We start from the raw sequence: 144,179 nt of genomic DNA on the forward strand, positions 1-144,179 counted from the left end.
GGGCAGGTATGGGTTTGTTGGAGGGTTACATGTTTGAGGCGGCATTTAACTGGAGGGAGGAAGATGGATAAAATCAAAATCTGTGACCAAGTTCCTGGTGCAGACAGGGAACCTTGGAGGGGCTGTTAAACCAATCTTTGTACGAGGAAGAAGGGAGGCAGCCCTGTGCCCCCAACATGGCTGACATAGAGGGGATCAGAATATATGCAGAAAAGACAGAAGTCAAAGGCCAAGGAGAAAGTAGATGAACCGAGTAGACTGCATCAGATCTTTATAGGGGGTGCTCAGCACAAGCTACTGCACCTGTTCAAGTGAACCCAATCATATTAACTGCAAAAAAGGATTTGAATAAAAGAGAGAAGCATCTTTATGTTGTCTGCCTCCAGAAGCAACAAAAGAAAATATTAGAGTGTGATAGGAGAGGGTATTTTCATTTGAGTGCAATGCTTAATAAAACTTAGACGACCATTTTTTTCCTGAAATGCAATAAAGAGAAGCATTAAAACTTACTACACTGGAATTTGGCACAAGAGACGAATAAGCTCGAACAGGATAATAGGATAGTGATTAAAACACAGTTAACAGACTTATAAACATTTATCAAATACCATCACACAATTGGCATGGTTAATATCAGCAAAAGGCACGGCTATTAGTGCAGCAACGATGAAGCATTTGGCACACGAAGAATACAGCAATGCAGCAGCTAGATATAGTATTTGAAAATGAAAAATAGAAGATACTAGAATGCCATAGTTGACATTGTAACATAGTGCTTGGCACAGTTAAGAAAGAAAATAAACATAGTTAGAAAAGGCTACTGATTGCAGCAAAGTAGGCACTTAGACATAGCGAATTCAGATGTCCCATTTGTGGTTTGATATTCCTTTTTTTGCTCTGCATAATGAATTTCCGGGAGGAAACCCACTGGGTACTTCCCCTCTAAATGCAAATGCAAATCAAACCAATCAAACAGTCTAAATGCAAATGCACATGCATGTATTTGTTTTCGGCTTTCTTAGTATGTGAATGATAAAAAGAAAGCTAATGCGCAAATCTGAATTACTTTTCAAGCGACAGTTACTAACAAGTTTCTTTTCAAAATAAAAAATGAAGACAATCACAACACTTTACGATTCGGAAATGAATACTTGCTTTCGACACTAGAAAAACTACAAATTCATACCAAATACAATAGTAACAGGGTAATTGACTATCAAGAGCAACCAAACTCTCTCCTATGACTGAAAACGACACTTGCGACACTTTCAAATCAAGAAACGACAATACAATTACGTTACTTTTTGCAAAGGAGAACTGAAAATGACTCAACAAATACACAAAAACATTTACAGTTCTTTTGCACAATGGAGGCGGAATATCAGCAAGGAAAGGGGTTTCAAACAGAGATATACTGATTACAAACAACAAAACTCATGAATAGAACTGAAAAGAATGAACACAGAAACCAAAACTGAGGAACAATGCCTAGTCTGATCAGCGCACCTGTAACACAGTGAACTTGAAATGCAGCGCACCTACTACACTCGGGAAGTGCGCTGAATTTCAGATTCACAGAACAGAGCCTGCGCTGGGCCAGAGACGAGACTTTGCTTGGGTTCCGGGTCACAGTTTGCAGTTCAGTTCAGGGGTTTTGGCCGAGCAAATGGTAATCAGTAAACCAACAATCAGGGGTAGATCTAAGGAGGTTATTGGAGCTACCACAGGGGCAATTAGAGAGTTTGTAAATCAGTTGTTTAATTCATAAACAAATCCCAGAGATTGACTGAAGCGGCATTTATCTACTTTGCATTTGCATAGCAAATGCAGTTCGAAAGCTACCTGGCTCGACTTCAGGCTCCGTCTGTAAGTTTATAAAATAAACAACAAGGAAGATAAACAAACAACCTAGTCGCTCCCCAGCGGAGTCGCCATTTTGTTACAGGGAAAAGTGTCTACACAGAACTTCTTATCCCACTAAGGTGTGGTAGCTACCTTAGAAACAAACAAAGTAAAGCTACTTTCGTTTTTCCTTTATGAAATATAGATGAGAGAAGAACAAAGGAGACCAACCTCTGTCTTGCGCTTATCTCCTAATTCGATTCCTCTCTCTCCTGATAGTCCTTCGCTACTTGCTTCCTAGAGAAGGATACTAAGAGCAAGGCTTAATGTGCAAAGGTGGTGGTACGCAAAACAAAGAAAGGAAAAATAAGATCGAGGGGATAAACAGAAATGTCTCCTCTCGTTTATATATTTTGTTGATTTGAAAAAAAGCTTACTCATTTTCATTCTTCTTCCTCGTTTGTTTGTTGTCCCATTTTCGTTGTTGTTGACTTCTTTCTCTTTGAAACCAGCCCATTTCTTTAGCTCTTTATGTCCTCATCCATTCTCTTTCAAAATGTTTCGATTAAAGGTTTGCTCCATGAATTTCACATAAACTCGTCATCGATATCTATTGATCTTCACCATTTGAGTCTCAGCAGGACCATTTTTGTCTCTGATACCTATTGCCATGGTTCTTTCATACCTTCAAAGGAGAAGCAGCTTCAACATGCACAACCATGAGAAAAGCACTGGGAAAAGATGAAGAAGACAATGGAGATGTAGGACAGCAAAAATATCTCTATTTCTAATTGATTAATTGCAAATAAATGATAGTCTCAAAGTGTGGTAATTGAGAGGACAACTGCCTCCAGAGTAAGTTCATTTTTTCCCTTTTTGAATGTAACATGGCATATTAAGGTTTAGGAATCCCCTGATAGGAAAGTGTCTTTGAATTTAACACAACATATTAAGGTTTATGCAGCATGGATGGACTATTAAATTTGAAGACAGAGTATAGTAAGAAACATGAAATCTCATTATGCACTAGCTTAAATCAATGTTCACTGCAAATGAGATAAGGTGTCCTTCAAATCACATTATACACTTGTCTGAATCATCACTACATTGACCCATTGCTAACAGACAGTTTGATAACAGAGACAGTTTGCTAACAGGGACAGTTTGATCATATGTTCCAAGTACAAACTCAAAATACTAATGGAAGACAGGTGATCCTCATGCATTGGAGACATAACATATACGTTTTCATAGACGTTATCTGTTCACAACTAAAAATTCATTCCCTATGGGCCTTTCCACTATACGTGATTAATTAGCTTTACAAAAAACCCCTTTTCCAATCTATCTACTACCTGAGGTTATATAACCTTATCTTCTTCAAAAAAATCCTTACTTTATAACATAAGGGACATGATAGGAAGACTTCAAAAAGAAGTCTGTAGAATCTTTCATCACACCGTCAAGAACTTGTAAATATTTATGGCAACAGGGGACAAAGTCAAAGTCCCCTTTGATAACTCATTCGCTGAAGTATTGAGTTCATGAAGAATGTCCCTGAAAGAATATTTGTCAAAGTCTGTTGAAGTGTTGAGTTCGTGAAGAATGTTCATGAAAGAATTTCATTTAAAAGATATAATTGAGTTATAAAAGTCCACCAACAAATGACATAGATTTATATTTATTAATTGATGCTTTCCTATTGGCCTAATCAATACAAGGTTGGAATCACTCATGATCTGCAACTTCTTAACACCTCTAAGCATAACAACCTCAATAAGTTTTCTTAGGGAAGTAAACTATGCTTGGTTAGTTGATCCTCTATCGAGAGAATATTGAATATGGAAATAGTGATCAGGAATGAGAAAAAGAACAACACATACCCCACAAATGCAGGGATGGTCTTAACTAACACCATAAATAAATAAACTCAAAATCCAAAGCTATCATTACTGATAGCTTAGGCTTCCTTGTGGGTATATCCTCCAACCTTTAATGCGCTAGATATAATAGAGCCAACAGTAATAGAAAGAAGAATGTCCTTGTCTTGAAAAATGCTATAGTTCTTTGTTTACCAAATACCATATATGAATAACACTACAAGAGCTTCAAAGCATTTAAGAAACTTATTAAAGAACCAAACTTATGCACATTCCATCAAAATAACATAGGACCAAGGAACCTTTGGCTTGAGCTCAATGAAAAATTTAAATAGGATTTGAACAATATAACGACAAGAGATAAACAAATGATGAACATTTTCCTCATTGTTTTTGCACAACAGACATTGATGAGGCCCAACCTAACCTATTTTAATTCCACTTGCCCAAGTGAGAAGTTAATTTGATAAAGCTAACTACAATGTAATTATAATTTCCAAAGGAAAATGCAGTTATCATAATAAATCCCACCACCACTCACTTCTCTTGAAAATTGAGATTCCATAATTACCTTATACCTTGTTTAATAGTGAAATCACTTCTACTAACTTTTTGACACCAAATTGGAACATCTTTTATATCATCTTTAAGATTTCCTTGATCTTAGGCTTGACATTCTGGGTTATGATCTTCCAGTGATTTTTTTTTTTAATTATTTGTGTTTATTATTATTATCTTCTCACTGAAAGTCTTGGTAGGCTAAAATTTCACCTCTTCCCACTTTGAAGTAAAATGAATGATAGTCTCAAAGTGTGGTAATTGAAAGGACAACTGCCTTCAGAGTAAGTTCATTTTTTCCCTTTTTGAATGTAACATGGCATATTAAGGTTTAGGAATCCCCTGATTTGAAAGTATCTTTGAATTTAACACAACATATTAAGGTTTAGGAATTCCCTGATTGGAAAGTACTACTAACGAACACTTAAAAATGGAATTACCATAAGCTGCAATATCCATGATGGTTGGATCACCAAGAACTAGTACTGTTATGCAGCATGGATGGACTGTTAAATTTGAAGACAGAGTATGGTTGGATCACCAAGAAACTGGTACTGTTATGCAGCATGGATGGACTGTTAATTTGAAGACAGAGTATAGTAAGAAACATGAAATCTCATTACGCACTAGTTTAAATCAATGTTCACTGCAAATGAGATAAGGTGTCCTTCAAATCACATTATACACTTGTCTGAATCATCACTGCATTGAGCCACGGTATACGAATTGTAGGGATACCCAAAGAGCAGGCAGTAGCTAAAATTATTTATGCCAACACTATGGAACTAGAGGGAATGGATTCAATGGAGATCAAGACCTTACGTTGTGTTTTTCTAAGTGGAAGAGGTCCATAGAAATTAAAATTTTCCTGCAGATAGGGACAAGCAACTAATAACAAGCGGAAGCACTAACAAATGCATCAAGGAGTCAGGTTTCTGAAGGACACCTCGAACTGATGATCTATATCAGTGTATGTCAAACAAAAAATAAATTCAGACCACTTATAAAATTCACATCTTATGATAAATAAATGTCTTATCAACCAAAACAGAGCTTATAAATGCAGAGCTTATAAAACAGAGCTTATAAAACAGAGCATTTATCAACCAAAATTAAGACATCACGTCTGTAAAATGCCAGTCATTGTACAATTGTTCTCTGCTTAAAAAAGTACCATACGAGTATTCCAAACAAAAACTGTGGGGATTTTTGTTCTATATCAATAACATCGTCTAGTCCAATTGGCGAAAATGCTAGTTGGTTTTGTCCTAAGCTATGTGGCCTCAACTAAACAGGTTATCAAGAGCAAAATGTTGGACTTATGGTTGAATCAACCTTCACAACAAAGACACAGTGAATTATTTCATTCGACTTATGTCTCGATTTGTAGATGGAAATGCAGTTTGTGTGGAGAACTAGTGTAGTAAGGGTATCTCAGATGCTAGGGATAGGTCACTAAAAGAACCACCAATTTGTATCTTTTCTGGACGTAATCTGGGTATCTCTCATCTCAAGCGTTCTTGTGGTAATATGCTATTGAAAATAAGAAGACTTGTGGTAATATGCCATTGAAAATACACCAATTTGTATCTGTTCTGGACGTAATCTGGGTATCCCTCATCTCAAGCGTTCTTGTGGTAATATGCCATTGAAAATAATAAGACGTCCTAACATTTCTACCCAGAAAGTGCATGGTGAAGATGTTTCGGAAGCGATAAAGGTTTTTCTGCTTATCAATGTACTTCAAAGAACTTCAAGGCAAGACAAAATGATGTCAAGTAGCTGGAACAATCTTAAAGAGGACGAGGATATGGAAACAACAAAATGTAAATTTATTTTATTCCTATCAGAATGATATGTCAAGTAGCTTGTATTTTTCAATCTTGTAGAGGACAACTGCCTCCAGAGTAAGTTCATTTTTTCCCTTTTTGAACGTAACATGGCATATTAAGGTTTAGGAATCCCCTGATAGGAAAGTATCTTTGAATTTAACACAACATATTAAGGTTTAGGAATTCCCTGATTGGAAAGTACTACTAACGAACACTTAAAAATAGAATTACCATACGCTGCGATATCCATGATGGTTGGATCACCAAGAAACTAGTACTGTTATGCAGCATGGATGGACTGTTAAATTTGAAGACAGAGTATGGTTGGATCACCAAGAAACTAGTACTGTTATGCAGCATGGATGGACTGTTAAATTTAAATGGATGGACGTGATTAATTAGCTTTACAAAAAACCCCTTTTCCAATCTATCTACTACCTGAGGTTATATAAGATCTACATCAAGATCTTGGAAATAAGATGGCCTAATTCATAGGTTGATGTAGATCATTGAAGTGACTGTCCTAAGCAAAGAACATGTTAATCAAAATTTAACATGGTATCAAAGCTCAGGTGAGGACAAGCCCAAGTAAGAGAAAATGATCACCTTCTTCTGGAAATCTGAAGGTGGAAGTTGCAGTTCTCTGAAGAAAGAACCCTTACTCAATACTTTGAACAATTCGAGATCCTTCAACTCTGCTGTCTTCAAATCCTGAACTTACTATTTGTATCATCGAGTCTAAAGCAGAATCCTAAGTAAATTGAAGGGCATTCATTAGCTATTGTCATACTGGATTATTTCAAGGACCAAGGGATATATTTTCAGCCTTAGTTATGAACCTAATTTCAAGCATGGATCCATTTCAGATCTCTGAATCATCCTTGGACCAGGACAAAGCCATTACAGCTGTGAGCAAATTCTGAAGCAAGTCATGAAAATCAATATTAGAGTTATTCACTTGGCTTGATATTATTCTGGAAATTTGCCTCAATAGAAAACTTTAGATTTCTTAATAGCTTACATTTATATGCCTGCGGTCCTATTGATGTCACTTAGGTGAGACAATGGCTGAAACATTGAGGCTCAGAATTATGGTATCGATTAGCCCTTAATTACGACAGACTTCCGAAGCAGTCCTTATTGTAAATGAGTCAGAAACATGATCACCTTCTTCTGGAAATCTGAAGGTGGAAGTTGCAGTTCTCTGAAGCAAGAACCCTTACTCAATACTTTGAACAATTCGAGATCCTTCAACTCTGCTGTCTTCAAATCCTGAACTTACTATTTGTATCATCAAGTCTAAAGCAGAATCCTAAGTAAATTGAAGGGCATTCATTAGCTATTGTCATACTGGATTATTTCAAGGACCAAGGGATATATTTTCAGCCTTAGTTATGAACCTAATTTCAAGCATGGATCCATTTCAGATCTCTGAATCATCCTTGGACCAGGACAAAGCCATTACAGCTGTGAGAAAATTCTGAAGCAAGTCATGAAAATCAATATTAGAGTTATTCACTTGGCTTGATATTATTCTGGAAATTTGCCTCAATAGAAAACTTTAGATTTCTTAATAGCTTACATTTATATGCCTGCGGTCCTATTGATGTCACTTAGGTGAGACAATGGTTGAAACATTGAGGCTCAGAATTATGGTATCGATTAGCCCTTAATTACGACAGACTTTCGAAGCAGTCCTTATTGTAAATGAGTCAGAAACGTGATCACCTTCTTCTGGAAATCTGAAGGTGGAAGTTGCAGTTCTCTGAAGCAAGAACCCTTACTCAATACTTTGAACAATTCGAGATCCTTCAACTCTACTGTCTTCAAATCCTGAACTTACTATTTGTATCATCAAGTCTAAAGCAGAATCCTAAGTAAATTGAAGGGCATTCATTAGCTATTGTCATACTGGATTATTTCAAGGACCAAGGGATATATTTTCAGCCTTAGTTATGAACCTAATTTCAAGCATGGATCCATTTCAGATCTCTGAATCATCCTTGGACCAGGACAAAGCCATTACAGCTGTGAGCAAATTCTGAAGCAAGTCATGAAAATCAATATTAGAGTTATTCACTTGGCTTGATATTATTCTGGAAATTTGCCTCAATAGAAAACTTTAGATTTCTTAATAGCTTACATTTATATGCCTGCGGTCCTATTGATGTCACTTAGGTGAGACAATGGCTGAAACATTGAGGCTCAGAATTATGGTATTGATTAGCCCTTAATTACGACAGACTTCCAAAGTAGTCCTTATTGTAAATGAGTCAGAAACATGATCACCTTCTTCTGGAAATCTGAAGGTGGAATTTGCAGTTCTCTGAAGCAAGAACCCTTACTCAATAACTGGATCTACACCCAATTGACCTATGGTTTCATAATTGGCTAAATTTGATATACTTTTGTAAGACAGTTCTCTCATGGGGAGTGGGTACAGCAGATGGAGAATTACGTTAGATCAAGTCAGAAATGTGAGAGTAAATAGCCATGAGAGAAAAATCTATGGGAGACAACTTTTTCGTGTATGTAGAGAAGGATACTAAGAGCAAAGCTTAATGTGTAAAGGTGGTGGTACGCAAAACACTGCAAATGGACGTCATTTGTCAAAATTGATTCTAAATGTGAATATGTTTTCTACTATGCCTGCGATTGTCAACTCTTTTTGTGCCTTTGTGTAAGAAAGGTTGAATTTTTATTTTGTATGAGCACAATGATGACTCGGAACTCTGTCTTGTGTGTCAGTGTCTGATCTATGGAAAAAGATAAATATAGATTTTAATCACTCTTGAATAGACTGTAATTTTTTTTTAGCATTGCATGATGTTGAAAATAGTTAGGTGGACAGATCCTAGCTGGTGTAGAGTCCCCCTGAGGGTCCACTCAAGCTCACTACTATGTTATTGCTAATTCACTAATTTTTTTTGAAGCAGCACTAGCAGTTCTAGTTCCAGTAGTATATCTAGTAGTATACCTAAGAGCATATATATGCATACGTAGCAGCAGAACAAACAGAGTAAGTATATGAACCTTGAACCAAGCTAGCATCATGATCAGCCTCTGTTAAGGAAATATCTCCACGTGTTGTGGGGGTCTCACCACACCAAACGCATCTTAGAGACCCTTGTCATGACCAGGTTAGCCCTGTAACTTCACTGCCTTCTAACGTGTTTGGAGGTTGTTGTTACCACTAGATATTGGTTTCATTCATTGTTCACAGGTAGCAAAATTTCACTGCCATATTTTGTTGAGAAATATCAGGAGCCCTGAAGGAGGAGGGTAGGGTCAAGCCTTGCCTCCATGTACTCGATCATCCTTTTCATATGGTTGATCTTTTGGGGTAGAAACATGGTTTCTACCTGCCTAGAACTGCATATGGGTTGTATCAATGGTGGAAATATTCAAAAAAAATTCATTTCCTCTATTTATCACTTTGTCATGTAGGAAAACAGAGTACAGGAATATGGGTTAGTCTGACTCGTAACTGTAAAGTTGCTGAGTCTCGTAACTCCTAAACACCAACCCTTTTATAGGGTAATATTTCCTAGAGAAGATAAATCATCCTTTTCATTAAGAAAGAGGAGTACATTTACATATATATGACCCAAAAAACCTCAAAGGTATGGACATCACCAATGCCAACAACAACATCCATCACAAAATTAACTAACAGGGACCAAAAATGGACATGAAAAGAACATCTATAAACTTTGTAGAACATGGATAAAATTACTAAAAAAGATAAAAACCCGGATAGTATGGAACATTAAAATCCTAGTTACAAACAAGAATAACCAGTTCAAACAAAAATATTTTATTCATAAGATGACAAAAAGGATAGAATTTCTTGACATATCAAAAGAAGTGAGCCAACTGAAGATCACTGGGGATATGAACATATCCCCTTCTCAATAATTGTAAGCCTCCTGGTTCTTCAAATAAAAAGTGGCCTTCCTCCACCCGTAGATATTTTTTGGACATATAGTCCGCATGTTGGTTACATTCCCTCAAAATATGCTAGAATAATAGATTATGAAAGAGACCCTTAAGAATTTAAATATGTTACATCTAGTGCTTGAGGGAAAGAACCTTAAAATTCCCCTTCTCCATTATCCAGTCCATCACACACTTGGAATCTCCATAAATCTGACAGGAGATAATGTTCAATGATGTTTCAATATATAAAAGGGCCCAAACTACAGAAACCTCTGCCTTGGTATTAGACTCTGAACCAATATTCAACCAAATATGATAAGACCCATTTCTAGGGAGGAAACTGATGGCACCCCCTCCACATACACCTAAATGATATGCATCATCAAAGAAACCTACATTTATAGATAGAGGACTATGAGGGAAGCATAAGGAGTGACTACGAGGAGGATTCAAAGGCTTGACATACAGAGAAGAAACCCATAATATGAGGCAGGATGTCAGAGATCTCTGCTTTCAAAGATATGTTTATTCTGAACCTTCTAGACACCCCAAGCGATGAAGATAGGAAAGGATTTATAATTACCCATGTTTTTCTCACATAAGAAAAGGAAATGGTCAATATGATACATTGGAACAAGGTCCAAAATATTAAATAACGTGATGGTTGCAGTCCAAAGTTCCATGGAAAAATCACACAGAAAAAATAAGTGATTGACATATTCAAAGTCCTTTGAATAGAGGATACATATATTTGGCCTAGATAATCCTTTGCACAATAGAGGGTCCCATGTTTATATCTAATTCTCTAAATCCAACCATATGAATAATTTCATTTTTGGAGCAATAAGCCAGTCCCGGAACTTATTATACCACCAATTTACCATGGGAAGGGAAGAACATGCTGATATAGAATTATAGGCATGGCAAGAAGTTATTTTCCCAAATGAGGTGTTCCAAGCACAAGCAATTGAACCATCCTCCTATGATAAGATTAGACCATTGAGAATAAGATTCTTAATAAAATTGTCCCATTCATATGCTAGAAGACCATGTAGACCCAATTCAGAAGCACATTTCCACCTGATAATAAAAGACTGCAATGAGGAAGACAAGAAAGGATGACACAATATATAAACAACCCAGAATTTGAGATGAAATATGAGCTTTGGAAATAATTAGTAGAAGGGATATCCCCTAATAGAAGGAGCTCCAGATGTTATTAACAAACGGGGTTTATGTTTTGCAGGTCAGGCATTGTGCTATTGAACAAAATCTATGGCCATTTTGACGACTTATGATGGGACTTACAGTTCAGTCTTTCCACTACTTGTAAGCATGGATAATTTTCCCTAGTAGTATACCTAAGAGCATATATATGCATACGTAGCAGCAGAACAAACAGAGTAAGTATATGAACCTTGAACCAAGCTAGCATCATGATCAGCCTCTGTTAAGGAAATATCTCCACGTGTTGTGGGGGTCTCACCACACCAAACGCATCTTAGAGACCCTTGTCATGACCAGGTTAGCCCTGTAACTTCACTGCCTTCTAACGTGTTTGGAGGTTGTTGTTACCACTAGATATTGGTTTCATTCATTGTTCACAGGTAGCAAACTTTCACTGCCATATTTTGTTGAGAAATATCAGGAGCCCTGAAGGAGGAGGGTAGGGTCAAGCCTTGCCTCCATGTACTCGATCATCCTTTTCATATGGTTGATCTTTTGGGGTAGAAACATGGTTTCTACCTGCCTAGAACTGCATATGGGTTGTATCAATGGTGGAAATATTCAAAAAATCTTCATTTCCTTTGTTTATCACTTTGTCATGTAGGAAAACAGAGTACAGGAATATGGGTTAGTCTGACTCGTAACTGTAAAGTTGCTGAGTCTCAATTGTGATTATGTGATCTTGGAAGGTTTTGAGAGTATATAAACTCTTCTCAATGTATGTCCTTTCCTTGCAAGACTTGGAGAGGGGGATATAGAGTCTTCTTATTGGAATGCAGAGGTTGTTTGACTTTGTATAGTTGCTTATTATCTAATCATATGAAGAAAAAATAGAGTTACAAGAATACAAGTTTAAATGCCAGGCCTTCTTCTACTTATGTTTTGGAGAACACATATCACCTGATCGTTCTAAACAACAAAACACAATAGCCAAACTCATTCCTATACCTCTTTAATTTTTCTCCTTTCCAAATAGGCTGAATGATCCTAAATTCAGTGGCAAAGTACCAGCCTTCTCTTCATGCAATCTCAAAACAACTCTGAGGGCCAACCTACCTTCATTGGATGAACAGAAAGGTATTAGCACATCTATTTAGGGTGCATCTTTATGTGCATTTGTGGCTTCTTCAGCACAAGCGTACACCATAGAGATGATTCGGTTTTGTGCTTGTGTTGAGGTGAGAAATGGCATTTTATGAACAATGCTGCTCAGTGTTCCTTGAACAAAGTTTATATTGTTATAATCCTTGTGCAATTCAGTACTAGTTTGGAGAATTGATGGCTATTTAATATTTGTACAGGTCATGCTCGGAGGCTATTTTGCTTTGAAAAGAGTTGAATATCCATCTACAGATTTATTGTATCCATTTCCATTTGGAATCAATAAACCATTAAAAAGTTTTTTCACCGCCTTTGGAAGTAATAAATACCCTATTGATATTCATTTTTGTCTCTAGTATATCAGCATTATTTATGGAGGAACAGAAAAAGGGACTGATGTAGTATGGTCGGATGTGTGCCAGCATTTGCTTAATTATAATTTATCATTTATATTCCCAAAATGACAGTCTGCAACTTGGTAAAACCCTGAAGTTGGACCAATGAACTAATTAGGCTGGTGAATTGGGGTCTCTGAATTATTTTTGTTGTCTTCGGAAGCAATTAGCAATCTATTTATTTCGATATTTATCTCTATTATATGAACATCGTATATAGAAAGACCCGTCTAATTAGTTCATATTATTGGACCCGTCTAATATGTTTGTGGCAGTTTTCAGTTATAATTTAGTTTTCAGCATGGCACTACTGTTGTGTGCAATTCAGTACTAGTTTGGAGAATTGATGGCTTGGACTTTCCTTGATTGGATATGCTATGCCAATAGCAATTTGGCATGTTCTGTGATGATTAAGGCTAGATGTAAGAATTATTAATTAACATTATTTCATGCAAAAGCAAATCTTCCCACAATCGTATTTAGGGAGGGCTAACCAAATTCAATTGAGTAGTGAATTTCCTTTAAAGCAGTCAAGGTAGTGATTGTACCGTGATTCAAATAGTTGAAAGACATTTATTTATCATAAGATGTGAATGGAAATGCCTCAGAAATCACTGAAATAATACTAGTATTCATGCTATCATAAAGGTGAATCCAATTTACCTCATTGGCCGAGAAAATAATTGTTCTTCTGACAACTAAGTTGAGCCATCTTCACCCAAGCTTGTAAGGGCACAGTCTATGGATTCCTATCATAGCTAATTCTAGGTGCCCATGCAGTAGTTGCATGAATAGTTAAAGAATTCCTCTTCCTCTTTGATCTGCTCCCTATTGACAGTCCATGAAACAACGATGCTGATCATTTAATTTCTGCAAGGTGGAAGAAACAAAATACCAAACCCAGGTAGTGGAATTACTTCCTTGCCATTCTCATTTTTTTCTTGGAGGCCTTTGAAAGATGACATGGTTCCTTTATTGAGACTACCGAATGCAGAAGAGGTAGACTCTTCTTGACATCATTAACAACATGTGCTATCTATTTTCTAGACTGTAAGTTATCATAGACATTCTCCTGTCTCCCCTCTACCTCCTGGCCAAAAGGTTTTCTTGCTTCTCATAAAGACAAACACATATAACTAGATAGACAGATAGTTCGAACAGAAATTGCCTTAATGTATTTTGTAAAGTTTAAAGCGAGTTTTCCCATATCTATCTTCTCCATGAACATGTGGACAATCATTCATGCACTAGATTTTTAAAAGGAAATGTAGACAACAAACCTCTAACAAATCCACATGAAGTCAATGCTGAGGGACAATTTTGGGGCATGGAAAAGGTGCACTCACAGGGATTAAATCACAGTGAAGAGAGGCTCCTTCGCTGTCCCAAAAGAAGGTTCTTCATCACAGCAAGGAGGCTTCCATACGCTGTCAAAGGAAGCTCCAAAAGAGCCCTAGTTGCAGTTTTCTATTCACAGCTAAGACATAATCAAAGGGAGCCTAAATGAACCCCTAATCCACAATAAGAAAGAGAATCAATACACAGTCCTAAAGGATGTGTTTTAGGTGTTGTTCAAGTAAAGAGACCTAGCACGTCTTAGTATTTCAGTGGCAACATGATGATGACAACATTGTGATTGAAACTATTCCTGAGGACTGTTTATAAGGTTGGTAACCTACAGTCATATTATATTAATGAAATCTGTCCTAGACCAAAGTTCAAATCAGTACACTCAGATTGAGTCAAGTCCTTGTACGAATTATACTACTGCATTGACAGTATTTGTTGACTGAAGATCAGAGGCCAGACTTGCTGCTAGGCTAGACCACAGGACATAGCTAGCAGCAAAGGTATTGACTTGAAAGCGTGACAATGGTGGAGCTGCACCTCTAGGTCATGGATTGGTAACTGACAAAAAAAAAAATTCAGACCACTTCAGTCCAATCCTAAAAAAAACTTATTGTAGGCAAACAAATTTGCAACTAACCAACCAATGTGAAATGAATTTTCAATGAAATTATCAAATGTACTACACAAATTGATGATATATATATACGAAAAACAGAGCATTTATCAACCAAATTAAGACATCACGTCTGTAAAATGCCAGTCATTGCACAATTGTTCTCTGTTTAAAAAAGTGAGTACAATGAGGAGTACCTGTATTTTTCATGAACTCTAGCTTCCAAAAGAGGATATTCTGAACTGCACTTGTAAATTTCAACAGTTGTTCTTCTGAAAATCAGACAAAATCGTGCATGGAAGTAAGTTTAACAGTTTAGTTGTGGCAGGATCAATCCTGAGATCAGAACTGCTCTATTTATACTGAGTGATGATCTAATCAGATCAGATGATGGGGAGGGGTCAACGGTTAGTTTATTATGAGAAACTTTATTCTTACTAACATTTACTCACAAAATCGTGCATGTATTTGCTGACAAAATAGTGCAGTAGATGCAGGTTGGTATTTGGAATGGAATTGTAAGTAAAATTTCCATTTTTTATTTTTTATTTTTTAATATCAAATAAGGAATTTAGAAATTACTAAAAGAAAAAAATTAGAGATTTTTCCTTATTTCAAATAAGGAACTAGTTCAAATAAAGAATTTAGTGGTTATTAAAAAAGCTAAAAGTAGAGTTTTTTCTTTATTTCAAATAAGGAATTTAAGAATTTATTAATTACTCCCTATCTCTATTTTTATAGCAATATATACTTGTCTTATATAAAACCTCAAGTAATAGGCTTGGTAACACCCCTGAAATAATATTTTCTCTCATTTATTAAATATTTTGTATTTCCACTTTTTAACTTGAGTCACAAAGAAATAATAAATCTAGTTAATATGCTAATATTGAGGACAAGTTTGACATGGCATATAGGTTAGTTGGGGCTTTTTGCACATTTAGGTGATGGGGAGCACTATTTCCATCATTATAAACCAAAGTAATATAGATGTTGTATGGGTGTTAATGTGAGGATAACTTTTCCCCTAGACAAGGATGGGTATGTTTGGGGCCTTGGGCATCATCTAAGGAGAAACACCATTATTATCCCAGGGCATACGAGTGGTTTTGGTTGGTTAAGTAATAGTACAGACTGTGCACATGGTACAAAACCACCTCCCAGTGCCCCTACGGTGAACGATTGGCCTAGTGGTGCTCATCGCCAACATCAAGGTTTCTTTTTGGTGGCTAGTGTCCTACTTACTAATGTCTACTACCCAATATTGTGACATTTTGATAGATCGATGTACCAACAACTAATACATTGCATTAGTGTTGGTTGACCTTGAGGTGTCCTTGATACAGTTAGCCCGAAATTTGACCTAGACTTGATGGACTATAGTCCCCAACCATGGAGTGAGAGTCCTTGAACCCCCTATCTAGATGAGCTAATGGATAATGTAGGATGATATGGTAATATCGAGGACATTGAGCTTGACATGGCATGTAGGTTAGTTGGGGCTTTTTGCACATTTAGGTGATGGGGAGCACTATTTGCCATCATTATAAACCAAAGGAATATAGATGTTGTATGGGTATTAATGTGAGGATAATTTTTCCCCTGGACAAGGATGGCTTTGTTTGGGGCCTTGGACATCATCTAAGGAGAAACACCATTATCATCCCAGGGCATACGAGTGGTTTTGGTTGGTTTAGTAATAATACAGACTGTGCACATGGTACAAAAACACCTCCCAGTGCCTCTAAGGTGAACGGTTGGCCTAGTGGTGCTCATCGCCAACATCAAGGTTTCTTGTTGGTGGCTAGTGTCCTACTTACTAATGTCTACTACCCAATATTGTGACATTTTGATAGGTCGATGTACCAACAACTAATACATTGCATTAGTGTAGGTTGACCTTGTTAAGGTGTCCTTCATACAGTTAGCCTGAAATTTGACCTCTCGATGGACTATAGTCCCCAACCATGGAGTGAGAGTCCTTGAACCCTCTATCTCCATGAGCTAAATTATGGATAATGTAGGATGATATGATAATATCGAGGACATGTTTGACATTTTGATAGGTCGATGTACCAACAACTAATACATTGCATTAGTGTTGGTTGACCTTGAGGTGTCCTTGATACAGTTAGCTCAAACTTTGACCTAGACTTGATGGACTATAGTCCCCAACCATGGAGTGAGAGTCCTTGAACCCCCTATCTAGATGAGCTAATGGATAATGTAGGACGATATGCTAATATCGAGGACAAGCTTGACATGGCATGTAATAATATCTGATTATCATCCTAGGGCCTACGACTGGTTTTGGTTGGTTTAGTAATAATATAGACTATGCACATGGTACAAAACCACCTTCGAGTGCCTCTAAGGTGAATGGTTGGCCTAGTGGTGCTCATCGCCAACATCAAGTTTTCTTGTTGGTGGCTAGTGTCCTACTTACTAATGTCTACTACCAAATATTGTGACATTTTGATAGGTCGATGTACCAACAACTAATACATTGCATTAGTGTAGGTTGACCTTGTTAAGGTGTCCTTCATATAGTTAGCCTGAAATTTGACCTCTCGATGGACTATAGTCCCCAACCATGGAGTGAGAGTCCTTGAACCCACTATCTTCATGAGCTAAATTATGGATAATGTAGGATGATATGCTAATATCAAGGACATGTTTGACATTTTGATAGGTCGATGTACCAACAACTAATACATTGCATTAGTGTTGGTTGACCTTGAGGTGTCCTTGATATAGTTAGCTCGAACTTCGACCTAGACTTGATGGACTATAGTCCCCAACCATGGAGTGAGAGTCCTTGAACCCCCTATCTAGATGAGCTAATGGATAATGTAGGATGATATGCTAATATCAAGGACAAGCCTGACATGGCATGTAGGTTAGTTGGGGCTTTTTGCACATTTCAGTGATGGGGAGCACTATTTGCCATCATTATAAACCAAAGTAATATAGATGTTGTATGGGTGTTAATGTGAGAATAATTTTGCCCCTAGACAAGGATGGCTTTGTTTGGGGCCTTGGAGATCATCTAAGCAGAAACACCATTATCATTCCAGGGCATACGAGTGGTTTTGGTTGGTTAAGTAATAGTATAGACTGTGCACATGGTACAAAACCACCTCCCAGTGCCCCTAAGGTGAACGGTTGGCCTAGTGGTGCTCATCACCAACATCAAGGTTTCTTGTTGGTGGCTAGTGTCCTACTTACTAATGTCTACTACCAAATATTGTGACATTTTGATAGGTCGATGTGCCAACAACTAATACATTGCATTAGTGTTGGTTGACCTTGACATGTCCATGATACAATTAGCCCGAAATTTGACCTAGACTTGATGGACTATAGTCCCCAACCATGGAGTGAGAGTCCTTGAACCCCCTATCTAGATGAGCTAATGGATAATGTAGGATGATAATGTGAGGATAATTTTTCCCCTGGACAAGGATGGGTATGTTTGGGGCCTTGGACATCATCTAAGGAACACCATTATCATCCCAGGGCGTACGAGTGGTTTTGGTTGGTTTACTAATAATACAGACTATGTGTATGGTACAAAAACACCTCCCAGTGCCTCTAAGGTGAACGGTTGGCCTAGTGGTGCTCATCGACAACATCAAGGTTTCTTGTTGGTGGCTAGTGTCCTACTTACTAATGTCTACTACCCAATATTGTGACATTTTGATAGGTCGATGTACCAACAAATAATACATTGCATTAGTGTAGGTTGACCTTGTTAAGGTGTCCTTCATACAGTTAGCCTGAAATTTGACCTCTCGATGGACTATAGTACCAACTATGGAGTGAGAGTCCTTGAACCCTCTATCTCCATGAGCTAAATTATGGAGAATGTAGGATGATATGCTAATATCGAGGACATGTTTGACATTTTGATAAATCGATGTACCAACAACTAATACATTGCATTAGTGTTGGTTGACCTTGACGTGTCCTTAATATAGTTAGCTCGAACTTTGACCTAGACTTGATGGACTATAGTCCCCAACCATGGAGTGAGAGTACTTGAACACCCTATCTATATGAGCTAATGGATAATGTAGGACGATATGCTAATATCAAGGACAAGCTTGACATGGCATGTAATAATATCTGATTATCATCCTAGGGCCTACGACTGGTTTTGGTTGGTTTCGTAATAATATAGACTATGCACATGGTACAAAACCACCTCCAAGTGCCTCTAAGGTGAATGGTTGGCCTAGTGGTGCTCATCGCCAACATCAAGTTTTCTTGTTGCTGGCTAGTGTCCTACTTACTAATGTCTACTACCCAATATTGTGACATTTTGATAGGCCAATGTACCAACAACTAATACATTGCATTAGTGTAGGTTGACCTTGTTAAGGTGTCCTTCATACAGTTAGCGTGAAATTTGACCTCTCGATGGACTATAGTCCCCAACCATGGAGTGAGAGTCCTTGAACCCTCTATCTTCATGAGCTAAATTATGGATAATGTAGGATGATATGCTAATATCGAGGACATGTTTGACATTTTGATATGTCGATGTACCAACAACTAATACATTGCATTAGTGTTGGTTGACCTTGAGGTGTCCTTGATACAGTTAGCTCGAACTTTGACCTAGACTTGATGGACTATAGTCCCCAACCATGGAGAGAGAGTCCTTGAACCCCCTATCTAGATGAGCTAATGGATAATGTAGGATGATATGCTAATATCGAGGACAAGCTTGACATGGCATGTAGGTTAGTTGGGGCTTTTTACACATTTAGGTGATGGGAGCACTATTTTCCATCATTATAAACCAAAGGAATATAGATGTTGTATGGGTGTTAATGTGAGGATAATTTTGCCCCTAGACAAGGATGGCTTTGTTTGGGGCCTTGGACATCATCTAAAGAGAAACACCATTATCATCCCAGGGCATACGAGTGGTTTTGGTTGGTTAAGTAATAATAAAGACTGTGCACATGGTACAAAACCACCTCCCAGTGCCCCTAAGGTGAACGGTTGGCCTAGTGGTGCTCATCGCCAACATCAAGGTTTCTTGTTGGTGGCTAGTGTCCTACTTACTAATGTCTACTACCCAATATTGTGACATTTTGATAGGTCGATGTGCCAAAAACTAATACATTGCATTAGTGTTGGTTGACCTTGACATGTCCATGATACAATTAGCTCGAAATTTGACCTAGACTTGATGGACTATAGTCCCCAACCATGGAGTGAGAGTCCTTGAACCCCCTTTCTAGATGAGGTAATGGATAATGTAGGATGATTTGCTAATATCGAGGACATTGAGCTTGACATGGCATGTAGGTTAGTTGGGGCTTTTTGCACATTTAGGTGATGGGGAGCACTATTTTCCATCATTATAAACCAAAGGAATATAGATGTTGTATGGGTATTAATGTGAGGATAATTTTTCCCCTAGACAAGGATGGCTTTGTTTGGAGCCTTGGACATCATCTAAGGAGAAACACCATTATCATCCCAGGGCATACGAGTGGTTTTTGTTGGTTTAGTAATAATACGGACTGTGCACATGGTACAAAACCACCTCCCAGTGCCTCTAAGATGAATGGTTGGCCTAATGGTGCTCATCGGCAAAATCAAGGTTTCTTGTTGGTGGCTAGTGTCCTACTTACTATTGTCTACTACCCAATATTGCGACATTTTGATAGGTCGATGTACCAACAACTAATACATTGCATTAGTGTTGGTTGACCTTGACATGTCCATGATACAATTAGCCCGAAATTTTACCTAGACTTGATGGACTATAGTCCCCAACCATGGAGTGAGAGTCCTTGATCCCTCTATGTTGATGAGCTAATGGATAATGTAGGATGATATGCTAATATCGAGGACAAGTTTGACATGCCATGTAGGTTAGTTGGGTCTTTTTGCACAATTAGGTGATGGGGAGCACTATTTGCCATCATTATAAACCATAGGTATATAGATGTTGTATGGGTGTTAATGTGAGGATAATTTTGCCCCACAAGGATGGCTTTGTTTGGGGCCTTGGACATCATCTAAGGAGAAACACCATTATCATCCCAGGGCATATGAGTGGTTTTGGTTGGTTAAGTAATAGTACAGACTGTGCACATGGTACAAAACCACCTCCCAGTGCCCCTAAGGTGAACGGTTGGCCTAGTTGTGCTCATTGCCAACATCAAGGTTTCTTGTTGGTGGCTAGTGTCCTACTTACTAATGTCTACTACCCAATATTATGACATTTTGATAGGTTGATGTACCAACAACTAATACATTGCATTGGTGTTGGTTGACCTTGAGGTGTCCTTGATACAATTAGCCCGAAATTTGACCTAGACTTGATGAACTATAGTCCCCAACTATGGAGTGAGAGTCCTTGATCGCTCTATCTCGATGAGCTAAAGAATAATGTAGGATGATATGCTAATATCGAGGACAAGTTTGACATGGGAGGTAGGTTAGTTGAGGCTTTTTGCACAATTAGGTGATGGGGAGCACTATTTGCGATCATTATAAACCATAGGTATATAGATGTTGTATGGGTGTTAATATGAGGATAATTTTGCCCCACAAGGATGCCTTTGTTTGGGGCCTTGGACATCATCTAAGGAGAAACACCATTATCATCACAAGGCGTACGAGTGGTTTTGGTTGGTTTAGTAACCCAACACGACTTCCTCAGAATAGTAAATCCTCCTTACTACTGTAGCGTGGTGATCCAGGAAACAAGATCTGGGTTTTTATTGCTTATCGGAGGGAAAGCATTCCTCCTCTCAATGATTTTTCCTCCTATCCAGTTGTACAAACAATAGGCTTGAGTAAGATAATAGGATTAGAAGAAAATCATAGGAAAACATGTGAATAATACGAGAGGTTCAGATTCCAAGATTTTTTTGTAACTTTGTCATCTTCAAAGTTACAAACACCATGGTTGTTAATTGAAGTGAAATTTGATTTTAGCGCTTAGTTTAGCTTTCTTCTAAGGTTTTTAAGTTTCCTTGTGTTAACTTGTCCCATTGACCTAGGTGGTCAATAACGCTCTTGTATCATTTATGTTCACATATTTGTTTATGAGCAATCTTTTCTTACAACTTATCTTAACATTTGTTGATGATAGTTGTAGCACTCTTACATTAGTTAGATAGAATTTTTACTTTGAATTTAGTTCATTTCCATTACTATTTTTAATTTTTTTGGTTCATTATGTGTTATTCATTAACCCTACCACAAATTGGTTTAATGCATTGGATATGTTCACTTTCCAATTTTCCAACATCCCATTAGCATCATTGCCATCCAATACCACATTTAGCATACCCACCTTCACATTAGACTGTTTCTTGTAGAAAAATAAGGACACCTGTAGCAGTTTGCAACCCGACTTCCAAGCTTGCCCAAATTCACACGAAACATAAGATAATCCGTGATTCAATGATTTGGGAAACTTTTGAACAGACAGATATTCAGTGATCCATGTGCTTTGATAATCCATGATCTGTGTGCTTTGAGAAGCAGATGCACACATTATATCCAATATGGTCGGGGGCATCCTGTAGCATTAACATGTGAGGTGCATCTATCAACAAGCCTTTCGGACGGCCAAGACAGTTTTATAAGCTCTGCATTTAATTCCATTTTTTTCTGTGAGGTCGATCTTCCATATTTTTTGCCTAAAACAGGTATGTGTTTAGGCTTTCTGTTTGTTTTATTAAAAAATATCTCTTTGAATAAATTATTATCATATCCTGTTGCCTGTTTAGATTGTTGGGGCTACCTTTAGATTATATCTTTTTGATTTTGCAGACTTTAAACACATATCTACTAAGCATAGGATGATAAAACGTTGCATTTTCTTGGATCGGATTCTAGCTTAGTTATTTCCTCTGCTTTTGGGCATATGTAACATTAAGTGCATGTTAATGGAATTTGATTACTTGTTTCTTTGTGTTAAGTACATTGATAAGCAGAAAAGCCTTTATCGCTTCCAAAACATCTTCACCATGCACTTTCTGGGTAGAAATGTTAGGACGTCTTATTATTTTGAATGGAATATTACCACAAGAACGCATGAGATGAGGGATACCCAGATTACATCCAGAACATATACAAATTGGTGTATTTTCAATGGCATATTACCACAAGTCTTCTTATTTTCAATAGAATATTACCACAAGAACGCTTGAGATGAGAGATACCCAGATTACGGCCAGAAAAGATACAAATTGGTGGTTCTTTCAGTGACCTATCCCTAGCCAGTTTCTCAATAGTAACTTTCACCTTTTTCTCAGGAAGACTAATTTGAGAGGCTTCCATCTTTATATGAAACCACCCTCTTTCTTTTTCATGAATAGAAGATTTTGATATCATTGGGCATGGACTATCTGTTGTAACAAGTCCCAACATAAGTCGTCAAAATGGTCATATATTTTGTTCAATAGCACAATGAATGACCTGCAAAACATAAACCCCATTTGTTAATAACATCTGGAGCATTAAAAAACACATTTTCCTTCACAATGAAGCAACATAGAAACCCTCAGAATTGAAAATATCCATTCTTACAAGTAGTGGAAAGACTGAACTGTAAGTCCCATCATAATTCGTCAAAATGGGCATAGATTCTATTCAATAGGACAATGCATGACCTGCAAAACATAAACCTCGTTTGTTAATAACATCTGGAGCATTAAAAAACACATTTTCCTTCACAATGAAACAACATATAAACCCTCAAAATTGAAAATATCCATGCTTACAAGTAGTGTAAAGACTGAACTGTAAGTCCCATCATAAGTCGTCAAAATGGCCATAGATTTTATTCAATAGCACAATGCCTGACCTGCAAAACATAAACCCCATTTGTTAATAACATCTGGAGCTCCTTCTATTAGGGGATCTCCCTTCTACTAATTATTTCCAAAGCTCATATTTCATCTCAAATTCTGGGCTGTTTATATATTGTGTCATCCTTTCTTATCTTCCTCATTGCAATCTTTTATTATCAGGTGGAAATGTGCTTCTGAATTGGGTCTACATGGTCTTCTAGCATATGAATGGGACAATTTTATTAAGAATCTTATTCTTAATGGTCTAATCTTTTTTTTCCAAGGAAAAAAATCGGTAACTTTTTATTAAAAAGATAACGAAAAGTTACACTAGCAGATGCATTGAAGCATTCTGTATGCTGCCGCGAGGGCCCAAGTGCTTTCGAACCCCATGCAATGTTAGATAACTAATGTGTACAAAGAATAAGAATAGAGAAGAGAGGAGAGAGAAAAGAGGCAAAAACTAAAATCCGGCAGTGAGTAAAACTCATGCATCAAGTTTTTCGCCCCTTTTTCTTTTCGACCTTTCGCCACTCTCCTTGAGATGGCTCGATCGAAGCAATGACTAATTGTGTCTCTGTATTCTGTGGGCTAGGTTCTTTGTCTGAATCTGACGTATCTGAGTGGTGGTGCCGTTTTATGCCGCCCGTACTCGGTTGCATACTTGTCTCCACTGCCTTGTTGTCTGATGAGGGTTCTTTCTGATTCTCCATTTCTTGAGCTACCTTGGTTTTCTCTGCTGCGATTTCTTCCTCTGCTGCTTCTGATTCTTTGTCATCTGAATCTGGAGGAGGAAAGTGCCATCCTTTCCTTTGCTTCCCTTGCTGCTTCTTCTTATTCTTGGCTTCTGGGCATGAGCTTTGTAACTGTCCTGTCTACCTACAGATCCTGCATCTGAACGCCGTGTTTTCATAATCTAGTACCTGCAACTATTCTGTTGTTTGTATATCAACCTTAATACTTTCCGGTCAGCCCTTTACTTAAATCTACTTCCACACAGATTCGTGCGAAGGTGTAGATCCTTTCATCGATCCTTTCCAGGTCTGTTTTGAAGTATTTCCCTATGCTGTTCCCAATACCTTCCAGCACTCGTTCATCCCAAAATGCAAAGGAGATTGTGTAGTCTAACCCAAACTGCATTTTGGTTACAGTCATTTTATTTGGGTCGAAATCTGGGAACCATGGGGTCACAAACACCCCGATGTTCCCCAAACCATGGTCCGTTACTGATGATTGTATCTCTGACCTCCTGATGTAAATCTTACTATGAAGAAACCCTTTGCACATAAATGAATGTCACATTCCATGGTCCAGTTTTTGAAGATCCAATGGAACAAATCCATAGGTTTAGGCCAAAAACTGTTGAAACGGCAAATTAGGGCTTCCGTTTCATAGGACTTGACAAAGTCATCAAGCCTTGAAGAGTCTAGGTTTAATGCTGGGGTTTGTTCTGACTGATCTACTATGTATGGCATGGGCATGTGTCCACCTTGATCTGGAGAGAAACCTGCATTCCTACTGCCCTGTAAGATGTTTTTGTATGATCCCTTTGGTTGATGCTGGGCTACAGCTTTTTTCCCCTTATCTCCCCCTAAGGAACTTGTCTGTCCCTGAGGCAGAGCCCCTCCTCTTAGTCTGAGATTTAAGTTAATGATCGATCCTGGTCTGATCTCGTAGCTTCTCATCGATCTGCGATCCTGGAGAGACCGCCTACCACTGACCAGATGCTGGATCTGAACAGGGTATCCCATTTCTGCCCATATTTGATATTTCAGCTGCATGGAGGTAATTCCTGCATGAACCCACACTAGACGAGATTTCCCCTGAGGGGGTTTTATCAGAATCTGAAAACAATTTGTTTTTACCTGCTCTGGTTGCGAGCTATACTCCAGATCTGGCCAAGTTTTTGTTTGTTCCTCCTTGTGCATGCCCGGATCTGCAGAAACTCTACTTGATCTGTGATTTTTTCCCTCGATCTGTGGCCTGGGGATAAACTGTACTCGGGTAAGGGCTTGATCGAGTAGATCGAAGTCAGTACTGCAGTATCTGGGTCCATGCGGTGAAAGAAAGAGCGGATCTGCTTCGAGCAGTCCCCCCCTGCCGTTTCTCTGAGCATTCTTGATTTGACAGGGCCTTTCCTCTAAACCCCATACGCCGCAAGATCTTCTTTGTTCGTATGCACAGTTCAGGGTCTCGTTCTTTCGCAGAAGAAAGCCCTCCTTATATATCCACGCAGAGGAAAGGGCTTCCGATGTTACCCTCGTCTCACAGTCTCGCTGAAATCTTTTATCGCGTACCCGATCCGGAATCACTTGATTCCTTTTGACTGCAGCCCCCACAGATACGTAGCCGTGCAGATCTGGATAGATTTGAGGCGGTTGACTGCGCAAGACAGACCATTTCACTGTAGGCGATCGCGATAGAGGCAGTCTTCCAACAGCGTTCTCTGTTATCCCAGTCCCTGAATCGCCTTCGGCTCCTGCGGCTGGCTTTTGGACCGAAACAACAGCTACCATAACTCTGCAGACGCAAACCCTATTCGTTTCCATCGCTCCGTCCTTTTTTCTCGAAATCCAATTAAAAGAAAATTCTATGATCAATGTGTTTTAAAACACCTTAATATGATTATTTAATGGTCTAATCTTATCATAGGAGGATGGTTCAATTGCTTGTGCATGGAACACCCCATTTGGGAAAACAACTTCTTGCCATGCCTATAATTCTATATCAGCATGTTGTTCCCTTCCCATGGTAAATTGGTGGTATAATAAGTTCCGGGACTGGCTTATTTCTCCAAAAATGAAATTATTCATATGGTTGGATTTAGAGAATTAGATATAAACATGGGACCCTCTATTGTCCAAAGGATTATCTAGGCCAAATATATGTATCCTCTATTCAAAGGACTTTGAATATGTCAATCACTTATTTTTTCTGTGTGAATTTTCCATGGAACTTTGGACTGCAACTGTCATGTTATTTAATATTTTGGACCTTGTTCCAATGTATCATATTGACCATTTCCTTTTCTTATGTGAGAAAAACATGGGTAATTATAAATCCTTTCCTATCTTCATCTCTTGGGGTGTCTAGAAGGTTCAGAATAAACATATCTTTGAAAGTAGAGATCTCTGACATCCTGCCTCATATTATAGGTTTCTTCTCTGTATGTCAAGCCTTTGAATCCTCCTCGTAGTCACTCCTTATGCTTCCCTCGTATTCCTCTATCTATAAATGTAGGTTTCTTTGATGATGCATATCATTTAGGTGTATGTGGAGGGGGTGCCATTAGTTTCCTCCCTAGAAATGGGTCTTATCATATTTGGTTGAATATTGGTTCAGAGTCTAATACGAAGGCAGAGGTTTCTCTAGTTTGGGCCCTTTTATATATTGAAACATCATTGAACATTATCTCCTATCAGATTTATGGAGATTCCAAGTGTGTGATGGACTGGATAATGGAGAAGGGGAATTTTAAGGTTCTTTCCCTCAAGCACTAGATGTAACATATTTAAATTTTTAAGGGTCTCTTTCATAATCTATTATTCTAGCATATTTTGAGGGAATGTAACCAACATGCGGACTATATGTCCAAAAAATATCTACGGGTGGAGGAAGGCCACTTTTTATTTGAAGAACCAGGAGGCTTACAATTATTGAGAAGCAGATATGCTCATATCCGCAGGGATCTTCAGTTGGCTCACTTCTTTTCATATGTCAATAAATTATATCCTTTTTGTCATCTTATGAATAAAATATTTTTGTTTGAACTGGTTATTATTGTTTGTAACTAGGATTTTAATGTTCCATACTATCCGGGTTTTTATTTTTTTTAGTAATTTTATCCATGTTCTAGAAAGTTTATAGATGTTCTTTTCATGTCCATATTTGGTCCCTGTTAGTTAATTTTGTGATGGATGTTGTTGTTGGCATTGGTGATGTCCATACCCTTGAGGTCTTTGGGTCATATATATGTAAATGTACTCCTCTTTCTTAATGAAAAGGATGATTTATCTTCTCTAGAAAATATTACCCTATAAAAGGGTTGGTGTTTAGGAGTTACGAGACTCAGCAACTCTACAGTTACGAGTCAGACTAACCCATATTCCTGTACTCTATTTTCCTACATGACAAAGTGATAAACAAAGGAAATGAAGATTTTTTGAATATTTCCACCATTGTTACAACCTATATGCAGTTCTAGGCAGGTAGAAACCATGTTTCTACCCCAAAATATCAACCATATGAAAAGGATGATAGAGTACATGGAGGCAAGGCTTGACCCTACCCTCCTCCTTCAGGGCTCCTAATATTTTTCAACAAAATATGGCAGTGAAAGTTTGCTACCTGTGAACAATGAATGAAACCAATATCTAGTGGTAACAACAACCTCCAAACACGTTAGAAGGCAGTGAAGTTACAGGGCTAACCTGGTCATGACAAGGGTCTCTAAGATGCGTTTGGTGTGGTGAGACCCCCACAACACGTGGAGATATTTCCTTAACAGAGGCTGATCATGATGCTAGCTTTGTTCAAGGTTCATATACTTACTCTATTTTTTCTGCTGCTACCTATGCATATATATGCTCTTAGGTATACTACTAGGGAAAATTATCCATGATTACAAGTAGTGGAAAGACTAAACTGTAAGTCCCATCATAAGTAGTCAAAATGGCCATAGATTTTGTTCAATAACACAATGCCTGAGCTGCAAAATATAAACCCCGTTTGTTAATAACATCTGGAGCTCCTTCTATTAGCGGATCTCCCTTCTGCTAATTATTTCCAAAGCTCATATTTCATCTCAAATTATGAGCTGTTTATATATTGTGTCATCCTTTCTTGTCTTCCTCATTGCATTCTTTTATTATCAGGTGGAAATGTGCTTCTGAATTGGGTCTACATGGTCTTCTAGCATATGAATGGGACAATTTTGTTAAGAATCTTATTCTCAATGGTCTAATCTTATCATAGGAGCATGGTTCAATTGTTTGTGCTTGGAACACCTCATTTGGGAAAATAACTTCTTGCCATGCCTATAATTCTATATCAGCATGTTCTTCCCTTCCCATGGTAAATTGGTGGTATAATAAGTTCCGAGACTGGCTTATTGCTCCAAAAATGAAATTATTCATATGGTTGGATTTAGAGAATTGGATATAAACATGGGCCCCTCTATTGTGCAAAGGATTATCTAGGCCAAATATATGTATCCTCTATTCAAAGGACATTGAATATGTCAATCACTTATTTTTTCTGTGTGATTTTTCCATGGAACTTTGGACTACAACCCTCAATATTTTGGACCTTGTTCCAATGTATCATAGTGACCATTTCCTTTTCTTATGTGACAAAAACATGGGTAATTATAAATCCTTTCCTATCTTCATTGCTTGGGGTGTCTAGAAGGTTCAGAATAAACATATCTTTGAAAGTAGAGTTCTCTGACATCCTGCCTCATATTATGGGTTTCTTCTCTGTATGTCAAGCCTTTGAATCCTCCTCATAGTCACTCCTTATGATTCCCTCATAGTCCTCTATCTATAAATGTAGGTTTCTTCGATGATGCATATCATTTAGGTGTATGTGGAGGGGGTGCCATCAGTTTCCTCCCTAGAAATGGGTCTTATCATATTTGGTTGAATTTTGGTTCATAGTCTAATACCAAGGCAGAGGTTTCTCTAGTTTGGGCCCTTTTATATATTGAAACATCATTGAACATTATCTCCTGTCAGATTTATGGAGATTCCAAGTGTGTGATGGACTGGATAATGGAGAAGGGGAATTTTAAGGTTCTTTCCCTCAAGCACTAGATGTAACATATTTAAATTCTTAAGGGTCTCTTTCATAATCTATTATTATAGCATATATTGAGGGAATGTAACCAACATGCGAACTATATGTCCAAAAAATATCTACGGGTGGAGGAAGGCCACTTGTTATTTGAAGAACCAGGAGGCTTACAATTATTGAGAAGGGGATATGTTCATATCCCCAGTGATCTTCAGTTGGCTCACTTCTTTTGATATGTCAAGAAATTCTATCCTTTTTTTCATCTTATGAATAAAATATTTTTGTTTGAACTGGTTATTCTTGTTTGTAACTACGATTTTAATGTTCCATACTATCCGGGTTTTTATTTTTTTTGGTAATTTTATCCATGTTCTACAAAGTTTATAGATGTTCTTTTCATGTCCATTTTTGGTCCCTGTTAGTTAATTTTGTGATGGATGTTGTTGTTGGCATTGGTGATGTGGATACCTTTGAGGTTCTTTCGGTCATATATATGTAAATGTACTCCTCTTTATCAATGAAAAGGATGATTTATCTTCTCTAGAAAATATTACCCTATAAAAGGGTTGGTGTTTAGGTGTTACGAGACTCAACAATTTTTCAATTACAAGTCAGACTAGCCCATATTCCTATACTCTCTTTTCCTACATGACAAAGTGATAAACAGAGGAAATGAAGATTTTTTGAATATTTCCACCATTGATACAACCCATATGCAGTTCTAGGCAGGTAGAAACCATGATTCTACCCCAAAAGATCAACCATATGAAAAGGATGATCGAGTACATGGAGGCAAGGCTTGACCCTACCCTCCTCCTTCAGGGCTCCTGATATTTCTCAACAAAATATGGCAGTGAAAGTTTTCTACCTGTGAACAATGAATGAAACCAATATCTAGTGGTAACAACAACCTCCAAACACATTAGAAGGCAGTGAAGTTACAGGGCTAACCTGGTCATGACAAGGGTCTCTAAGATGTGTTTGGTGTGGTGAGACCCCCACAACACGTGGAGATATTTCCTTAACAGAGGCTGATCATGATGCTATCTTGGTTCAAGGTTCATATACTTACTCTGTTTGTTCTGCTGCTACGTATGCATATATATGCTCTTAGGTATACTACTAGATATACTACTGGAACTAGAACTGCTAGTGTTGCTTCAAAAAAAATTAGTGAATTAGCAATAACATAGTAGTGAGCTTGAGTGGACCCTCACGGGGACTCTACACTAGCTAGGATCTGTCCAAGTTAGATGTCAAGCATACTTTCACAACCCAACACTGGATACTCTACACCATCTAGGATCCGTCCAAGTTAGATATCAAGCACACTTTCACAGCCCAACACTGGATATTCACTGAGTTTGGAAGGCAATAAACTTTAAAAAGATTGCAGATCTATTTGATTGAGAAATCTTTGGAACAACATGCAGATTTAATTACACTACAACACATTCCTTGCTGAAAAATGATCCTTTAAATAGAATGCAGATCTATCTTATTCCCAACTATTTTCAGCATCTTCCCATACACTATCAATAACTCGCAAAACAACAAGGAGATCAATACTTTTCATTTCCAGAGAAATACCACCTACCACAATATCAATAGTTTCAAAAGGGAATCAGTTTCTTTATACCACAGATGGAAAAGTTCCTTTAAGGGGTACTCCTTTGGGGATCCTATTATTAGACTTTGTGGGTGGTCCATTTATTGGAAACGCCAAATGAACTCTATCAAACTTGCGATCTGTGCCTCCTCCTTGTAGAGTTATATAATGTGTTGTAGAACCTTTCTCATAATTCAACCTAGCTAGTTGTCTGCCACTGCATTTTTACCTCAAGATATCACTTCTTTGGAAATGGCTCTAAGGTTTTCATAAAATTATGAACCCATAGTTAAATAGGAACCTCCTATATCTCCTAATGACTTCGCAATAATACATGTAACCCATTGGATTGGAAGTACCACCGAATTGTAGGGGCTGGTTGGCAGAACTGGATTCCAAAATGTCATTACCTAGTGGAGCCCCAATTTCTGGTAGGCCTTTATCATTAAGTACCTCTATCATATCATGCCATGAGTGAAATTTGATTTGATGTGCTTACCCACCAATACATGGGGGTCTTTTACAAATTCATATACATTGTTGCAACCCTTTGATTAGGCACAATCTACTCCACCACTTGTTCCAAAGATTCTTTCATGGTGTCAGTTGTGCCATTAAACTCAATATCTTCTTAAGCTCTGCACTAATCCACCTAACTATTTTCAACATCATGCAATGACAAAAAAAAATTACAGTCTATTCAAGAGTGATTAAAATCTATATTTATCTTTTTCCATAGATCAGACAATGACACACAAGACAGAGTTCTGAGTCATCATTGTGCTCATACAAAATAAAAATTCAACCTTTCTTACACAAAGGCACAAAAATAGTTAAAAATCGCAGGCATAGTAGAAAACATATTCACATTTAGGATCAATTTTGACAAATGACGTCCATTTGCAGAGTTTTGCGTACCACCACCTTTACACATTAAGCTTTGCTCTTAGTATCCTTCTCTACATACACGAAAAAGTTGTCTCCAATAGATTTTTCTCTCATGGTTATTTACTCTCACATTTCTGACTTGATCTAACGTTATTCTCGATCTGCCCTACCCACTCCCCATGAGAGAACTGTCTTACAAAAATATTTCAAATTTAGCCAATTATCAAACCATAGGTCAATTGGGTGTAGCTCCAGTTGTTGAGAGGAAAGTAGTTATCCTCCTACATCTGGGTTCATATTCCACTTTGTGACATGCTTGCTCTCTTCATGAGCTAATTGCTGACAGTTGAGCTGGCCTTGAGCCCTGAAGAATCTAGTTTATCCTAGCTACCATTCTCAGAATGAGGGAAAGTACCGAGTGGGTTTCCTCCAGAAATTCATTATGCAGAGAAAAAAAGGAATATCAAACCACAAGTGGGACATCTGAATTCGCTATGTCCAAGTGCTTACTTTGTTGTAATGAATAGCCTTTTCTAACTATGTTTATTTTCTTTCCTAACTGTGCAGAGCACTATGTTACAATTTTAACTATGGCATTCTAGTATCTCCTATTTTTCATTTTCAAATACTATATCTAGCTGCTGCATTGCTGTATTCTTCGTATGCCAAATGCTTCATCGTTGCTTCAAAAATTCAGATGGCAGTTATGGATCAAGATTTGTAGATAAAATAGTGTGTATTCCTTAATCAAGGATTCAAGCCCTGCTATGACAAGGAGTCCACAGATTCTGACTCATTTACAATAAGGACTGCTTCGGAAGTCTGTCGTAATTAAGGGCTAATCCATACCATAATTCTGAGCCTCAATGTTTCAGCCATTGTCTCACCTAAGTGACATCAATAGGACCGCAGGCATATAAATGTAAGCTATTAAGAAATCTAAAGTTTTCTATTGAGGAAAATTTCCAGAATAATATCAAGCCAAGTGAATAACTCTAATATTTATTTTCATGACTGGCTTCAGAATTTGCTCACAACTGTAATGGCTTTGTCCTGGTCACTGAGACAATCTTCTATTACAAGTGAAAAGAGTGCTGAAATATGGGCATTTGTTTGGAATTCACTCTATGTGCCACTGTACCCAGTTAGTTTTATTGTTCTGTTTATCTGGTTTTACTTATAACACTTAAAGAGAGGATGAGAATGGAAACAGTAAAGGAGTAGAGAAACATCTTCCTCTGCGATAACAATAGCTATGGTGGAATGGTAAACGCTCCTCGCATATTCACACCTTGGAAACCTTATCTCGAAATGAAGCTAGTCCTCACTTGCATTAGAGCAAATCCATTTGAACCTTGTTGGGCTTTGAAGAGAGATCAAATTTCTCCAAACACCTCGTAAACAAATATTCTTGTAAATTTTTTATATTTTTTAATACAAAACAGCTGAAAGGTAAGATAGGCCCCATATAGTTGACTCAGTAATAAAATTTAATTATTTTTAAATTAGATTTTTCTCATACAAAACATGTCTACTTGAACAAAACATACTGAAAAGGAAGATAACCCGATAACCCCATATAGTTGACTTATTAATTAAAATTTCAAGTTTATATGGTATCAAATTCCTCATCAAATTTCTTTCCACATCATCCAGTGGTGAAAAATATATCGAAGAATTCAATATATTTTAATGCACAATATATATTTTTTAATTTTTTTACATAGAATTTTATGTTTATCATATCAAATATTTTATATTTATAAGAAAGATTAAGTTTCTAAGAGTTTAACATATTTTAATATGTAGCATATATTTTTAATAGACAATATATTAAAGGGAAAAATAATAAGATAACTTTTTTGTAAGTTAGTAAAGTTTCAATATATTACTAAATAAACATACAATACAAAAATAGTAGTTGGTTTACCAAACCAGTTGTAGAAGAAGATTCTCTTTGTCACACATTTAACCAGACATGCCATTAGATTTTTCTGTCTTTACTTTCCCTTATATAGTTCAAAAAAGTTCCCCTTCCCACTACTACTATATGTAGGTCTGCCTATCTGAATAGCTATATAGCTCTGATCTTTAGAACTAAACTTGACAAAATAACTACAATACTACCTATATAAACATAACACAAAACTAAACAAAAGATTGGTCGATGCCATGATCAACTAACACAATATTATTTGCTTGGAGTTGTTATCGTCGTTGGCCCCATTGTTGGTTCCTCCACAAGGGTTGTCGCTGGAGCCTCTAGGGTTTCCAGTGGACAGCCGCCTGCAGCGCAAGCCTCTCGAACTCGATACTTCCTCAAGAAGGCCAAATCTCCTATCTCTACACCCATCGATATATCCACATTATCAAATAATTTAGATAGATTGAGAACATTTTGTTAAGATCCCCAATTATGCCAACATGCAATTTCTCTATGTTAATCAAACCCTTGAGAGCCTCTTCAATTCCTTTTAGGTGTTGGTCTATAGATTTTAACTCGATTTCTGTCTCGAGCTGCCTGTTTTTCCTCTACTCTGCTGCCTCTTCTTGCAGCTTTTCCACTAGAGTATTGACATGCCAAGCGGTCTCCAAGGTATTTTGGTACACAGTCATCTATGTTTTGGATTTCCCTGTGTTGATGATCCAATCTCCTTCCTCCTCTATTCTACCATCAAAGATAGCCCTACAATGTCTTCGAACCTCACTCTCCCAGGTTTCCACTATATCCTTCCCTTTTGTGCGGCCGTTTAGCAACAAGCTCCGTTGCTTCCTCCATGCATGTCTGTTTGCAAAACTCAAAGCCCTGAGCATCCGTGGGAACTACCTCTTGGCCTACTAGCATCACTTTAGCTCTTACTCATTCCACTCCCTGATAACTAAATTTCCCTCATAGAAATTACTATCACCAACTCAAAATTACACCACCTTTCAGTGTTTTTCCTTATGTCGATGAAGCTTGCTCCCTAGCTATGATTTAAATATGACACCCCCGATGAGACTTGCCTCGCTGATATTTGAGTTCTTTTCCTATCAATTTTTAGTAACTCTAACCTGCTAGTGATGTTGTTGTTCATTCGTGTGTACTTGTGGATGTCCTTGCTCTCATTTTCCCTTGCGAGCGGTTTGTTCAAAATCATAATCACCCTAACCTTGCTCTTGTATGTTTCCCCTCTTGATTTCGTACCTTCCCACTCCTCTTGCCATGTCTTCTATTAATGAGACGATCACACTAACAATCTATTATGGGGGAAATCCTCTCCTTCCCATGATTAACCATCACTCTATCCTTGTATTGCAGACACATACCCCTTCTCGTTTCCTAAGTATGTCCATAATGAAGGATTATTTGTCCATATGAATTGGTAGATCACTGTCCTAATTTGGGCCCACCCCTTCTCTATGAACCTACCTTAATGGCGTGGAGTGATCTCTCTCTGCAAACCTTTGGCTTTCCTCCTTTAGCTAGCCCTCTGAAAACTTGCACATCACGTCGGTGAGCAAATGGACATTATCTACCCCTTTATTTTCCACCCTATCCACCAACACATTCGAAAACCACTGAACTAAGGTGAATTCCATGGTTTTCAACACCTCCATATGTTTTTGAATGCGTTGGATTAATGGGGGCAAGTGCCAGTTCCATGTTACTTTACTTATTTGTGTGCCACATTGTAACTTACGTGTCACTTGAATGATAAGAGGTGCGATTCCTACTAGGTCTCGTTCCATGGGAGTTTGCATGGGCTTACAACCATTCATATGCGATTTCTCAATAAGTGTCTTGGCATATTTTCTTTTATATACAAATATCTGGTGATGTGTCTATCACACCTCCAAACCAAGACACTAATGCAATAGACCAAGATCGGTCATGTCAAAGGACCTTTTCAAATCTTGCCAAAATTCTCTTCTCATAACTGCCTGTGATTACTAAGTCATCGACATACACAATGATGATCACAATATCCCCCCTTGATCTTTGCAGTAGAGGTTAGGATCATAAGGGATTCTCTTTCAGCCGTGTTGTGCAAAATGCTCATCAATTTGTATAGAAAGTTCCCACAATATATTCTGTTTAAGAAAAATATAATGCTTAATATTTTGCAAAATAGATACAAATGGATTACTGCGATGTAGTAATATCTTCGAAAGAGTATCAAAAAGCATATTTTCAAGATATTTACACCATGCAGAGGTAAAAAACCAGGGCATACATGTTTAAATCCCTCCCATCAAAGTACCTTGAGGTCCCTCTAATGGTGGAAGCCTAGAAGAACTCCAATTAGGAAAAAATTGTATCAAACCTTGAGGATAGGGTGAAACAATGGAATGTCAAAGCCCTAAACCTGGGTGGTCATCTGATTCTAACAAACAAAGTGCTACAAGCTATTCCAAGGTATATTTTATCTATCCTCCCTTCTCCCAAAAGGTCTGGGACATCAAAAGGAACTTCTCGTGGCGAGGGGTAGAGGTGAAATGAAAATGGTTGCTAGTGGCCTTAAATAGAGTGCAAACCAAAAGATGCAGGTGGGCTAGGTCTTCAAGATCCAGAGGTAACCAACAAAGAAAATGGAGCAAAATTATGGTGGAGATGGTTAAAAAGGGGGTCATCACCTTGGGAAAGGCTTTGGAAATCAAAATATGCACCTAATTTCCATACAAAAAAGTTAGTTTGGTTATCAAGTTCCACTCAGGGGTTGGAAATTTGGAATTTGGCATGGAATAAAAGAGGTATAATGCAAAAACACTATTCTGGAAAATCAGAAATGGAAAGGAGGCCCTATTTTGGGATGATGCGTGGTAGAAGCAAGCTAAGTTATGTAGGGAAGAATGAAATTCCTTCAAACTAAGCACAGAAATATAAGAGTATAGAGAACTCCACCAATTCTAGGATCAAGGACTAGAAAATAACAAATGGAGGCGATGGAATTTTAATATCTTTCGACGGCCAACCCAGAATGACTTAGCTATTCAGTATCTAACAGAGGAACTAAGAAAATTAAGAATTATGTTCAATAATGACCAAGACCAACTCAAATGGGGGAAAAAAGAAGATGTGGAGTTCAATCTCAAGGAAGTCAAAGCTTATCTTAGTGAGGGATATACTGGTACAAATGATCCATCGTGGAGAAAACTAGATGGTGCCACATTGGCCATACATTTAAATTTTCATGTCATTCATTTTACACCGGAAGGTCCTAACTCAGGACAAACTTATAAAGAGAGGATTTATAGGTTCCTCTTCGTGTTTCCTCTCCGAAAACACAAAAGAGAGGATTAATCATTTACTAAACACCTGTAACTATATGGAGGTACTATGGGACTAATTAGCCTCAATATTTAGATAAAGAAACCAAAGTCGAGAGAGCATACAAGAAACAATAAAGAAATGGTGGGTGCATTATACAAAAAACGAGGTGGTGAACCTTACCTGAAATTTCATTCGAGGTTTCATCCTTTGGGAAATTTGGAAGGAGCACAATAGATGAATATTCTCTTATAATAAGCTTCGTGTTGACAACCTAGTGGAAGGAAAAATGTGTCAGCTAAAGGAAACATTAATTAGTACGGGAAATCAACCATTAGAGGAACAACCACCCCCCCAGGAAACACAAATTTTTAAGTGATGAGGCTTCATGTTTTTCACCCTGTTTTCCCCAAATAAATATATTCTAGCAGGAAGAATTATTCATTAATTTCCCCTCTTACAAGCAAACAATCAACAAAAAAAGGATTTCACACCTCGGATTTTTTTTGTAGGATAAAGGGAAAGGTGAGTGGGTATCCTGCAGTAGCTGCATTGGTCTTATTAGCATTACGCCACTTTTCATATGGGTCTTCACAACAAATAATCACCATTACACTTTGTTGATTTGTTTTAAAAATAAACATAACACGCAATAGATTTCTTTTGGGATGTAATGTTTTTGTTGGTAGTATGATTGTATTTGTGCCACATGTAAAGCTAATATGCGTTAAATTTCTTTCACCTTGCACTATTTTTATTGGAAATGTATTTGTGTTTGGGCTAGAAACTATGCTAGATTTCTTTTGCTTTGCAATAGTGTTGTTGTCAATTTGGTTGTTTATGATAAAAGGAAATCTAACAAGTGTTAGATTTCCATCACTTTGGCAATGCTATTGGAAATGTTGTGCTTGTGTTTGGGCTAGAAGTCGTGTTAGATTTCTTTTGCTATGCAATGTTGTTGTTTTCAATTTGGTTGTTTATTATAGAAGGAAATATAACACGTGTTAGATCTCTTTCACCTTAGTAATGTGCTTTTGTTTGTGTTAGAAGGAAATATAGCATGCACTAGATTTCTTCTGACATAAAATGTTGTCATTGGTAGTATGCTTGTATTTATGCTACATGTAAAGCTAGCATGCGTTAAATTTATTTTACCTTGCGACATTGTTGTTGGAAATGTGATTGTGTTTGTGATAGAAATTGTTGGATTTTGTTGGCTTTTGTTTGCCCTACAATGTTATTATTGCCAATGTGCTTTTGTTTGTGCTAGAAGTAAATCAATCGTATGCTAGATATCTTCTACACTGCAATGTTATTTTTGGCAATGTGATTGTGTTTGTGCTACAATAAACTCTAGAGTGTGTAATATTTCTTTTACTTTGAAATGTTTTTGTGATTAATATGCTTCTATTTACGTTAGAAGAAAATTTAGCATGTGGTGGATTTCCTTCGCCTTAGAATATTGTTATTGGCAATGTGTTTGTGTTTGTGCTAGAAGGAAATCTAGCATGTGCTAGATTTATTTGACCATGTAATGTTTCTTCTAGCAATATGCTTATGTTTGTAGTAGAAGGAATGATATTGATTGTTAGCTTTCATTTGAGGAAACAATGTTTCATTACATACAACATGACAACCATAATATTTTTATTTTTGCATTTATATTACTTTTTCGGAAGTTGTGTGTTTTTGGGGAAATATAAAGTCACACTTTACACGGTTCATTCTTTTAATTACAAGTTACGATGTAATTTTTGTTACAGAATTGATGCAAGCTACAATGGAAAATATAATTTTGGCAAAAGGGGACTATGTTGATCTCCTTATTAATGATCAAGTCATTGGGCTAGCAAGGGTTGAATCTGCAGAGTCTGGAACTTATTATGTTGGAAAAAAGGTTAATGTTGGTTATGTTGCAATTTTGATAATTGATCTCATTCAACCACATTTGATTGATGATGATGTTAATGAAGGGGACATACATCCATGGAAGATTGTGGATTTGAGACACCACATAGGTAAATCAAAATATTGAAGCATGTGTTATATATTTTTGATACTATAATAAATGTTCTTTTTTTGAGTAAATAGTAACATTATTTACATTTGTTTATAGGTACAAATGTTTCTTCTACATTTTCTATTGGAGACAAGGTAAATCTTCTACAACATGGAGTGAAGGTGGGCGAGGGCTCCATATTCAATACAGAGCTTGGGCATAAAGTGCATGGAAAGATGGTAAAGAAAGGATGCATAGTGGTTAAAATTGAAAAGGTGTTAAAACATAATGTTCCTCTACCACATCCAACAGGGTTTGAGCATACACTTGGGGGTGAATTAGCATCTTATGAAATTTGGCCAGAATCAGATTTGGAGCCTCACTGTCATGATCACGCCATAAATATTCCCCAAGATAGGGTTAAATTCATATGTGCAAAGGTTTCTCTTACACATGAATGCATGGGAACAAGCATGTGCATTGCCAAAGGAATGCTAGTTCATGTCCGCGAGGATGACATTGTTGAGGGTGAAACACTAGGTGAAATGGATTTTGGTGTTTTTCTAGAAGAGATAGATGGAAATTGTGAGATATGCAAAATTGGAGATAAGTCTATACATTGTTTGGTTAGATGGCCAATAAATAAGTTGGTGGACAACGAAGGTGTGATATTAAGGGTCAAGGAAAAGTTCAAGGAACCAACCAAAGAAATGGTGATATGGGATGTTATAGAGGACGCAAATCCCTTAAACAAATGGGATGGGTACCTTTGTAATGAAAAAGATAGAAACTCAATTGATATGAATGTAGCAAGGCCATATAAAAGGATTAAACGAGTTATGGCTACAAAACAAATTGCAAAATGTCAAACAAAAATAGATGAAGAGAAAGAAATTCGACTTTTGGCAGCAGATGTATGTTGTAGAAAAGATTGTCTTCAACATGTTGATAGGAAGGCCGTTGCAGGTGCTAGAAGGGGTATGAGACAAATAAATACAAATGCTATTAGAGAATTTGTCTTCAATTCACTCATTTCAAACACATTGATGTCAAGCGGCCATGGCCTACCACCTATTGCTAGAAATGTAAACGACATGAGATTTAATGGGAATATTATTTGTAAGAAAGCATGGTATAAGATACATAAAATTCCTCAAAGCACATTATATAACTACCAACATTATTTCCAACATGGACAGATCAAAGCTATTCATGGTAACACCAACACATGCAAAGCACGAGCTCACATAGTGGCAGCTATAGAAATATTGCACAAAATTGTAATGGATAATTCAGATTTTTCACCAAATCAAACATGTCAAGTTGAAGAAGATGGAACATCTGCTCCTTTAAGACTGCTTCCTTCGACTTACAAATAAAATTCTTTGTTAAAAGAGATCAATGAGGCTCTTCAAAAGCTCAATTACCCATCAATATCACAACCAACAATGAGCAAGATCTGGAATACTAAGTTTCGAGATGTGGCATTTTCAAAGAACACAAACTTCAGTAAATGCAGTGAATGTATTGTGTTGAAAGCACAAATGAAGTCAACAACTACAAAAGAGTTGGAAGAAAAGGCACGACGTAGGTTGACGAAACATAACAAGATTGTTATGTGTGGAAGATATTGCTACTATGCCCATAGAATTATGTCAGAGCGGTTTCCAAAGGAGTATTTGAGCATTATCCATGATAAAATGGACAAAACAAAGACATCAATCCCAAGGCTACGTGCCAAATCAAAATCTGTTGTAGGAAAAAATTTGGGTTTGTCATTGACAGGTATGCTTACACATGGGCATAAGGCGGGAGTTTTTGGTCATTTCTCCTTACCATTTGTCCATATGGGATCACAATTTACTATTACATCCCTTGCAAAGTGCTTAAGGGACCTTGAAGACCCACAAATGGGTATGTATGGTGATCTACATTATGAAAGTGGCATTTCAAGAAACCCACTTACAAATGCATTACTTGACACCTCTATTTACCCAAAATGTCAAGGGTACAAGGATGATTTTATATCTCATGGAAGTTTAAAAATTCAAAATGTTGATTTTAAACCTCTTCCTCCACATTTGTTGTTACAATTGGACAATGCAGCAAGTGATAATAAGAATCGCTATCTTTTCATGTTTCTATCACTTTTAACTGCACTTGGTGTCTTCATCACTATTGACGTTGGGTTCTTGCCTGTGGGGCACACCCATGAAGGCATAGATGGAACCTATGGAAGAATGTCTTCTAACCTAAAAAGTAAAGATATTTATTCTTTACCTCAAATGATGGATACATATCGCATAATTGAAGTAAATACAGTGTTTCCACCTACACTTATTGACAAGGTCTATGACTTCAAAAGTTTCCTTAGTGGATACATTAAGGAGGGAAAAAATGCACTAGTTGGACATCTTAATGTTCAATACTTCCAAGTTCTTATACTCAATGATGTTCCAGTACTAACGTATAAAGAATCAATTAGAGTCTCTGAGTGGTCAGAACAAGTTGAGTTATGGAATATAGATGATGAAGGTCGACCTATAATTCCCATAGGGAAGCCATCTTTCTTAGCTTCCAAACAGAATGATGTCTATTTAAAAGAACTAAAGGAAGGGATAACATCATACATAAAAATGTGGAAAGGTACTATTGGGAATGAGGATTCACCAATTGTTACAGAGGAATGGAAAAATAAAGTGGTGTATTCGGAAAAAGTTCTTGATACATTAGATGGAATCTATAATGATCATAGAATAATAGATGGAAATGATTCATCTTCTGAGGATTTCTGGCCCAAGACAAGGCACATTGTTGATGTTGATCGTAATGCACTCCAAGTAATCTCAAGAATTATGGATGGAGATTTTGATAATGCGATAGATGAACCGATATATGTTGGACCCAAATGCAACAAGCCAAATCCAACATTCAATCCGATGATTGATGTTGAGAAAGGAAAGATGTTGCTAGTTATATCAGGAAATGAGGATGCAGGTGAGATGATTTGGATGGAAAAATCCATCTCAAATATCTTTAGGGATAATGAAAGTGAGAATCTTCATGTAAAGGTTGACTGGTGGAAGCCTATGTCAGGGAAATACAATGGAAAATTTTTAGAGCAATATTAGGTACCAAATCCTGATGACAAAGAACTTGGCTCTATTCCAATTAATACCATAGTGTGGGCATGGATGCCAACGAAAGAACATTGCAAGAAGACCAAGATAAATAAATATGGTGTAGAAGCCATTCTTGATCTACTTGAGCGAATATCTTAAGAGTAGGTTTATATGATACATAAATGTAATTTTTTTTGGAGGATCTATTAATAAACATTCAGACACATTTTCCCATATTTTTTGTATAAATATTCTCTTCATATTTTTTTTGAAGGATTTTTATATTATTTAATATTTCAATGTAATCATGTGTTATACAAATTACATGACAATGCCATAAAATATATAAGTTTTCAAAGCTTTATTTGACCAACATGACTTCTCACCATATCAAATATGCATAATAAAATTCAATAATGCACCTAAAAACATCTTCTAAACTTGTTATATTAAAACAACATTGGGGTACCTAATTAGTATTATATTTAATATAGACCATTTAAACACTTAATGAATAAATGCTAGAAGCTTGATATAATGTTTGAGGTGATTTTTTCTTAATTTTCCTTATTATAATTGATATAATCAAATTCCCTATTTTGTTGCATGTTAATTTATAAAAAAAATATTTTGATCATTGAACAACACAACTAGAATTATAAAATATTTCTACTTATAGATTTTGAAGTGGTGCCAACATTATACTAGTATAATTAATTTGTACTCAACTTAGGAAAAGTAGTTAGTGTCAATTTAAAATGGTCAATAATAGTAAGAAAAACAATATTAATATATTGTTAAATAAATTTATAGGTAAGATTTTTTTTACACAATCTAGTATTCATGGTCATATTTAATACATAAATATAAATGTTAATGGTAATAGAAATAATGTAAGGAATTTAAGTTTTAGATGAATGTTAATATGTTCTTTTCAATATAGTATCCTTAAACATTACAGGGATAAAAAATAAACATGTGTAATAAATATCTTAATCATTTTTCTCTCTTTCTTGTTGTATTTGAAAATAATCAAATTGTACTACTTTGTTACTATTCTAATTCATGATTGATTTTGATCATTAAAATGATTAGTAATTGAGACGAGAGGCTCATTTTACAACCCAATATGGGGGGATGTGTAAGTTTGTCTATCTGTCTGTGCCCGTTTAAAATAAAAATTATGTTCTAAATAGAAAAATATAAAAAAAAAGAATATTTTGTAAAGTAATTAGAAGTAAAAAAAAAGTGTGAATCAGATGTTTAAATCTTATAATTTTCAAAAGTAACTATTGAAGACTTATGTTAACTAATTTATGTCAATATCAACTTCATATATATCTATATATATAAAAAAAAGTTTCTTATGGTTAAAATTATTGTTTGTTCATATATATACTCTATTTAGCATTCAAAAATATAGTTTCAACAATTAAAAATAACACATTGTATCTTTCACTCTAAATGTGTTTGCACTTGAAATTTGATCCCTACATCTGCACTTAAAATGGATCTATGATGGTATATATTGGACACATTACTATAATCATTTGTCATTGAATAACTTTATACTTAATATATAGCTTGCATATTAATATATTATTCATTAAGTAAGCCTCAACCAACTTCGTTTCTTACATAAAAGTACAAATAATAAATAAAAATAAATTATATTCAACATTTAATTTGATCCTAAAAAAATATTTTCTCCTTAACTCTAAAATGGTGCAAACTTCTTACAATAGTATGTAATGATGATGGTGATAATAATGATTATCATCCACTAAGACCAAATATGGTATATAAGAAGGTAAAAAGATATTACTAAAAGTTATTTTGAATTTTAAATTGTGCCAACATTGTTTTAGTAATAATCGTAAATCAACATATACATGATATTTACTATATCGGATTATCGGTTAATAATAGTTACACACACATCATTATTTTCATAAAATAACCTTAACAAAATTATCTTTTTAATATAAACCATAAAAATATTAAAATAGATAATGTAAGGAATCCAAGATTAATATGTGAAATATTTTCTTTTTCAAGTTTATATAAATTTGTTTTATAAAGTTTATCATGATAATTTTTACACAAAAAATAGTGAATATCTACATAAAAATTAGTGAACTAAGTGACTTTCTAATTCCTCATTTCGAAAAAATATAATCTAGTTAAAGTTCTAAATAATTGTATATATTGGACACATTACCAAAAATTTCATTTGTCATTAAATAACTTTATATTTAATATATATCTTGCATATTAATCTATTACTCATAAAGCGAGCCTCAATCAACTTCTTTATTAACATAAGCGTACAACTAATGAATAAAAATAAATTATGCTACTACTCACATTCAACATTTAATTTGATCATAAATTTATTTTTCTCCTCAACTCTAAAATGGTGCAAACTTTCTACAATAGTATGTAATTATGATGGTGATAATGATGATTATCATCCACTAAGACCAACTATGGTAAATAAGGAGATAAAAAGATATTATTAAAAGTTATTTCGAATTTTATTGTTATGCTGAAAAAGCATTAAAATAAGTGTTTCAATATCATCATAATTTTGTTTAGTTAAACAATCAAAAAGGTTGGTACCGTCACAAATATATTGAAATTTAATTCTAATACGAGTATAAACTCGATGCTTTGAGGGATTTTTAATCTTCAACCATAATATAACTAGTGTTGCAAAGGTGATAGACTTTTAAATTGTGCCAACACTGCCTTAGTAATAATCATGACTTAACACATACATGATATTTACTATATCAGATTATAATTAAATGGACTAATAATAGTAACATATGCATCATTATTTTCATAAAATAACCTTAACAAACTTATTTTTTACTATAAACACTAAAAAATATTAAAATAGATAATGTAAGGAATCCAAGATTAAAATGTGAAATATTTTTTTTAGCAAGTTTATATAAATTTGTTTTATAAAGTTTATCATGATAATTTTTACACAAAAATGGTGAACATCTACATTAAAATTAGTGGATTAAGTGACTTTCTAATTCCTCATTTTGAAAAAACTTAATTTAGTTAAAGTTCTAAATTCTAGATCCACTGAATACCTCCATATTTAATGAAATATGTGTTTTATGTCAAAATCTAGACAACAGCACTGGGAACCATCAAAGAGGGTTTTTCGATATTCGTGTGGGACTAGTGATTATGGTTTGTACTGCCATGAAAGAATAGGATTAGACAGAGTGTTTGACATACATGGATTTTTTGATGTATATTTGTCTAGCGATCTGGATCATATGATATCTACAAATGGGTATGTGTTTAACCTATTTGGAGGAGCAATTAGCTGGATAAGCAAGAGACATTTTGTAGTGGCACTTTCATGTTATAACACTAAATACATGGTAGCTACTCATGCACGGAAGGAAGCAATTTGGTTATAAAGATTATGTTTAGGTATGGGGTTTGTAAAACAAGCTATAAGGACATATTCTCATAGCCAAAGTGAAATTTTTAGAGTTAAAAGCCCTTCTTATCATTATAAGACAAATCATATTCATGTATAATATCACTTTTTGAGGGATATGGTTGAAACAAAAAGGTGTTTCTAGTAAAGGTGGACACCTTGAATAATGTTGAAGATGCATTGACAAGGTTAGTGAGAACTGAGTTGTCGTAGTGTAAAGAAAAAAATATGCATTATTGTCTTCGATTGGTGCTTATGTTCTCCTACAACCTCCTATGTGGAAATAAAATAACAAGTTGGTGAATGTTAAGTAAGTGCTATATTCAATGCATACATGTCATTGGCACGGAAGGGATCATAGGGGGTCATAAGTGGGGTGAAAACCCTTGCTACTGGGTGGTGGTATGCCCCCTCCTACCCCCACGGTTAGCGGAAATGCCTTGAATTTATTATAGGTGCATAGTTGTTTTGCACATGTTTTTGTAGATCCAATCAAAGGAATATGGTCATAGTTTAATGTAGGGGTAATGGATTTGGGTCTTTGCATCGAGAGGTGCTCTAGAGCCCAGTATGGGGGTAGATCTCATGTAAAAATGTAAAAGTAAATGTAAATTTAAACATGAACCTCAAAATGTAATGTTTAACATTTAACATTTAAGATATTTAATCCTATCAATTTATCAATTTGATTATTATTATGTATAAAGACAATATAAATTTAAAATATAAAGAGGTTTATGAACACTCAAAAAATAGGTATGGTAAATAAATAAATAAGAAATAAACCATAGGTATGGTAAATAAATAAAACCTCTTTTTATATTTACTCCATAAACCTCTTTATATTTATGAAAACTCAAAAGAGAGGTTTTATTTAGGTGAAGCCTATGAACCAAATACCATGAGAAAAATAATTATTAATACCACAGGAAATTACCATAAATCAAGTACCATATTTATAAAATATATTGTTGGAATTATGATACAGGTGTTGTCCTTAATGGCAACTCACATAGATGATAGTTCACAGTGAAATAGGTTAACAACAATGGATTACAGATCAGACTCCATAGATTGAATAAAGATAATGGTTTAAGAAGTATACATTGGTTCACCTTGTCAAAGAAGCGTATACATGCAGGTTCACAAAACATAACGAGCATATACGTATGCACACACTTTCACAAGAGGAAAAACGTGTATGTGTTGGAAAATTAAGAAAATTCAAGAGTAAAGAATACCAAGGGTCAATACCATGGTATTAGCCCATAATATTGAGCAGAGTATCAATTATTTGTTCCCATCCAAGAATACCATAGGTTCTAAGTGTTTTTTTGGTCTGAGGTATTGAAAAATGCTAAAACTATATAAGGAGGAGAAGATCAAAGGGCCAAGTGTTCAAGTAAAATTGTTTTTCATGAACATTTCTATCTGAAGTATATTTTATGTAGTAAGGGCTATGGTAATGATATGATCTTAAATATCACATGCGCCTTTGGATACAATGTTGGATCAGGATCACGATACCTGAAATGACTTATCATTGTATGATCTGATAGCAGATGGGCTAGATTTGAATGCTAACGCATGTTTTAATTCTTTAAATGTTATGATATGGGATGAATGAAGTCTAGAATAGCTGTGAAGTTTTAAATTGGTATTTGCATATCTATACGCTGGTTCGCCTTGGTGAAGGTGTGTATGCACACTGGTTCGGTACTTCAAAGTAGCGTAAACATTATGAGATATGATGTTTTAAGTTGTTGTTGGTTTTAGTTGTTGATCCAGAGTTCTGAGTTCTCATCTGTGTTCTGGTGACTGTGTTTAGGTGATAGTGTTCTGGATGTTCAAATTGATTGATTATTATTTGCTTTAGTGTTGATGGGTTTTTATTGATTGGTTGTATTGCAATGGTGATTGGTTTTGAGCTTGAATGTTGTTGATGGGTCCAACATGAAAATTTGATGAAGAATGACCTTGATATTGTGTTGTTGTGTACCAGGAGTATCTAGTATGAAAATTTATGAAATGTGGTCCCTGGAGGAAGAGAGAAGGTCATAGCCTTCTCTAGGCCAACGCCTACATACTAGTAAACATATCAGCCAGTAGAAGAGCGATGGGGCTTACAGCTGCCTTCAAGTAGCAGCTGGAGAATGAGTGAAGGTTGGAGCCTTCTACAGGTCAGCACCTACGTACTAGTAAACATATTGGTTAGTACAAGAGCTAGCGGGTTGTAGCTCCCTTCTAGTAGAAGCTGGAGAACGAGAGAAGGTTTTAGCCTTCTATAGGTGGGCTCCTACATATTGGTATGAGTCTGCATCATACAAAGATTGCAAACAGGTTTTTCTTATATAAAAAGAATAGAGAGATGAAAAAAACAGGTGGTTTTTCTCCCACATTGGGTTTCCACCTTAAATATTGGTGTTCATGTGTGCTGCTTATAATATGTGATTTCTTATTCTATTATTACTGTACATGGTTACTGTTTAAATGGTTAATTAAGTATTGATGCACTTATTAAAGATCAACATATTATGAATTAACTGAAACATAAGTTCACTCGATATACATTGGTTGCCTTAAGAACAATTGCATGCAAATGTGAGTTTCCTTCATTGAAGTACGTATATAAATCTGATTATAAAAAGAAAAACATAGTGAGTTGATAATATTGATTCACCCCCCCCCCCCCCTTTTAGCATTATTTCCAACAATTGGTATTAGAGCAGGTCCTTCAGAAGAATCTTGATCGCTTGAAGAAAGATCTCTCAAGATGAGCACTCACGAAGGAATGGGATCTATCAGACCACCAATATTCAATAGCGATAACTTAGTATATTGGAATACAAGCACTAGATCGTATCTTCAGTCACTTGGAGCTGATGTTTGGAAAATTGTGGAAAGGGTATACCAATATCTAGTAGTAGTCCCCACGGATCCAGCAGAAAAGAAATCATATGAAATCAATGCCAAAGTCGTCAATGCTTTATTGGGAAGTCTATCAGAACCAGAATTCATCAAAGCTATGCAGTTCAACACAGGCAAAGAAATATGGGACAAAATCATTCAGAGCTATGAAGGAGACTCCCAGGTAAAACATGCTAAACTCCAAACTTTCAAGATTCAGTATGAAACTCTCAGTGTGCATAGTGATGAAAGTATTTCTAGTTATTTCTTACAAGTAGATGGGATTGTAAATCATATGAGAAATCTGGGTGAAGAAATAAAGGAGGCTACTATAGTTCAGAAAATTTTGAGATCTTTGTCTTTTAAATTTGAGTCAAAAGTAGTTGCCATTGAAGAAAAGCAAGATCTATAATCTGTTACTATTTTTCAACTTCACGAAATTTTAACTACCTTTGAAATGAGGAAAGCTGGTCCATCAGAAATTAGAGAAGCTACTTTCAAAGCTTCTACAAAAGGAAAAGAAAGGGAGATATTAAAGAATCAGGATATATATGACAATTAGAAGAGGTAAACTTTGTGAAGAAACTTCAGCAGGGTTTTGGAAGATTCAGAGGTAAGGTTCCCTTCAAATGTTTTTCTTGTAGAAGAGTTGGTCATTACGCTGCTAAATGCCCTCGTGACAGAGGAAAGATTTCTAAAATAGGTAATAAAATTTGTTATACTCATGAAGATAGTGATGGCATGTCTAATAGTGATGATTATGATCAAGATATTAAACTACTCTTGGCATATGAAAATGATACCTTAGAAAAGGAGGATTTCCTTAAAGAAATCACTCAACTCAAAATCTGTTTAGCAAAAAAGGATACAGTCGTAGACAAAGTGACACATCAACTCACTGAAAAGGATAAGCACAATGAAGTATTAGAATGTGAAGTAGTAAGTCTAAGAAAACAACTTGAGAAGACAAAAACTCTGAATCTTAGATTTGCTAAAGGATCAAAAATGTTAGATGAAATCATCAAATTTCAAGGTTCTCCTCTTATAAATACTAGTGTTGGTTTTCATGAAAGTGTTGAAGGTGAATCTAGCTCACAAGATGAGGTAAGGAACTTTAATGGAAAATTTGAAATGCTCAATAAGGAGTTAAGAGGTCAATCCCATCAACAACCATGGAAAGAAAGACTTGAAAGAAAATCATTTACTCCTAACTATGGTTCAAGACCGTCACACAGAAACATCATTGGTTTCTCGGTACTTTAAGGGATATTGTTTTTCTTGCAATATGTTTGGTCACAAAGCTATTGATTGTGATAGAAGGAATAAGAAACATGTAATATGTTATGTGTGTAACAAGTTTGGACATATAGTAAAGGAATGCAGGAGCAAATTTCAACCACCATACCAAAAGCAGTAAACATCATCACAATCCAAGGTATTGAAGAAGAAGGAATTGTTGTTAGAAAGGTGTGGCATAGCTCAGTATACAGACATAACAGGCCCAGGGGGAGCTGAAAGTGTAAAATTTTAGTATTCCAATTCTCATAAGAAGTTATTATGAAGACAAGTCACGTATATATGTGATTTAAAAGTTGCATGTTGGGTCCCTATAATACTAGTGATTACCCCATTACTATTATAGTTATACCCTTATTTATATTGTTGTGCCCCTATTAACCCCATATTGTTATTTCTGTGCCCCATAGAATCCCTCTATTGTTATTTTTGTGGCTTTATATTATTATTGTTAGGTTGGCCGGATTATATTGTGACTCCTTAGACTCCTATATATAGGAAGGAGGTTTTGTCATTTGAATCATCAAAGAATTGTTCATTTATGTAATGTAAAGGAGGTTTCCCCCTCGAAGAGGCTGAATTTTAAGGCGTTGATCTATCTTTTCTATCTTTTCTTGAGCTGGTTTCATAACATTTGGTATGAGAGCTTTGGATTCTAGGGTTTCGCTGCTCCAAACAGGTCATCATGGCATTTTCGCTATAACCTTTTTTCTGTGACGTTTCAGAAGTCACAAAAAAAACCCATTTGAGAAGACATCGTGCTGAACCTTGGGTCCAAATTTCAGAGCTTTTCGCATGATATTTTCGGAGATATGATCTAAGGAAGTTGGTCTTTTTGCAGACTCCTGAATTACATTCAAAATAGGTGACCTGGCGAAAAAAGTGATAACTTTCTCTCTGGGAATTAGATTGAAATTTCGTAAAAAGGCATAGAAAGAGGATGGACTGTAGCTTCTTGTATATCTTTTTCAGAACCAAATATCTAAAATTGTGTTAGGATATTCCGAAACATAGGATATAGTTAAGTTCAACTTGGTCTAGTGTAGAGTTAGGTAAAGTGTGTTTCTTTATTGTTGTACATTTTGTAACTTACAATCCGACGGTCATGATATGTAGTGATCCGACGGGTTATTCTCTCCTCGGTATTACTGACACTTGATCCGTGGCTTGACACCCGATTGGTCCATGAGTTCTATTTAAAGTGCATGGAGGGTCATTGTTCGGGTAATCCGTGCATGAGAGAAGCTTATGTAAATTTTCATTCTTTGATTAATAAATTGCCTGTAGTACCCACGTTGGGACAGGCCGTGGACTGTTTCCCTCTTTGAGGGTTTTAACCACGTCAAAAATACTGGTGTATTGATCTGTGATCTGGTTGTGTGCGGTGTCCTTTTGGTATTCTTTCTGAGGAACTTACCCTGTAAATTCCTACATGGTATCAGAGCTATTTGAGGGCCGCGTCCGTTGGTGATCCAAATCTGAAGCCGGTAGAACTGCATGCGGCTATCGTTTCCTAGATCTACTGTTTCTGACTGCTTTCGGGCCGAGAGGACTGCTCTGTTGCATTCGGAGCATCTGTTCCAGTGAGGAACCCCTTTCGTTTCACGCAAAAAGGTTTCCGGTAGCCCTAGCTGCGTCATTTTTCAGATCGGGAGGTATACAGTGTTTTTTGCAGTTTACTGTTATTTTCTCTCTGCTTATTTCGGTTTCGGTTTATTTAGCCTTTTTTTTTAACCGGATCTATACCTTTCATTTCTGCGTATGCTCTTTTCCCTGCATCTTAGTGTGATCTCGGAAAATCAGAAACATTGAGAAAAATATTTAGTTTTTCGGCTAAAGCTCACTTTGAGATTTTTTTTAAAAATTTCTAGTTTTTTGGCTAAAGCTAACTTCGAGCCGCAAGGTTCGTTTTTCTTTGCATATTCGTGTTGGGTTTTGTGTTTTGTAGGGAAAAAAAGCTTTCTCAAGGCAAGCACGCAAACCAAGCCCCCCCCCTCGCCCCTCTCTCTCTCTCTCTCTCTCAAATTTTTTGTATAGATCAATTGGTTCAAAGCTATTTTAAGAGAGTAGAGGTCTTGGGTTCAAGTCTCCATTTTGTGGGGGCGGATTTTTTCATTCCCGCACATTCGCGCACTTTGCCGGCAACGTCAACAATTTTTTTTCAAAAAGCCATAACTTCTTCATCCGGAAGCCTTTTTTAGAGCCGTTTTTTTTAAAACCGCCTATTTTTTTGAGATCTATCCATTGGAACACTTACTTTCAACATCTTCAGCTTCAGTTTTTTTTTTTTTAAATGGAAAGTCCATGCCAAGTCATTCTTGACAGCACTAACTACTTCCAATGGGTAGCCTACATGGAAGATTTACTTAGAAGTAAAGGTCTCTTCAGAATAGCCACAGACCAAGAGAAGAAACCAAAAGATGAAGACAAGGCTGCAAAATGGGAAAATAAACAAGATCAAGCACGTGGTTTGATAGGGATGTCTATTTCTCCTGATCTTAGATTCCACATTGCAGAACTTGAAACTCCTCATGAAGCATTAGAAAAACTCGCTAAAGTTTTTGGGATTAAAAATGAAATTAGAGCCCATCAACTTGAAAATGAGTTGCTTACTTTGGATCCTAATAATTTTTCTTGCATTGAAGATTTCTTGTCCAAATTCAAGACCCTTAGATATCTCTTGGAAGGTGTTAAAGTTAAGAAAGAAGATGGTAACCTTATTTATTCCATCCTTACTAAGTTGGGACCAGCCTACTCTGTATTTGTTTCCACTTTCCATTCTACAAGGGAAGCTTTCATTTGTCAAGGAAAAGACTACAAGGCCCCTTCCTTTGACTCCTTTTGTGATTCCTTAATAAGAGAACAAGAAAAACTCTTACACCTTGGTCTTCTCAATCTTGGAAACTCTTCCACGAAAGCGTTAGCCGCCCAGCAGCAACAAAATTCAAAGAATCCTAAGAAGTCATATCCTCAAAAGAATGGTCCTAAACCAACTCAGCCTCAAAATGAAAGATCATTTCAGCAAAATGATAAGACCAATAAAAACAAATGGAAGAAGACTGATAGACATTGTAACTTTTGTAATCGAGATGGCCACTTAGAATCTAAATGCTTTAAGAAGATGGAAGCCTTGGAAGCCACAATGAAGAAACATAACATCCATGTGGAGCCTACTTCAACTTCAACTTCTGGAATGGCACTTTCTGCATGTCGTTGTCAATCATCTCAGTCTGGTTATGCATTAAATGTATCTTCTTCTTCTTCTCATTCTCATGAGTGGCTCATTGATTTTGGAGCCTCTTATCACATGGCCAAAAACCAAGCCATGTTTTCTTCTTTAAATGATTGTAACACCAAAAATATATATGTTGGTGATGATAGATCTCTTAATGTTGTAGGGACTGGAACTGTTCATCTAGACAATGGTCAGTTTAATGATGTATTATGTGTTCCAACCTTATCCTGCAACCTTCTATCTGTCTATCAGATAACTCATTCAGGTGAAGGTAAAATTGTTGAATTTTCACCTCATGATGTTGTAATCAAGGATCTAAAAGATCCTAAACAGATTCTAGCTACTGGTCTTGCTGATGATTCCACAAGGTTGTATAAGTTTCACAACTTTGGGTCATCAAATCTTCCCTCAGTATTTGTTGCTCATAATGATGAAGTGAGCAAACTTTGGCATGAGCGATTTGGTCACTTAAACTATCGCTCCCTTCAGCATCTATGTAAAGAAAATATGGTGACAGGTCTTCCTATGGTATCTTGCAGAGATGGTGTTTGTTCCGGATGTGTACTCGGAAAACATCATCGGGACAATTTTGACAAACGTGCCTCTTGGCACGCCTCAGCCCCTTTACAGCTTGTGCACAGTGATTTATGTGGTCCTCTTCCTGTTGCTTCATTCTCTGGCTGCAAGTACTTCTTAACTTTCATTGATGATTTCTCCAGACGCACTTGGGTATACTTCTTAAAACTCAAGAGCGAAGTATTTAACACATTTTTGGCCTTCAAAGCCTTTGTTGAAAAACAATCTGGACATCAAATTCTTAAGCTAAGAACTGATAATGGTGGAGAATATGTTAAAAACACATTCATCAACTTTTGCACCGAAAATGGAATTCAAATGCAACATACTGTTCCATACACTCCACAACAAAATGGTGTAGCTGAAAGGAAAAATCGCACCTTAAAGGAAATGGCTAATTGTATGCTGCAATCTAAAGGACTCAGTCTTAGTTTTTGGGCCGAAGCAATTAATTGTGCAAATTATATAATCAATCGCACTCCTACTAAGGTTCTAGAGAATATCACTCCAGAAGAAGCTTGGAGTTCCATTAAACCAGATGTAAGTCACTTTCGTGTGTTTGGAAGTGAAGCATGGGCCCATATTCCAGATGAAAAGCATAAAGCTTTAGAACCTAAGAGTGAGAAATGTACTTTTGTTGGATATTCTGAAGATGTAAAAGGTTATAGACTTATTCCATTTAAGTCCAAAAATTTTATCATTAGAAGAGATGTAAAATTTGATGAAAATAAATCGGCCTGCGAGCCTAGTCCGGCGGATGTGCCACCTCTTCCTATCTCTTCTACTTTTGAAAACATTTCTTCTTCAGATGATGAAAGCGAGGATGATAATCCTCCCCCACCTTCTCAGGATCCTCAACTTCCAAGATGGGTCCGTGCTACTCGGGATGCAGCAGGTGATCTTGCCGGTGATCCTACAGATCAGCGACGTACACATTCTCAGTTTGAAAGAGCCTCTTCTTTACTGGCTCAAGCTCCAGTAAATCATGATCCTGACACTTTTGCAGAAGCTTCAGGCCATCCACATTGGGAAGCAACTATGAATGAAGAATATCATTCATTGATGACAAATGATACATGGGATCTTGTTCCTCTACCAAAGGGACGCAAACTTGTTAGATGTAAATGGGTTTACAGAACCAAGTATGGACCAGATGGGAAAGTTGATAAACATAAAGCTCGTCTCATTGCTAAGGGCTTTTCACAGGTTGAAGGCATTGACTACACTAAAACCTTCTCCCCTATTGCCAAAATGAACTCTATCCGCCTTGTTCTTTCCCTTGCTGCCTCTTTAAAATGGGAAGTCCATCAGATGGATGTTAAATCTGCCTTCTTGCATGGGGACTTGCAGGAAAAAATCTATATGGAACAACCCATTGGCTTCATACAAACAGACTCCAGCCTTGTTTGTCGACTTAAGAAATCCCTTTATGGCCTCAAGCAAGCTCCTCAAGCTTGGTATGCCAAAATGGATAGCTTTCTTTTAGAATCTGGCTTTTCTAGGTGTCATTCTGACAATACTGTCTACACCAAGAAAGTGGGCAACTCTCTTATCATCCTTGTTCTTTATGTTGATGATCTTATTCTTACTGGTAGTGATCCCAACCTTATAAACCATGTGAAGTCCAGCCTTAAAAAGAAATTTGAAATGACAGACTTAGGACACTTACACTATTTTCTCGGTCTTCAAGTCTTGCAATCCAAGGAGGGTATTTTCCTTTCCCAGTCCAAGTATGCTTGTGATATTCTTCGTCATTTTCACATGGAAGACTGTAAGCCAGCCCCTTCTCCCTTTCAGTCTGGAGTCAAACTTTCAGTCTCTTGTACTTCTCCTGAAGTTGATGCTACCTTATACCGTCAACTTGTAAGAAAACTCTTGTATTTAACCCATACTCGTCCTGATCTTTCCTTTGTTGTTGGCCTTGTTGCTCGTTTTATGCAAAACCCCCGTGAAAGTCATTGGAAAGCAGCTAAAAGAATACTTCGTTATGTTTGAGGTACAATACAGTTTGGGATTCATTACAGTGCCAAAGCAGCTCCTCTGTTAGTTGGTTTCACTGATTCTGATTGGGCTGGTGACCCTGATGATCGGAAGTCTACTGCCGGTTATGTCTTCACTCTTGGTTCAGGACCTATTACATGGGCTTGTAAGAAACAGGTTGCCATTTCTCTTTCGTCAGCAGAAGCAGAGTATCGTGGTGTCGTGGAAGCTAGTAAGGAAGCCTTGTGGCTTCGTCAGATCCTATCAGAGTTTGGCTTTGAGCAGCACCATCCAACCACACTTTGGTGTGATAATCAAAGTGCCATTCAGCTATGCAAAGATCCAGTCCAGCATCAGCGCAGAAAACACATTGAACTACACATGCACTTCATCAGAAAGCTCATTCATGACCATGTTCTTGAAGTGCAATATTGTTGAACAGATGATCAGGTTGCAGACATCTTCAGAAAGGCTCTCACAGAGGCGAAGTTCACTAAACTTCGATATATGCTTGGAGTTCAGGAAGTTGTCACTAAGGGGGGATAGGCTCTAGTGCCTCCTTCCTTCTCCTATTGTGTCATATTTGTAAATCCTTCAATCCTATCCCAAGTTGTTCTTAAGGGGGGATGTTAGGATATTCCGACACATAGGATATAGTTAAGTTCAACTTGGTCTAGTGTAGAGTTAGGTATAGAGTTAGGTAAAGTGTGTTTCTTTACCGTTGTACATTTTGTAACTTACAATCCGACGGTCACGATATGTAGTGATCCGACGGTTCATTCTCTCCTCGGTATTACCGACACTTGATCCGTGGCTTGACAGCCGATTGGTCCATGAGTTCTATTTAAAGCGCATGGAGGGTCGTTGTTCGGGTAATCCGTGCATGAGAGAAGCTTATGTAAATTTTCATTCTTTGATTAATAAATTGCCTGTAGTACCCACGTTGGGACAGGCCGTGGACTGTTTCCCTCTTTGAGGGTTTTAACCACGTCAAAAATACTGGTGTATTGATCTGTGATCTGGTTGTGAGCGATGTCCTTTTGGTATTCTTTCTGAGGAACTTACCCTGTAAATTCCTACAAATTTTACACGTGGCACTTCATACAACTTCGCTCTTCTAGAAAGGTCTATAATCAGGTCATATTGGGAGATTGTGCATAACTCTTTCTTGGAGAATCCAATTTGGATTAGACTGGTGGCATTGGAAAGAGGACATAGAGAGCTACTACAGGTCAAAAATTCAGAACTATATGATTGGAAAGTACAGAGATACATCAGAGGCAATATCGAGCTCCTACAAAGTGAAAAAAGGTGTGTAGATTTTTTTAAAATTTTTGCTTAAGCTTGGTTTGAAAATTTATTTTGAAGGAATTCAAAGGGCATAGTAGAGCATTATTATTGGTAACTGATTCCCCGAGAAAAGAAAATGCAAACACCTAGTAAGGAACCTGAAAGCTCTAGCATGACTCATGAAGAAGAGGAAGAAATGCTACATGATATATCAAAATTACAAGAACAAGTGAAACAAATGTCACGCTCACAAAAGTTAACAGATGCTAAGATAAATGGCGTGGAAGCTAAGATGAATGGCATGGAAGCTAAGATGGACAATTTGAATATAGATTTGAACACAAATTTGAAGACAGGCATGGCATATTTGAAGACAGATTTGACAAATTTTCTACAAGAAATACTTACTAATGGTGAAAAGGTAGTAAAGGAAACTCATGATGAGAACAAAAGAAATGTTAATCATGATTCCATAGACATTAATGTTGGATCGAAGAATCACCATATTCCAAAAATCGATATGAGGAAGTTTGATGGCAAGGATCCCGCCACATGGATATTACAGATGGAGCAATTCTTCGATCTCAATAATGTGCAAAACGCACAAAAGGTACGTATGGAAACTATATATTTGGAACCAAATCAGTTTGTATGGTATCAATGGCTTTGTTCTCGTAAACAATTTATCACTTGGGAAATTTTTACGGAAGAATTGATAGCACATTATGAGGATACAAAAAGCAACACTTTTTTTAGCCAATTGATAAGTCTCAAACAAAAGGGTTCAATAATGGAGCACATTGAGGAGTTCCAAAAATTGAACATAAGGGTAAAAGATATTCCAGAGGAGCATAGGATTGATGTGTTCATAGGGTCTTTAAAGGATAATATCCAACATGATGTTCGCCTTTGGGAACCTGATTCATTAGAGAAGGCATTCAGGTTAGCAAGAAAAATGGAAAGCAAAATTATGGCAACTAGGAAGCATACCACTCACAACTATAAAGACGGAAGTGTTGTTGCCCCTAGTCTTCCACAACCTACAAGGTTGACACCACAACAATTGGAAGAAAAAAGAGCAAAAGGGCTTTGTTACAATTGTGATAGCAAATACACAAAAGGTCATAAGTGTGCTGAGAAGAAATTATTCTACATAGATTGTGAAGAGGAAGAAGAAAAGGAGCAAGAAAGGTCAAAAGAAGAGGATATATTCCAGGAACAAAGCCTAGATGAAGAACAAATAAATCCGACCATATCTTGTAATGCATTGGCGGGAATTACCACTCCTCAAACCATCAAGATAGAAGGACAAATCAAGAAAAAAAGGTAATAGTGTTGATTGATTCAGGAAGCACCCACAATTTTATTCATTGTAGGGTAGCAAAAGAATTGAATTGCTTCCTATATCCAGCACCAGAGTGTCAAGTGATGATTGCAAATGGAGGAACAATAAATTGCTCTGGAAAGTGCCATAATATCAAGCTATCCATGGGAGAATATGTATTGACTAGCCCAATGCTTTCCATTCCAATGGGAGGTGCTGATGTTGTACTAGGAGTCCAATGGCTACAATCCTTGGGTACAATAGCTTTTAATTTTCAAGAACTTTTCATCAAATTTTCTATGGAAGGAAAGGAAGTTGAATTAAGGGGTATTGCAGGGAAACCAGGAAAGATAATCAGCTCTAATGGCATGACAAAGCTTCTAAAAAAGGAGCAAAGAGGTGTAATTGCACAATTATGTTCGCTAGATGTTTCCACATTGGAATCATCTATTTCTCCAGATCTCCAAAAAGTCCTGGACAATCATTCCAAGGTATTTGAGACTCCCAAAGGTCTCCCACCTATGCGTGATCATGATCATGCTATTCATCTGATTCCAGGAAGTGTTCCTCCAAACATCAGGCCGTACAGATATCCCTATGTCCAAAAAAGTGAAATTGAACGTATGGTTGCAGAAATGCTAGAGGCTGGTATAATTCAACCGAGTCAAAGTTCTTTCTCAGCTCCAGTAGTATTGGTGCACAAGAAGGATGGATCATGGCGCATGTGTCCAGATTATAGGGAGCTCAACAAGCTCACTATTAAAGATAAGTTCCCCATTCCTGTCATTGATGAATTACTGGATGAATTGCATGGATCAATTTACTTCACCAAGTTGGATCTTCGTTCGGGATATCATCAAATCAGAATGAAGATTGAAGACATTTCGAAAACAGCATTTAGAACTCATGAGGGTCATTATGAATTTTTTGTCATGCCTTTTGGCCTTACCAATGCACCTTCAACATTTCAAGGTTTGATGAATTCAATTTTCAAACCATTCCTTAGAAAATTTGTGTTAGTATTTTTTGATGATATACTAATCTACAGCAAGTCTTGGAAGGATCATGTTGAACATGTTGACAGGGTGCTACAACTATTGGAGGAGAAACAATTATATGCAAAAAGATCCAAATGTTTCTTTGGAGTCCAGGAGGTGGAATATTTGGGTCATATTGTATCTCATGAAGGAGTTAAGGTAGACCCTAGCAAAATTAAAGCCATTAAGGAATGGAAAATCCCCACATCCATAAAGCATCTGCGAGGATTTCTTGGGTTGACAGGGTATTATCGCAAGTTTGTTAAGAATTATGGGAGAATAGCAGCACCTCTAACAACATTATTGAAGAAAGATTCATTTTCATGGACTCCGGAAGCAACAAAGGCCTTTGAACATCTTAAAGAGGCAATGTGCCAAGCACCGGTCTTAGCTACACCGGACTTCACAAAAACCTTTATTGTGGAATGTGATGCTTCAGGAAATGGAATTGGTGTTGTTCTAATGCAAGATGAAAGACCCATTGCTTTTGAAAGTCGTCCAATCAAGGGAAAGTTTTTAAGCAAAGCTATTTATGAGAAGGAAATGTTGGCAATACTCCATGCACTTAAGAAATGGCGACCCTACCTAATGGGAAGACACTTCAAGGTAAAAACGGATCATGATAGCCTTAAATACTTTTTAGAACAAAGATTATCCTCTGAAGAGCAACAAAAGTGGGTCACAAAGATGTTGGGTTATGACTTTGAAATCATCTACAAAAAAGGGAAGCAAAATGTGGTGGCAGATGCACTCTCAAGAAAGGATGAGGATGAGGATGTGGAAGCATTGTTGTGTGCCATTTCTATTATCCAACCAGATTGGATAAACGAAGCAAGGGAGGAATGGAAGAATGACGAAGAAGTGTGGGCACTTATTCGAAAGCTACAACAAGATTCCAGTACTTCTGATACATTTAGCTGGCAAAATGATTCGTTATGGTACAAAGATCGCTTATACCTCTGTAAGAATTCCCAGCTAAAACAAAAGATTCTTATGGAATTGCACACTTCTCCCTTAGGAGGGCACTCAGGATTTTTAAAAACTTACCACAGGGTTAAGAAGGAATTTTTTTGGGATGGCCTTAAATCAGATATTCAAAAGTTTGTGGCAGAATGTTTGGTTTGCCAACAAAATAAAGTTGAAACAATTAAGACACCGGGTCTATTACAACCTTTATCCATTCCAAGCCAACGTTGGGAGGAGGTTTCAATGGATTTTATCACAGGTTTACCCAAGTCTGAGGGAAAGAGTGTCATCATGGTGGTAGTTGACAGACTTACCAAGTATGCACACTTTTGTGCATTATCACATCCATTTAAAGCCAGTACAGTTTCTACTGCATTTATGGAAACAGTTCAAAAGCTACATGGAAACCCAAAGATTATTGTAAGTGACAGAGATCCCATTTTCACTGGAAATTTTTGGACAGAATTATTTTCTTGTCTTGGTACTCAGTTAGCTCATAGCTCATCTTATCATCCTCAATCTGATGGGCAAACTGAGATAGTAAACAAATGTTTGGAAGGATATCTTCGTTGCTTTGTATCTGATAAATAGACACAATGGGTCAAATGGTTGCCTCTGGCTGAATGGTGGTATAACACTTCCTTCCATACAGCAACAAAAATGACCCCATTTATGGCACTTTATGGGTATCAACCACCATCCATCACATCATATTTAAGAGAAAATTCTAAGGTTCAGGCAGTGGAACATCACATCGAACATCAACAACAAGTCCTCCAACTCTTAAAGGATAACCTCGTGTTGGCACAAAATAGAATGAAACAACAGGCAGATCAACATCGCAGTGAAAGAAGTTTTGATGTAGGTGATTGGGTATTCCTACGGCTACAACCATATAAGAAAATGTCCCTAAAGCAAGCTAAGAAGGATAATAAATTATCACCAAAGTATTATGGTCCGTACAAGGTGTTGCAAAAGATTGGTACTATGGCATACAAATTGGAGCTTCCTGCAGCTTCTCGATTGCACCCAGTTTTCCATGTTTCATGTTTAAAGAAGGTTATAGGTGACAAGCTCCCAATTCAAACAATATTGCCAGAACTTGACGAGGAAGGAAAAATTATATTGGAACCGGAAGCAGTCACAGAAACAAGAACTCAACAGCTAAGAAATCGATAAATTTCAGAGTATCTTATCAAGTGGAAGAACTTACCCGCTGCAGATTCCACATGGGAGGATGAGAATATTATGCAGAAGTATCTAGAATTACTCAAGCGTTGAGGACAATACTTTTTTGAAGGAGAGGGGCATGTTGGGTCCCTATAATACTAGTGATTTCCCCATTACTATTAATATACCCCTTATTTATATTGTTCTGCCCCTATTACCCCCACATTGTTATTTCTCTGCCCCATAGAATCCCTCTATTGTTATTTTTGTGGCTTTATATTATTATTGTTAGGTCGGCTGGATTATATTGTGACTCCTTAGACTCCTATATATAGAAAGGAGGTTTTTTCATTTGAATCATCAAAGATTTGTTCATTTATGTAATGTAAAGGAGGTTGCCCCCTCGAAGAGGCTGAATTCTAAGGCGTTGATCTATCTTTTATATCTTTTCTTGAGTTGGTTTCATAACACTGCACAATCGCTTATATGGTTTTTTGAGAAAAAACCAGTGGGACAGACTCAAGAAAATGGGTCTGATATGGTTCAGTCAATTATCAATTATCTGTTCTCTTATTGATGATGATTACAATCTGTTGATGATATGTGGAAGTGTTTTTTTGCCCTCATAAGCTATTAATAATTTGATGAATAATTGGTTGATGATGATCCCTTGATGATTCTTACTAACAAATCCAATGATCGACACTAATAGTGAATGACTCGCACAGGTTCATGGGGAGGATATGCTTCTAATAATTCATTGTTGGAATTATATTAGAATACCTTGGTACATGATGATACTTATATTACTTGATCCACATAGTTGTTTTGATTTAGATGACTCTTTTGATGATGGACATATACAGGCTATTGATATTGATGTTGTTGAAAGATTCTTATGGTACAGAACATATATGGTAGTTGTTGATGACTATCATTGTCTTGTTTAGATCGTTATTCCTTGTTATAAATGTCATATATATCATTTGATGTAAAGGTCATGAAAACTCACAGAGATGACAGTTCACAGTGCAACATATTAACAACAAAGGATTACCGATCAGACTCCAGAGATTGAACAAGGATAATGTTTAAGAAGTATACACTGATTCACCTTTTCAAAGCAGCGTATACGTATGCACGCACTTTGACAAGAGGAAAAGTATGTATGGGTTGGAAAACTAAGAAAATTAAAGAGTAAAGAATACGAAGGGTCAATACCATGGTATTTGCCCACAATATTAAGTGTAGTAATGATTATTTGATCCCATCCAAGAATACCGCAGGTTCTAACTGTTTTTTTGGTCTGAGGTATTGAGAAAGGCTAAAATTATATACGGAGGAGAAGATCAAAGGGCCACGTGTGCAAGTAAAAGGGTTTTTCATGAATACTTCTATCTGAAGTATATTTTATGTAGTAAGGGCTATGGTAATGCTATGATCAGAAATATAATGTGCACTTTTGGATGTAATGTTGGATTAGGATCATGAGACCTGAAATGAATTATCATTGTATGATCTGATAGTGGATGGGCTAGATCTGAATGCTAACTCATGCTTTAATTCTGTAAATGTTATGATTTAGGTATGATTGAAGTCTGGAATAAATGTGAAGCTTTAAGTTAGTATTTGAAAATTTGTACGCTGGTTCGCGTTGTTGAAGGCATGTATACATGTTGGTTTGGTACTTCATAGTGTATACATTATGAGATATGATGTTTGAAGTTGCAGTTGGTTTTGGTTGTTGATGCAGAGTTCTGGGTTTTGCGTTGTGTTCTGGTGACTATGTTCTAGTGATAGTTTTCTGAATGTTCAGATTGATTAATTGTGATTTGCTTCAATGTTGATGGGTTTTCAGTGATTATTTGTATTGCAGTGGTGATTGATTTTTAGCCTCAATGTTGATGATGGGTCTAGTATGAAAATTGGATGAAATGTGACCTTCATATTGTGTTGTTGTGTACGAGGAGTATCCAATATTTAAATTTATGAAACATGGTCCCTGGAGGAAGATAGAAGGTTGTAGCCTTCTGTAGGAGGGTGCCTACGTACTGCTAGACATATCGGCCAATACAAGAGCCAGGGGGGTTGGAGCTCCCTTCAAGTAGTAGCTGGAGAACGAGTGAAGGTTTGAGCCTTCTATAGGCCGATGCATATGTAATAGTAAACATGTCAGCTAGTACTAGGGCTAGGCGGTTGTAACTCCCTTCCAGTAGAAGCTTGATAACGAGAGAAGGTTGTATCTTTCTGTAGGTGGGTGCCTGTGTACTGGTATGAGTCTACGCTAGGTCAAGATTGTAAACAATTTTTTCTTATATTAAAAGAAGACAGAGACGGCAACAATGAGTGGTTTTTCTCCTGCATTCAGTTTCCCATTTAAATATTGGTGTTCATGTGTGTTTCTTATGTGTGATTTCTTATTTGGTTATTACTGTTGGTTACTGTTTAAATGGTTAATTAAGTATTGATGCACTCATTAAATATCAACATATGATGAATTAACAGAATCACAGGTTCACTGGATATACGTTGGTTTCCTTAAGAAAAGTTGCATGCACACGTGAGTTCCCTTCATTGAAGTAGCATATATAAATCTGATTATGGAAAGAAAAACATAGTGAGTTGATAATAACGATTCAACCCCTCCCCTCCTCTGAGTATTATTTCCAACATATATATGGTAAATAAATAAATATAAAAGAGGTATAGAGAGGTATGGTAAATAAATAAAAATATATCAAACAGGATTACAAATCAAAATATAATTATATACCAAGCCTATCGACCGAATACCATGGTAAATAAAATATATATGATAAATAAATAAAAATATAAATAAACCAGCTGTATGGAAAATAAATATAACCTCTTTTTATATTTACTCCATAAACCTCTTTATTCTTACTAACACTCAAAAAAGAGGTTTTATTTAGGTGAAGCCTACGGGAAAAATACCATGGGCCAAATTATTATTAATACCATGTAAAAAACGAGTATTAACCCTAATATTAATATTAAAAGATTATTATTATATTTAAATCTAATATTCATATTAATATATTTTTATATTAATATTATTGAATTTATTAATTTTGGACTAATACAATACTAAATTTGTTATATTATAATATATATTAATATATCATGATATATATTAACTCTAAATATATATGGGAGGGAAGAATAAAGGCATAGAGTGATAGAGGTGGAGAGATAGGGGCAATGACAAGGGAGAGATGGATATAAACTGAAGGAGAGGTGAGAGGAGGAGTGAAGAGAGAAAGAGGGAGAGGAGTGGGAGAGGGAGACAGAAAGATCAAGGGGGGAGAGGGAGACAAAATGATGGAGGGGAGAGAGAGAGAGAGAGGGAAGGGGGTAGAGAGAGGGAGGTAGGAGAGAAAGGGAAACAAGGGAAGGATGAGAGACAATATTTGGGAGAGAGGAGGATAGGGAGAGGGATAGAGATATGGAGTTGAATAGGGAGAGAGGGAGGGAAGCATAAAGACATAGAGAGTGAGAAGTACATAGATATAGGGAGTAACAAGCGAGATATGGATAAAGAGAGAGTGTAGGTTTCGAGGTTAGATAAAGAGATAAAGTAGGAAATATAGAGGTAATTGGGGAGATAAGGAGAGAGAAGGAGAGATCGAGGGATATAGTATCATACTTGGAGAGAGAGAGAGAGAGAGAGAGATGGGGGAAGAGGGAGGGAGGTAGGAGAGAAAGGGAGAGAGAAGAAGATCAAGAGACAAGACTTGTGAGAGGAGGGGAAGAGTGATGGGGGAAGAGAGAGGATTGGAGGGAAAAGAGAGAGTGAGAGAGAGAGTGTGTGATGGGGGAAGAGAGAGGGCGACAAGAGAGAAAGGGAGATAAAGGAAGTGCGAGAGAGAACGCTTGAGAGAGAGGAGGAGAGAGGGAGGGAGAGAGGAGGAAAGAGGAAGGGATAGGAGATGGAGTTAGAGGGGGAGATCTAGAGGGAAGAAGAAATACATAAAGATTGAGATGTAGAGAGAGAGAGAGGGAGTGACAATGGAGAGAGATTGTGTATGTTTGGGGGTGAGATAAAGAGACAAAGAAGGAGAGATAGAGAGAATGTGGAAGAGAAGGAGAGAGGAGAGAGGGAGGTATATAGTAACAAAGTTGGAGAGAGAGAGAGAGAGAGAGATGGGAGAGAAAGGGAGAGAGAGGAAGGAGGAGAGACATGATGTGAGAAAGGGAGGGAAAGAGAGATGGATTTGGAGGGGGAGAGAGAGGGAGGTAAGAAGAAATAAATAGAGAGGGAAAGATGGAGAGGCATAGATGGATTCATAAGTAAGGTGGATAGGTAGAGAGGGAGGACACTAGGAGGGAATAGATATAGAAGCAGAGGAGTAGGAGAGAAGGGGAAGAGAGAGAGAGAAAGAGTGGAGGAGGGACAGATAGATAGATACATTGGATGAAGAGAGTGGATGTTGTTGGGGTGATATAGAGAGACAAAAGGATATAGAGATATAGATTGAAAGTGAAGAGAGGGAAGGAGAGAGATATAGAGAGAGGGAGGGAGGGACAAAGAGATTGATAGATATGGAATGAGAGAGTGTGTGTGTTTTGTGTGGTGAGATAGACAAACAAATAAGGATATACGAGGGGAAATATAGATATAGATGGAGGGGGGAGAGAGGGAAGAATATTTGTTGTGGTAGATGCATTGATTTTAGTGTAGATGGTGATTACTAATCCTATTTGATTGCTTGTGCTACATGCATTGATTTTAGTGTAGATGTTGATTTATAATGATATTTTATTGCTTGCACTATATGCATTGATTTCAGTGTAGATGATTTCCAATCCTATTTGATTGCTTCCAATATATGCATTGAATTTAGTGTAGATGGTGATTTCTAATCCTATTTGATTTCATTCACTAGATGCATTGATTTCAGTGTAGATGTTGGCTTATAATCCTATTTTCTTACTTGCACTATATGCATTGATTTAAGTGTAAACGTTGATTTCTAATCCCTTATTATTTCTTGCATTAGATGCATTGATTTGAGTCTAATTTTTTTTCTAATATTATTTGATTTCTTTCATTAGATGCATTGATTTCAGTGTAGATGTTGATTTCTGATTTGATGTAATTGGATGTATGATGGTTCATTAATTTTAAAGTTATTGGATTAACATTGTGCATTGATTTCAGTGTAAGAGCGCATAACTATTGATTATGTACATTGACTTTGTCTTATAGTAATTCAACCTATTAATATTAGAGAGAAAGAGAGACAAGGTATGATGTTTATTACAATAACTCAAGCTAAATATTTAAATGGTTTATGATTTAACCTTTCCTTTTCGTATAATCGATATGGAAATATGAAAAAAGTAACAAGGGAGACAATAAGAATAACAGAAGAAAATAGTTTGAGATTAATCACAATGAGGACTATTTGTAATTGAGTATATTCTTATTATTCACATTTTCTATCATTAACACTATTACATGCCACTTTACATTCAAAAATTTTATTTGATCATTTTTCATCATTAAAGTTATTAACAATATTTATCATCTCAACAAATGGGGTAACTAAGAAAATTTAAAATTAAAATGACTAGATTAATATCACACATATTTAGCATATTTAAAATTATTATATTAATATTATACGAATTTACATATTATTGATAAAATTAATCATATGTTCGTTGGATTTTCTTTGGCCACACATGACTGAAACTAGCCTAGGTCCATTGTAGCTCTGGATCTATCAAGTGCTAAGAGGGATCAAATATCTTGAGGTGCAAACCATTCCTCAAGTTTTTCACTCAAAAAATTAGGGAAGTATTGATAAATTTTATATCAAAATCATGGAAGGAGCATTAGGGAACATCAAAGAGGTTTTTTTGATATCTGCGTGGCACTAGTGATTATTGTTTATACTACCAAGAAAAACCAGGATTAGACAGAGTGTTGGACATACATGGCTTTGTTGATGTAGATTGGGATAGAGATTTGGATCATAGAATATCTACATATGGGTATGTGTTTAACCTATTTGGAGGACAAATTAGTTGGGTAAGAAAGAGAAAGTTTGTAGTGGAACTTACCAATACAAAAGCTAAATAGATGGTGGCTACTTATGCTAGCAAGGAAGAAGTTTGGTTATAGAGATTATGTTCAGGTATGGGGTTTGTAAAAAAATCTATACATATATATTGTGATAGCCAAAGTGCACATTTTTAGCTAAAAACCATGCTTATCATTCAAATACAAAGCATATTCATGTATAGTATCACTTTGTGAGGGATATGGTTGAGAAAAAATGTATTTTCTAGTAAAAGTGGACACTTTGAATAATCTTTCAGATGCATTGAAAAAGTGAGTGAAAACTCACTTCTCTTGCTTTAAAGAAACACTCGACATTATTATGTTTGATCGATGATTTTGTGCTCCTACAACCCCCTGTGTGCAAAGAAAAAAACAAGTGGGAGAATGTTCAGTAACTGTTATATTCTATGCACAGATGCGATTGGCATAGAGGGGATCATAGGGAGTCACAACTGGGGTGACGGTCCCTACTTCTAGGGGCTGGTAGCTCCCCCCCTCCTATGGTGTTGGGGACAATGCCTTAAATTTATTTTAGGTGCATGGTGGTTTTTCACATGGTTTTGTAGATCCGATCAAAGGAACTATGATTACATTTTAATCTAGGCTTAATGGATTTGGGTTTTATAAATGCTATGACATGTGCATAATGTATTGTAACATTGTGAAGGAGCATAATGAAAAAACCATCTAGTTTTCCTTGTTTTGGATTCTGGGAGAAAAATATCTATGTATATTTTTTGTGATTTCCATTGTATCTTTTCTATTAGTTTTAAGAATTTGTTTGTACGTGTTGGAAACTTTGGACACTACTGAGGACTGGGGGGGGGGGTGTGGGGTGGCTAAGTAGTGCATCAAATACCAATTATTAAAAAAAATCTCCATTTAAATAATTATTGAATATGCATAATTTAACTAGCAACACAATGTGCATTTTCATATCATAACATAAGCATACAAATCATGTGAACAACATTAAAAACTAGTAACAAACATATAACCATCAAATATAAATCACATAAATCACCATTACATAGAAACATTAGATGTTAGGTGGAAAACCAACCTGGGAAAAACCATTGTGTATCCTCTACTTGTGAAGCAATGTGAGCCACCATTCACTTAGAGGACAACAATCCCATAAACTAAGAAAACCACCACTTTCTAAAAGCCACCACCTTCACTAGTTTTCCGGACACCACCGAAAGGAAGCCTCTACTCCATGAGCTAGTTTTTCAGTGTCTACTAGAAGGAAGCCAAAACTCCATTAAAAATCCACCTCTGTATTGCCAGCCTCTACCCGCAAAATTTAAATCCCCACCCTTGAAATCCACATAGACTTGATTTCATCTATTTTAAAACTACATCCTATGAACTTTGCATACAAAAATGTAATCCTCCTTTCATCTTATTTTCACAGTCGACTAAGAACATACAATAAGCTCATCAACTAAATACTATCTTCTCCAACACAATCTCTCTACAATAATCAATCTCCTCTTAAATAAAATCAACAGTATAGATAGCCATCACTCACAAACTTATCAACAACATAAGAATTCTAAACACAAAAACTCAGCCTTGTTTGAACAATAGTAGCCAAACAATACATGAATACAATTCTACAACCATATAAAATAAAACATGATCTTCTCAGCTATAATACCCTGCATACATATTGGTAGCAATAAAAATGTGTTATAAAGAACATGCTAACATCCAATCTCCAAGAATAAACACCCTCGTCAACTGAAATTCTTCATAAACTGTGGAAATTTTTGTTGAAGTGTGCACACAAAACATTCCAATAAGCTATTCTCCTTCAACAATCTGCCACAACTATGTCTCACCTATCACCATTGGGTCTCTCTACTCTATAGTAAATTACTCTCACAAATGAACCAACCTATCCAACAAGAATTTACCTCCTATATATAACATATGTGAAATGATCAACCAATAATGGCTCAAAGATATGGAGAGACAAACACTCTTGTTCATACTATGGTTTCTTACACCTTGACTTGATCCTCCATCATCTTCATTCAATAAGAGAATATTTTAAACTTTAATCATCTTCTAGATTAATTCCAACTTGAATCAAATCTAACCATCGAATACCATGTGCAAATACGTGGAGAATTCCCCTAGAAAGTGTTGGACTGCACTCAGAATGTATAAAACTCCACTCAGAAGTAGTAACATAGGTTCTCCATTTGAGAATTGTATTATGGTGCACCTTAGGAGATTGATAAATAGATTTATAATGATGTTTGTCCTCATGTTACCTACATTACCCTAACTTAACGCTTATGCTTGCAACTTTCTTCCACCATATTTTCAACTCAGCTTCAAAACATAACATATAATCATGAGACACTATGACACTCATAGAAAACCACACATTGGACTAATAGAGGGCATAGAAATATGATTACAAGGCTAAGCGTTGGTTGATATCATGGCCACTCTAAAATACCAACAAGATACCCATTTGACATTGAACTTAACTTGATCTTGATCTTCATGATCTTTTAGAACATGTACTCTTCAAAGAGAATAATGTGAAGGAGTAAAGGAATAACGCTTATCTAGTGGGAACACATTTTCTTCCAATGGACCAGCATATTGTTAGTATTATGTTCTCTATGGAGAAGTTTTTTATGTATCTATTTGACATAAGTTTTTTTTCGGATACCTCATAAGGATTAAGGTGTGTTAGTATGATTGTATGGGAAAGTTGGTATGGTGCTAGTACTCATGTTGCTAGATCACATTTATGTCATTTAGTTTCATGCACGTGAGGCTGCTATGGATATCAAATGATGGTGTATTGGATTTGGCACAACGAGAGTGTATATATTGTTATTCATGCCATATGTGTGTGTGTGTGTGTGTGTGTAAGTATGTATGTTGTATGTGGTTGTTGATGCATATAGAGAGTCTTATGTTGCATGAGTCTCAGGGGAGTATGCCATTGCCTATTAGGTTCGATTCTAATGTGTCTGATGATTGGGAGTTTAATGTCATTGTACAAAGAGAAAATGTGTTTATCTTGATAGGATGAGATCAAGGAGTTGATGAGTTTCGATGGTGCTATATTGCAAGATCTTATATTGTCGTTGTTGTTGCATATATCAATTCTAGTTATTTTCCTCCTTAATTCATTACTTATTTGGCCACACATTGATGATGTTGGAGAGATGGTGTTACATTGTCTTAGCTTCTGCCGGTGATGCCTTTGTTGTTGGCTGTTCTGTTTCTTGAAGCTAGAGTTGATGCTGCAAGAATATGCTACTATGAGCTTGAACCTCATTTATGATATATTGTTTACTTTTGATGAAGATGCATATGTTGTTGTCACTATGTCTAGATACTTTTTTTGTTGCTATGATATGGCTATTTTGAAAATATTTATGTGGAGAATGGTGGTTTCTAGTGTTCATACCATGATTTTTCTAGAGAGAGTTGATTATTTGTGTTGGTTGGTATTTCATATGTTTCTGATTAATTTTATTTATTGTTGAGTTCCTTGCTTATGGAGGATATGTTGAGAATAACCATGTGCTATCGTATTCCATATATTGTAGTCCTATTGTTCTTGTTGCATAGAGAGCATATCATTGTATTGCACATGCATAAAGAAGAGTACACTTTCGAGTATTTATAAAATCCATGTATCTCTACTGTCACATATTTTGGTGCATTGGTCATGAGGATACCCATAGTATCTAGCATGTATTGTAAAATTTGACAAATTTAGTTATATATGGGATATTAGGTGTCAAATTCATGTCATGTTTTGTATATCATTGATATAGCTTCATTGCATTGGAAGAATGATGCAAACTTGGGTCCATAGAGTCATTGATTGGTGATAGGTATGCTTCTAGAGGAGTCATATATTACTCTTATGTACTTATCACAACAATGTATTTTCTCCATGAAGCCTTGCTTTGCATTTTACTTCACTATATATCATTGGTCAAAGTTAGTTGGAGCCCTAGTCCATGAGGAACAATCTCTTGCACTTGCAAAGGATCCTTATTGTAGAAAAGGGAAATTGTTGCTACAAAAATAAAGATGGTATGATTGTAGCCCCATTACATGCTTAGGGGCAGAATGGTCAGCTTGAGAGGATGCATGGTATTGGCTAGAGACATGGTGGGAAACTGAGTTCACTGTTGCACATGCTTATCTTGCAGGAGATACATCTATTCTTATCAAAACATCATTTTGTATCATTGTTGTAGTTAGTGTGGTGTTTATCATGACAAGGGAAATACCTCTCTCAACTCCCACATTATTGAAATTATTCTTTATTATTGGTATTTTCCTTTCCCATCGAAGTCAAAGGAGGAGAGAGAATAGAGAGTATCGAGACCAAATAAACTTCAGAGTTATGAGATTAGGTTGAGTTTGACATCAATTCAAAATAGGGAGCATCTTGGCATTATCGTGTTGGAATTGATGTCTTGTGTTAATTTGAACATAGATTGTATCTCACTCTTTATGGTTGGAAAAAGAGTTGTAGGAGGATGAAAAGGTATCCCAAAAGGTAGAGCCTTATGATCATGAATTGATACTTTCAGAGGAAGTTAAATATTTTTAGAGAATTTTTCATGCTTATTAGAGGCTTGACATGGGTCTACATAGCCTCAATAGGTTTAGGAGATGATTGAAGTCCTAAATCTGAGTAGATAGAATAAAGGAGGCTTGGAAGGGGTGACACGGGTAACATGAGCATAACCTGCATTATAAAACTAGTGGAAAGCTACTAGGGTGTGTTATAATGTAGTTTTTGAAAGGAGGAAGAGTGTTAAACTCTGTAGGTGGTTTCTTTTGGATTCAATGCATGTTTCAGTCATTTCTAGGGGGATTTCCTCACCATTTCTTATGGTTATTACAATTGGTAATTAGTTAAAAACTCAGATGAATTTATCTAGAAGAAGGTTAAACTTCTCAAGATCTCTCATTCAATGAAGGTTATGGAGGATCTAGTCAAGCAGGAGAAATATCAGAATAATAGACCAATCAAAAGTGGGTGAACAAATATGACTAGCTCTCTCTTACTCTTATTGCAATTATTATTTTAATCATTTCATAAAATTATATATTGGAGATTTATTTGAGATTTTTAGGTTGGTTATATTGTTGGTTTACTAAGTGTGGGAGAAGTGAAGTGTGTGCAAAATGTGAGAACATCATGTAGAAAATATGAAGCACTTTGTAGGAGTTGCAGAAGGTATAAAAAGCTTGTTTAATCCAACATATTATGTAAAGTGTGAGGAGATGGAGTAAGGAGTGATTGAAGATAATTTAGTGTGGTAACTTCTAGTGCACTCATCATAGTATTGTGTTGCATACAAAATTTGTTCTTAGACAAATTTATCATTATACAGAGGTTTGATGTGTTGTTGTTGAGATATTTAGTTATCCTTGGATTCCAATTTGAAAATGAATGAAAGTGTGGGTTTGAGGGATTGATGATGTTTAGACCTCTACTCAAAAGTGGCTGAACAAGAAAGTGGTGGTTGCTCCTTGCTGGTGGTGTCCAGAAAAATGATATATTGGGTATGGTATCTCCATCCACTAGTGGTTGGGTGAGCCTTATAGGTAGTGGTGGCTTCTAGCAGTGGCTTCTAGCAGGTGGTGGCCTACAAAGTTGTGTGCGTAGAGACTTCCTATATGGTGGTGACAAAAACTAATGGTAAAGGGGTAATGGCTCCTAGCTAGTGGGGGATGATTGAAATATGTAAATTATTTATTTATATAATAATAAGAGAATGAGAAGAAAAATAGCAACAATTTGTATGAGTGATTTTTTCCCTTCGAGGTTTCCACCATAAATACTTGTCTCTCCTTCTGTATGTTTGTCTTGTTGTTTATCATGGATATTATGTGTTTATTTTATGCTTCATTTATCTAATAATGTTATGATGTGTATGGTTATTTAGCGATTCACAAAAATGTGTGAGAATATTACGAGTGTCATCACTACTTACTCACCCCACTCTCAATAGTGATCTACATTTCCAACAAAAGGTATTATTTGCAGAAGGTTAAAGCATACAAGATCCCACTGGAACCCTTTTACAAAAGAGGTCCACATGTCATATTGGATAAGCCTAATCCTTCATGAAACTTATGTCAAGAACTTAAATTGAAGAACATAATATAGATTTTAATGATTTTCAAAACGTTTCTTCCAATAAATTTTCAAAGTGGTTAGTAAGAGATATGTGATAAACCATCATTGTTTCCTTTTACATATCTCTTGGCACTAATTGTATTTCCACCGTTTCCCCTAGATATATAGCGACAGATGGTTTTATAGCTCTGTTTTTTCACATTATTGAAAATTCACGGGAATTTTATCATAACTTCTCTAAATATTACCCTTAGTATAAGCAATAAATAAATTCATGTTTATTTTACTTCGTGAAATATATTATCACAGAGAATGAAATTTTATGGACTTTTTAAACCTCTATCTACAATACATATTTGAACGAAGGAATGGATGCACATATTTTCCATATAAACCTCAACAAAGGTGTGCATGTGAATATATATTGAATGTCATTTTATGCAAATATTGGAAGTAGAGCCTAGGATGGTTATCTACACAATTATAATGATTATTACAACCCGATTTGTAGATAGATCATAACCTAAGATGATCTAGAGTTTTTTTCCCTCTATATAAATCAAGGAACATCAAGGAAAGCATAATTCTACAGCTAGAACTCGAAAAATGAATGTGGAAAATCTACTCCAAAGATGGATTGTCATTAAAATATTAAGAATGGCTCTTTAGCACAAGTTCAAAACAACATGGCATGGACACTTTTCCACTTACTTCCTAATGACTTGAACAATGCCCCAAGAAATGTTACAAAATGGTGATCAATGTTGCACGAAATGTGACTATAAAATGGTGATGTAATGAATGAATATTACCCACCACACGTTTCTCTACATCCATTGGATAAACAATAGATTCTAAAATGAAAATATGGAGGTAAATTTCCAATGCAAACATCAAACCCTAACCCTTATCATGCATAGAAAATCCAAACTATTCATATTCCATCCCATCTATAGAAAGTTGTGATCAATATATACTATTGGAAACAATAGGATTAATCGAAAACTAGGAAAGAGATGGTATAGAAGAAGAGGAGGTCATTCCACTTACTTTAAGACTCGGGGATTGATTGATCTCCACATTGGTAGTGACCACTCTGCAAATATTTATAGAGAGTTAGAGAGGGAATGTGGAAACGCAATTGATATGAATTGTCTGTTAGTAAATTGAATTCATTCAATTCCCTAAATCTACATGATTAAACATACTCAAAAATGCTAAGAACATATCACAAGGGCTTCAATAGGGGATCAATAACATACCATGTTCATTCATATTAGGGGATATGTATTGAGGAAAAACTGAGATAACATATTGAGCATATAATAGGGGGTAAAAGGTTTTTATATTGGAAGGTATAAAAAATGGAGCTCAGAGTTAATAAATAAATATAAATGGGTATAAAAAATGTTAATGAAAAAATGGAAACTTACAATATCTAGTGAATGTAGGGGTGTTTTAAATTGGGAAGATGTATTGGGTTTGTATTGGCAGGGGGTTAAATAATGTGATATTTAGGGATATTTTCTAATATGTAGTCAAAATATGGGTATTGTTTAGTATGGCACGAACGTACGTGATATGTTAGAGGTTCATTGACCTAAGCAATTCTGTAATATATATATGCTAATATTAGCTTACACATGCATGACTAGTAGTTATTAAATTTATCGTTCTAAAAATTACTCAAATTAATAGCTAACTGAACTTCATAACTATAGTTAATATAAGAGATTATTTTTTAACACTTACCCTTAATCTTGACTATTATATTCAATAGTACTAATAACTTCACCTTAATAATGACTAATATTGTATGTTGGTCTAAGTCTTAGTGAGGCTTACAATGCCAGAGTTAATTCAAAAACTTGTTTTACATTTGCATGTAAGCATTGAGTGTTTTCTACAACAATTTTCTTCCATTCTCTCCAAATTCTACACTCTTAATATCTTTACTTTTTTTATACTTTAGATTTACTTTGATAGCCTTCTTCAATATGTCATCATCTTTAGTGCCATATTCTTTTGATTCATTTTTAAAACTGTTGTACTTCAATTATTTTCTATTAATCATTCTTGTCAACCCTTGTGAGACTAAAACTTATAAACTCATGTTCCTTGATTTTCTCTTGTATTGTTGCAATAGCTTCAGAAACACTGATTGTTTCCTTCAATTGTTTTATTCCTTCAATTATTGTAGTTATGATGACCTTTCCATAACCAATTTTATCTTTATCATACTTAGATTTTGAAATCCACTCTTCAAGAAATGCTAACTTAACTTCATAATAAAATCAAACTCTCTCTAGTAGGTTATGTTTACTTGTTTATGTTGTTCTAAAGGAAATTTTAATTTCGTCGTTGATGTGTATCTTCACCGTGGGAATCACTTTCTGTAACATGATTAATAATAACACCTTGTACATAATCATTTTTTTCTTTTGTAATTTCTTCAAGCATTTTTGTGGTGTATATGTCACCTATACTCTTTATACCTTGTATATCTTATTCTGCTTCAACTAGATTTTCTATATAACTGCTCTTATTACTTTTATGACATTTGAGTTTCCTGCTTCTTCTTTTACAATGGGAACTTTATTAACCACTAGAACACTTTGTTGATTGGTGTTTCTCCTCTTTTGAATGTATGTTATTTAAAAAATGTTCCAAGCTTCACTGGACGTGGTTGTTGTTGCAATCTTGGGAAGAATATTGTCGTTCAAACCTTTTTGAATGAGAAACAATGTTGTTATACCATCCTTCCTATTTAGAAAGATCTGGTTACTTTGATCTTGAAGCATAACCTCATAAGAGATCTTACTTAAGGGTTCCTCAATCCAATTCCAAAAAATGTTTCATAAATCATGTATTTCTAATATGGCTCATTCTAATGGTCCAAAATTTAAATTTTTTACTAAAACAAGTAGGTGGTTGCAGATGAGAACTAGTAAAGAAATCTATAATAATAGGTTGTCAAAGATAATGAGAATTGTAAATTCCACACTATAAAATCTCTCGGATGTACTCAATCACATTTTTTTTCCTTTGCTTTTTTTTAATACTTTCATTAAAATACATAAATAAAATATCAAAATTAAAAGCCACTAATACATATCACCACATACTTCTTCTCTTCTCTCTGGGAATAAAAACATTTTTTTAAAATAATATTTTTATACCATACTTTACACCACATTTAAAAATTAGGTAAAATATCAAAACTTATTTTAACACAAACCTATTTTAACTTCTTTATGCAAAGAAAGCCACCATTTTAATTTTCCATAAGATCTAAATGGAAAAACTTACATTATTACCAAGTTTGAATGATTCAAACACACTAAAATTAAAAAATAAAATAAAATTGGACGTCCAAACAGTTGGCTAAAACAAATACCATGTTTCTATTCAAGTAAATTAATCCTCAATTTGTTGTATTCCCAACCTCGACGTCCCTATGCCTCACATACCGGGTGGCTCCTCCTTTTGAAAATATTATCTTCCAATTGATACAGTGCCTAGGACTACTTGTTGGGAATTTCTGATCATTCCAAACAAAACTGAAAAACAGAACAATACTCTGTTTTAACATAGCGGAAATAAAAATCGTTTGCGGAATACGGTGTTTCAGCAACGCAGTTTCGTCAGTTGCTGTTTGCAGTGTTTCAGCATCGGTGTTTCAACAACACTCTGTTTTGACGCTAAGAAACTATTTTCTGCTTACGGTGTAACAACAACGCGCAACGGTGTTTCAACAATGCAAAAAAAACTTGTATTCATTAACAATAAACTAACTGTTACAAAAACATCTTCCTCACATAGAGGGATTTTCACAAAAGATTATGCTGAAGAGCATCTTCCTCTTGATAGAGGGATTACAACAAGAATGCTTCAGTTCCACAAACTCTCAGAAAATTACAGTTTCAGCACTACTGTGCGTTACAAAAAAAAGGAACTCCCTATCATTATTCTAACTCAAAAAATAATTGTTGTTCATTACATTTATATGTTAAAACATATTTGACTTTAAACAATAAGATAATAAAAATATCTTCTAAAGCTTATCTGCGTATTGAATGCAGCAAGCGGTGATGCCTTTTGAAGAAATGAAGTCAGCTGTTGCAGGGGAATTTAATGCTGAAAATTTAATGCACATTTAATGTGAAAAATATCAAGCACGACTTTGAGGCATCCAACAGTCTGGAATATCTATAGCAAATCAGATTTCTATCCAGCTGTTTATGTTGTAGTTAGAATTAAAATTCCAACACTACTATCACTTGGGTGAGAAGCTACGAAAATTGTGGTGCTCATTAGCCATAAATTGGAAGCTTTGCAGGGAACAATGAATCTGCAACTCTCGTTGCATGAGAAACCAATATTACAAGTATTTTATGTAGAACTTACACTTAGACCTGCACATAAAAAAATATGAAATTAATATCCTCAAATCTTATCATCCTCTATTCTCTCCGATTTGTAGAGAGTATTAAATCTACTCGTTTTTTTCACTATGTTATCCACTCTGTTTCGTGAATGGTTTTATACTTATTCCTAACACCTTCTATTTGCAAAGAGGTAGAGAGGGAATGAGGAAACACAATATGTTATGAAGTTGTTCAGCAAATTGCATTCATTCAATTTCTTGAAGCTACATTATTAAGGAAAATTTAGGATAAAAAAAGAAAAATTCACTATGGGAAAATGGTAGATCCCTCCACAATGCAAAAGGAATATTTGTTTCCTGCTCCACTAACTATTCACAATGATGGATATCCAAGATGACCTAGAGTTGGGTAGTACATTTCTAAAGGGTGGGTGATTGATTAGATCAAAAAACATGGGTATCAATTTGATTAACCCCTCTAACCGTGACTGGTGATCGTAAGAATCAAAATTTAATTAAATTTTTGGAAGCCCTATTTCAAAACATATACTATCATCAAAATAAGTGATTTTCGCTGAAAAACAATGTTAGGGGGTTAAGTTGATATATTTTTATTACTCATTTAATTGATGTAAATCCTATCTCAATATCAATGTGCTAGTAGGTCTCTTCTTCAAAATATTCCATTTATGTTCCATACATTTGATTAATCATGAGAATGTTGCCCATGTAAGCATTGGGTGTTTTCTACAACAATTTTCTTCGATTTTCTCCAAATTCTATACTCTTAATAGCTTTTCTTTTTGTATACTTTAGATTTACTTTGATAGTCTTCTTCAATATGTCATCATTTTTAGTTCCATATTCTTTTGATTCATTTTTTAAACTGTTGTACTTCAATTATTTTCTATTAAACATTCTTGTCAACCCTCGTGAGACTAAAAATTATATATTCATGTTCTTTGATTTTCTCTTGTATTGTTGCAATAGCTTCACAAACACTGATTGTTTCCTTCAATTGTTTTATTACTTCAATTATTGTAGTTATGACAACCTTTCCATAACCAATTTTATCTTTATCATCCTTATATTTTGAAATCCACTCTTCAAGAAATTCTAACTTAACTTCATAATCAAATCAAACTCTCTCTAGTAGGTTATGTTTACTTGTTCATGTTATTCTAAAGGAAATTTTAATTTCGTCGTTGATGTGTATCATCACTATGGGAATCAATTTCTGTAACATTATTAATAATAACATCTTGTACATAATCATTTTTTTCTTTTGTAATTTCTTCAAGCATTTTTGTGGTGTATATGTCACCTGTATTCTTTATACCTTGTATATCTTATTTTGCTTCAACTAGTTTTTCTATATAACTGCTCTTATTACTTTTAGAACATTTAAGTTTCTTTCTTCTTCTTTTACAATGGGAACTTCATTAACCAATAGAACACTTTGCTAATTGGCGTTTGTCTTCTTTTGAATGTATGTTATTACAAAATGTTCCAAGCTTCACTGGATGTGGTTGTTGTTGCAATCTTGGGAAGAATATTGTCGTTCAAACCTTTTTGAATGAGAAACAATGTTGTTGCACCATCCTTCCTATTTAGAAAGAGTTGGTTCCTTCGATCTTGAAGCATAACCTCATAAGAGATCTTACTTATGGGTTCCTCAATCCCATTCCAAACAATGTTTCATAAATCATGTATTTCTAATATGGCTCATTCTAATGCTCCAAAATTTAATTTTTTTACTAAAACAAGTAGGTGGTTGCAGATGAGAACTAGTAAAGAAATCTATAATAATAGGTTGTCAAAGATAACGAGAATTGGAAATTCCACACTATAAATTCTCTCGGATATACTCAATCACCTTTTTTCCTTTCTTTTTTTTTAATACTTTCCTCAAAATACATAAATAAGTAAAACATCAAAACTTATTTGAACACAAACCTATTTTAACTTCTTTATGCAACGAAAGCCACCATTTTAATTTTCGATAAGATCTCAATGGAAAAACATACATTATTACCAAGTTTGAATGATTCAAATACACTAAATTTAAAATAAAATAAAATTGGACGTCCAAACAGATTTTACCTTTGTTAAAAAATAATTCTCCTGATCACTTAAGTCCTTGTGGCTACAACAAATACCATGTTTTATTCAAGTAAATTAATCCTCAATCTGTTGTATTTCCAACCTCGACGTCTCTATGTCTCACATACCGGGTGGCTCCTCCTTTCGAAAATATTATCTTCCAATTGATACAGTGGGTAGGACTACTATCACTTGGGTGAGAAGCTACGAAAATTGTGGTGCTCACTAACCATAAATTGGAATTTTTGCAGAGAACAATGAATCTACAACTCTCGTTGCATGAGAAACCAACATTACAAGTATTTTATGTAGAACTTACACTTAGACCTGCACATAAAAAAATATGAAACTAAAATCCTCGAATCTTATCATCTTCTATTCTCTCCGCTTTGTGGAGAGTATTAAATCTACTCTTTTTTTCGCTATGTTCTCCACTCTGTTTCATGAATGGTTTTATACTTCTTCCAACACCTTCTATTTTCAAAGAGGTAGAGAGGGAATGAGGAAACACAATATGTTAGGAAGTTTTTCAGTAAATTTCATTCATTCAATTTCTTGAAACTACATGATTAAGGAAAATTCCCGATAAAAAAAGAAAAATTCACTAAATGAAAATGGTAGATCCCTCCATAATGCAAAAGGAATATTTGTTTCCTTCTCCACTAACTATTCATAATGATGGATATCCAAGATGACCTAGAGTTGGGTAGTACATTTATAAAGCGTGGGTGATTGATTAGATAAACAAACATGGGCATCAATTTGATTAACCCTTCTAACCGTGACTGGTGATCGTTAGAATCAAAATTTAATTAAATTTTTGGAAGCCCTATTTCAAAACATATACTATCATCAAAATAAGTGATTTTCACTGAAAAAAAATGTTAGGGGGTTAATTTGATATATTTTTATTACTTATTTAATTGAAATAAATCCTATCTCAATATCAATGTGCTAGTAGGCCTCTTCTTCAAAATATTCCATTTATGTTCCATACATATGATTAATCATGAGAATGTTGCCCACTCTTATTGCCATTTTGTCATCCATGGCAAATTTTCCATGTGTGTTAAAGAAATATATGTATGACACCTAGATTTTATAGGTGCTTCTCTTTAAGCACACTATTAAGCGCATCAACATTGTAGGAGACATTTTAATCCCAAATCAAATTAAGATGAATAATAACATAGAAAAATGTAGGCTAAAGGTTTTTATGAGAAGTTTGTGTTTTATGGAATTTCACTTCTACGGAGAAAAATGAATTCCGTAGATCGGTATGATCTAGAAAAGTAGAGGAAAAAAATAATCAATGTCTTCCTTAGAGAGATTGAAATATGGAAAAGGAACCTACCTCGAATTTCTAACAAATCCTTCTCCTGCTTTTCTTGAACCTCCAATCCTAGCTTTGCGCACTATAAATGGAACCTGGAACAAATTAGTAAAACAAGAAAAGGAACTACAATATCCACATAGCATAATCCAATATCTCTATTTAATGAGTTAGTGTTGAATTGAAATATAAGAGCATAATCATAACAGAAATATAGGAAAACAAGATTCATTTTGTATTAATAAATAAAGGAGAGAGTTATAACCATATATAGAAGTTGAATTTGTAGATGTGTCTCCCTACTTGAATTTTCCTTGTTGCAAAACAAACCTTCAAACTCAACCCTAATACAAATGGATGATGAGTATTTAAACTCAAAGCAGTAGCATGAGGGCATTAGAAATCTCCAAAAGCAAACCTAGACTCTATGCGAGGTAGTAAATATATACGGCAAACATCCTATTTTAGGATTTACCAATATAGGCTTGAGATCTAGGATGAGCCAAAGGGATAAGAGATAAGGTCTCTAAGATAGAATTAGGTAGGAATTTAAGATCTATATCCATGCTAAATAGTTAAAACAACCTTCGAATCTTATAGAAGAAGAAGCTTCAAAAATATTTTTAATTTTCCTAAATTTATAGAATCAATGCACCTGCATAATGGAGGAGTTGATGCTGGTAAGCATTTGTAAAGAATGGAGCATCTTGGACCCAACACCGGTGGGCAAGAACATAGGGTGCACTGGGCATACAAATATGGTTTTTTGGAGAATTGATTCTTAGAGCTTTGCAAAGGGATTATGAAATTTTTTTCATGGATGTTAATTGTTCCAATGTTTATACCCTTTAGGGTGATGTGGAAAAATGGTCTGTAAAAAGTTATATGAGCATGTGATTGCTATATTTAGGAATACTATGAATTTGTATAATTACAATATCAAATTAAAGAAAGGTTGTTCCTTGTACCCTACCCTTTTTGGCATTTGCATTGATATGTTCAAATAGTATTTTGAAGATGTATGTTGTGTTGGCCCCGTGCTCACTACTATAAACATAGATTTTCTCCTTTATGCTAAAGATAGTGTTGTTATGGTGAGGAGTTATTATGATCTAAAATAAACTATTGATCTTCGAAAGTTCTATTTCAATATGGATATAATTTTTAATATCAACATATTCAGAGCCATAATAATTAAATCTAGAAATATCACATATCATAATTTCATATTGGATAACAATAACTTGAGTTGATTTTCTTCATACAAGCATCTTGGAATTTATACACCCCACAAACTCAATTGAAATTATCGCATTGAGAAAAGGATAATTGAAGGATGGAAAATTGTTATGGGCTTCAAAAAAATTATAATTAGTGGATCTTTTGATAGACTGAAGAAATTATTTTCCCCATTGGAAGAAAATTGGTTTCCTAAAAATTACTTCTAACTCTTATCCAAAACTACGACCTTAGGCTTAAATGAGGATGGCATAAGGATACTTAGTTTCAGCTAGAACATTATGGGATAAAGAGGAGGTAATTTTGCAATATAGTATTAAAAATATTATTACATCAAAATCAATGCACACATGTGAGATGATAAAGGGGTATAGGAGAAAATGAAGCAAAGGTATTATGGTGAGGTGATCAACGCAAATCTCAAAAATAAAAAGTTTCTAAACTAGTGTAAAGATGAAAATAAACATTGATAAAATAAAAATAGATTCCCATGAACTTCATAATGAAATTAACATTGACCAATTCACATAACACCATGGAATGGGAGAGTATGGTCTTTGTGACGATAAGAGGGTTTATAATGAAAATAAACTTCACTTAAATTGTCTAGTTTGTACTCACATTTGATCTAAATTTCAAAACAATTATCATACTACCTCCTTAGTGACCTTTTAATTCAACAAAACTCTGGTACTTTTTAAACTAGCAACACAATGGTGATCTTGGAATGCTTCTCCTAATGTTTTTCTAACATAGAAATAGAGTGCTAAGAAAATGTAAGTACTTATTTTCCTTATTATGTTATGATAAACCATTTGATCTTAGTTCATATTAACCATAATTAACATCACCACTTTTCATTGAAATTTCCACTACTACAAAATATGAAAAAAAATATATACTTTCTTCCTTATCGAAGAAATGATAAATAATATTAAATTTTTTGTTTAATATAAACCATAAATATATTATTTTAATATTATTCTTAATAAAAATACATATAAAAAAAATAAAATTCAAAAATAGATATTGGACATATCAATAAATAAATAAATAAATGTAAAATTAATGTTGATTTTTTTCACATTTAAATATATGTATACCAATAATATCTAAAGGAATTAATAAATGAAAAATATTATAATATTGATCTTTCTTTTATATATATGTTGATGATGATGACGATTGTGATTAACGTCCACTGACACTGATATGGTCTACCATACCTTAAGAAACAAGTGATTAATTGAGATTATTTAAAATTTTACTTTTGTGATAAAAAAAAAGGAGACAAAGAAGCATTCTGAGGTCACTGTAATTTTGTTGACTAAACAAATGATTAATTTATACTATTTAAAATTTTAAATTTGTGATAAAATAGGAGGGAAAGAAGCGTACTGTGTTCATTGTAATTTTGTTGACTGAACAAGTCAAGGACGTTGGTTGTGGTATAGATGTTTTGGAAATGATAAAGTATTTAAGGGTTAGATAATCCAAGAGTAATTTGTTTTCATCTTCAAATCTCTTAGTATCGCAAATTAATCATATTATTTCATCCCTCTGAGTCTTGGTAATATACCAATGTCTACTTTCACTCCAAAGCTCATGAGAGTTAGTTCTAATCTTTGCAATATTCATTATCTTCTTACCACTCATTAAGATAGAAAGGTAATTATAGTTAGCAAGCGTAGGGTTGATTACCTCTTTATAGTATCTTAACTCCATTTTCCCTTCTAACTCCTTATAAATCCATAACTTATCCTTAAATTTGGAAGTGATGATATTTTTGATATTATCCTTACTCCCTAATAAGTTCTCATTCTTTATCTCCCAATGGTCAAGTCAAGATTTGGCATCTTTATGCCACTCTTGTTTGAGCCAAAGGTGGTTTTCACTAGAGTTAGAGGTAGTTTTTGGGATCCTCTTGGCTTGTGTGTTGTACAATTTCTTCTTATACATCAAATACCTAAACATAGGCATGCATTTAATGGGGGGAAAGGCTAGCTTCAATCAGGAGAGGCTAGCTTCAATAAAGAGAATGGGGTAGATTGTATTACTGGTGGGCTCCAGTATTGTAGCAATAATGCTACAACTCCTGGAGCTTCCTTCTCTAATTTTATCAACCCGATAGTTCGTAACAAACTTGGAAGCGACGGTGTTGTATGCACAAGTACTAGCTCTTGTCGCAGCTGTCACTTGGTCAGCTGGCACAAGTCCGCTAGGGCTCAAGCCAACTTCTATATGTTCTCAGAAGAAGCTTTTTAAGTGATGAACGAAAGCTATCTCAAAGGAAATTAACCTACTTTGCAAGAATGAACTGAAAGCCAACAAAACATGGAAACCCTAGTAAACCCTAATTTGACCAACTTAATCCTTACGATGCAATGGTGGGAATGCAACTTCTAGAAATGATGCCATTACTTCTAGTGAGATGAGATGCATGAGTCTAAACTACTTTCATCTCAAGAGAACATGTTTTTGTATTTTTGCTCAAGTGGTTGGAGTTATTATGACTGTGCTTCTTACTGGGTCTTGACTGTGCAGGGGTAGTTCAAGGGGAGGAAGGCTTGGAAAAGGTTAGGAGGACTCTGAGAGGTTCCAGGGGATCCCTATAATCATCCCAAACAAGTTCACAATGTTCAGATGCCTGGGAATCGTGTTTGCAAGCTTCTAGAGGATGTCTGCAGGGGATCCTACAGGAAGCTCGGGATTTCTACAGGAAGTCTGCTAACTTCTATAGGATGTTATGCAATCGGAGTTTTGGGTGATGGAGGAGTGAATGAGCTGTATGGGCGGATAGGTAGGATGAGAGGGGAGCTTGTGATGGCTTACGGAGAGAGAGATGAGATGGACAGGGGGTGTGTAAAGCTGGTTGGTCGATAGAAGGGTAGAGGCAATGGAAGGCCGAAAAGATAAAACAACGTGGATAATAGAAGAGTTGGTGGGCAAATGATCTAGCTGGGAGGTAAGGAGATGGCTTAGGGACGGCTGAGAAGGATAAGGAAGTCATAGAGTGGTGCTGCGTAGTGTAAATGAAACAAATCACCTCTGTCTTGCACAAAACTGAGAATTCATCAACCTATTCTAACTGTTTTATTAAAAACCAAAGAACAACAATGTAAGTTAAGAGATAAATCGCGCATGGTGCTGAAAAAAAGATTTATTGCTCAAGATCTAAATCCATGGACAGTTCTACCAATGGAAATATTACTTTAAAGCTTGCATGAACATGTAAAACTGCGTTTTTTGGTGGTTGGCACGGTCTACACTCCCAATCTCTAAACAGAGGTGGAAGTGAGTGTACGATCAACCTTTTATTGGAACTCTGATGAATTCTAATCCTCCTACTCTAATCTAAACTGTTGAAAGCACTTTATCCATAAAACTAACCTACTTAATCACATCAAGAAATTCGAATCAGCAAACTGTGTTTTCCAAATGCATGTCAAGGCAAAGAAATGAAATGCTGAAAAGGAAAGACAAGTAACAATACAAAGAAAGGAGGCCTATTGCTCTCAGGTTGGGCCCAAACCTGAGAGCTATAGCTCCTGTAAGAACTCAGAACTGAACTCAAATCTGCCTGCCTTTTATTAAAAGATCATAATCATAAGTCTAACAACATGCCAAAAATGGCTTACAAAGAGAAAAACAGAGCTATAGCTCGTGATTCAAAATCTGCAACAAAGGTTCAAAAGTCCCCATCGAAGGCTACAGCCTCGATATTTATACATTATGAGGGCCAAGCTGGCCTCCTAAATTAGTGGGGCTTGGCTGTCCAACTAAAAGTAAACTGTTGTTCCTGTAGAATCCGTTGGCTGCCTTCTAGCTCGGTGGTGATAGCTGTTGCAGCTCGGAGTTGGGGTGGAGATCACGAGGAAGGTCATTCAAGGTTGTGGACAACCTTCCTACAAACCCGCAATGCCACCTTGGCTGTCTCCTTGCCTCCATCTGCGTGGTTTTTGCTCCATTTAATGTCAAAAAACCTGAAATAAACATGTATTAGCCACATAGGCATAATGACTGCCCTCCTTCCTACAAAGAACATGAATATACTAAGAAATGATGCATAAGTGATAAAAAATGAAGGGTTGAGCAAGGTAAGTAGGCCAAATGAGCCCAAAATGTTACCAAAATTTGGGGCTCATCATCACCCCCCAGCTAAAATATTTTCTCATCCTTGAGCAACTAGTCCAACTCTTCATCCTTCATTGCCTTTACTGCCACTCCTACATCCCAAGCCTCTGTAGTAGTGTCCTCCTTGCTCATATGAAACCCAGCCCTTCTGTTCACCTCTTCCCACTGTTCATTATCATCTTTCTCTGTGCTACCTTCCATGAATCCTAGCAGCAGTGGTGGGCTTAGCTTAAGGCCAATCCAGCTGGCTTGGAGGTTTTGCATGGATTTCTTATAGAGGGCCACCCGTACCAGAGCTTCCCTCATCCGATTTGGGGTATGGTACTCTCGGATTTTCAGACTGTGGGCCAATGTATTCCATCTGCGGGTGTATGCTTGGACAACATTGTCTCCTAACAGTCTTTCCATGTCTTCAAAATGAGCTATGGCTTGGGCATGTTGATCCATATATCTTAATGAAGCTTGAGGGTCAGTGGACAAATGTTGGTGTGCCGAGATTAGGGCAACTAGATACCCTGGTTCTGGTCTGATGAGCAATGGTTCATTCAGCTCTCGGTTCATGACCACTTTGGCTTCTGCTGCTCTTTTGTCCTCATGGCTCAGCCATGAGGCAAATGCCATTAATTGCATATCTCCCAAGGCCGTATTCGGATCCCATGAAACCACATTAGGCAGGGCCATATTATGGAGGTAGAACTCTGCTAATTTGGCCTTATCCTCTGATGAACTAGTACTGCAAACTTCAGTGAACTGCTGCGGGTCTTGGAGCTGAGAGATACCTCTTTGCGCCAAGGTATTCATTTGAAATTGCAACCATTGGTATTTCAAGTACAGGCCATAGGATTTGGCTGGCTGTCTGCATTAGATAGCATCCATGGCCCAGCTGGCCATGCAGGCCAATTGTGCCTCTTTCTGCTACAGTTGTTCTCTGAGAGCTTGCACCTCAATTTGTGCTTGCTGTTCTGCTTCCTGTAGATGTGTAGTTGGCTCTCCAAGACCGGTGTTCAGTTCCTTTTTGCCTTGCTATTCTGTTGTGGTGTCCTTGGAGGATGTACCTGTCCCTGCCCTCAGCTCCTGTAGCTGCAATCTCAGCTTTTGGTTTTCTTCCTGTAGGAACACTCGTTGGCAATTTTCCACTTGTTTAGCCATGGATAATTCACTTCTGGCCTGCATGAGCTGCTCCGGCAAGGGACCTATGTCCGCCACACCCTTTGACTTAGCTATTTTCATCCACGTGTGTGTACGGACTCTTTCTTCCTCCAATGAAAAAAACAATGGCACAGTAAATTTCTGAGGTATAATTTTGCCAGCCTCTAAAAAGTTGTAATATGAACTCAGACTTGGCTGAGGGCTGGGCTCTGGTGTATGCTCTTTCTCCACTTCTTTTGGTGGCTCTACTTCGCCCTCCCTCGGTGGTGATGAGGGTGCTTCTCCTTCCATTCTCTCAGTTTCTTTAAGCCTGGCTAAGGTTTCCTGTAGAGCATCCTCAGCATCCTGTAGCCGAGTTTTTGTAGTCAATTGGTCTAACCTTTCTTTCCAAGTAGTTTTCTTTAGGCGCCCCCTCTCATAGGTGACTGATATCCTCGAGGGGGACCTCTCCTTGGGCGAAGTAGGGGCATCTTCGATAATGATTGGGCTGCTGGACGGAGGCTGTGGCTTGCCCATCTTTATTCTCACACTTCTTCTAGCTTTAAAATATAGAGGGGTCTGCCTCTTTCTCTTCTCCTTTGGCTTAGGAGGTGTGCTGAGGGCGGCCAGCACAGCTGTTGCCTCCCTTGCAAGAATGTCAACTTTCTTCTCCTTGGGTTTCACTTTCTCAGGGCTTCCTGTAGAAGACCCTGTTTTAGTTAATTTCAGGCTTCCTGTAGAAGCCGGTTTCGGTTTTCCTGTAGAAACAGGTGTCACCGCTTTGGTTTGTTTTGCTGCATGAGTTTTAATTTTTGACTTGGTTGTGGTTGCTGTCGAGGCACTTTTGCTGATGTGGAACTTCTCAGCCTTGTCCACTCTGCTTTGCAATCTTTTCTCTCTTGTCGTCAAAATGGGTGTGTCATCCTTCTCTTTGGCACCCTTTTTCTCTTGTTTCTTCTCTTGTTTTTTCTTCTGCTCCGTGGTCGTGGTCTTCTGGCCTTTTTCTTTCTTCCCTGTGAGCACTGACTCTTTCTCCTCACTACTAGATGAAGCGAGCTCTTCGGTCAGCATATTTATATCACCATCCTTGGTCAAATTTCTGAAGGCTTCCCATGAGAGAGGAACCTTGTATGTGTGGAGCGCATCCTCCACGAGGAGTTTGATGAGTCCATGGTGGGCTACCTGGTCTGGTGTGCCTTCTTTCAACTTGGTGGCACACTCAATCAGAGACTGTAGTAGAAAGTAGGGGAGACTGAGTTTGTTTTCTACAGGTAGGTCCATCTGATGCCTTAATTCCGTGAGTAACCGAAAATGGTACCCATATACAATGCTAAAACGGCCTTCGCAGGTGATGTACTTCATAATCTGCAGGCTAACTTCACTCCACAGTGGCAGTAAACTGGTTCTACGAACCCCATTTTTATCTTCTGAGAATTCCTCCTCTGGTGGAAAGAATTCTTTCTTAGCCTGTTGGCCCAATTTTCTTTCTTCTTTATCCCATGGTAATCCCATTGGGAGCTCACTAACTCGGCTGAAGAATTGTGGGGTGAGTCTGAGACTCAAACCCATGAAGTTAACGGTGGCCAATGTTTTGGATTTCGGCCTCAGAGCTTGCAAAAACTCCTCTGCCACCTCGTCGTCATAGCCCTGCAATTTGTCACAGAATGATATCCATTGCGCTCACGTGAAGAGCTCCACCACCTCAGGATTTTCTCTTAGCTTTGAGGAGTCGGTTGGTTCCCTTCTGATGAACCCACCCGGCATGGTGAAAAACCTGCGACGTTAACTAGAGGTGGCGGTTACGGAAGAAAATTGGCTAACTGGGACAGAGCATAGAATTACGCCTCTGCCACGCATACAATTCACAAAACTTATCTCCCGACGACCTTAACACGGCTTAACTATAACTCACATCCTGTAGGACGACAATTCATGCAACAGCAGACAATATTTGCAAAATTTTCTTATGACCAGACTGTAGACGTCGATTCTGCCACCCTCAAAACCAATTGCATAGAAGGTTCAGGCTTACCTTTTGAATCCGCCACCTTTTGACGTGAGGAACCCAATTTCCTGTAGAAACAGCTTTCCTGTAAAAGCATTGCGCGAATTCCAGAGGATACTGCAGTGTATCTGCGCTCTCTGTGCTCCTTAACAGGCGTTGGAACGGCCAAAGACTTGGAGTGTCGAACTGCAGAGGGATCCGGATGATCACTCGAGTTTAAAACGGTGAATGATAAATGCGTGGGGTGGAAATCTAGCCGATTAGATTTGAATTCGGCGGAATCCATGGCGCAAGGGTGAGATGTCCCTGCCGGACCGTTAGACGACGTCACTCCATCATTCGTCTGCGAGTTCCCTTACTGCCGCATCATTCCCCGCAGATTCGCCGCCGTCACTTCTGTTAAAACTTGTTTTTCTAGACTGGATGGATCACACGTGTGCACTGCCCGTTCCTTTTTGCCACGACCACCGTTCAAACATCCGACTAGACCACTGACTGGTCGACGTCGCCAGTCGGATGGCCATACGACCGCTCAACCCATTCACTTTACACTTCGCAAACATTTTCAAAGTAAAATTCATGCGATTCGACGGAACAAAGGGTCGAGGCACTTACCTGTGCGACCGCAACACAATTTTTCAGGCTCTTGGACAACGATGAGTGGATTTATTTGCTGCTGGTGGATTTGCACAGGCCCGGAGGTTCATATTCACAGGCCGCTGACGATGAATTTGATGCTTCGGCTGCATGCACCCGCATGATCTTTGCATGTTGCAGGCGGTGGAATGGTGTGCACTCTAGTTGGCTAAACTGCTACGGGACTCCGGCAGGATGTCCTGTAGCAGTTTTTCCTCCTCGGGTGCATGCTCCACGGTGAAGACGGTGGCCCCATGATCACGCTCACAGGGCTCTTAGATAGCTGGGATGGGTATGGCACGGCATCTCAGCGTTTTTTCATTAACAAAAGATTGCTTTCACTTGAATCTCAATGATCTGCCTTGATTGTGCAGGTATCTTCATTGCATGGCGACAGGTGTGGTAGAAAGAGGTGACAACAGTGTGTAAGGGTGAAAATAGTAGCTTGCATTCATCCAAACCGATCCTTGGTCGTTAGATCTCCTCATACAATGAATTCTGGGCCGTCCAAAACTTCTACAGGAAGTTTCCTGTAGAAATACATAACTTCCTATAGAAAGTCTGTACTTCCTATAGAAAGTATGTAACTTCCTGTAGAAAGTCCGTAACTTCCTGTAGAAAGTCTGTGACTTCCTGTAGAAGACTAAGCTGTGATGAAATCGTGCCCATACCTTGGAGAAGATGAGTATTCTTAGAGGAGGTGCTGGTGAGGTCCCCTGGCAGCATGATAAGGATCCTTGACTTTGAGTTGAGAGACCTCCTCTCCTTCATAGAACACCTGCAACTTGCATGCATTTCCACATTATAAACTTGATGTCCCTGTCTTTTTTGCTTATTGTTTTCTTTTTTCTTTTTCTCTTTTTTTTTTTTTTTTTTGAAAGATTGTAGGGGAGCCTCAATGAGTTTTTCAACCTTGTCATCTCCCTTAAGCGCCTCAGAGAGGTTTTCACTCAAGGATCTTTTTTCAAATCTTTTTTTTTTTTTTTTTTTTGAAAGACAATAGGGGCGCCTCAATGAGGTTTTCACCCCTACCACCTTCCTTGGGAGCCTCAGAAAGGTTTTCCCCCAAGGATCTTTATTTTTTTTCTTTTGTTTTTTTTTAGATCTTTCAGGGTATGCCCGAAGCAGAGGCAGAACCCTTCTCTATGATCAACACTGATTTCTCCATGGTTTTGATTAATTCTTGTCTTGAGAGAGGTTTCCTGTAGATCTTTAGTCGATGCCCATTGACAAGCGTGGGGATGGCTTTCTCATCAATGGTCCGAATAAGAACAGATCCATTGTCATGACATTCTTCCACTGCATATGGTCCCAGCCATCTGGTTCTCAGCTTCCCCTTCAAATCTTTGTACCTGGAGTCATACAACAATGCCCAATCTCCTGGCTGGAATTGCTTGTCATGGAGGTGTTGGTCATGCCACACCTTTCTCTGAAGTTGAACCACTTCTGAGTGAAGGAGGGCCTGCATTCGGTGCTCGTCCAGTCCATTCAGCTGCAATAACCTTTCTTGTTGTGCATGGCTGAGATCTAGGTCTAGCTGAGCTGCCATCCTCAAAGTGTTGTATTCAAATTCAATGGACAGCAAATATTTCTTCCCATAGATTAGCTCATAAGGTGTGAAGCCGGTGGTGGTCTTCTAGGTGGTGTTGTAAGCCCATGTGGCCTCAACCAGGCGATCTGCCCAATCTTTCCTACTACTGCTCACCACCTTAGTCAAAATCCCTTCCAATGCTCTGTTGGTGACTTCCACTTGCCCATTTGCCTGTGGATGATAGAGGGTGGAGGTCCTATGCTTGATTTTGTGATGAGCTAGTAGGTCTTCAATTAAGTTGGATGTGAACTGGCTCCCTTGATCGGTGACCAGCTCTCTTGGGTAGCCAAATTTGTAGAAGATGTTCTCTCTTAAGAACTCAGCCACCTTTTCTTCTATTGCTACTTTGATTGCTTTAGTCTCTGCCCACTTTGTCAGGTAGTCAGTGCACACAATGATGTAAGACCTTTGCCTCGAAGGAGGGTTGATTGGACCCACAAAGTCCATACCCCACTTCTCAAATGGCTCAAGAGTCACTTGAGGTTGGAGAGGCATCTCATCCCTTTGAGTCGGTTTCCCCATTCTTTGGCATCGGTCACATTGGCTGATATACCTTCTAACATCTTGATGAAGTGTGGGCCAATAGTAGCCTGCCTGCAGGATTTTCAAGGCAGTCCTCTTTGCTGCAAAATGTCCTCCACAAGGCCCATCATGACAGGAGAGGAGGATATCAAAGACTTCCTCCTCCCTTACACAACACCTTAAGATCTGATCAGGGCCAAGCTTGAATAGATTGCCCCCGATCCAAGTAAATGAGGCACTTTTTCTGATGATTCTGCTCTTCTCTCTTGAAGATAGGTGCGGAGGGAACTGTGTTGAAACAAGGTAGTTTGCTATATCAGCAAACTATGGAGAGAGTACTGAGATAGAAAACAGATGTTCATCGGGCATCTGGTCATCCACTATTCCATCCTCATCTGCAGACAAATCCAATCTAGATAAAAAGTCAGCAACAACATTTTCTTTACCTGGTTTGTCAACAATGTTCAAATCAAACTGCTGCAACAAAAGTAACCATCTAATAATACGAGCATTCACATTTGGTTTATTCATTAAATATCTAATTGCAGCATGATCCGTATGTACAAAGGTTTGATAGCCAGTGATATAATGTCGGAACTTGTTCAGTGCATGGACCACAGCCAAGAATTCTTTCTCGGTTACAGTGTAATTCAGTTCAGCTTCGGATAAGTTTTTGCTAACAAAGTAAATGGCATATGGAAGTTTTTGTTCAACTTGTCCAAAAGCTGCCCCTATGGCTTTGTTCGAGGCATCAGTGTGGATGTGGAAAGGAAGGGCCCAGTTTGGACCTCTCAAGATTGGGGTAGACACTAACTTGTCCTTTAATTCATTCAGAGCCCTCTGACAATCGTCAGTCCATTTAAACTCCACATCTTTCGCCAACAGGCCAAACAATGGCGAGGCTAGCTTGCTGAAGTCTTTAATGAATCTCCTGTAATACCCTGCTAATCCTAAGAAACTCCGACCATCCCTTACCTTTTGGGGAGGTGGAACCTTCTTGATGAGAGCAATTTTGTTAGGATCCACTTGTAACCCTTGACAAGAAATGGTATGGCATAGCACGGTCCCTTCAGTCATCAGGAATTCACATTTTTTAGGACTAAGAGACAGGTTCATCTCAATGCATTTGGTTAGGACTTTTCCCAGATTGGACAATGCTTCCTGGAAGTTGGACCCATAAGGAGTGAAGTCATCCATATAGATTTCCACCGCATCATGGACCAGCTCCGAGAAGATGCTCAAGACAGCTCTCTCGAAGGTAGCAGGAGCATTGCATAGCCCAAAGGGAAGAACTCGGTAGGCAAAGGTACCCCAAGGACAAGTGAAGGTGGTCTTATCTTGGTCTTCCGGGCTGATTTGGATTTGGTTGTACCTGCTAAACCCATCTAGGAAAGAGAAGAACTTCTTTCCTGCCAGTCCATCCAACACTTGATCTATGAAAGGTAGAGGGAAATGGTCTTTCTTGGTAGCTTTGTTCAGTTCTCGGTAGTCCACACAGATTCTCCACTTCCCATTTTTCTTGGGAACCAACACCAGAGGGGACACCCATTCACTATCTGAGATGGGGTAAATGAATCCGGCATCCAACAGTTTTTGCAATTCTTCCTTGACAATGTCCTTAAGGGCTGGATTCATTCTCCTCTGAGGTTGCCTAACTAGTTTACAATCCTCTTTGATGTATATGTGATGGGTAAAGACCGAAGGATGGACTCCTTTCATCTGCTTATAGCTCCAAGCAAAAGAATCTAGATGACTAGCCAACAGGCTACACAACACCTTTTCCTGGGAAGGAGATAGGGAGGAGCTGATCTTTAACGTTCTCTCAGGGCCGAACTCCACATTCTTGACTCTGGGAGTGACAGGGTTGGTGGAACAAAGGTCCACTAAGGTGCTGGCTTGGGCATCCTCCACCAATTTCTCTAAGGATAGTGCACTGGGAGGTGGATTCTGGATAAGGGTCTCAATCAAGTCAACCTCGGTTGGGGGGTCTCTTCTAGTGGTGTCTAGGGTGCACAAAGGTGCTGAGTACACCTCATCCTCTTCTCCTTCCTCCAACCAAAGTGGTAAGTCATGCTGTAAGGAGGGTTGGGCAGGAGGGTATAGGACTAGCTGCTTGGACATAGGACCATTTTTGATGGTCATGTTTCCTGCACGGCAACTTATGTAAGCATTTGCAGTGGCTAACCAAGGCCTTCCCAAAATGAGAGGGTATCTAGTAAGCTTTGCCTTTGGTTGCAGAACCAAGAAATCTGCAGGGTATTCCCAGGAGTCAATAGAGACCAAGACATCCTCCACAATCCCTTCGGGAGTCACGTGGAGAGATCTGCTAGTTTCAGGACTGTCGAGGTCTTCCTCAGGGAACCCTGAAGATTGAGTTTGAGCATGGTATCCCTGGTCATCACATTAATGGCAGCTCCTAGATCAATCAAGGTGTGAGGTATGATAGTGCCATTGATGTTGACATCTACTACAGGAATCCCAGGATCTAGATACTTTGGGCAGATGACTTGTCCTAACATAAGATCAGACAGTTGTCCTAAGACATTGATGGTTGAAGAATCTCTCTTTCGCATGCCTGGGTGTTTGAAACACTTTTCCTTAACTAGTTTGTTGTATATTGGCACATCCTTGATGGATTGGAGAAGTGTTATTTTCACACACAGCTGCTTGAGCTCTCCCAGAAGCTCATCCTCCTCTGGGTTGGGTTGTGTGGTGGCTGTTAGTCTCCCAGGAAAGGGTGGAATAGCCTTTGGTTCACTTTCCTGTTTGTCTTCCTCGTCCTCTGGGGGAGGAGGTTGGCGATCCGAAAGAGTCTTTCCAGATCGAAGATTGATATCATGGATCTCCATAGCATAGGTAGGGCATGATGTTTCCCCAGTGAATACCTGCTGGGCCTGTCTATTGTTGGTGTTCGGGTTCGGTTGAGCAGGCATTTTAGGTTGCCTTGGAGGAGCAGGAGGTAATGGTTGAGGTTGAACTGGTGGTGGAGGCAAAATGGCGGGAGGAGTGTTGTACTGGGGCCTCCACCTCGGCTGAGGTGCATTCCACTGAGGCTGTGGCTGGGCATGTGAGTGATATGAATGAGTAGTGGGCTAAGTAGGGTACTGAGGTGGATAAGACCATGGAGGAGGCATAGACCAGGAAGGATGAGCACGGGGACCCCAGGAAGGCATAGGAGTAGATTGGTTGGGGCTGTAATAAGCTTGGGGTGCCCCTTGCATCCCCTGCTGGTAAGGTCTAGGTCCTTGTGGCCTCCTTTGGTTGAGGAAATAGAGAGGTTCAGTGGGGACTTCTGTCCCTTGGTACATGGATTTAAGCCCAGGTAAGGTTGGACATTATTTGTGGGATGGTCCTCCTCACAAACGAAGAACACTTCAACTGAATGCAATGGGCATTCGTTCTTAGGGTGTCTCCTTGTATATCTAGGGCAGAAGATAGCCAAGGCCCACTCAGCTTCTTCCTTCTTCTGCTGGATCCTGAATGTATCAAGCTGCATGGCAATGGTCTGTCTCACCTCACTCTTGAGATCTTCTAATTGATTTGCAAACTCATGTTTGGAGAAAGGAATACCAGCTGAGAGGAGGTTTCCTCTACCTCGTTTCCAGGCTGCCCTAGAGTGGTTCCTAAACACAGTCTTGATGTCCTCATAAGGCAATTGGTAAATATCTCCTCCAGCTAACATGTGAAGGGTATCTAAGAGGTCCTCAGGGACTCCTCGGAGTAGGACCAACTTGAGGGATTCAGGTTCAAGTATGCACCTGGCCCGTTTATAGCTAAGTTGGAACCTTTCCTCATAATCCTCTAAGGACTCATCATTTCCCATGGTCATCCGAAAGATTTCTCCCTTGGTTTCCTTGGACCTACAGTAGTCCCAGTACTTGGTATTGAAATCTTGCTGCATCTGAGCCCAAGTGGTGATACTATTCCCAGGTAAGCCCATGAACCAGTGTAATGCTGCATCCTTAAGAGTTGAAGGGAAGAGTTTCAACTTCTTCTCATCTTCAGTATAGTCATAGGTTCGACAAAGGACAGCAAGCTCAAACAGGAAGGTATCAGGATCTTCAGTAGTCAGTCCATGGAAGTGAGGTAAAGTGGAGGGGCTAATGTTCTTCATTTTCATGTCTCCATTGGTTTCTCGGATGGGGAAGGCACCTTCTATTCTCTCATCTTCTCCTCTATTGTCAGCCATAGCTTCAGATGGGATGGCCTCTAATTCTTCTTCTGCTATAGGATCTTCGTATATCTTAGGAGGTTCACCTATAGGTTCTTCTGGATCACTGTCACCGAAGAAGAGAGAAGGGTGACTCAGTGATGTGGTGGGGGTGTTGGGTAAGAATTTGCCTGTTTTATCTCGATTCCTACGAGGCATGAAATGGAAAGACTTTTTTGATTGCTTTTGTTTTTTCTTTGGTACCTGCAAAACTGAAACATATTGATCTACAACTAACTATCTTGCTGAAATAAAAATGCAGAATTGAAATGAAAGCAGGAAAGAACTAATCTACTTTGCTCAAATGGAATTGCAGGAATGGAAATGCTAGTCTACGCTTGCAGAATTGAAATGCTAATCTACGCTTGCAAAATTGAAATTGCGGAATTGAAATGCTAATCTATGAAAGCAGGAAATGTCTATGCTACTTTTGCAGAATGGAAATGAAATAAACTACTTGGCAGAAGGCGAGAGTAGGAAAATAGAAGAAAAGCAACAATTACTAATACTCTGACGCTTCCCCGGCAACGACGCCAAAAAGATGGTGGGCTCCAGTATTGTAGTAATAATGCTACAACTTCTGGAGCTTCATTCTCTAATTTTATCAACCCAGTAGTTCGTAACAAACTTGGAAGCGACGGTGCTGTATGCACAAGTACTAACTCTTGTCGCAGTTGTCACTTGGTCAGCTGGCACAAGTCCGCTAGGGCTCAAGCCAACTTCTATATGTTCTCAGAAGAAGCTTTTTAAGTGATGAACGAAAGCTATCTCAAAGGAAATTAACCTACTTTGCAAGAATGAACTGAAAGCCAACAAAACATGGAAACCCTAGTAAACCCTAATTTGACCAGCTTAATCTTTACGATGCAGTGGTGGGACTGAAACTTCTAGAAATGATGCCATTACTTCTAGTGGGATGAGATGCATGAGTCTAAACTACTTTCATCTGAAGAGAACATGTTTTTGTATTTTTGCTCAAGTGGTTGGAGTTATTATGACTGTGCTTCTTACTGGGTCTTGACTATGCAGGGGTAGTTCAAGGGGAGGAAGGCTTGGAAAAGGTCAGGAGGACTCTGAGAGGTTCCAGGGGATCCCTAACATCATCCCACAGAAGTTCACAACGTTCAGATGCCTGGCAACCGTGTTTGCAAGCTTCTACAGGATGTCTGCAGGGGATCCTACAGGAAGCTCAGGATTTCTACAGGAAGTCTGCTAACTTCTACAGGATGTTCTGCAATCGGAGTTTTGGGTGATGGAGGAGTGAATGAGCTGTATGGGTGGATAGGTAGGATGAGAGGGGAGCTTGTGATGGCTTATGGACAGAGAGATGAGATGGACAGGGGGTGTGTAAAGCTGGTTGGTCGATAGAAGGGTAGAGGCAATGGAAGGCCAAAAAGATAAAACAACGTGGATAATAAAAGAGTTGGTGGGCAAATGATCTAGCTGGGAGGTAAGGAGATGGCTTAGGCATGGCTGAGAAGGATAAGGAAGTGATAGAGTGGTGCTGCACAGTGTAAATGAAACAAATCACCTTTTTCTTGCACAGAACCAAGAATTGATCAACCTATTCTAACTGTTTTATTAAAAACCGAAGAACAGCAATGTAAGTTAAGAGAGAAATCGTGCATGGTGCTGAAACAAAGATTTATTGCTCAAGATGTAAATGCATGGACACTTCTACCAATGGAAATATTACTTTAAAGCTTGCATGAACATGTAAAACTGCGTTTTTTGGTGGTTGGCACGGTCTACACTCCCAATCTCTAAACAGAGGTGGAAGTGAGTGTACGATCAACCTTTTCTTGGCACTCTGATGAATTCTAATCCTCCTACTCTAATCTAAACTGCTGAAAACACTTTATCCATAAAACTAACCTACTTAATCACATCAAGAAATTCAAATCAGCAAACTGTGTTTTCCAAATGCATGTCAAGGCAAAGAAATGAAATGCTGAAAAGGAAAGACAAGTAACAATACAAAGAAAGGAGGCCTATTGCTCTCAGGTTGGGCCCAAACATGAGAGCTATAGCTCCTCTAAGAACCCAGAATTGAACTCAAATCTGCCTGCCTTTTATTAAAAGATCATAATCATAAGTCTAACAACATGCCAAAAATGGCTTACAAAGAGCAAAACAGAGCTATAGCTCGTGATTCAAAATCTGCAACAAACGTTCAAAAGTCCCCATCGAAGGCTACAACCTCGATATTTATACATTATGAGGGCCAAGCTGGCCTCCTAAATTAGTCGGGCTTGGTTGTCCAACTAAAAGTAAACTGTTGTTCCTGTAGAATCCGTTGGCTGCCTTCTAGCTCGGTGGTGATAGCTGTTGGAGCTCGGAGTTGGGGTGGAGATCACGAGGAAGGTAATTCAAGGCTGTGGACAACCTTCCTACAAACCCGCAATGCCACCTTGGCTATCTCCTTGCCTCCATTTGCGTGGTTTTTGCTCCATTTAATGTCAAAAAACCTGAAATAAACATGTATTAGCCACATAGGAATAATGGTTGCCCTCCTTCCTACAAATAACATGAATATACTAAGAAATGATGCATAAGTGATAAAAAATGAAGGGTTGAGCAAGGTAAGTAGGCCAAATGAGCCCAAAATGTTACCAAAATTTGGGGCTCATCAATTACCATTAATCTTGAGGTTTTAGGTTATGAATTTATTTTTGATCATTTCAATATTTCTCCATGAATCTCTAGATGGACTGCAACCCCACACCTCAAATCCATACAAAATATCAAGGGTGATGTGAGTATCTAAGAGGAACTTTTTTTACTGCAAACCCAAATATCAGTCATCTTATAATTATTTTCAAGCTCAAAGTAAGCTTTCCAACCTCCTATAATCCTTTTCTCAAAGCTATATTTCTAGTTGAGTTGATGATGAATGTCAATACCTAAATATTTGTAAGAAAAATGTTCTCTAAGTAATTTTTATTGTAAATGAAATTACCATAGGTGATATTTTTGGATTTAATAATCATGAATTTAGTCTTGTCATTATTAACAGTCATACCCATCTTGGAGCAGTAATCATGGAGGGTTTTAAGCTTCTTGTCAAGATCATCAAGATTCCTAGTGAGAAAAATGATATCATCAAAATAAAGGAGAAGAGTAATGCCTATACCAAGGATTTTGGGTCCTTCACAACCAACAACTTCTAAGCACTCCTCAAGCATGTAAATGTAAATTCCAAAAAAGGTAGGGGATATGTGACACCTTTTCTTAACACTGATGTTGTATTTAATTTCAGTAGACCAACCCTCTGTGGTCTTATAATTGGAAATACCATTCTTGTATAGTCTAATAACAACAACCCTTGACAAGGGAGGAACCATTATCTCATCACGTCTTTTTCATAAATTCTATCGAGGAAGAATGTCAAAATATTTTTTAAAGTCAACAAAACAATAGAAGAGATCAGCCTTAATGTCACAACAATCCTTGATAGTGTCCTAAGAGTGACAAGGTGGTCGACTATAGATTGGTGCCTTCTAAAACCAACTTGCCCTATGGCTCTTTTGCCATGGGTTTCAATCCATATGCTAATATTCTTTTCCAAAATGGGACCATACAATTTGTATAAAATGTGGCTAATCATGATAGTCCTATAGTTAGAGGGAACATTTTTATCCTCACTTTTAAAGATAGGCACACTAAGGCTTTGCGTCCACATCTTAGGGAATTCATGTTTAACCTCCAAATTGAGAAGATTGTGCAAGTTTGGGGTGAGGATGGACCTTCCTATTTTGAGAATTTCAACTTGGTATCCTTCAATATCCTTATCTTTCCATTTAGCGAACTTCTTAATCTGAAACTCCAAATTTTCCAAAGAAAATGTATCTTTCTGTATAAGAATGTTTCTTTTGTTGCCCATGGTATCTACCTAGTCATATAAGTTGTTAAAATAGAAAAGTGAATTAAATAAATAAATATATATGTATATATATATATATATATATATATATATATATTATTGAATAAGAGTAATTATTTAAGTTATAGTAAAAATAAGATGTGTGATTTCTCCATTTTTAATATTTTTATTATAAAATTAAATATAATATTTAAAAAAAAAAATTAACAATCTTAAAATTATATAAAAGGAATAATTAAAAATAAAAGTTTATTATAGTTGAAATATTTTAAAAATATACTATTCTAACCTATAAAAAAAATGTATAATTTTCTAATTTGAAATATAGTATATAAAAAAATATTCATAACAAAAAATGTATTTCAGTGTAATCTTATTACAATATCATTTATAGATTAAAATCATCCCTATATATTTAAAAAAATCTTATTGAATTTGAAAAAAAATATTAAACATGAGGATATTTTTTTTTTGTAAGTAAGCTTTATATTAACAAAAAATATAGTACAAAATTCTGCAGAAGCAGATTACTGGCCGCTAAACTGTAGGCCTTGCCCCATGATATCCGAAGAATCTAAGATGACAGAAGAGTGGAAAAAACTATAAGACTGAGGACTGAGAGCATGCACACCACGCAGGGCGGCAGTAAGCACGAGTGGACAATAGACACAGACAAAAGAAACCCGAAACTAAGACAAATAACCCGTCGAGAAGAGAAGAGCAGGGGAGGCCAGAAGGACCGCCGAATCAGAGGTGTTTGAACAATTCCAGAGCCGGGTTGGGTTTTGCCATGTAGCTTTGCCCAGGCTTTGAAGAGGCACCCTGCTGGTCACCTGTTGGTTCAATCTTCTGCTCGTCGGCAGGCTTGTTGTCTTTCCCCATGAATTGCTGCAGAATCTTGATCAACACAATGAGTTTCTTCGTTATGGTGTCAACCTGCTATTCGATTGCACTCAGTTTGAACTCGCTGCTTTCCACTACGGCCATGTGATCATGCACAATAGTTTCAGCAAACTGCTTGAGTTTACGCAGCTGATCCGCATGCTCCCCCTGGACGTCCATGGCTTTGGCAAGGAGGGTCTTCATTCGCCAAGCTTCTGCCTGAGTTCTTACGAACTGAGTGGCTCTGGTGCTGGGAGTTCCCGGGTCCTGGATCCAATAGACCTCTTTTTCGATTTGCTGATCAGAAAGTTTGAGTTCTTCATCCTTGACCGTGGCCTCTAAATCAATAATTCTGCGCTTGTTTCGCTGCGAGGTTCACCTCTCGAACATTTCCCTGGCCTGCTACAAATCTCTTTTGGCAGATTGATTGCGACTAGTCTCCCCAGCCATAGTGTTGCTCGCTTGCCTTGCAGAATCTCGATCGTTAATTGCAGAAAGAGGAGGGACGAGAATGATATCCACAGAAACAATGTCTGTCTTTGGGTGATTGAGAGTGATTATATAATCAAAATTGGGGAGTTTTCCGGCGAGTGATCGGATAAATTTGTGCAACTTGCACGTCTGCTCACCATTATTGCGACGTGAAGGAATTTTGTTTGGGATTTGGGATAATTGAGCCCTCCTACGGTCGTCGCGCCCTGCATGCCCCAAAATGTTCCATTTGTCCCTGTTCGTTGTAATGATTCGGCGGCTCATGTCATTCCAGATTATGGCTCTGCCCAAATCTTTGTCATCTGCTGCGTTCATGGTTGCCCTCATCCTGTATGTCCTTTGCATGCTGCTTGGAGTAAATGTTCTATGCCTAGTCAACCTGTTCATGCCATTATGGAGAAGGTCTATTCGACCGTCCAGACGGGCTCCCCTGTCGTCACCATATCCAATTGTGAGAGATGGATTCACTTGCTCTTTAACTGCGGGTTGTCAACCTGCTGCCAACAGCTGTCCCAAATTTCGTTGGGGTGTTCAATCCCATGATTAGCCAAGTGGTCAGCAACTGTATTGGCATTACGCCTTACTGCTTGAAAGATGAGTCCTTTCATTGCCCCGATCATTTTGGCAATGTTATCTGTGACTTTGGTTAGTCGCCAATGTTTGGTTGCCTTGCTAGCTTGCGTTCCTCCCTGAACTCTCATGGCTACATTAATGGCCACCTCTGAGCCTCCTTCAATTACTGCTTTGCCTGTTTAATTGGTTTGGAGGATCCTCAACCCTTTTTCCAGCGCCGCAAACTCCATTTCATTATTGGTGCCTTCCCCCAAAGCTTTGCTGTAAATGTAGAGTATGTCTCCTTTATGATTTTTGATAACTCCTCCAATCCCTGCTTGGTCGGGATTGCCTCTCGAGGCACCGTCAAGGTTGAGTTTTAAAAACCCTTCCGGTGGTGGCCTCCAGCTCTTTGGTTCTGTGTTGAAGTGTTGATGTTGATCGGATGAGCCTTTCTGAGGAGCATTGAGCAGGTTGAAGGCTTCCAGTATTCGTTGGTCCTCGGCCGAAGGATGGTTGTCAGGATCTACCTTGCATTTCACGACGATTAGCTGGTGCATGTTTTGGATTAAGATGCTATGCAGGTATTCTATGCTTCTATGCTCATCCTGAAAAATTTTGCGGTTTTTTTCTTTCCATAGGGTCCAAGTGATGAAGCCTGGAAGAATTTTCCATATGTTGTTGATTCTTGTGTTGTTGGAGTAATTGGTAGGCCAGTGCGTGATGGTATTGTGTATGGATTCCCTGTCTCTGTTTATTTGCTTCAATGTAGTTTCAATTCGTTGCCATAATTGATCGGCCCAGTTGCAGGAGTTGAAAAGGTGGTTCATGGTTTCTTCTGCCTCTTTGCACATGGGGCAAATGGAGGGGCCTTCGAAACCTTTCCTGCGCAAGTTCTCCCATGTGAGGTTTTTCCTGTTCATGAGGAGCCATAAGAATGTTTTTATTTTAGGCCAAAATGTGGCGTCCCAAACCTTGTTGCTCCATTGAGTCGCCTCCAGATGCTCCGAGAGTTCAAGTTGCTCTCTGGCTTCTTTGAGAGTGAAGTTCCCGCTTCCTTTCATACCCCATCTCAGGATGTCGTTTTCTGTGGTCTTCCTGATGGTGCGGTTATTTAGGCCTTTCAAGAGGTTTTTTGTGCTGTTATTTTCTTCAATTGGGTTCTCCTCATCCTGGACGGCCCATTCCCTCCATTCCTCGTCGCAACTGTTAGGTTTCTAGTAGCGGTGGACTGTGAATTTTCCCCTGTTCTGGCGATCTGTTTTGATCTCTTCCAGCTCTGTTTGTTCCAATTTTGGAAGCTGTTGCCATGCATCTTCCCAGAAGAGGGCAATTTCTCCGTTGCGGATCTCCCAAAAGCTATGGTCCTGAATTAAGTTGCGGTTTCTTCTGGCTAAGTTCCATATTGGAGAGCCCTCCGGGGTTTCTTGTATCCTGATTAGGTCCTGATTGTTGTGGTAGGGAGTGTATTTCTCCTTCCAGTGTCTGGCCCACGGTAGGTTGGTTTCCTTCAGCCAGCGCCACCATAACTTTGATCCACATGTTTTTTTGACGATATGGGGGTCAATTAAGTTTAAGCCTCCAATTGCCTTCGAGGTGCAGAGCTTGCTCCAGGCCACTAGTGCCCATTTTATTTTTTCCGCATTACCACTCCATAGAAAGGATCGTTGGATGTTTCTAATCTTCTACATGATGGCGCTAGGGGCTAGCATGATGGAAAGCAAATACTGCGGAATGGCCTGCAGAACAGCTTTGGTTAGGACAAGTCTCCCTGGTAGGTTAAGCGCTCTGTGAGTCCAATGCTTGCATTTTTTCTCCAGTTTTGCTAAGATGTTTTCCCAGTGAGTTTTTTGCCAAGGCTTGGTAGTGAGAGGGGCTCCCAGATACTTAGAAGGAAGAGAGATTTTTCAAAACCCCAGGATATTGGAGAGATGGATCTGGATGGCAGGATGAGTGTTGAAGAAGAATATAGTAGATTTGGCCTGGTTTATCTCCATACCTGAAGCTTTACTAAAGAGATGGAGGATACTTTTGAAGGTCGTAGCCTCTTTGACAGTAGGAGAGCCATGTAGCAATGTGTCGTCAACAAATTGCTGGTGCGTAGTGGCAGGAATGGAGGGGAAAGGGCGTAGTCCAGAAAGCTTTCTCTCCTCTCTTGCTTTGTGAATGAGCCTACTGAGCCCTTCCATGAGGATTACAAAAAGGAAAGGGGAGAGAGGGTCTCCTTGACGAATACCACGGGATGGAGTGAATGGAGCAGAGGGGGATCCGTTTACTAGGATGGAAAAGTTGGAAGAGTTGATTAGCATACTTGGAAGTTTCTTTGTCTGCAGGGTGTGAATCATCTCCTGAGCTAAAAGGATATTGTCTAGAATCTGCCTTCCTTCCACATACCCTAATTGTTCTTCTGAGATAAGGTTAGGAAGAACAGGCTTAAGTCTATTTGCAATGACTTTAAAAATTATTTTGTAAATCACATTGCAGAGGGCTATAGGCCTAAACTTGTTCGGGGAATTGGCTTCTTCTTCCTTGGGGATAACCGCTATGAAAGTGGCGTTCAGGGATTTGAGAATAGAACCTGAGCGTCTTGAGTCTTCGACAATTTCCCAAACCTCTGTTTTGACGGTTGACCAGCAAGCTTTGTAGAAGTTGATTGTAAAGCCATCTGGTCCCAGTGCTTTATCCATTGGCATGCTTTTGACTGCTTCCTCCACTTCCTCCATTGAAACTTTTCTGAGCAGTGCAGAGTTTTGCTCTGAGGTTATGGTGTGAGGTATTGCTTTAGTGAGTTCCTCTATGGCCTCGGATCTATCTTCTTGCGTTTCCTTAGCTATGTGCTGAAAGTGCTTGGTGAGTAGCGTTGATATGTCCTTGTGGTTTTGAAGGATTTCTCCTATTTCATTTTTGAGCCTAAGGATTTTGTTTGCTCCCCTGTAGTCCATAGTTGATCTGTGGAAGAATTTTGTATCTTGCTCTCCCTCCTTCAGCCAATGGATCCTTGATTTTTGTTTCCACAAAGTTTCTTCCTGTTGGCAGCGAAGTTGCCATTGCTGCATCAGAACCTTAACCTGTTCTTTTGAGTCTTCTTTGTAGGTCCCGGAAGCCCATTCTGTATGTATTTGATTTAACTTTCCTTCAATAATGTTCTTTTCGTGGAAGATGTTCCAAACTTTTCAGTGTTCCATTCTTTGATTCTGTGTTTGATGTGTTTTAGCTTGCTTTGAAACTTGAACATTTTGGTACCTGTTAGATCCAATGGTTCTTGCCACCATTCCTTCAGCAGATTTGGGATGTCAGGATGAGTTAACCAAAACTTTTCAAATCGGAATGGCTTGTTTCTGGGGGTGCCAAGAATGGCTGCTTCCAAGGCTATGGGCCAGTGATCCGATCCTCCACTGGGGAGGATATCAGAATCCACAGTAGCTCCTACGAGTAGGATGCTTTCTGAAATCAGAAATCGATCCAACCAGGAGGCGATCCTATTGTGTCCTCCTCTCCTATTGTTCCAAGTGAAGGAACCATTTTTGGGGAGGATGTCTACGAGCTTTGTAGCTTCTATAAAATCAACAAATAGCTCTGAATCTTTGTTGAGCTTTCTGAGACCTCCCTTCTTCTCCAGCAGGGATGTTATCATGTTAAAGTCTCCCCCCATGATGATCTTAGAGGTGGGGTATCTTAACTTTAAATTCATAAGAGAATTAAGAAAAGAAAATTTGTCCTCTAGTCTTTGCGGGCTATAGACATTAATGCATAGGTAGGTATCAGAGTTACCTGTTATTTGAACTTTAGTGGCAATAAACGAGCGTACAGCCTCCATTGAGATGATTTTTATTGCTCGGGTGTCCCAAAATGTAGCTATGCCTCCTTCCCATCCGTGACTGGCTACCTCTATGTATTTGATTGGTTTACCAAGTCTCTTGCTGATGATCTCTATTTGGTTGGTGGCGCATTTGGTCTCCTGGATGAACATGATATCTAGCTTTTCCTATTGGAACTTTCTCTTGAGTAGTCTCTGCTTAGCTTGGTTGTTTAGCCCTCTTGCATTCCATGAGATGACCTTCATTGGTAACTAAAAGATTTATTGGTAGTTCTGGAAGGCATGAAGAGCCTTCATTTTCCCAGAATTAATCATTAGAACCCCGAGGTCATGCAATACTTCTCCGCTGGTTCTTCTGCCTCTTCTTTTATTTGGCTTTCGGCCTGTAGGGTTGAGAGCTATGAGTTTTGATTGCTTACTTGTCCCTTTTGCGATGCCTAATCTTTTGTTTTGCCTTTCGATTTCCACTTTTTGTCTTTCTATGAAGAGATCACTAATTTTCCTGATTTCTTCTTCAGGTATGTTGTCTAGCCCTTGGGATTTCCAGCTTTTTCCCAGAGCTGGTAGGTTGACTCCCTCTTTTTCTAGGATTGCATTGAGCTCTAGATCCTCGCTTCCCCCATCACTGGTTAACATATCAGTGTCTTCATCCTGTACCTCATCATGCTCTTGCATTTGCACTTCTGTTCTGAGTTTATTTTCCTCCCCATCCTGAATAGTATGTTCTGTCTTGTTGTCTGGTGCTTCAATGCGTTTTGTGTCTCTGTTAGTGCCTTCTGAGTCTGTGTCCGTTTCCAGGATGTTGAAGGTGTTAGTGATGATACTATGTCCTATCTTTGCTCTGTGTGTTCGTTTCCTGTTGGCTCTCTGTCGTAGTTTTGGCCTTGCGAAAGCCTCTTTATTCTTTGTTGCTTGTTCCTACTTGTTTTCTTCCCCTGTTTTGTTGAGAGGGCACTCTCTGACTAGGTGTCCGTGCTCATGGCACTTTCTGCAACAGAAGGGGATCTGTTCATAGTCGATGGCCTGATAGTAGTCTTCATCTCCGAATTCCAGCCACAGACCTTCATGCAAGACCCCCGATACGTCCATCTCAACACAAATACTCGCACAAGAGGTATATCTTCGTTGCACTGTGGCTTCAGAAGCCTTGATGAAGGTTCCGAGGCAGTCTCCAATCTGCTTGAGCGTTGCCAGTCCCCAATAGTCTATGGGTAGTGAAAATAGCCTGATCCACACTAGAACTTGTGTGAATGTCTCTTGTTCAGGTACGAAGTTTGCCTTCCATGGCCTCATATAGAGTCCAGCGGAGGCAAAGAAGTAAGGGTCGCCGTCGAAGATTCTGTCCTTGTCTTCTAGGTTTGTGAAGACAACTGTGAAAAAGCCTTTAGCTCCAAGGTGGAGTCTAACGTCCCCTTTTGGCTTCCTGTGCTATTTTATCCATTGGCAAAGAGTGCGTTCTGTTGGCCATAGTCCCATAAATTTGCAGATGACTGCATGCTCCATCATGTGGTCTCTATAGGCCTGAATATCTGGATCTGAGAAAACAACTCGGAGGGTTTCCTTTTTCTTAGGTTTGCAAGCCCCTTGAGTTGGCTGTTTGGAGCCGGGGTTGTTTGTCTTTGCTTGCTCCTTTTCCGCTTGTGATTGCTGCTCTTTTCCATTGTCATTCCCGCCTTCATTGTCGGTTGTTATTGGTACTGTATTCCTTTGTTCTGCTTCTAGTCTTTTACCCTCTGTCTCCTGTTCATTATTGGCTTTACCCTTCATCGGGGGGTTTTTGCCTGTCTCTTTCTGCAGCGGCTGTGTCCTTTCTCCTCTGCTACCACTGCCATCCTTACGGTCTCCAGAGCCATTGACTTTAAACCCTTCTAACGTTTTCTGCTTCTGCATGACGATCTGCTTGAACGTTGGGGTCCCGGTGGACCCCTCGTTTACCATTTGTCGGGTCAGTCCTCGACCTCTGTGGAGTAAATCTGCTAATCTGTCCCTTTGTGCTGCCAGAACTGTTGCTGAGGTTACAGGTTGCAGCTGCAAACCCTAGGTTGCTCCCGCCATTGACAGAGCTCTTCTTTAAACATGAGGATATTATTTATAGGTTATATATATAATTATTTTCTTATTCAAACTAAATTCACCTGCAATATTTGAAAAAACTAATGAATAATAAGCCAACGGTTTAATGTTTATAATAAATAAAATATATTCATTTTCAAATTATTAAATATAAAGTTACTATTTATATAATATATATAATTTTTCCTCATTCAAATTAAGTTCAAGTTCACTTGCGATATTTTGGAAACTAATGAATAATAAGAAAAATGTTTTAAGGCTCATAATAAATAAAGCAGGTTGTTCATGTTCACTGATATAAAGTAATTAGTAAATAGGTGTTAGGTTTTTATATATTTTAGTATGAGGATTATATGTAATTCGATTAAAAAATATTTAGAATATTAATAAATAAATAATCCATTAATGTTTGTTATAAATAAAATATTTGAAATTATTTGAAAAAGGACGATAAGTTAATTTAAGTTATAAATTTTTAATATATTTTTGTTGGTTATTAGAAATATTTTTAGTGTTATAGTAGTAATAAATAAGTTTGATTTTGGGTCTCACTTAAATTATTAAAATAACATAATCAACCCGATAAAAAATATCAAGCCATTCAAAATGTAAAAACATGTCACTAACCTCACTTACTATAATATAAAATTGACAAATAATATTTAAAAAAATACTAATAAAAAAACTATTAAAATACATATCTAAAATAATTAAAAATAAAACATATTTATAAATAAAATATTTTTATAATAAACTACTAAGCATATCAAGAATACAAAATCCATTTTACACTTACTATGATTTCATACGTAATATGAATTTAACATAGAAATGGCACTTATATTTAAAAGAAGACTACTTACAACGATTATAAATGTAAATCTCTCTCGACTTTTACGTATCAAATTTGTTAAGGCTCCATTTTTATTTTAAATTTCACATTTTAAAAAAGGTTTACCTATTATATTATATTATATATAAAAAGCAATGGAATATAATAATTTTTTTTAATAGAAAGTTGCATATTTAATTTATTTTATGCGGGATATGATTTCACTTTTTCTATGATTTTAACTTAAAATTGACACATAATATTAAAAAAGAATATTAATTTTTTAAAATAATAAATATTTTGAAATATAATCCTTTCCTCAAATCTTATATTATAAAATGTTTAATCCTTGTAATAAATATAATGTTATCATCTATCCTCTGAGTTATATAAAGTAATTCTCTCTTTTATTCCTATCCTCTATCATCTCTATCATAGAACCACTCAAATTGTGAATATCCACGGAGGAATAAAGTCCGAGAAAACCGCCTCGTTTAGTCTTGGCCTGTCACCGGGATCCGGTCTGATATAACAATTGGAATAAATTTAAGACAACTGATTCCCTCTGAAATCAGTCACCTTACATGATTTCTCATTTCATCATTGCTGCATAGTGTGGTACTTTCTTTTCTTACCAGTTGTTGTAAATAGGTAAGAGGGTATATTATTGGTATTAACTAAATAAGAATTATTTATGTTTCGGATTTATTAAGGGTTAATAGGATCAAAATAGATATAAAAGTATAATATTAATATTTAATTAGTTTAGATTTATTTTGATTTTGGATTTATTAAGCGTGGATAAGGATGAAATTTTTCCCTGTAAACTTTTTTTTAATAGAAAATTTGAAGAAAAACACTTGAAATTTACAACAAGAAATTTAGTCTTTTAAACTTTTAACAAATCAAATTAAAATAAATCTAAAAATTAATTAATATTTATAATTTTCTTTTCTTTTCTATTCTATTCTATTCTATTAAATATAATTTTTAATTTAGTATATACGTATAATATGCGATGAATGTGATGGTCTTTGCTTCATAATAACAGATTTGGAATCATGGTCTTTGCTTCATAATACCAGATTTGGAGTCATGAAGCCAAGTCACTTTTGGCCTCCAAAAATGACAACAATGGGTGGGGTGGTAGCAAGATTTCGTAATCGATCACTCACATTCTGCACACTAGAAAGAAAGACAGCGAAACCGCGATTCATAGATGTAATTTCTAGAATGAGAAATCAATCATCAAAGGAATCTAAATCATTTGAGCAACCTTGAGAAATCAATTAAGTGAATCTATATAATTCTTCACCCCCAAAGAAAGGCTAAGAGTATATCTATGAAGCTACTAACAAACGCATCAATGCATTTGCACAATTATTAATTACATAGCTTGTGAGGAGCTCAATTGGTTCCCTTTCAACGAGGGACTCAAACCTAACGTCTGCCTCATCGGAGCTTCATGGAACAACTTTGGAGGATTTATGAATAGATAGGTATTTATCATGCAATCCATGGACTAGGGAGACTTTCTTGTATCTCAGGAAAGAATACTAGTATAGTTACAATATCAATATTTTTATATTGATGGCAGATTTCAGTAAGAAAGGAATAAAATAATTTAACCTTCTTCTAATCATTATATTTCAGAATATTTTTAGATTTTATAATATTCCCAAAACATGCAATCAACGTAAAATTTGTTTGTTTTTGAGACAGTATAAAACCCAGAAATTTATGCATAGTAACAACACAGTAAAATAGTTTTCAGACAAAGTATAAAATGTTAGAAATCTGCAGTTTCTAAATCTTAATGTGACCCGATTAAAGCATTAAAGCGTTAAAAGCATTAAAGCATTAAAGCGTTGAATTGGTATATGATGGACGTACCAGATTTAGTGTTAAATAATATAAAAAGGATTGGGTCCTCTCTCCCCCTGCCAAGAGTCGCATTCTTCTCCATCAAGAAGCGCATAAAGAAACAGGGATAGAAAGAGAAACCGAATTCTGAGAAGAAGAGTAGGAGTCAGAAGAAAGTAGATGGCAGCCATTACATCTTCCGCTGTTAATCAAGGTATGTCATCTTAAACAATAGATCATATTAAGTTTTGTTTGTGAAATATTCGGTATTGATGATCTTTGGGCTGTTAATTTGAATTGTTCATAATTAATCAAGAAAGATTTACATTTGGTATCAGAGCCACCAATCAATAACTGAATATTTCCTATGATTGCAATTGATCTGTTCTGTGCTTTACTCATGATGTTAATCAAATCCTCCGCATGCCCACAATTTTCTGATCAAGTGATTTGCTTTCTTCGCGTATCTGCTTTAATTGATCCACCATCCACTGCTTTATTACTGAGTAAAATAATTCTGTCATTCCGTGATAAAATATAATAACGAATATGATACCGGCGATTGCCCATATCCGATTCGTTGGTGAAATGTAGAGCTCAGGAATTTTTTCGATGGAATTTTGATTCATAATTCGATTCATAATTCTCCACGTATTCGCAACCTATTGCGATCAATTTAGTTTGAATATGCGGACATGAATATTATCTCGAAAGTCTCTTTTAATAGAGGGATGAATCACTTTGTGCTTGTAGTATACCGGAATGCCGCCACTACGGTTGTGCTTGCTCCTTTCGCCTTCCTCATTGAAAGGAAAGTGCGAGCGAAGCTCACTTTTCCAATATTCTGCCAGATTTTTGCATTGGGTTTTGTTGGGGCCTGTAATCGACCAGAATTTTTACTTCGTGGGATTGAAATTGTTTTGCATAAAGAATGTGTTATAAATCATTTATGCACATGAGATTTATGATTTTGTTAATCACCAAAGTGGTCAAAATCAGAATAGTCATTTAGTGCATAAGTGACATAATGATTATTGATAGAAATTGCCAGTTATAATAATACCAATTAACACTGGCGTCACTAATGATAGAACCTGAGAGCTTACCCAAAGGAAAGTCTTGTTCTATAACTAGTTGACATGATGAGGTTTAATAGATATTTTGATTAAATAAATATTGATCATCCAAAGATGTCAGTTCTATTTAATTGAATATATTTATTACCTACTTATGTTTTGGTATTTAATTATGTTAAGTATAAGATAGTATCTACCCAAAGGAGTGCTATATTATGCTATTATGTCTACATCTGAATCGCGTTAGTTATGAGCTTACAGTTATTTCATTTTTTTTTAATTTGCAGGAGTTCCCATGAATACGCATGCTTCATATGTTACATTGTTCACTGGTGTTAATTTTTCTGAATGGAGAGAACAAGTCAATTTCCATTTAGGTGTTCAGGATCTTGACTTGGCACTCCTTGAGGATAAATCTGCTGCTCTTACAAAAGATAGTACTGAGGCAGAAAAATCACACCATAAAGCATGGGAATGCAGTAACAGATTGAGCCTTATGTTTATTAAGATGACTGTTGCTAACAACATCAAGTCAACAATTCCACAAACAGAAAGTGCTAAGGAATATATGCAGTCTGTGGAAGAGCGTTTTCGTTCAGCTGATAAGTCACTCGCTGGTACTCTTATGGCAGAACTCACGACCATGAAGTTTGATGGGTCGCGAACTATGCAAGAGCACATTATAGAGATGACTAATCTTGCAGCAAGGTTAAACTCCCTGGGACTTACAGTAGAGGATTCTTTTCTTGTCTAGTTCATCTTGAACTCGCTACCTTCTGAATATGGACCTTTTCCGATTAACTATAACACTATAAAGGATAAGTGGAATGTTAATGAATTGGCCAGTAGACTTGTTCAGGAAGAAGGGCATTTGAAAAATCAAGTGAATCACTCAGTAAGTTTTGTGAGTAATAAAGCTGGTAAAGAAAAGAAAGGAAAATCAAGTCATTTCAAGAAGAAAAAGGCACCTGCTAAGAATGGGCAGGATAAGGAAAACAAGGAACTAAAGGATGTTCAATGTCATTTCTGTAAAAAGAAAGGACATTATCAAAGTGACTGTCCGAAAAGGAAAGCTTGGTTCGAAAAGAAAGGTAATTATCTATCTTTCGTATGTTTTGAATCAAATTTAGTTGAAGTTCCCATTAATACATGGTGGCTTGATACTCGTGCTACAACTCATGTTTCCAATAATATGCAGGGATTTCTTATGATCCGAACCATAAATCCAAATGAAGATCGTTTTCCCTTTATGGGAAACGGAATGAAATCTTCAATTGAAGGCATTGGGACTTATCGTCTAATTCTAGAAAGTGGATATGTATTAGACTTATACAGTACCCTTTATGTACCTTCATTATCTAGAAACCTTATTTCTGTACGTAAGTTGGATAATTCTGGTTTTAGATGTATGATTGGATCTGGCTGTTTTGATTTATATAAGAATACTGATAATGTTGGTTCTGGTATTCTAATTGATGGTTTATATAAATTGAAACTGAATGACACTTATGTGAATTCCTTGTTGAATGTAGTAAATAATGTTGGATGTAAACGTAGCATGGTGAATGAAAATTCTGCTTTCTTGTGGCATAAAAGACTAGGTCATATATCCAAAGAAAGAATGATGAGACTAGTAAGTAATGAAATTTTGTCAAATTTGGACTTTAGTGATCTAGAATTATGTGTGGATTGTATTAAAGGTAAACAAACCAAACATAATAAGAAAAGAGCCACCAGAAGCAGCCAGCTCCTTGAAATAATACACACTGATATTTGCGGACCTATGGACACTCCAGCCTTTAATGGAGAAATGTATTTCATCACTTTTATTGACGATTTTTCCCGTTATGGTTATGTCTATTTGCTTCATGAAAAATCTCAATCTGTGAATGTCCTTGAGACATTTGTAAAGGAAGTTGAGAGGCAATTAGATAAAAAGGTGAAAATCATAAGGTCTGATAGAGGTGGTGAATATTATGGTAAATATAATGAGTCAGGCCAGTGTCCAGGTCCATTTGCGAAATTCCTCGAAAGTCATGGCATATGTGCGCAATACACAATGCCAGGTACACCACAGCAAAATGGTGTAGCAGAAAGGCGCAATAGGACGTTAATGGATATGATTAGGAGTATGATGTCAGATTCTACACTACCTAAGAATTTGTGGTCGTATGCTCTCAAAACCGCTAATTATTTGTTGAATAGGGTTCCTAGTAAAGCTGTTCAAAAGACTCCTTTTGAGTTATGGACTAACAGGAAACCTAGCTTAAGACACCTGCATGTTTGGGGTTGTCCAGAGGAAGCGAGAATTTATAATCCACATGAAAAGAAATTAGATTCTCGAACGATCAGTGGGTATTTTTTAGGTTACCCTGAGAAATCTAAAGGGTACGTGTTTTACTGTCCTAATCATAGTCCAAGAATTGTAGAAACTGGTAATGCAAGGTTCATTGAGAATGGTGAAGTCAGTGGGAGTACTCGAAGGGAAATAGTAGAAATAAAGGAAACAAGGGTAAATGTTACATTGCCTAGAATAGTTCCTCCATCTACTATTACTTCAAATGTTGTTCCAGCTATTGTAGAACAGCATGATGATAATGAACAACATATAAATGAAGAAGTACTTCCTGAAGGAAATGACTTACATAATGCTGATATGCATGAACCACAACAAGTAGCATTAAGAAGACCTCAAAGAAATCGTAGGTCAGCTATTTCTGATGATTATGTGGTTTATATGCAAGAATCAGATTATGATATTGGAATCAATAAGGATCCAGTTTCGTTTTCACATGATGTAGAAAGTAAATAGTTAAAGGAATGGATTAATGCCATGAAAGAAGAACTGAAATCCATGCAACAGAATGAAGTTTGGGATCTCGTTGAATTACCACATGGTTGTAAAAGAGTCGGATGCAAATGGGTTTTTAAAACCAAACACGACTCTAGTGGTAATATCGAACGGTATAAAGCTAGACTTGTTGCTAAGGGTTACACTCAGAAAGATGGTGTTGATTACAAGGAGACATTTTCTCCTGTTTCGAAAAAGGACTCACTAAGAATAATAATGGCATTAGTAGCTCATTATGATTTGGAGTTGCATCAAATGGATGTGAAAACAGCCTTTCTGAATGGAGATCTTGATGAGGATGTTTACATGGATCAACCTGAGGGTTTTTCTATAGAAGGTAAAGAACAATTGGTGTGTAAACTTAAGAAGTCAATATATGGGCTTAAACAAGCATCCCGGCAATGGTATATTAAGTTCAATACCATTATTACATCCTTTGGTTTTAAGGAAAATACGGTTGATCACTGTATATACCAAAAGATCAGTGGGAGCAAGTTTATTTATCTGGTCCTTTATGTTGATGACATCTTGCTTGCTGCAAATAATTTAAGTATATTGCATGAGACTAAGGAATTTCTGTCAATGAACTTTGAAATGAAAGATATGGGAGAGGCATCCTATGTGATTGGAATAGAAATATTCCGTGATCGATCACAAGGAATATTGGGATTGTCTCAGAAAGGATATGTCGAAAGGATTCTAGAGAGATTTGGAATGAGTAAATGTTCACCTGGGACAGTTCCTGTACAGAAAGGTGATAAATTCAGTCTCATGCAATGTCCTAAGAATGATGTTGAACGAAAGGAAATGGAATGAATTCCATATGCATCTGTTGTTGGTAGCCTGATGTATGCTCAAACCTGTACTAGACCAGATATTAGCTTTGCGGTCGGTATGTTAGGGAGGTATCAAAGTAATCCAGGAAGGGAACATTGGCAAGCTGCAAAGAAAGTTTTGAGGTACTTACAAGGCACGAAAGATTACATGCTCATGTATAGAAGATCCAATGAGTCGGAGGTGATCGGATATAGCGATTCAGATTTTGCTGGATGCATCGATACTAGAAAATCGACTTTTGGTTACCTGTTTATGTTTGCTCAAGGTGCCATATCATGGAAAAGTGCGAAACAGACTATCGTTGCTTCATCCACTATGGAGGCAGAATTTGTGGCATGTTTTGAAGCCACAATTCATGCATTATGGTTGCGGAACTTTATTTCAGGACTTGTGGTTGTCGACACCATTAGCAAGCCGCTGAAAATTTATTGTGATAACTCTGCAGCAGTATTTTTCTCAAAGAACGACAAGTACTCTAAAGGTGCCAAACACATAGATCTGAAGTATCTTGTTGTGAAAGATGAGGTTCAGAAACAAAGAGTGTCAATCATGCACATCAGGACAGAACTTATGATTGCAGACCCTTTGACAAAAGGGTTACAACCAAGACAATTTAAGGAACATGTTCAAAGAATGGGTCTTGGTTGTATTAGTAATAATTGATGTGTGACATTCTGAGCTCTTTTATGTGTTTCTGATATACAATTATGTGTCTCTTGTTTTAATATAGTAGTACGTATTTTATGTAATTTTAAACAAGAAAGAGTCTTATAAAGATATTATGTTTAATCATTATGATATAAGACATTATGTGGACCATTATGTTGTTTTATATAAATTATGAGTATGAATTGATGGTTTGCTGGTATTGTAGTATATGGAAGGAAATGCATTGAATTAATAGTGCACAACCGCCATAACTCTCCGCAATTTATCATAGTATGATGTTCAACACTTAATATTATGAATAGTCGGGTCAAGCGGGAGAATGTTAGAAATCTGCAGTTTCTAAATCTTAATGTGACCCGATTAAAGCATTAAAGCGTTAAAAGCGTTAAAAGCATTAAAGCATTAAAGCATTAAAGCATTAAAGCGTTGAATTGGTATATGATGGACGTACCAGATTTAGTGTTAAATAATATAAAAAGGATTGGGTCCTCTCTCCCCCTGCCAAGAGTCGCATTCTTCTCCATCAAGAAGCGCATAAAGAAACAGGGCTAGAAAGAGAAACCGAATTCTGAGAAGAAGAGTAGGAGTCAGAAGAAAGTAGATGGCAGCCATTACATCTTCCGCTGTTAATCAAGGTATGTCATCTTAAACAATAGATCATATTAAGTTTTGTTTGTGAAATATTTGGTATTGATGATCTTTGGGCTGTTAATTTGAATTGTTCATAATTAATCAAGAAAGATTTACATAAAACCCAAAAATCTATGCAGAGTAACAACAAAGTAAAATAGAATAACAACATGATGTGAAACATAATAGAATAGCGATTCACAGTAAAACTAGATATATAACTCTCTATTGAGCTTGCAACTAAAACCTATTGCAAAGTTAAAACTCATTCACTGTGGTGAAAAAAGAAATTTTACACATTTAACTACATTCTTTTTTGTGCTGTAACATACAGTGACAACCAGTAAAATTGCTCACTGTAATTTTTGTCCTATGGTATGCAGAAAATACTCCAGCTATGGAGTACATCCTGTTAACCAGTAAAATTGCTCACTGTAATTCTTGACCTCTGTTATGCAGAAAATACTCCAGCTATTTCTCACTGTAATTCTTCTCCTCTGGTATGCAGAAAATACTCCAGCTATGGAGTACATCCTGGTAATTTCTAGTTACCGGTCTTTGGCCTTGCAAAGAATTAAGTTGGCATTCCTTCAACTGAAATAAATAAATAAATCTGTCTACTTTTGGTTGTTGTTAGTTGTTTGATGCGGTGGTTGGGAGTAATTTTCTAACACTCTCTCTTTAATCACAACCATGCCCAAACAATCTATGAGATTGACAGAGTTATATCTTGTTAGTGGCTTTGTTAAGATGTCTACAAAGTACTCTTGTGACTTGCAGTGTTGTAAAACAAATTTCTCCATTGTTAATAAATTCTCTAATGAAATGATACTTAGTGTCAATGTGTTCTCTCCTTTTGTGGAAAACATAATTCTTAGATAGAGACATTGTGAAATTGTTGTCATAGTAAACTTATGTTGTTCCTTCTTATTTCTACCATATATCTGGCAACATCCTTTTCATCGAGACTACTTGACATGTTGCTCCTGTTGCAACGGCATGTTAATCCTTTGATGTCGATAGTGACACTATTGGTTACTTCTTGGAAGCACATGAAATGGATCCTGAACCCATATGAAGTGCATATCATGATGTGCTCGTTCTATATGAAGTGCAGATCATGATGTGCTTGTTCTATCATTAAAATGTCCTACCCAATCACTATCACTATATCCAACCAACTTGAAGTCACTTTTTCTAGTGTAGAAAATACAATATTCCTTTGTCCCTTTGACATGCCTTAGTATTCTTTTGGTTGCTTGCCAATGTGTCTCCTTTGGTTTCTCAATGAATATTGACACCAAGCTTAATACATACATTATAGCATGCCTAGTTGTTATTAGAAATACCAAACTACTGACTATACTTTTGTATAATGGTGGATTAACATTGTTTTTATAGTGTGCCTTGTTGTTACGATCTTGCTTCCTTAATTTCAACTCCATAACCGTTGGATTTGGCACAGACTTGTTGTCCTACATATTAAACCTCTTCAAAATGTCTAAGTCATACTTTTTTTTAGAGATAAATATCCCATTTTCCATTTGCTTCAATTCTATGCCCAAAAAAAACCTTAAAAGCCCCAAATTCTGTCATCTCAAACTCACTTTTCATGACTTCTTTGACATCAACAATGATAATGTCATCACTCCCCATGAAAATAAAATCATCTACATATAAAACAATAATAAGAAGCTTATCGTAACTCTCTTTTAATTAGAGAGTAGTCTCACCATCACATTTGTCAAAGCCATTATCCAACAAGTATGTATCTATCATGATGTACCATGTGTGTGGTGCTTGCTTGAGCTCGTAAAGAGCTTTTTTTAATATATACATTTTGTCTTCTTGGCCTTGAACATCATAACCTAGTGGTTTCTCCACACATACTTCCTCTTTCAATACTCCATACAAGAATGCCAACTTAACATCCATTTGGTACACCTCCCATCTATGTTGTGTGGATATTGACAGCATTGTGCATATTGTCTCCATTCTTGCAACTGGTGCAAATGTCTTTGCATAATCGCTTTCATGTTGTTTCTTGTATTCTTTGACACCAAACTTGATTTATGCCTTTCTATCTTTCCTGCAACATTGTTTTTGGTCTTCTAAACCCATTTGAAACCTATGTCTTCTTTTCCTTTCGGAAGGTCCACTAACTCCTATGTGTCATTCCTTTCTATTGCTTCCATTTCTTCAGTAATTTTTGTAACCAATTCTTATTTTGTAGCAACATCTTGAAAGTGGATTAGATTATCTACATGAAAAAATAATGCGTGTAAAGAACTCAGACCTTCGCTACTATCATCTTCATTTTGCCCAAGGATTTCACTTAAATTTCTAAATTTGTCTCTTCTCATGCTTGCAAAAGAAGGAGTTGACATGCCACTTGATGCGGCACTTGGTGAAGATGATGTTGTGTGTCTCTACAATGCACTTGGAGTAGTAATTTCTTGATTGTGTGATGTTTTCCTATTGCTTGGGGATGGTGTCACTTGATGATTGCTTTGCTGAGCTTGAATAGGTGTAGGAGGAGTCACCAATGAGGAATTACTTATTGTTGCCAATTCCTCTTTGTCTTCTTGTGGTATGCTTGTTGTTACATTGATTTTCTTCTAAACAATTCCATCCCATGCCTCCTCTTCTATGAACTACACATCTCTCCTGATTATGACCTTCTTGGTTAATGGAGTGTAGAGCTTGTAAGCCTTGGATTCCTCACTAAATGAAAAAAATATCCATATCTCCCCCTCTCTTTCCAACTTATCCCTTAATTTATTCAGGACATGCGAATAAGCCACACATCCAAGCACTCTCATATGAGTGACACTGTGGTTCCTTCCACTCCATACTTCTTCAAGATTCATATTCCTAACACTTTTTGTTGAATACCTATTTATAATATTTGTTGTTCAAGGGACAATTTCAACCCAATAATCATTGGGAAAATGATTTTCCTTCAACATACTTCTTTACATTTCCATAATGGTCGTATTTTTCCTTTTTGCAACACCATTTTGCTTAGGTGTATACCTTGTTGCTAGTTTCTTGCGATTTCCATGCTCCCTGCAGAACCAGAGGAAGTCATTTGAGATGTATTCTCCACCTCTATCAGTCCTCAAAACTTTTATGTAGTGTCCACTTTGCTTCTCAACAAGTGCTTTGTAATGGCGGAAGTGCTCAAACACTTTACTCTTCTGCCTTAAGTAAAACCATGCCATGCTTGTATAATCATCTATGTATGTTAAGAAATAATAGTTTCCACCAACTGATGGTGTCTACATTGGTCAGCATAAATCTGAATCGACAATCTCCAAGTGTGCATTTTCCCTTATTGAATTTCCTACTGGAAATGATTTTCTATGTTGTTTTCGAAAGATACATCCTTCACATACACTGTCTAGTTTTTTTATGAGTGGAAATCCCCTCACCATTCCTTTCCTATGCAACAAATTTAAACCTCCAAAGTTAAGATGTCCAAATCTTAGATGTCATAAACAATTGTTATCCTTGACCTCTGCCTAGAAATTTGTTTATGTAACAACAACTACCTTTCTCTCATCTTCTTGTGAATTCTTTAACAATTGTGCTTGTGCACCCTCTTCCTTCAAATTTGGCTTTATCTTGAGGGGAAACATCATGTTGCTTGTCCTTTTCACTTTTGTAATCAACTACTTTCTTGGAAATTTATCCGGTATTGTGCATTCACCATTTTTGAAAAAGACATTGTATCCATTTGGATGAGTTGTCCAATACTTATGAGATTCCTCTTTAATCCTAGAGTAAAATATACATCTAAAATATATTTCTTCCCCCCCTTCTTTGTTAGAATATCAACTATTCCTTTTCTGATGACAAAGACTTCATTATCAGTGCCTAATGTCACTTCATATTTCACACTTTCATCTATATTGGAAAACATTTCGATGTTCCTTGTCATGTGGTTGTTGAACCCTGAATAAAAAAACCATACATATTTTTGTTTCTCTTGTGCTACATTGCAATCTAAAAGCATGTTGTCTTGGTTTTGATTTTCCTTTGTGAAATTTTCATTTGGTTTGTTATTAAAATCATGTTACTTCTTCCTACATTCATTTACATAATGTTCACACTTTTTACAATAATGACATTGAACTTGAGATTTATTATACCGCTAACATTTTTCTTAATTTTGGCTTCTACCTTGACTTGGAGTTTTATTGTTTGCTCTTCCACATGAGCTTGAAAGGTTCTCTCTTTCACTTGAGCTTGAAGGGATGCATCTTCCACCTCCTTGTGGAATTGCTCCTCTTCCTCATGCATTTGATCTTCCTTTGCTGCTACCTTGAGAAATAGAAACTTGTCTCTGGGAGGCATAATCCAATGAGGTATTCAATGTTCTACTCAACTTATTTTCATGAGAAATAAATGATGCTTGAAGCTCATCCACTGAAAATTATGAGAGATCGTTTTCCTCCTATATGGTCAGAACAATAAGGTAAAATATTGATGGTAAACTTCTTAAGCTTTTCTCAACTATCCTCCTACCTTCAAGTGTCTCACCATGAGACCTTATTTGAGTAACTAATCTAGTTACTTATGTGAAACATGAGTCTATATTCTCATACTCTTTTATACAAATTGTCTCAAAATCTCTTCTTAGAATTTGTAGCTTTGTTGTATTCACTTTTCCCATGCTTTAATAGGTTGTCTGGAGAATACCCAATGTTTGTTTTGACTTTTTTGCTACTATAGTACTTGGAAAAATGTTCTCATGAACTAGAAAAATGTAGAAGACGGATTTTGAATCATTTTGCCTATTGTCTCCTAACCTCTCAACAAGTCTCTTTCTACTTATGTCAAAGCATTGTATGTTGTTGCATCTATTGGTTTTGCGACACATTCTCCACCAAATCCAAAATATATTGAGAAGAAAACAAAGGCTTCATTGTAATAGCCCAATGGTCATAATTTTTTCCAGTGAACTGAGGTATTTATGGGTTGGTCAAGATTGTGATTGATGTTGTTACCATCTTTAAATGCTAAAGAGAAAAAACTTCTTCAACATGCTCTGATACCACTGTTTGTTTTTTAGACAGAGTATAAAACAAGAAAATTGTGCACATTAATGACACACATTAATAACAAGGTAAAAGAAAGTAAGAACTTTCATGTTCCTTGTTATAGCCCTTTTTTCTTTCTTCAGATAATGTATATTATTTAAATTCAACAAGTGTAGTTGTGTTATCGGGAAAACTAGTGTCTATGCAGAGCTGCTAGTCCCAGTAAGGCTGGTAGCTACCTTAGAAACAAACAAACTAAAAACTACTTTCGTTTTCCTTTATGAGAAATAGATAAGAGAGGAATAAGGAGACCAACCTCTGTCTTGCACTTGGTTCTTTGCTCGATTCCTCTCCCTTCTTATAGGTCCTCGCCACTTGCTTCCTCGTCTACCCAGCTTCAAAGAGCACCTTTAGAATCAAAGCAGCATAACACTATCCAAGAACATAGATCTTTTATCATAAACAATATAGGACCAGATGTATATTGACCACACAAATGCATATAACATCAATCATATAAGAATGTGGAGGAAAACTTGAATAGCTTTATTGATAATCAAGAAAGAGCAAAGAGGATTACAACCAATTGCTCTGAACCAACATCATCCTCTCAGCAAGAAAGCCCTTCTTCACCTCATGAAAAGCTTAGATCACCCAACACTATGATGTTGCACCAAGAAACCAACAACACTTCCTTACAAGATACAAAATTCTAGCCTCTGGATCTCTGGGATGAGGGATCCATATATAGATGTTTGTAAGGGGGATGAGTGAGCTTCTGAGATTTGATTAGTGTCCTCTCTCTGATAGTTCTTGATTCCACTTGGAGATTGATGATCTCTTACTCATCCCTAGGCGAATGCAGAGAGGCAAGTGTCACAGGATAAGTTTCTGGAAGATTCCATGCTCCTCCATCTTGAGGATTGACCCTGCCATTTGTCCACTCTCGCCCATCGCACCCCATAGAAGGGCTTTTCAACATGCATCGCACCTACTGTGTGTATTAAGGTGGGATGCAATGCACTTTGACCATGGAGTAGGTGAAATGGTCCAATTTTGACCAGTTCTGAGTAGTTTTTCATGGAGAACTTCTGGGAGATGCTGTAATCAGTTGACCTTGTTCATTTAGGGGTTGGAACAACACTTTTAGGGACTTAGGAGCACTTGGTTTATGGACATTTGTGATTGGGGTTGCAGTGACCAAAAATGTCTATAACAGTTGCCCCCTAAAGCATGAGGTCATTAATCTTTTGACGTCGGGTGAAATGCTTTATCATGAGGATCCTAAGTTTTTTCAAGATGGAAGGCAACTTGTAATAAGATACAACACAATACATTATCTTCATAATATTTTCATGACCTAACTGAGGCGGGCATTTGCCATGCTCAGCTTTATAAATTCATTTTCATGTACATGAGATAGACAATCATCCGAGTGTAGACTGATGATTGTGGTAGAGCCATCATCCCTTAGATTGGATGATTATCTGTGCAACAATAGTGTACATTTGATGTCTTTATTTTCCTGAATATATATCGCAACCTGGATGGATGAAACTAGATCCGGGGTCTTCAATCTCATTCGATCTTCACTCAAAGTACAAGTCGATCCATGTGAGAGATGTTCTGGAGTCGAACATGGAAATACATCGCCTGATTACCAGCCAATGATGTAAGTTGTTAACAGGCGCGAGAGGAATCACCGATAATGATGATGACCCTCAAGGTACTACAGTACAATTCACGTGGTGTGAATAAGGGACTTGGCGTCGAACACCATGCAAAATCTTTCGGTCGAAGGCCATTGATGTAAACCTGTCGCCGGAAGTGAGAAACTTGCCATTGAGGCATGCAAGCTTCAAAGCACTGAAAGGGTTGTTCCTAGATCGACTTCTTGGATAATGAGCTGATGTCAACAAGAAGCGATCCGTCATAGGAGGGCCTTAGTGAATCCCACATCAATGACACGGAACGGAGCAAATGATTTTAATGGAGGTGAAAACGATCTGGTGATATAAGGTTCAGGGTGGTGGTCATGAAATAATGGAGCGTAAATGTATTGCAGTGGGTGAGACACAGGTGAATTCTCTGAGCGACTTCTCTTGAACATATCGGCGAAACTGACATGATGGATTGGTAGAATTAACCCCAAATGTGGATGGTGTGACGGAACCATGGTGATGTGACCAGCGAATGGAACAACCCAACCCGACTTGGATGCGGAGTGAAAGTGTCATGTTCAAGAGTGACTTGCTACCAACAAAGTTTCTTCAAGTTTTCTTCCCAATTTTTCCCCTATCATCGCTGACCAGTACCTCTTTATTTTTGTCAAGCTTGAGGAGGATAACATATTCTTGTTCTATAATTTTCCCTTTGGGCAAACCCATCGCTATGTTTTAACGAGCCTAGCGATAGTGAAACTCGTTCTTGTCTGTTATGGACAAGTTTGTTGCTATTTGGCTTTAACGAGTTTAACGACAAAGATAACTTGGTCCTTTTCAATTTTAGAGAGTCTGAAAAGGCACGTAAAGGAAACTCCAAAAGTCCTTTTTCGTCACATAATCCCTTGAGTCCGAAAAAGTATAAAACAATACAAAAGGGATGATTTTTCGGTACTTTTAACGAGCCGAACAAAACAAGCACTCGATCTTTTTGTGTAATAATCCCTCAGGTCCAAAAAAAATAAAATTTAAAGGAGGGATAGCACTTCCGGTCACTTTAACGAGCTGGAGAGGCCAATGGCTCGGCAATCTTTTCATATTTTACGAGTTAGTTGAAAAGAGCTTAAAGGAGACTCGTTTTTTAGGAACGGGTGATAGATTCGGGTAGCAGCTGATTCCAGGTAAGGTTTGGAATTTTCCAATCACGGCAGTGTCACAAGGATGGCTAACAGGATCACTCTTCGCAGTTGTTCCTCAAAAGGGTAAACAATGAAGTGGAGGTGAATGATCAGCCAATACAGAGTGGAGGTGATGATGAGAACATGAACAAGGCTTCAAAGGCTGATGATAATACATTCACGATGGTTATTTACCGGGGATGGTTCATTTTTTAATGAGCTTAAATGCTGGGGGAACACTTGCTCATTGCTTATGTTTATTTTTTAACGAGCTTGAATTCCGCGTTAAAACTGCTTGATCTAGTCGTATAATAAGAATGTCTCATCTAAGATGCCATTTTTAAGGAGCTTGTAGCTTACAAAGCTTTGCTCTGCATCCTTTCTTTATGCAAGTTAGGAAACGACCAATCCTACGAGTTTAAAGGGTTAGAGGACCTATAAATTTAAAAAATAAATGGTCGCTCTTCGCTTGCATGCCAAAAGGTTTGCATGCCCCTAGGTATAGCAAAAAATTTCCAGGTTCCCAAAGATTGTTCTATCTGTATCACAGACAAAACACTTCCTCAGCGATGTCTACCGAAATAGACAAAGGTTAGTGGCGCAGATGCCTCCACTCACATAACTTTGATGAGGGAATCTTATTCTAGCCTAATCCCATTTTCCTAAACGGACGGGTGTGTCAGACTAGTCATATATCCTTCGCGGAAACCTACTCTATACCCAAGGTTTTCTTGTCGAAGCATACTAGGGTGCATGCCCCCTGGGTTTCAGTCATATCCTCTACATCACTCGCGCTCATCAGCAGGATGGACTGGAGATTGATAAGACATTCCTTGCGTGAAAAGACCATTCAGGGTTGGTATATGACTATTTGCTATGTGTGAACCGGGGAATGAAAGTTGGTCTACGAGCTTGACAACTCTTCCTTCGTGTGGAAAACACATTACTCTAAAGAGTGAGGAGACAATGGCTCCCATGCAATATATATAGTCTCGTCCAAGGAGTAGATTATAATCCAGGGGTCCTTGGACTACCATTATGTTCATGTGAATGGTTTTCCTTCTCAATGTTATCGGCACATTGGGAAGGATCCCTAATGGTGGACTGGTTCCTTTGTCAAATCCTGTTAGATTTCTCATCTCAGGCAAAAGCGATGGCGAACCAAGCGCTTTCCAAGCAGTTGAGGAAAGGATACTCACAGAAGCCCCTTCATCTATGATGGTACCGGCCATGACCATTCTATATATTTGAGCAATGATTCGAAATGGTACACTAGCTGGTAAACGGGGTCTGCCTAGTAGATTCCAGTCAAAGGAAACAACCACGTTCCTTGGAGGTGGGACCGAATAGACGGCCGGATACAACTCTGACGAAATTCCTTCCTACGGTAAAGGAACGAGTGGACTGCCCCCATGTTCATCGAAGTCTGTGCTTACGAAGAGAATTTGAATGGTGTCATTCTTGTTCTCTTCGGTGACTGTATCATCTGAAGATTGATCCTCTGAAGGCACGACCAGGTCAACTGCCGCCTTGACCTTTTGACTTTTGTCTGGTGTGGATTCAGATTGTTTATCTTCAATGATAGACGCTTCGGCCGACCACAAGGGTGTGTCAGCCAGATTTTCAACTAGTGACGGACTCGGCAAGAGTTTCTTATATCCAGGAGGAAGTCGTAACGGTGAAACCGGACGGTCATCCAAAACTCTTTTAGCTTCATCTAAGAAGGGACAACGGTGGACGGCATGATCGACTTCACACAATTTACAAGGAAATTTATATTTTCCTTTTTGTCCAGGGTCTTCACTTTCACTAGTTGACGGTGTATGCTCAACATGATCGTCAGAGGTTGATGACACCGGATTGTGCAAACAAGGAGACCAGTCCCTTAAGATCTGAGGGACGCAAGGAAAATCTCGATGATAGTGGTCTCCTTTGCAAATGACACATGGCGATTTAGGCCTGGTCAGTGCAGTGTGTGGATTTTCGCTAGACAATGCTTGGTTGCCCCTTTTTGCCTTTGGCTCCTTCTTCTTATTCTCTTTCTTCTTCTTCTCAGTTACTTGATTTTGGGCTTTACCAGCTTCATCAAGCGAAGAGGAAGGAGGAGAGGAAGAATTGGACGAAGTAGAGGGTTGGGGGGTAACTCTGGTATCGTTTAGTTGCTAACTTGATTGTTCAAGAACCACAGTGTTCTGAATGACAGAAGTTGAGAACAGCCATACGGGCAAGTCGATTGTCAATCCTGGAAGAGACAATGTGGCCATATGGGGTGCACCAACATCTCCCCAAGAGGAGAAGGGACTAGGATTTCCTCCAAGGGGAACTCCTTGGTTGGTGGACTCCATTTTTCTCAACTTAAGACCATCGTAGGAAAGGTGATGTTTATTCCGTTTAAAATAAATTTTAGACGCTTTGACACAACTTGTTTTTTCAATTTTTAAGAGTCGAGAAAAAACAAAACATGACTCTAGTCTCCTTTGATTTTTAATGAACCTGAAGAGGGATTACCAAACCAATCGCAAAACTGCAGAATACTTTTTACGGTACAGTAGTCAATCTTCCCGAATGTTGTGTTCAATGCATTGTGATCGATAGGGTGGCAGACACGGCTTCCTATGGATAAAGGATAAAGCCTATTGTGGTCTCCCAAAATATACTCGACGGTACGTGGGAGCACAAGTCCGTACTGGCACTTGTCGTCTCAAAGTGGAGGAATCACCCAACCAACAGTGAAAACAACAGTTACCAGGCTTTACGACGCCGAAATACGTCTCTAGCCTAGACTTATAAATGTTGTGCATTAGGTTCCAAAGCGTTTTTAGATTCATTAAATTTATTTTATAGTTGATCTTGCTTAAGAAATTTGCCTTTCAGGTTCACCGCGTGATGTAGATGTACAATTCCTAAAATGCAATCTAAGATGATAAACAGTCGTTTAATATTCTTTTTCCAATGAAAATCCTAGCTACTAAGGAAAGAGATATGATTTTCTTTCAACAAAGAGCAGAGAGCACACACTATATGCACTGTCCTAAATCAAACCAACAAACAGTCTAAATGCAAATGCACATGCATGTATTTGTTTTCAGCCTTCTTAATGTGTGAATGATAAAAAGAAAGCTAAGTGCAAATCTGAATTATTTTTCAAAGCGACAATTACTAACAAGTTTCTTTTCAAGACAAAATGAGGACAATGATGAAACTTTGCTATTTGGAATTGAAACTTGCTTTCGACACTTGAAAAACTATTAATTCAAAACAAATACAAGAGTAACAGTGCAATCGACTATCAAGAATAACCAGATTCTCTTCTATGACTGAAAACGACACTTGTGACACTTTCAAATCAAGAAACGACAGTACAATTACACTACTTCTTTGTAAAGGAGAGCTGAAAATGACTCAAAAATACATAAAAACATTTACAATTCTTTGCACAATGGAGGTGGAATAACGGCAAGCAAGGGGGCTTCAACAGATGTGTACTGACTACAGGCAAAAAAACTCCTGAATAGAGCTGAAATGTATGAAAACAGAAGCCAAAATCTAAGAGAAAAAGAGGTCTAATCAGCACACCTGCAGCACAGGGAAACTGAAATGCAACGCACCTACTACACTCAGGAAGTGCGATGCATTCAGGTTTCAAATAAGACACAGTGCTATGGACAAGGGACGATACTTTAGCTGGGTTTCGGGTCACAGTTTGCAGCTTAGTCCAGGGATTTAGGCCGAGCAAGTGGTAATCAGTAAATCAATCACAGGGGTAGATCTAAGGAGTTTACTATAGCCACCACAAGGGCAATTAGAGAGCTTGTAAATCAACTGTTTAATTCATAATCAAAACCCAGAGATAGACTGAAGCAGCATTGATCTACTTTGCACTTGCATAGCAAATGCAGTTCGAAGGCTAGCTGGCTTGACTTCAGGCTCCGTCTGTAAGTTTATAAAATAAACAAATGTAGATAAATAAACAATCTATTCTCTCCCCAGCGGAGTCGCCATTTTGTTATCGGGAAAACTAGTGTCTATGCAGAGCTGCTAGTCCCACTAAGGCTGGTAGCTACCTTAGAAACAAACAAACTAAAAACTACTTTTGTTTTCCTTTATGAGAAATAGATAAGAGAGGAATAAGGAGACCAACCTCTGTCTTGCACTGGGTTCCTTGCTCAATTCCTCTCCCTTATGATAGGTCCTCACCACTTGCTTCCTCGTCTACCGAGCTTCAAAGAGCACCTGTAGTATCAAAGCAGCATAACACTATCCAAGAACATAGATCTATTATCATAAACAATATAGGACCAGATGTATATTGACCACACAAATGCATATAACATCAATCATACAAGAATGTGGAGGAAAACTTGAATAGCTTTATTGATAATCAAGAAAGAGCAAAGAGGATTACAACCAATTATTTTGACCCAGCATCATCCTCTCAGCAAGAAAGCCCTTCTTCACCTCATGAAAAGCTTAGATCACCCAACACTATGATGTTGCACCAAGAAACCAACAGCACTTCCTTACAAGATTCAAAATTCCAGCCTCTGGATCTCTGAGATGAGGGATCCATATATAGATGTTTGCAAGGGGGATAAGTCAGCTTCTGAGGTTTGATTAGTGTCCTCTCTCTGATAGTTCTTGATTCCACTTCGAGATTGATGATCTCTTACTCATCCCTGGGCGAATGCAGACAGGCAAGTGTCACAAGAGAAGTTTCTGGAAGATTCCATGCTCCTCCACCTTGCGGATAGACCCTGCCATTTGTCCACTCTCACCCATCGCACCCCATAGAAGGGATTTTCAACATGCATCGCACCTACTGTGTGTATTCAGGTGGGATGCAACACACTTTGACCATGGAGGAGGTGAAATGGTCCAGTTTTGACCAGTTCTGAGTAGTTTTTCATGGAGAACCTCTGGGAGATGCTGTAATTAGTTGACCTTGTTCATTTAGGGTTGGAACAACACTTTTATGGGCTTAGGAGCCCTTGGTTTATGGACATTTGTGATTGGGGTTGTTGTGCCCAAAAATGTCTATAACAAGTTGTATATATGTGCTGTTGATAATTCAGTTCCACTATTCGACTATTTTTTATAATTTGAGTTCTCAGTTTACTTCTACCTCTTGTTATAATGATTATGGATACTCTCAACTCTACTTCACATTAGATGCCTAGAGTGTATTCTACTCCTTAGAATATCCTTTCCCATGTCCTTTATTCCAAGAGGTATCACCTTTCGATTGTTAATTTTTTTAGCTCTGATGCTAAGGATAAGTCTCGTATTTCTAATCTAATGTCCCACCAATACATTATTAATGAAGTCCACAAGAGACCCATTATACGTGCATCATTTTAGGTACTTTTCTTCACATCATTTCATATGTTCATAATATGACTCCAAGTGTAATAGTTCTTCTCTATGGTATATACCTACTATAGGTTCTATGTTCTTGTAAGACTATGGATGTTTGTTGTACTTTTTTAAAAGAACCTCTTTTAATGATACACATAAAATCTAAAAGGTCATAAGAAAATTTTGAGGACTATGTGCATTGTGAGACTATCATGGTAGAGGAAAATGTTTTTATCAGCCTCCTAATTCCAATGTGTGCACCTATTAAGATTTAAGTATTGTTAGTTTCCCTATCCAATACACCACTCATTTTTGATGTCATAGGGTTTACATCTCAGGTTTTATAAAGTTACATTGATTAGACCCCCCTCCAATCCCCATTACGCTACACATATTAGTGATTCCAATGCACGATAAATTGATAACATAGGTGACCGTATGTACGACTGGATGGGTGAAAAATCTATTGAAGCTAAGTCCTCACCTGCCATGTGCCTATCACATGGGAGGGTATTGTCTTGACTCTTCACGGATGGTGTAGATGGAATTCGTCAATCCAACGGTTGGTCATGTTTGTTCCAAATCCTAAACCCTCTCATCCAACACTTATCAACTCATTTCTTTTCACTTGCTGTGTGCCTGGTCTCTGAACGATGCCAAATGTTAATGGAAGAATTCAATAACTACCCGACTTACTCCAATTCACCGCCCTCCATCCTTGCTATTGCAAGCGTATCACTGTGTGGTTTAGGTTTCCACAACTCTCGAATACTTTTTCCAATTTAGATTTGGTTGCAATAGTCATAGCGCACCCAAGCCATATCTTTTGGAGGAGTTTGCCTGCTCTCTACCATAACATTACCTCAAAGTTATTTCTTCAAAGTATTTTGTTTATTCAATCATTGAACTCTCGGTACCCTATGAGTTTCTCATCTACCATTAATCCTAGATCACTTAGTGGGTGATGGTATGTGTGCTTGATTGGGTGGACAAACCCACCATAGGTTTGTTTTTTCTATCTAATATTGATTCCACACTTTCGCGAACAACCAGGGGAGTCTATGGTTCCTCCACTGTCGGTGGTGTAATTTCCATTATCATGCATTGATAGCTACATTATTTTTTTCCTCTTCTCTCTCACTTTAATCTATTAAAATTTAGTTGTATGCTTAGGTAGCAGCATCATTTAAAAGGGTATATATATTTTTTCCTGTTGGCTTAGGATAGGTACCCTCATCTATGCCATCTTGGGAACACAAATTTACTATGTGTTATTCACTATGCCCCTAAGCTCTGGTCAATATTTATTCCATGGTGTGCTTTTCCAATTCAATCCTTTTTCCCCAACCTTACAAAGTAGTAAGTAATCACTTAGTTTATTGTTTCTACATTATTTCTCCCATTAAGTGTTATTTTATCTTCAAGGAATTTGACCGAAATCTTGAGTCATAGATAATATTTAGTTTTATTTGGTTGAAAATTTTCTTTTATAATTAGTTTTTCCCAGAATTTTTACTTATATTGGTCTAGTTTTCTATCACAATTATTCTCCAACCCTATATAGTATTAAATAACCTTTCTTCTACATCAATGTTGTTCGATTATTACAATCTCTGATGGCCCATATCTACTTGCACCTAGGTTGGTTAAATTGTGCACCCTGATGATCCGAAGGAGTTGTGCAACTTAACTTTCTTACAGTTTTTTTTAAATGTTCTGGAATATCTTGCTTCTAGTTGAGTTTTGATGTCTAGGACAGCTTGGAAATATGGCCCATAGGAGTGTTTAAACAGTCCATCAGACATAATGTATATAAATACTAACACAGATTGTTTCTTGTTCCATATATTTTACTTGAACTTTCGAATTCTTAAGGCACAGTCTGGCCCCTGTTTTCACGCGAGGCTCAGACAAGCCAATTTCTTCCCCAAAGTTGTGCTATAGAAATATTTATATTACTTATTTCTTAGGGATGGATTACTCATATATATATATCTATATATATATATATATATATATATATATATATATATATATATATATATAAGTTGGTATATGAATGATGACCTTTTCTTTCTGACTAATTAGATCTACTATGATAAGTTATTGTGTAATTTCTTTGAGCTATTCAATGTGTGCTAGAATGGGATTAACCTTTTACTTCTATTTCCTTCTTCCCTCTATGTGCTTAATTACTTATAACGTAGTTTAGTCAATTTATTGATAGGACGAACTTTGTCCTCTAGTTCTCAAGATTTAAATTGATGTATTAATTTTCCAATAGTGTGTTCTACTACCCAAACAAATATGTTTTGATATGACATTCTAATCTACAGTAACTCGTTTTCAATAGATCTATGAATTATGTTTGTATAAATTAATGGAACAAATTGTGATTTTCGCATGTCCATATTATAAATTGGTTTGATGTGCCTGTTCGATCATATGCCATAAACTTTTATTCTCCACCTGAATGACCTGCCCATTTGTTCTATTTTTGGTTTCTTTACGATGTCATATCTCCTGTGCCTAGTATGTATATAATGTGGCACTGAACTTTATTCCCAACATAATCGAACTTTCCCAGGTCTATAGAGTGTCATCGCTAAATTAGTTACAAGTTTGTTTAGCAATGGATCACATCTCTTCGACATGCTCTCTCGTCTCTTGTATATGGCTTAGGTATTCACGTTGCAAGTGTTTTAATAATTGAACATTGCTTTTACATTAGCATAGACTATCAATTTGTATATGATTTCTAGAAACCTTCTTTACCATTAGGTATCTAAATTTATCCATAGTTGTTCCTTATAATGGAAAATCCTCCCATTATAGAGTGTATTATAATATCAAAGTCTTTATTGTATCAATATGCGCAAATACTTGCCTATTATATAATGGTAAAAAATTCCTCCTGTTTATTTACCTTTGAACACCTACATGTGGTATAGTAGTAGGAATTTTTCCTAATCCTCAACACCTAACCCTTGCATGTACATATGGAACCGATCGACTTTAATTCCCTATAGTTTAGGAATATTTCTCAAACATAAAGCTATATAAATATATTTACTCACCTATCAATCATTCAGCTCAACGTATCATACTTACCCAAATCCATTACATGTCCCCTTGCACTTGTATCAAGGCATTTCTATTAGATTTATGCATAATCTAAAAATATGCTTTTGCAAGGAAGTAGTTAACATAAGATTTTCTTAATTCTAATTTTCATGCACGGATAAAATCCTCGTCATTTTATTTAAGCTCAAATCCTTTATCGAAAACTATCATCATTGAATTTCTCCTATCAACTTAATATCATTCAATTTTCCATAACATTACCTACACACAAAAGAATTTCCATGTACTAAAAATTATAACCATACTTTGAGAATAAGAGACTTAGAAATGATGCATGTTTCTCCACCCAACCTCGAACTAAATACCACCAGTTCTCCCCTGAGCTAACATGCTCTTTCCAGAATCAACAACCCCCTATTTATCCCTTTGAAAGGTATTTAATAGCTTTTCTTCATGATAGAGTTTCTTTTAATGGCATTCCGCTTTTGTGGAATTCTTTGTTCACTTGCCTAGGATTTTCCATAAAAGCCCGCCTTTCTCTCTCGCAGAGCTTTTGTGCTTTTCCACGTTTATCATCTTTATCCAGCTAAATAATTTAATGGATCTTTCTCTCCTATCCATTAAGCTTATCTAGAGTTTTATCATGAAGGCATGACAAGAATTTCATTGTTAAGTGTCTCAATCCCAAGTACATATAGCCTATTTATTTATTACTAATTACCCTTTTACATAATTATGCAAGTATATATATATATATATATATATATTTTTCCACAACGTTTCTTCCATAACTCAATCTAACCAAACAATACTATCGCCATAGAGGGATATTACATTCTCCTCCCCTTTTTTTAACACCGTCCTTGGTGTTTGTTGTCTAGTTTCTTTTTCCTCCAATCTTACAAGATGAATTTTCCACTTTTCATATTCTTGCTCCCATGCATCATTGAATTTTTTTTTATCCTGATAAAATGCTCAATTTTGTAGCCACATCCCATTTTCCGGTTAAGATACCACGGCTTGCACCCCAAGATCTCCCTCAATGTTACCTGTAGTGGTTTCCAATCAATTATATGGAGATTAGCTTGTACTTGTTTTGTAAGTAACGATATGTACGTAGAATTTGAAATTTCAAACGTGACTAAAATAAATACAAGTGTATGGCATAGTGCCAATTCGGTGGGTTATGTGTAGTTTTTGTATTTTATGAAACCCTTTTCATATGGTTAGATAAATTACATCTTTTCTCAACCGAAAAGAAACTACATCCTGTATTGCACTATTTATTTCACACACAACCATATTTTCTTTTTCATTTGGGATGACGAATCAACTTGAAGTCACCCATACTTTTACCTTCATTCCATGCCCTTTTTCTAGCATACATGTTGAATGTATATTTTATAATTCCCACCTGCATTCAACATACTATTCACATGCATCAAATAAGGTCAGCACCATGATCCTATATATTACCTAAGTGGACCCAAGGCCATGCTCATTATCATAAATATTTCTTATTTATAACTTCAAGATACAAAATTGTAATTTCCTTGCACATTGCTCATAGTATGATAACAATTAGCAAGGACCTATTTGTAGCATATTATAATTTAGGTATAGTTCTATCACCTGTGCAACTACTATTTAGCTATATATATATATATATATATATATATATATATATATAATTGTTGGGTTATGATTAAAATAACTTGCAAGTGGACTCAACTATGCCCATCCTTAATTTTTCACTGATACTAATGCTAGTAGTTAACCAGTATTTCAGTGTTCACCCATTTTTCCACAATGTATTTTGCATGGTATAACACTTTTTTCTTCTTTCTTCATTCAGCAGTGTCGAGTTCTAATTCCAATTTCCAGATTGTTTCATCCTTATCATTACCACTAATTTAGAGTTTAGTAGTTGTTTTCAAGATCTAATGTAATTTTGAAATCATTATTTTTGTATCCTCTCATCTGTTATGTAGATATCTAAAATTTTAGGTGCAAGTCATCATACATATGGTTCTTACATATTCTGGATTTGATCCCAAAATGACTTTAGTCAAGTCAATCCCTATTGTGTTGCTCTTTGTTTCCTTGTATAATTTTTATTTTGAATTTAATGACACTTCACACTCCTATTATTATTGGTATTAATATATTGAAATTTATAGTGCTCATATGTCAAGAAATTCAATCTAACTTCCTGAATCGAGGATACCACCAATTCAGCCATCGGTTTTCTTGTAGAAAATTTCATTTTGTTCCCAACCTTTTTTATTAGTTATTCAAACCATTACAATCTAAATGACTTTGGTATTTTAATTATCAGTCATATAGAATTCACAATAAATATGCTATTAAATTTTGGTTTCTTGATATGAATATTAAATATGCTCGAGATTTTATTTTATTTTAAATGAAGTCTTCCTTGTACCGACTTGACCCACTCTCTACTCCATGTAGAAAATAGGGTTCAGGTTCATCATGATGATTCTGCGTAGAATTCTTCTGACCTTCGAACTTCTACTCACTTGTTTCCTTGAGTTTCTAACATATCGGTTAGAACAAGGTTTTCCTATCAAAATTTTTCCTTTATATTAAGGAGTTCACTATACAAGATCTAAAAAACATCTATAATTTTTTTGTTTTGTTTATTATTTATGAATTTTTTACTTATACTCTTGGTGACGAACCATAATTGGTTTAATAGAAATAACATACAATCATTTTACCTCCTAAAATCACCTTCAACCCATCAAGTTTATTCTACATTTGGCATTCACCCTCCTTCATATCACACTTGGCCTACATGCCTTAGCTGTATTTTTTCTTACTAGAACCCTTAATTCTCAATATTATTGCAATTAATAGTGGTATGCTATTATGTTACGCATATATACCACATTATTCATAGGTCCTTCATCTATGTACCTACCCATTTTCATACATATATATATTAAAGAGGATGTTTAGTGATAATATGTTATCACGTAGGAGTGATTAGCTCTTCATTATAGCATAATGGCTATTCAATCAAGTGATATTTCCTCATTTTATTGATGGAGATACTATACCCTTACTCTTGATTATCTTATATATATATATTCCATGTAAAGCATATTGTTTATGCCAAAGTTGAATTGTGTTTACTTGGTTAGATGATCTTAAAGACTGAATCTATAAAGCAGGTGATCATACTCAAGTTGGAGGAATTTGTACCTAATGATGCTTGTATCCTCCATTTAATCCTTAGCTCTCATTCACACTCCTGAATATATTCCTAGTAGGGTATCTCAATTGACGTTGGTAGGCTCACAATACATTCCAGTGAACCATTACTTATAGATAACATGGTTTTTATACCATTAATTCTATATATTATTGTAATTTAACTATGAGCTAATATTTCTTAACTCCTTCTCTAAATCAATTTTCTTTCTATGTTGATATAGATCATTCTAATGAAGATTTAAAAAACATTTCAATGATGTGTTATTGAGTATGTTGAAGATGTGGAGGCGCAGCAGAGCAAAAAGTTGAGGCGCGAAAGGGTTACAGGTTTTGGTGGAAGGTTTAACCATGGAGGGGAGCAGAGGAGGGAGATTCACGCCCTCCTACAAGGAAGCGATAGCCAACAAGACCAAGATACCACCAGATAGAGGTAGAGGGAAAGTAGAGGAAGGAAGGAGAAATAGGGAAGAGGAAGCAAAAGGCTCCACATCAGAGGAGAATGAGGGCACAAAAGACAAGGAGAAAACTGACAAAAAACAGGGAACAAAAGACAAAAATCAGAAGGGACCATGTAAGCCCAAGGCTGAAATAATGCCTAGAGTAGTTTTAAATAATCCAGATCTGCAGGCATATAGGGAGCACATGCAGACATATGCTATCATATGCAAATTTATGGGGTTATGGCCCACTGAAAAATCTTTACAATCTTGGATCCGATACCACTGGAAGCCCAAAGGGAGCATTGATCTTCATCTGGGGTCCAAAGGTTTCTTCACTGTGGTGTTCACCAACTTCGAGGACAAAGACAGAGTGTTTGAAGGCGGGCCCTACTTCTATGATACAGCAGGGCTCTATATGAGGCCATGGAAGATGAACTTTGTTCCGGAGAGGGAAACTTTTACCTCGGTCATCGTTTGAGTAAGACTCTATTCTCTACCTCTTGATTATTGGCAACCAAAATCGCTAGCTGCAATAGGCAAGAAGTTAGGTAGGTTTATCAAAGCGTCTGAAGCCACAAGAAAGGGAAAATATACTTCCTTTGCTAGGATCTATGTGGAGATGGATCTATCTGGAGCTCTTTCGGATGAAGTCATCTTGGAGGCTTTTAATGAGGAATGGGTGCAGATAGTAGACTATGAACACATCCCATTCAGATGTCGTAGGTGCCATGAACATGGACACTTTTTGAGAGATTGTCCTCTCAATAAAGCAGAAAACAAAAACAGAAACAACACAATGAAAGACACTGACAACTTTCATAGAGTTGTCCATAAGGGAAAAAGTGGCAAGAAAGGGCCAAAGCAACATCAAGAAGGAGGACAAAAGGGAAATCAGAATCAATACCAAGTTATCGAAGTGGATGAAGAAATAGTGGTAGAAGATCAAGGAATGAAGGAGGGTTATGAGAAGACGGAGAAGGAATAAGATAAGGATCTGACACAGGAAAATGAAAAGTAGAAAAGGAACATGATGAGTGATTCAGAACTAGAAATGGATAAGGAAATGAACTAGAGTGAGATGGAAATGGAGGACAATGGGTTATAGGAGATTCTTGATAGAGAAAACATAGATCTAGAAGGATTCCTGAATCAGGGAACTATGGGAGGGGTAGAATCACTACCACAAGAAAGATAAATAGAATACAATAGCTATTCCTATGGAAAACATAGGCAAAGGGTTTGAAGGAAGTAAATAACATTGAAAGATAGAGTAACGAAGAAGGGAAAGTAGCAAAAGGGACTCCGGGGCTAGCACCCAGAAATACCGGAAGAAAAAGAGGCAGAAAAAATTAGAACGAGCTACTGATGGAATGTGGAAAGCTCATGGTAGACTTAGGTAAGATGAAAGATCTAACCAATTACTCTTTTACCAATTTTTAATTATGAAGTTCACAACTTGGAATATTAGAGGTCTAGGCAGTAGGAGAAAACAGAGAATGCTAAATAATAGGATGAAACAAGTAGCTCCGGACATAGTTTTTGTCCAAGAAACAAAATGCTCTATAAAAAAGTTAAATAAAATCCATAGTAAATGGCTCAGCAGATTTCAGTTTCTAGAAGTTAAAGCTGAAAACTCAACAAGAGGTATCCTCACGCACAGGAATCCCCTAAAGATTGGAATAATCAATGAAAAGGCATCAAGGAACTATTTATCAGTGGTCATACAACCTGTATGTGACAGGAACACCTATCTAGTCACAAATGTTTATGGCCCACAAAGGCTAGATGACAAAATCAGGTTTTTAGATTCCTTGGTAGATCTCCAGGTCAGGTATGCAAGGTTAACTTGGGTCATAGGAAGAGACTTTAACATGATAAGATCTCTCTCGGAGAAAAAAGGTGGTACAAGAGCTCTAAACAAGGATTTCGTAGCCTTCCAAGACTTTTTAGAAGACATGAAGCTAGTTGATATTTAGACAAACAATGGCCTCTGCACTTGGAATAATAAAAGAGGAGGGAATTCCCAGGTAGCCTTTAAGTTAGATAGATTCATGATCTCAGAGGATCTCATGCTTTTAGACAAGGGAATAATTGCAGGAATTCTCCCTTTTAGTGGCTCAGATCACTGGCCGGTGCTAATGGAGATCAAGAGCATAGGCACCCCAAGAAATAGACCTTTTAGATTTGAAAACATATGGTTATCAATTCCAGATTTTATCAGCAACATTGAAAACTGGTGGGCGGAAGATCTGCAGATTCAAGGATCGTCAATGTTCCTGCTACAAAAAAGATTAAAGCACATCAAGATGAAGCTAAAATTTTGGAACAGGGATATTTTAGGAAATATTTTTGCAAGAAAGAAATCGGTGGAAAATAAAATTCTGGAGCTCAACCAAACTTTGATCAAGGAAGGATTTGATAAGAACAAAAATGAACAGGTAGAAAAATACCATCTAGAATGGGAAAAGTTGTGTAAACAAGAGGAAATTTTCTGGAGATTGGGAAACCCTCGGAACCCATGGCCATGGCGATCTTAGAGCAAGCCACCCGATCTTCGATTCCAAGCTTTCTTTACTCCCCTACTTCTTCTATGAGCCATCTCAGAGGAGGCTCGTTTGTATCAGAGACTCTTATGAATAGAAACAGGAATCCTATGTTGAATCTCAATAGCGCCAAGAGCTCTGCAGAAAATGTAAGTGACAACACCAATTCTCCCAAGACATTTTGTGTGCCGGTGCCTAGAGAGTCGGGGAAAATTGCCAGGTATTCCCTAGTCTTCTATGCGGCCTGCACCATGAGAGGCATCCTCAGTTGCGGTCTCACCCACACTGTTCTAACCCCTCTGGATCTCATCAAATGCAACATGCAGGTCGGTAATGGGTCAGATCAGCCATTAGTAGAGGACAAAAGCGAGGCGGGAAGGCCGATCCGGACAGCACGAAGGAGTATATGGCCTGTGCATAATGTGACGGCCCAGTACCCTGCTGAACAGGCGAGGGTTTATGCCATCGAATGGGAGTCGGGTATAGAGACCCTACCCATAGCGGCCACGAGCCCTAAAACCTGGATCTCCCCACTGGATACAACTGCCCATGACAGAGCGGGTGGATCATTGACTCCCAGATCTGGCCTGGATCTACCCGATCCGGGCAACAATCGAAGAAAATGCCAAAATCCAAGAGATCTGGAACCTCTCTCGGATATGGAGTTTGATGGCTCAGAGCTGACAAGAAACGAGCCAACCCAGATTGCCAGGTCTGGGTTTCAAATCTTTGTTAGGACGCTAAAAGGAACCACAATCGCGATCTGGACTTATGACAACGACAAGGTTTCAGATTTGAAGAATAATATCACTGATCAGACTGGCTACCCGGCAGAGGAACAACACCTATTAAATGAGGGCATATCACTGTGGGAATGCAGAACCATGCAAGAATACAACATCAAGCCAGGCTCCACAATCATTCTCAATATGAGATTACGAGGAGGAGCCGAAGATGCTGGAACTAGTTCGCAAAGCAAAGGGTCTTTTATGGAAGCAGTGAAGGGAAAAGGAAAAAACCGCACAGTTGTCACTGAATCTCTAGGGCAATACATTGTAGATCAAATGCCGGAGAGCCCATCTATCTCCATCGAAATACCAGAGGTAAAATATATATATTCAGATCTACAAAAAAATGCATTTATTTGTAGATTTAATGGTTTTTGGCCTAGAACTGATGCATTGTATCAATAGATCCACTCGGTTTGGACAAAAAAGTGCCAAATCTGCCTATACCCTAAAGGGTTTTTTATAGTATGTTTTGATACAGAGGAAGAAAAGGAAACAGTTCTCAACCAAGGGCCATGGTTGTGGGGCAGTGCTGGACTTTTCATTACCCCTTGGTTTCCTGAGGTTGATGCCAACACACTCGTGGTATCAAGGATGCCAGTATGGGTTAGGCTGCATAATCTTCCTTTACATTTTTGGCATTCAAAGGTTCTAATAGCAATTGGAAATACCATGGGGAGAATGTTGAAGATAGACGGAGAGAGACACATAAAAGTAATATTTACTTTTGCTAGAATATGTGTCGATGTAGATCTTAGCCAAGGACTACCTGAGAGCATCATCTTGAATTTCAATAATACACAGTGGAAACAACCTATGGACTATGAGAATACAGCTTTCAGATGCCGGGGATGTCAACAAACAGGTCATCTATACAATGCATGTCCAAGCATCAACAAGAGCAAGCAACAGCAAAGGAAGCCGAAAGGATGGCAGAATATAAACGTTGTCTTTAAGAAGGAAACTACAGAAAAGAAAGAAGAACAAAATACAGAAAAGGATAAAAATCAGGACAATAAGGACAAGGAGATTAATGAGGAAAAGGAACAAGAGCTCCAGCTAGAAATAAGCGGTAACAAACGAAGTCACAGTCCTGAAGGATCGGATTCAGATAAGGAGAAACCAATGAGTACGATGGAAAACCAGCTAGCTGTAATTGACTCCCTTCCCAACATGGATGGTTGGCAAGAAGTGGAGAAGAAGAAGGGCAGGAAGACTTAGGCCAGCTGGGCTTCCTTTTTGGCTGCACTCCAGAAATTTGGAGCAGCTCGTTCATTTTCTGCTTTTAGGCAGTGTTGTATATTGCAGGCTGTATGATCTTCTTTCACACAACCAAATTGAATTCTTAATGCATATGCTATGTAACTTTTTATTTTAATAAAAAGTTCGATTTTTTTCTCTGGAAAAAGAGGAAATTTTCTGGAAAAAAAATCAAGAGTGCAATGGCTAAAAGAAGGAGAACACAACACCAAATTTTTCCACAGATCTACAATTGCTAATTGGACTCACAACAGGATCTCTTCGATCAAGAATGAGGATGGGCAGATCCAGCAATCCCATGAGGAAATTGAAGCAGTGTTAGTTAAACACTTCAGTGGTATAGCCCAGGAAGACATTTTAGTAAGGGAGCCTTTCATCAAAGACTTCACCAATCACATCCCTAAGTTGGTAACCAGAGAGGAAAACGATAATCTCAACAGACCTGTTACTGAAAAGGAGGTAAGTGAGGTACTCAAGGAAATGCAAAATGGCAAAGCCCCTAGATCGGATGGATTCAATGTGCATTTTTTCAAATTTTGCTGGAACATTGTCAAAAAGGATATTTTAAGGGTAGTGGAAGATTCCAGGCTGACCAAAACTATTTTGAAAGCTCTCAACACCTCCTTCATCGCCCTTATTCCAAAATAGGATAATGCCCAAATGCCAGAGAAGTATAGACCCATCGCCTTATGCAATGTTGTTTACAAGATCATTTCTAAGGTAGTGGCCAACAGACTCAAACCCTTGCTACCTACGATTATTTCGGGTGAACAATCTGGGTATGTGGAGGGTAGACAAATTCTTGATAACATTATTCAAGCTCACAAGGTGGTTCACTCATTGACTAGCAAAAAAAAGGTGGGTATGATAATGCAATTACATATAGCCAAAGCTTATGATAAAGTAAACATGACATACATCAGGAAAGTGCTTTTTGCATTTGGTTTTGATCACAATTGGATCAGATGGGTGATGGCCCTTGTGACTTCTACCAGCTTCTCAATTTTAGTTAATGGCTCTCCCTCAAATATTTTTCTTCCTTCTAGAGAACTTAGGCAGGGTGATCCGCTTTCGCCTTTTCTCTTCATCCTAATGATGGAAGGACTGGGGCGGTCCATTAAGCATGCTAAAGAAACAAGCAAAATTCAAGGACTCCAACTATCGGAGAATGGACAGGCTCTGACCCACAAACAATTTGTAGATGACAGAATGCTACAGGGAATTCCCATAGTCAAGTGCTTGCTTACAAAAAAATTATGAGCGACTTTGCAATGTCATGAGGTATGGCGGTCAATCTTTCCAAATAAATTTTTTTTTTCTTTAACACTCACATTGCCATCCAGAGAAATGTTTCCAGGATTCTAGACTTTCAAAGAGATTCCCTCCCCTCGAAATATTTGGGATTTCCTCTAACGGTTAAACCTTTGCATAAGAACATTTGGGAGCTGTTAATCAGCAAGATGCAAGACAAGGTCAAAAAGTGGACAATTAGTTCTTTAAATCTGGCTAGTAGACTAGTTCTTACAAAGGCAGTGCTCTAAGCTATCCCAGTCTTTATGCTATCAGCTCTTCCTACCCCAAAAAGGAGTCCTACAACAATTCAGAAATATCCAAAGAGATTTTCTTTGGGGCAAGGAGGAAACTAGGAAAAAATGGGCTTTAGTTTCTTGGGAAAAGTTCTGCTACCCTAAGAACCAAGGAGGCCTAGGAATGGATGACCCAGAGATTCTCAGTAAGGCTCTGGGAGCCAAACTCTGATGGCGATGGGTCAAGGATACTGAGGCTCAATGGGCAAGCATCTGGATAGAAAAATATGCAAGCTCCTGGCACTCCTCTGAGCTAATAAGAATGACGGGAAATAGGAAGGGCTCCCCTATATGGAACAAAGCCTGCGAGAACAAAGGAGTAGTGCAAAATAACAGCTTCTGGGAAATAAGAAATGGAGATCATGCACTTTTCTAGGAGGACAAATGGCAGAAAGAACCAAAACTTTTGACAGAGGATTTTTCAAGACTCAAGCAAGAGACAAATGACCAAGGACTAGTAAAGGTAAAGGACTTTTGACAACATGCTCACGATACTGAAAAATGGAGAACATGGAAAATAATAGATGGAAGA

This window comes from Pinus tabuliformis, chromosome 9, assembly GCF_031772625.1.
Source record: "Pinus tabuliformis cultivar Carrire ecotype Pingquan chromosome 9, CPIR1, whole genome shotgun sequence".
Lineage (NCBI taxonomy): Eukaryota > Viridiplantae > Streptophyta > Pinopsida > Pinales > Pinaceae > Pinus > Pinus tabuliformis.